This window comes from Humulus lupulus, chromosome 5 (assembly GCF_963169125.1).
Source record: "Humulus lupulus chromosome 5, drHumLupu1.1, whole genome shotgun sequence".
Lineage (NCBI taxonomy): Eukaryota > Viridiplantae > Streptophyta > Magnoliopsida > Rosales > Cannabaceae > Humulus > Humulus lupulus.
The window spans coordinates 133,167,088-133,295,073 of record NC_084797.1 but is presented as its reverse complement, the minus strand read 5'-3'; the positions used below and the strand labels follow the sequence as shown (position 1 = coordinate 133,295,073).

The following is a 127,986-nucleotide window of genomic DNA, read 5'->3' as shown; positions in this document are numbered from 1 at the left end:
GGGCGTCAAAGGAGATCCCAGCGCCTACTCCCACGAAGGTACTGTATTTCTATATGTTGGAGTCGCAGTTTAACGTTAAAGACAAGACGTGGGTCGACTTCTATAGGTCGAAGCCCCGTGGCAACTATATAGCTCATTACAGTTCCTGGAAGCACCCCGCGGATGTCAGGCACTACTAGTTCATGACATCCGGGTTTCTCCTGTAGAAGAATCTCACGTTGGTGCTAAACTTTCAATACGTGGGTAAGTTGTTTTCTCCTCAAATCCTTTTCATTTTCCTTTCGTTTTCTGTTCTTCATTCATGCTCTTGGAACATAGGACTGTATGCCCAAAATCTCCTCACCAAGTCAATCCTGGATCGAAAGAAGTATTATGCCTTCCTGAGCATGGAGGAGCTGGACGTGGGGGACTACGTGAAAACGTAGAATTGAATGCTAGTTGGAATGCTCGCGGTCAACCAGACGATAGCAGCCCCTATCTTCCGAGAGTTGTAGAGCGAGAGAGATCCCACCTTGAGGGAGGAGTTAGCCCTGGTGCATATCGAGGTTGTTGAGGTCACAGCCTGCGCGAATGTAGCCAAGAAGAAAAAAGAGCAGGCCCACCAAGTGGAGACGACCGCATCTGAGGAGCTGGACGCCCTCTTTAGGGAGGCTCAACCAAACACTGGGCTCCCGGAGCCAGCATCTTGGGGATTCCCCTTTGCTTTTAACTTATGCTCCTCAACTCAAGGACTTAGTTAGGGATAGGCAAATATACTGAGACTATCTGATCGTCGTCGTCCGAGAAATGGAGCTTCCCTGCCCCATTGTCCTGGATAACTCAGCCCTCATGCATTCGTCCGGGTTCCTGCAATAATGATAACTTTCTGGACCTGGACAACATGGGGGACCACATCCATTCCTTTGCCTTAGCGGAGTTGAGTCGTGCCCATGGTGTTCGTCCTGGAGGACCTTAGACTAACTTGCTTTTATTTAGTTTTCTCCCCATTCATATATCTTGCTGACTTCTTTATGTTTGTCCATTTCAGACGATTTAGACATGTCTAACCCCGTGACCAAGATGAAAGAAATGATGGAGGTCTGGGCAGCTGTAGCCAGAGCCTCAGTGAAGAAGGCCGCAAATTGCTTGCCCAAGAGTATGGTACTAGATTTGGTCCTTGGGGATTTGAGGCTTGACCCGGTGGTAGTTGAAAAGACTCTAACTACGGTTTTTCTCTCAAGGGTGCGCATTGAAGTCGTTCTGTCTCTGCCCACTAATCTCCCGGTCATCGATTTGGAGCAGGAGCCATTGGCGGATCGAGCGCCAGAGAAAAGAGTCGCGGACTCAGCTGCTTACGAGTCTGCGAGTCGGGCCAAGAAGGCTAGGACAAAATATCTCGCCCTGGCCGAGGAGCATTCTTCTGGGGAGAGCCTTATCCTCCCTCAGGAGATCTCGAAGGCTCCCGTGCTCCCTGTCAATTCGGCCCTCCCCGAGGATGGGGACATTTTCCTCCAGGAGGAGAGGACGAGGTTAGTGTTCCAGGCTTGGGAAGATGGATGGGACAAACGGGAGGAGGTCTACCGAGCCTTAACTATCCAACAAAAGGTGGAGTTCGTCGAACGCCCGGCCGCCTTTAGCACTCCGCAACGAATCGTTGATCAGCTCGTTACTGAGACTGTGTTTCGTCCCCAGTTGGGATAGGATACGGCTTCGCTAGCCGCGAATCTGTTGGCCCAAGTTGGAACGACCATTTCTAACCTGAAGTTGAAGTGATACGTCACTCTGGCCAATCATGATGCCTTTTTCATCTCTCAGGCCATCTGTCACCAAGCCACTGTTGTAAGTTACATGTTCGCATGATCTTTTACTTTACCATATTTTTTACTCGTACATTTTCTGACTTTGGTTTGTTCCAAGACGCGTTGTTGGCCCACAGGAACGCTGACTTGGTGGCGGAGATGGCAAAGAGGATGGAGACAGCCCAAATGGATCTGGAGGGGGCTGTGAACCAGCGAGAAGTCGCTAGGGAGGCCCTGGCTGAGGAGATTTATCGGGTTTAGGCTGGCCGCGAGGTCGCCCGGGTTAAGTTCCAACTCGAGGAAACTCTATCTAGGAAGGAAGCCAACCACAAAACGTTGGTGGATAGTCTTGAGGCGGAGCTTCTTCGTGTTTGGGGCTCGGAGGCATCGACCAAGGCCCTGCTGGAGGCGGCCAAGGTCCAATCTCGCAAGGATCGAGAGAAGGTTTCATCTCTTGACTCCTGAATCCAAGCCCTGAACGACTTGCTTCAGTTGGAGGTGAAGCAAAATGAAGGGGTTCTCAAAGAAAAGGAGCAGGTGGATGCTTTGCTGGAAACCACTTTTGACGAGGCCATCTATATTACCTGGCTCCAGGACAAATACATGAACCTCCTTGTTTACCCCGATCCTGCCTTCGAAGAGAGCTAAATTCAAGGCCAAGGAAATAGCCGATGCGGAGATCTTGGCTGGGGACGATCAAGATGAAACCATTCCAAAGGCCCCAAAGCACGTCGAAGCCTAGGCCTGGGCCTTCAAGTTGCACTTGTGGCTTCCCTTTTTTTTTGTATTTGTGTTTATCACTTTTATGGACGTGGGTGCGTCCGAGAAACTTTTCTTTATTTGCTTTTTATATATTGAATTTATTTCTTGCACAAAATTTTTCCTTTTTCATTCGTTTATTTTCTTCTCAAAACTTCAATAAGTGTTTTACCACTTTGCATGAACATGATTCGAATGTTTGGTCCCGGTTCCAATGGCCAGGACCACTAAAGAAAAGTTGTAGAAGGCATTTAGCCCATCTGGGGACCCGTGTTTGGGTCTCAACAACCTAGACCGTTTTAGACTTATAAATATAACTTAGCCTTTTTCACCTCGATTTTATGGTTCGGGCTCCAACAACCTGGACCGTTAGAGATTTCTTTTAGGTCTGACTTAACTAATTAACTCGCTTTAATTTTGACATCCAAGTTCCAACAGCCTGGACCGTTAGAGAGCTAATAATTATCGTCACATTTATTTGTCTAGATTCTGGTGTTCAGGTTCCAACAGCCTGGGCCATCAGAGATTTCTTGACTAGCTTATTTTGAACCTAGGGGTTAGGTTCCAATGGCCTGGGCCAATTATAAGGCTAATTTTTAAACAACTTAAACCTAAGACTCACGTTCCAATGGTTTCGGGCTATTATAGAAGAAACGCGGACAAGTAATTGGTTATTTGAGACCACATTAGGTCAACCAATTTTTAGGTATTTTGTATTCTCGGACCATGCATGTCCGAGTTAGGATTGGGCCTGGGCCGTATTTCCTACTGGGTATTATACCTCCTAACCATGTTCATCTTGGTTAGGATTAGGCCTGGGCCTTACCTCCTGATGGGTTTTTTACCATCTGGACCGTGTACGTCTAGGTTATGACTAGGCCTGGGTCTTATGTCCTATTGGGTTTTTTGTGTCCCCCGAACCACGTGTGTAACGACCCAAATTTGCTAATAAGGCTTAGGGCCTTGATTAGTGTGCCTAGAGGGCAATAAGTGAATTATTGTTATAATATGTGAATATGTGATAGAGATGCATGTTTAGTTGAATTAAATATGCATATGGGCCCGTTTGGATCATATGGGCCCGTTTGGATATTAGGGGTATGTTTGTGAATTTAGCCCGTCGAGGGCATAAATATGATAAATGTGTTATGTTTGTGATATATCTGTGTAGCACGATCTGAGACAGTCCTAGAGAGTCATTAGTCAAAAGTCACAACGGGGTTGAGAATCCGACCTGGGGTGGGTCTAGGGGTGTTACGGGTATTGGATGTTTATGGGGTAACCGGGTTATGGAAATGAATATTTGGAGATATATTTGAGGTTAGAATGTCTAGGAAGGAATATGGGGAAAATTTACTGTTTTGCCCTCGGAGGACGTTTTTGGTACCCCGAGCTTTGAGATAACCTTATAGACTTAAGTTGAATAAAACAAAATCGGGAATCATTTAGAACTCTCTAAACTGACCCACTCTCTCTTCCCTCACTCTATTTTCTCTTCTACACTTAAAGGCATAGTGATATTTTGGAGGAAAACCAGTCAAGAACTAAGGAATTGGAGCTGAGTTTGGGAGATTCTAACCAGAAATCTAAGGCTTAGAGCTTAGGGAACTGAGTTGAGGATTCAATTTTGTATAAGGTAAGCTTTCTAATATGTTGAGTTATGTTGATTGCAGCTGAATTCTATTGATATTGGATGTTAGGATTTAGACATGCATGGTTTGGATTCCAGGACTGGTTTTGATTGCTTGATGGGTGTGGGAATTGGTTCTTGATTTTGTTGGTATGTTTAGGTTGCATGAGTATGAATTCTGGGTTTAATTATGAGGTTGTGGGTGATTTTGGTTGAGATATGTGGGGTTTGGATCGAAGGAAATGCAAGGAAAGTGGTGTTTTTCTGGGTTTGGAGGCGAGGGTCGCGGCCCTAGGAGGGGCATGCTGCAACCCATGCGCACGCGAGGCCTTGGGAGGCCATGGAGCTCGAGGCGCGCCGCGGCACTTGGCCAAGCATGACGCGACCTGTGTGTGTGTCCAGGGAGGCGTCTAGCCTTTGTTTTGAGGCTAGCCACGACGCTTGTGGGGTGGGTCGCGGCCCTAGTTCAACGTGCAGGGAGTTTTGTGGGTTTGACTTGGGAACTTAAATGTGAAGGCACAGCATGGATTTTGTCTCCCAGATTGATAGAATTCAAGGTCCTGGAGATTAGAATTATGGCTCGATGCCATTTAGTGGATGAGAACTTGATGGATGAAATTGTTAATGTGTTGTGACTAGGGTTCCGGCGAGGCTCGGACTAGGGAGCTGTGCTCGAGACATTGGTGCTAGAAAGCTCGGGACATAGGTAAGTAAACTACTATTTCCATAGAGCTTGTGTTGCAGGGCTCGGCCCAATATGATTGTGTTGCGCGGCTCAGCCCTTTGATTGAATTTATGTGTGCTATGATACTTATTTAGTATATTATGTGTATGTATTAATGATGGAACGACAATGGCCGGGAACGGCGAAGGTCGAGAACGCAAGGGGCCAGGAGCAGCGTTTAGCACGTAGAGTGAAAGTTGCCAGGGTAAGACCCCGAGGGATACCTGGGATATCCTTACGATTTAGACTGCGAACTCAGGGCCTGGTAAAGCGCCGGGGACGGCATGGTCATACATGTATGACCTGGTGTTGGCTTTATTTTATATTAAGTGTTTGATATACATTTATTATCTGCTTGTGAGGGTTTTCTTGCTAGGCTTCGGCTCACAGGTGCTCTATGGTGCAATTAAAGACAAAGGGAGAGTTAATCAACCTTGAGTTCGGTAAGCAGGATGAGCGGCAAGTACATGTCCGGTCTGTCTGGCTGTCACGGCCAGGGGTATTTTGGGTGATGTCTGTACAAAACCTGAATTTTTTCGTTTAGTCGACTCTAACTAAATTTTGAGTTGTGAATATTTCTAAACAATGTTTTTGGGATCCCAAATGTTATATATCTAATAATTTTCAATAAAAAGTTTATTTTCAAGTTTGTGACTCTGATTATGATTTAATTACACTTTTGTCTTAAAACCTCAATTAGCGAGTTAATTGCACATTAAAACTCACTTAGTAATGGATCTAAGGCAGAAGGGCATTACAACGTGCGTCCTGGTTAGGACTGGACCTGAGCCTTTCATCCTATTAGGTTTCGTACCCGCCAAACCATGTGCGTCCGGGTTAGGACTGGGCTTGAGCCTTGTGTCCTATTTTATTGGGAGTTGGGTTTTTCGCCCCAGGTCTATATGTTTTGGACCAGGACTAAACTCTGCATTTTGCATCTTACTGTGTTTTGTTTTTATTCTTAGACTTATTCGTATAGATGGTCATACCCCCCCAAGCGAGTGAAGACTTTGTTTTTATTCTTAGTCTTGGGTCACTTGTTCATGAAAAGGATGAAGACGGATGCTAACTTGATTTCTTTACAATATTTCTATATGATGTTTTGTACACATAATTTTTATTAAATAAGAAATCGCTTTGGAGCGTACATTGTTAAAAAAAAAAACTAAGAACAGAACCATGCCCCCCCTCCCCCGACTACTTATAGTATCAGCGGAGGTGTTCTGCGTTACAAGCTTTTGGGACCTCTAATCCGTCTAGTCGCCGTAAGTGATACGTTCCCAGACATACTTCATTTTGGATTTCATAAGGTTCTTCCCAATTTGGTCCTAAAACCCCCACTCCCGGATCTTTGGTTGCAGGGAAGACTCTTCTCAGGATTAGATCACCAGTTTCGAACTTTCGACTTTTAACTTTAGAGTTAAAGTCCCTAGCGATCTTTCCCTGATACATCTTTAGTTGAATCTGGGATTCTTCCTGGATCTCTTCAATGAGGTCCAAAGATTCTTGGTGTAAGGCGTGTTCGGGGAAGGATCATATGTGTCTTGTCTATGAGACGGGACGGTTGTTTCCACTGGGATGACCGCTTCGTATCTGTACACCATTGAGTAGGGAGTGTGTAACGCCTTGGATAGCCAAGACCGTTACACTGTGTGTTTATAAAGTGCCAGACTTGCTAACCAAGTCAATCAAACAAAATCGTGTTACTAAGACTATAAGGAACTAGGGTTTAAAATGTTTTGATCTCAAAAGCTCCGTTTTCATTAAGAAACATTACTCGTCTACACGGGATCCCAAAAATACAAGTTTAAAGATCATTTACAAAAGTTATAAGATTCAGATACATTAACCAACCATACTAAGGCAAAACAAGCAGTTAGGTAATCCCTGTCCTGATCCACTCCTCGACCATGATGATCGAACGGCTGGCAATGTACATTCCACCTCGGAGCTCTCCGTCTCAGGCTTGGTCCAGCTTTCCTTTGCCTTTACTTGCACCACGTAGCACCCGTGAGCCAAGGCCCAGCAAGAAAACACAACAACAGAGCATAAGCAATTAACAGACAAGTCCATAGCTCACATTATATCATAAGTTCTCAAACATATAATCATTCAGCATGACCAAGTACTCAGCATACTAAGCTTATCAATTTAGTCCACATGTCACAGCACAAATGATAACTAGGGCTAGCGCTCTCAGGCTGCTCCCTGCGTTATCTCACTGACTCTGGCTTGATTAAGCCGAGCTCAGTGAATATTCTCGACTACCAGTGGCCAAGCTGTGCCCTGTGCGTAGATACTATGTACGGCACTCTTAGGCCACTTTACATGTCCCATGGCGTAATACCATCATTGACACGATACAATTCTCGGTAGCACTTAGTCCCATCACAAACATATAATCGGGTGCAGTTTTCTTACCTTCCAATTCACTAGCTTTGATCCCTCGACTCCTTGAGCACAATCCCCCTCGAGCCCTAGCGCTTAGCTAGTCACAATCATGGCCAAAGTCATTATAAATCCCCAAGTTCAAAACCTAGCCCCGGGGCTAATCCCGAGCCCCCGGGAAGTCCTAGTTCCACCAAACAAGGTGGTGGAACCAAACCCCAAACCTTAGGTCAAAAACCCTTGCAAACAACAAAAAAATCCCCTTCAGAAAGAAGGGTAGCGCTACAACGCTCTTGGGAGGGCGCTACAGTGCTACAGACAGAAGCCAAAGTCCCCTCAGCATTATGGCCTAGACCATTTTTCTCTTCTGCGATTTTTCTCAAACCAACTCGAACCAAAACTCTTCCAACTCTTTCCCAAACTCAAAAACAACCTCATGACCATACTCCACTCATCCCAAGCACCCCAAACATCTAGAACTTAAGCACATGCATCCACAACCTTAGAATTCACCATAGCCACTCCTAAGCTCTAAAACTCAGTCAAAACCAGCTGAACAACAATGTTAGAGTTTAGGCATTATAACTTTGATAGAATTTCGACCACAAGATGTCTCTAAACCTTCTTGGCTTGCCTCTCCTCGGCCTTAAGCCTGAATTCCCTAAGGTTCCATCTAATTCAACTTAAGCACCATAGCTTAAAAAACCAGAAACAAAAACCAAACCAGCAACTGAAGAGATTGCAGAACCTTACCTCAGGTGATGGCCTAATCTTGCTAAACCCTTGCCAAATCCTCAATCTTTGCTCAGTAACCTTGTGGCTTAATTGGAATAACTCTCCTCTGAGTTTTACTCCAGAAATCCTCAAGAAATTGGTGAAGAAAACATAAACTGACTTAGAGAACTCTCTCTGTTTTCCCTCCTTTCTTTTCCCTTCCTTTTCTTTCTTTTTCAGACTTCTCCAATATTCTACAAATCCCACTAACATAAAGCCTTGGTATTACTTAACTTCTGTAAGCCAAATGACTAGTATGCCCTCCCCATTAAGTCTAAACCCTTTAATCCACTTAAGGGCATTTTAGTCATTTTACCCAATTCCCGCTAATTCCTCGAGTGTCTCTAATTTTTCCCGCTTAATTCCCGATACCTAATTAGTTATCAATATTATTCCTCAATGTCAGAATAGACTCCAGTATATTCGCTAAATTCCCATTTATACCCCTAAGCTCACCCCGAGCCAGGTATAAATCCCCACCATGACTTTTTCGCTACTTTGCTCACTAAGATCGTCTCGAATCACAGATCATATATATATCCACATAATAATGTGGTCTCGACAATTATCACATATAACAAAGCAGTTATGCCCATAATGGCCAAAATTACGATTATGCCCTTCTAACCTAATCAGGGCCTACATGCATACTAATACACATAGTCATGCATCTAAAATATTCAAATAGTCATATAACATGCTTTAACTCATAATCATGCATCTCAATCATTAAAATCACACATAATTCCCATTATGCCCTCCAGGCACACTAATCAAGGCCCTTAAGCCTTATTAGCGAATTCGGGTCGTTACAGAGTGTGTCTGGTAGACGTTCTTTCTGTGGTTCGGTATGCCTATAAGACGCGGGGAAATTCTTCTGGCCACTTGCTCTTGCAGGCTTGAAGCTTTTTCTTTAATGTCCCCTTCAAAATCTTGTTCACGGCCTCTGTCTACCCGTTTGCTTGAGGCCTGGCGACTGCGGAGAAGCTTTTAATGACGCCATGTCTTTCACAGAAATCATTAAAGTGGACGCTGTCAAATTGCAACCCGTTGTCTGACACGATTTTGTGAAGGAAGACATATCGGCACACAATGTCGTTGATGATGAAGTCTAGGGCCTTTTTGGAGGTGATGGTGCTCATTGGCTCTACCTCAACCCACATGGTGTAATAGTCGACGGCCACGATAACATACTTTATGCCACCTTTCCCAATCAAGAGCGATCCTACCAAGTCGATTCCCCACACTGCAAAGGGCCAGGGATTGGTCATTAAGGTTATCTCTGTCGGAGGGGCTCGCGGGATCTTCACGTACCTTTGGCGCTGTTCGCACTTACAAACGTAATCAATACAATCCTTCATTGTTGGCTAGAAATAGCCTTGCCTTAGGATTTTCCTGGACAAATTGAGTCCGGCTATTTAATCTCTGCAAAAACCTTCACGCACTTCGTGCATGATTACACTCATTTCTATCCTAGACACGCACCGAAGGTATAGCATGGACAATCCTCTTCGATAGAGTTTGCCATCCATCATGACGTATTTGGGAGCCTTGTATTAAAGCTTCATGGCGGTCGCATCTTTGTGGTAGGCACACCTTTTGCTGGTGTCCCTTGAGTTCTTTCCCCCTTTGAACATGGGGGTGGGTTTCCGGTAATGGACCATACTTCCCGTGACCAGGTATATGTTCTCCTTGGTGTCCATTAGGTTAGTTTATTCTGTGTATTGGAGCTCGTAGCCCCTTTTGCCCTTCTTGGAGGGCTCAGATAGATTTTTTCCTTTCCCCGATCTCTTTCCCCGGGAAGGATTCACGCTTGCCTCCGTCCCCCCCATTAGGGACGATTGGGCTCCATTAGGAGCGGCACTGTATCCAACCAGCGCCATACTGTATCCGGAGAATGGGGCGGATTGTGCTAGCGCATATCCCGAGGAAGTGGGACCATAGATCGTCAAAGTTGTGAATGTCATTCCGTGAGTGCCAGTTGATCCTAGCGCCACCGGGGGTGTCGGATAGTGGTTTGCAGGGTATTGCATCCCATATCCGGGAAAAGTCTAGGTGCATCGGCTGCCATCCGAATGCTTGGATTCGGGTGTCCTCCCAATTGATAAATCTCTGTGCCCTCCTTATGAATTCTTCGAGGATGACCGTCTTGCTGCGCTGCATGTCGTCCCAGAAAGGGGACCTAGCTCAGATCCCGAACTGGAGAGCCACCAGGCGTTGTCCGTCCTTGGTTTTTGAGGCTTCCTCCGTGAAGCGCTGAATGTAGGCCCTCAGGGTCTCAGTGGGAATCTACTTGATATTGGCGAGGGCACTGATCTGCATGTCCATTCTCACGGCGGCTACAAACTGTTTGCAGAATACCGATTGCAATCAAAACCAGGATTGGATTGATCCTAGCTTGATTTTCTTCCACCACTCATCCGTGGGTCCATCCAGAGTGATTGAGAAGCATAGGCACTTGCCGTTCTCACAGACGTGGGCTATGATCATCAGCCAATTGTAGCGGGACAAGTGGTCCCTTGGGTCTTTGTTCTCGGCATAGGTAGGCAAGTTCAGCATTTTGAACCCCTTTGGTAGCACCACATCCAAGATGTGTTTGGAGCATAATTCTTTTTCCTCCTCGGAATCAGAACCTCCTTCCTCTTGTTTTCGAACCAGACAGTCCGTGACCTCCTTTAATGCGACCAACTGTTCCATGAATTTTCTGCTCATTCCGTCATCCAAGGGGACTCTTTCGTTTCTCTTATCATTGAGGTGATTTCTCAGATCTCCCCCTCGGGAGCAGATCTTTTCCTTGCATACCCGTTCTTTTCAGTCATTCAAACCATCACGCAAGTCTATCTGGGATGTGTCGTCCCCCAAACTAATGGACATTTGTTCTTCCATGTGCTGACGCCCTCGGTGATCTTTTTTCACAGAGGCACTGGGATGGAGATGTTGCTCCCGTCCGGTTTGTCCAGGGACAATCCAGAGCCTGGCACCTTGCGGGCGCATCCTTTGTGGATCATTTGGATGATCCCGTCCTGGGACGGGACGCATTCACTCTTTCCTAGGGAGCTACCCTAGGTTGGCCCCAGATTTTGGGACAGGATGAATTTTCCTCCGAGGGTTTTCTTTTTCCACAGGGCCAGCCATCTTGTCTTTCACTTTTTGTTGAGCCAAGTTTGATGGCTCGTCTTCGGGATGGGGTCCCAGAGGAGGGATTGGTCTTGTATTTTCATGCGCGCCGGTCCTAACTGGTGGGGTCGGTGGTTGTGTTCCTAGAGGTGGAATGGTTGGAGGATTGGCTATCAATTATTGGGCAACAATAAAGGCCTGAAAGGCCAGGAGGGATTCTTTCATCTAGCGGGTGGCCTCCTTCTATTCAGCTATCCTGGCCTCTTGATCCATGACTTGTTTCAGTTTGACCACCTCTAGGTCCTTCTGTTCGGGATTCATCTCTTCTTCAGGGATTATAGGATCTTCAACATCGTGATCCTGGTATCCCCTTCATTTTATTCATCTTCCTCATAATAACCTTCCTCGTAGTCTTCTCTGCCCTAAAAATTCTGGGAATCGTTAGGCTGAGACATTTGATAAGGTTTGTCCTCGGGTTGGTCTGTAGGAATGTTTGATTGGGCAATGGCTCCACATTGCCTTGCTATTGTTGATGAGCAGGATCGAACACAGTGTGTCTAGTGTTCACCATTGATGCAAATATTCAAGCTTTCTCCAGGCTCTCAATAAAAGCACCAAAATGGTTATCGAGATTTTCAGAAACTAGATATATCAAAGATAAGAGAGCAAAAAGAAAGGATTTAAATAGAATCACACAAGGGTCTTTACGTAGTTGGGGCGTTAAAGAGCTTTAGTCCACGAATCTATTGTATTAGAGCTTAGAGAGCTTTAGCAATGGAATTTTCTGTATGTTTGAGTAGAGTATATGCTTAGAAAAGAAAATTCGAATCCTATCTACAGTGCACAAGTGGTCCTATTTATAGGCAGTTGGATGTCTTGGACTTAGGCCGAACTAATCCGAGCCCAATGTGGGTATATTTATGATTTTCTCACTAACGGAGGCTTAATACAAAGGATTCCATCAAACAAAATACACTAATCAGGGCCCATTGGGTCAGCTTGAGCATTACCACACTATACAACTGACAAAAGTACGCACCTTCAATCTGATCTGCGTGGGCTTCTAAGGAGATCCTCGAGACAGGATCCGTCAGAAGAGTTGTAGTATTGTTCTGAATAATGCCATACATTCGGTATGTAACTTCTTCTGCATGTTAGTTGAGGAGACAAAACTCCGTGTTTCTCAAGGGGATGTCAGTGTCGGGGACAGTCTATCATGCCCAACCCAAACGCCTGGTCCGAATTCATTTACCAACATCCCAATCCATTTACCAAGACCCTGGTTCGTTTACCAGAACTAAGGTTCATCCACTATCGTCCCAGTTAATTCTTAGACTTGAGTCCATCACCTTTAATTTCATCCTGGATGACACATTAGGCTGGGTCTGGGAGGACAAATCGGGCCCATGTCATGGTCCTGGTTCCCTCGTGTGGAGGCGCCCAGTGGACAATGCTGGGCTTGATGGTAATTGGGCCATCTGGACTTATTCTGTCCCCATCCATTCGGCTCAGCCTGGGCCTTGGATCTCTCTAAAATAGCCCATGGAGTCTATGTGTCGTGTCAAGTGTCCTGGGGGAAAACAGGGATAACAAATCTCAATATTGTCACAAACTTTAGTTTGCTATTATTTGTTCTCTTAAAGTATACCAAAATCATGCATAAATTTTTATTTCAAAAATTTATATCACTCATACTAATCATGGCTTAAGTTGCTCAAAAATATAACTCGTTTATTATTTAATAATTTATTTTCGAAACCCACTTTTCAAAATAAATATTTAACTTTAATCTAAGCTCCTTTTTCAGTATGAAAAAATTAAGAAAATAACATTTTTCTTTAGACTAATAAAATGTGACTTATATATATTCTTTTTCTAGAAAGGGTTAAGTCCTAAAATCACATTATTCACAATTATTTAACTTGGCAAAAAAACTCACAACATGTACATTTTTCAGAAAATAATTCTTAAAGCATTTTTTTTTTGAGTTCCAAGTTTTACAAGTTTTAAGAATAAAATTCCAGCACATGTTATAATAATACAAAATGCACGACACATGTAAAAAATTACACCTTTTCTCATCTTAATTATATAACATGAACTCAAGACATGATTTTCTTTCTTTTAAACAATATTTGCAAATTATCATGCTAAAACAATAAAAATCAGTAAGCTTAAAGTCACATAATATTCCCAAAGATTCTCATAATTATTTTAACAATTTTTAGCAATTACCCTAACATGTTTCAACACCTTATACGTCTTAATATTACAACTAGCGCAAAAATAATCAACAACAGAATCAAACCATTCTAAACTCTGCCATACTCATAAGGTCGAAACCCACATAGCGTAATACTCAACAAGAGTACAGATAGACATGTCATAATAAATGACTTTTTAAAAATAACAACAAGGAGCAACAAAATCTCATTATTCATTTTAAAATACCTAGGAAAAAAAATACACATGTTCCCTTATCAAAATAATTTTCAAAATTTATTCATGTCCTGAAAATATAAAAAATAATTAAATAACAATAAAAAAAATGAAACAACCATAAAACATGTTTATTCCCCCAGGCCAAAATATATGGCATGACAACTTCCATTGATTTTTTCTCAACAACAATACTAACCTAGCATGTTTCTATTTAAACTCCAAATAACAAACAAATCATGGTATAAACAACATGCATAACATCATAGTTTAAGTAAAAGTGAATTCTACATGATCTACTACATGCTTTTTAACATTCATCTACATTTTTGAGATTTCATTAAGATAATTAGTGGATTTACTCTTTTAAAACCAAGAATACAACAAAACAACCATCATCATATAAACATGCTTTTATTTTCTTTCTAAACCATTCGAACCAAAAGCATAACACAACAAGAACACCAAGAACAAGAAAGAGATGAATACTAGAACCTCCATTACATCTTTGATAGTGTTCGTTACACTAACAATAGCTGAATCCCTTGTACCTAGGTTTCACCATATCCAAAACACAGAACCTCAAAAACTCATCACAAGAAACCTTACCAAGGATTTAGACACGCTTCCCTTCTCTCTTCTTCTTTCTCTTCTTCCCTTCTCTTCCACGATCTCTCTCTCTCTCTCTCTCTCTCTCTCTCTCTCTCTCTCTCTCTCTCTATCTTCTTTCCTCTAGAGTTCAACAACCACTAAATGAGAGCTCTCAAGGTTTTTTTTTATAAAGGCCCTAGTGGTCGAACCCTAAGCTAATGGGAAAGGAAAAGTTCCCACTCCAAATTCCCTTGATTTTTTGTCTTAAAATTTAAATTAGAATAAAAGTGACAATCAAGAGAGATATGTGAACAAAAAAAAAAGGAAACCAAGGCTTGTCTTCTATTCCCACACGCCTCCCATCTCTTCCTTCTCCCTCTCTCTATCTCGGCCAAGCAAGGAACAACTTATCTCATCAATTTCTAATTCCCACTTACTCAAAATAACAAAAGACAACTAATGAAATTAATCACCTAATTGTTAGGATTTATGTCCAAAAGCTTGTAAGGATTTTTAATTGATTTAAATAAAAGTACAATTTTATTATATTTATAATTTGAATAATTTATATGAATATCAAGAAATTTTTATATTCATCTATGATGATATGTTCTAGTATTAGTACGAGAGAATTAAAATCATGTACAATGAATAAAATAGTCAGTAACATATTAAAGTAAGGAATCTTTAATGAGTGGTTACTAGTACAGTTTACTAAGCAAATAGGATGCAAGTAGTCTAGATTCGTATTACTCATGTGGATAGACATCTTGGTAAATGTATTGTATATCATAGATAATATATATGACAAGATCGATACGAATTAACTATCTTTATAAACTTACCGTTTGCCATAATGATTTAATTCATAAGGAAGATTTGGAGAGAGAATGATAATTATTGATAATTGATTAATTGTGAATTAATTAATTATTTTGAAATCTATATTTTAAAATATATATTAATCATGTTTGTATTAATATAAAGAGAGATTAATAATTATCTTATTTATAATAAGATATTTGTTTATTTAAAATTGAAATTTTAAGATAAATTTAATTTTGAATAAACTCGTATTTCTTTTGGGATAAATATATTATTTTAAATATTAATTAAACAAACAAATGAGAAAATTAGGGAAATCCCTATATGTAGCTCATGAAACACTCATTGTACAATGAGAGTGTGTGACGCCATCCAGGGATAGAGAATATCCTTGGGATTTGAATTTTCAATTTCAAATTTATTTGTTTATTTAATTATTCTTTTTAAATCTTATTTCATTTAAATAATTAAATTAGTTGTAACTAGTCAGTTTTATTTTAAATACAATAAAGATAAATTAAATTAGTTATTTTCTTCATAAACCTGAAAGAAGTGATACTTTCTAAAAGAAGTTTAATAAGTTATTTTTGACTACCAGACTCTCTCAAGAAAGAAACGATAGAATTTCATAAACCTGAAATTCTAGAAATTTCTATAGCCTTTCTCTTCTCATTCCTCTCTAGATCTCATGTGTTGATTACATCTAGAGTGTCTAAATCAACCTTTGAATCCTACGTTCCCACCCACATCCTTGTGTGTTTGAGGTTGGCTTGGAAGGCTAAGGTGTAAGCATTCAGAAAAGATAACAATCGTTGATTTATATGAAAAGATTCATGAAGACTTGATAGACTATCAGAGTTAATCTCTATTCATTTTATGTGTTATTTAATATATCTATATATGTATTGTAACATCTCGTGTTTTGAACACTCGTTGGTAGCCAGTTGGAGACGGTGAAGAATTATGTGAAATATTATTTTGATAAATGATATTATATGAACTTGTGATGATTAGTGAATTTTTTAGCCACTGTAATGACCTGGTAAAAGATCTAGCTTTATGCAAAGAAAGATTGGTCCGGACCAAGGAATAATCCCTGATGGGAGAAAAATCTTTGATTAAATAAAATAGGAAATACTATGGCATAAAAATATTAATTTTTTCTGGCACCTGGGACTTTATAGTCGAGCCAAAAAGTTTAAGAAAAATTGATTGAGATTTGAATACTAATCAACCGGGCTTAAGAATGAGAATTTCTTTCTTGGGCCTCTACAGACATTTTAGTCAATTTGATAAAATTATCAAAACTATGTGATATGTGACGAATTTTATTTTTGGGTCACATTTAATTTAATTAATTAAGCTTTGAGATATTTAAAAACTATAGGTTAAAAGTTAAGGGAAATTTAGAGCACAAAATTTCCAAAGGAACCTTGGATTCCTTAAATGTGAGGTAAAATAAGCAAGGGCATAAAAGTAATTTCCAAGGGTAAAGAGAGAGAGAGGGGGGGGGGGGTGGAGGTGGGTAGCAAGGCTAGGTCCGAAGGCTCTCAAGAACTAGGACACAAACCCCAAAGAGAATATGAAGAGTTTTATCCATTCACAAGTTAAGGGTTTAATCATATTTTTTTCTCAAAACTATTTTTCTCTACCATTTCCCCCAAAATCGAGGCACCCTTTCTTCCCCTTCACATTTCAATTTTCTAATTCTGAAAAAGAAAAAAAAATCAGAGGATCTCTCCCTCTCATTTTGTCCCTCTGCCTTTCTCTCTCAAGGAAGGACTCCTTTGAAGCTAGTGTACCATCCTAAGCAACACCAAGCTCAAGGTAAGTGAAATCCTCTCACGTGATTCATTCTTTCTCCTTCTTCTTCAAACCTAAAACCTTAGGGAACCTTGTGCATGCATGTGATCTAAAAGTCGTGCATGGCCTTGTTCTTCTGTTCTACAGTTCAAGAGAAGCCTTACTAGTTGGATCTCCAAATTGAGCACCATTGTAATCAAATAAATCAAGGTAAGAGGTTTTTGTGAGCTTGCATGTTCTTGTCCCTCATCTAATTTCTTTCTACCCTGATATTTTCTACAAAATATGCATGTGGTACTTGGGGCTCTGTTTTGAGAGTTTAGAGCACCAATGGAAGGTTTTGAAGAGCTAAGGAATACATCTCCAAGCTAGGGATTCAAAAGGTAGAATCTATGGTTGTTTTCTTTATGTTTTGTGATTCTTCTAGATCTGGATGTATAGAGTATTTCAATAGTTTTTCAGCTTATTTTATACTTAAGGATGAGATTTTGTGTTGTATGATGATTTTCGTGCATGCATGTGGCTAGGGTTTATGCTAGAAAGCTTGTTGTTGTTGAGTGTGAGTGAAAATGCATGCTGCAAAAATTTTGTGGTCTGGACTCCAACGGGTCAGATCACTCTCCACTTCCTCTGTTTCATGAAAAATATTGGTGTAGTTGAATATTTCTTTGTGAGTACTTGATGATAGGCTTTGGAAAATCATAAAAAGATATTTTTAAACCCAAGTTATGCACGTTTTGGCATTGTGATGTAAATCTAGAAAAAATTTTGGCAACATGCACTGCCCTGATTATTTTGACTTTTCAAGGGTTTTTTCTAATAAAAAAACTATGAAGTTTGGTAGGGTTTTATTTTAAACACTTCTAAGGATCAATGTAATGTTTTAGAGGAAAATGTGTTATCTTATAAGAGATATGATTTTTCAAAGTTTTCCCTAAAATCTGGAAACACAACTTCTGGGCAGGCAAGCACTACCCAGATTTCATTAAACATTTTGATGGATTCTATTTCTTCAAAAAAAATTAATTTTTGAAGGAAGCTAATTTAGACATGTATAAAGATCTCCATAAAACTTCAGAGAGAGCTGGGCTACAGTGAAAGAGAAATACATTTTCAAACCTACCTTATAATCTGGGAAACACTTATGGGCAGCAGGCACTCCCAGATTGCTTTAAAAAATTTGAATGGGTTTTCCCATCCCAAAAATTATGAAATCTTGAGGGAAATTAGTTAAAATGTGTATAAGTTCTCTAGAAATTTTTTAGAGAAAAATGTGTCATTTCTTAAGGGAAATGATTTTTCTAAGATTTCCCTAAAAACTAAAAGGAAGCAATTTCAAAACTTAACAAAAAGTAATTTTTGGGAGGTTAGTTCTCTTAACCTAAAACAAGTTTTGACGTGAGGCTTTCGCCTAGTTCCCTTCCTTATGACAGGAAATATGTGAATGATAGTTTAAGGGTTTTGGTAAAAACTCAATTGAGAGCAAAAGCTTAAAAACTAGACTTTATATCTTTGAAACATATAATGACCTTAAAGTTTTGGAAATGAGAAGAAATAATCCTTTGTAAAGATAACTGCGGATTTAGAGATTTAACCAATCCCAAATCGGTTTGAGTTAATTTAAAAGTTGATTTTTTACCATTTTCTAAGTTAAGGGTCCAATTGCCCTTCTTTTAAAAAATAGCATAAAATGAGATCCTAGGTTATGGATAAAAATGGTAAGAATGGGAGTTTGAGTTTTGTAGAACCTTTAAGAGAACGGGACAACATTGTCAGATATTATTTGTAAAGGGTCAAAAAGTGGTATTTTGGTAAACGATAGAAAACGGTAAACTTTCGTAAGCGAACGAAAAAGTTGGTATTTTTCTATAGTTATGAGTTGAGTAGAACTCCTTTTTCCTAAAACCAAAATACGAGTTATCTGATAAGAGGGTTCTTTAGTTAAAGAATATTAAGATGCACGGCATGGAGAGGATGTTGCAGTGAGGCCAATTTTCTCTTGTTACTGTAAAGACTGAAACGCAATCCAGCCTTAACACTGTAAGGTGTATAAGAGGCTATAGCATAGAGTCTTTACGAGAACTTTATTGCATGTAGCTTTCATAGAATATTAGCTATAAGAGTATGCCATAGTTTAATCTGAGTACATTGTATTAATTATAGTAATCATGAAAAAGGAAAATGAGTAGCGGTGTTAAAGATCTTGCTGGGAACTAAGGACTCCAAGTAAGTTAGCCTTTCTCTTTCTTGGCTACAGCATGAATATACCAGTGTGTGCTTGTAATAGTAGATTACACTAGTTTTGTTTGAGTCGTTAAGACTAGGGTAGGCTTGATGCCTACCTTTGCAATTCTTATGCATTCTGCGACTTAATGGTAAGTGAGTTCGGGTTGGAGCCAGCACCCTGGTGTAACACCGTCCGGGTTGGAGCCAGGACATGGTAATATATAGTCTGGGTTGGAGCCAAGACAAGATAAAATATAGTCCGGGTTGGAGCCAGGACATGGTATAATATAGTCCAGGTTGGAGCCAGGACATGGTAAAATATAGTGCGGGTTGGAGCTAGGTCATGGTAAAATATAGACTGGGTTGGAACTAGGATATGGTCAAATAAAGTCTAGGTTGGAGCCTGGACATGGTAAGACAGTCTGGGTTGGAGCGAGGACGTTAAGAGGGAATCTGGGTGGGATCCAGGATCCTGTATGTTTGTTGAGTTGATTTAATTTTGTAATTATATATATCTCAAATTTTTTGGGATTTTCTTAGTGCAGGTTATCATGATATGTGAAATGTTGATTGTTAGGTACAATCAAAGTATTTGAATCTGATTTCGGCCATTGTTTGAGAATCATATGATAGGGTTGGAACTTATCCAATACCCTAGTGACTGGTAGTGATAAATACCTTAGGTCAACCCATTACTTGGTTTAGTATACTTGTGTGCAAGGCAATTCTTACTAAGCGTTTTTGCTTACCTAGTTGTTTCATGTTGTAGGTAAGTGAAAAAGAAAATTGGAGCAGTGAGCGCCAGAGTCTGCTTGTGGATATGTACATGTGGCCTAACCTATGGAGGTTTTTGATGGATCACCGTTCAAAAAAGAAAAACTTGGAAGTTTGTTATTTCTTTTGGGATATTTATTTTGTTATAACTCTGTGGAGGAGTAGTTGTATTTCTGTTTACAAAACTAAAAGTGTGAGCACACGACCTCTTTTTAAAAAAAATATATATATATGGATTTTTGATACATTGTTTGAAAGTTAAAGTTTAGATTTTCGCATGTTTTGGTCTTGTATGATTTGAGGGTCGTTACAAGTGGTATTAGAGCTCGAGTTGAGCCGATTCTTTAGACAAACCAACATGTACATTCTGCAAGATAGACCAGAACTCATTGTAAGTATTGTCTTTTCATATCTGTTTCCTTTGTTTTCTTTTATTTACCTCAATTCTACAATTTGTAGGTGCGATGGCAGATTTGCCAGCGATAGTTAATTTGGTCTTAGAGGACCCACTTTTTGGGTATCCTCTAGCACAGAGACTCCACTTTCATTAGGCCTTCCATAGCACATACCCGCGTGTGGTCCCTGGAGAAAATGACTCTTTGTCGGAAGTATGGGAGTGGACGTATATGATCGATATAATCCTTTGGGATATGGAGATTCCACCTGCCTACGAGGTGAGGCTGGCTACCCTATTGTAACGACCCAACTATTCTAAACCTTGGAGCATTAATAACTACTATACTAATCTTAAGAAAACGTACATACGAAAATACCATAACTTTATTTAAAACTGTAAAGTAAAGGTTTAAATACATAAAAATTTCACTTAGGATATGGGATCCAATTGTTTTGAAAATAAAACAAAACATAACTTAACTAAATTGGTTACAAAATTAAATGCGGAAAAATAATACATAGAAATCATAACTAAAAGATTTTAAAACATCATCCTCGAATCGTACGCGCAATCCACCGACTCCATCCTGCCACAATACACATCCCCAAGCTGCCAAGAACCTTCCTGCTGCCATAACTATTTTCCTGCACATATAAAACATAAAGGAATGAGCCTAATGCCCAACAAGGAAAATCTACTACAAGCATGAAACATATACATACACATAAACTATAAACTATAAACTATAAACTATAAACTATAAACTGTAAACTATAATCATATTACTATATAAATACAACATCTATTACAATGGCCATCATACTTCTTGGGACTTGCTAGCTAAGCAATCATATGCCCATAAATTTACGGGGCTAGTTATCTAAACAAGTCCTATAAATTTATGGGGCTCGTTATCTAAACAATCATATGCCCAAGGAATCTACTATTGGGACTTGTTATCTAAACAAGTTATATATTTGTTATCTAAACAAATAATGTAATTGTTATTTAAACAATTCATATACTAAAACAACTAAAAACATATCATGCTTATAACATAGAGATATATCAACAACATAAAAGCATACAAATCTACCCTATTTTCCTTACCAAAAACCGGGATGTGAGAACAAGATCGAGACTTTGGAACACTCCTAAAAACCATAATAAAGAGGTGAGTACACTAAGGAAAAGAGATAAAAAGAATGATCTACACCATCAAAAAGATACTTACCGACAAGAACCTCAAGTTCAAGAACATAGATGCCTAACCAAGAATAAAGATTATGAGTTAGGATTTAAGTAGAAAAACTATAAGAACAATACACAAAGGAACTATAATTAGGAATACCTTTAATGCTTCTATGACCGAACTACACCTCGAAACCGAAATATACTATGAACCTTACTTCCCAAGTGTTTGATAAGTATATAATGATTAAGCTTATCACCCCAACCCAAGTGTTTAACACTCTAAAGTAATCCTAGCAGCTTGTAGGCTCTGAACTCAGCTTGATGAATGAAGAAATGGCTGGGTACTAGGTCCTATTTATAGAGTTCAAGAATGAAAAGATCTTCATTTAGCTTGAATAAAATAATGGATTTTTAATTGAAAAACATTTGAATTATCATTCAGCAGAGGCTGAAGACTCAGTCAGAAAGATTATGGACTTATCAAGAGGTTAAGGATTAAAATGAGCTCGGTTTCAAAATTGTTCAAAAATCTTGAACCATAGCCAATATATCGCCCATGCTAGGCGATATATCGCCTGGGCTGATATATCCGAGGCTCGTCGAGGTGGTCGTGTGAAGCTACGTGTTTTTCGTATCCCCGTATGGCGATATATTGCCCCCTACAGCTGCGATATATCGGTATACGTTGAAATATTATACACGTAATTACACTTTTTCAGCCTAATTTGAATTGAGTAAACAGCCTTGACTAAGTCCTTTAACGATTTCAAAGATGCTGGCAGACCCTAGGATTTTCGAATATTGCTCTTAATAAACTTATTCCTCAAAAATACTTAATTTCTCATTAAATCTACACATGACAAGTGTTATTATCTTATTGGGTCTATCTAAACCTTATAGTACAATAATTATTATCTCCATAATAAGTCATATTAATCAAACCTTAGGTTGTAATTAATATTCTTAAACTATCGGTTAAACTTAGAAAATCTACAAGTGTTACTACGAGTGTCCAACTAAGTCCTGGCTTGAACTAAAATCCACGGTCAGAAAAATACTACAACTATTACTAGCTATTACTATTACTACTATTATCGAACTAGCTAAGTAAAGTTCCTAGACTCTACACCTATAACTAAGAGACAAGGTGTTTTACTGGTTCCAGCATCACTACGAGAACCCCACCACCATCTCCTGGCTAGCATTCTGAGCATCTGTCGAGCTCACACTCAGACTGCACTTCTGCTTGTCCCAGTGGTAGAAGAGATACCGAGAGGGGGAGAGGGGAGCAGTGGCTCCCGCACCGAGCGTTGCACATCAAGAGCCACCCCTGTCCGCGGAGGTAGCTGCAAAAAATGGCGAGGTGGTGGAGTAGATGGCCGAGCCAGTAGTGGACCTTGTGGAAGACAACGAGAGCAAACCAGAGGAGGATCTTGAGCAGCTAGACGAGTATACAGACCTAGAATTGGATATGCTGATGGATAGCCTAGATTAGGTTATGCTGTGAGGGTCTTGTTGATAATTTTTGTAAAGACTGGGAAAACCTACTAGGTTGTAGGACTTTTGTATAGTTGTAGTAGGCGTATGTAGAAACCTGACATGTAGCTAAGGTTCTCTTTTGTATTTATCATGCTGCTAGCGAAAACATTATGGCATGTTCTGTCATGATCATTTTGTATTTCTCTGTTATAGCCCTGAATGTTATGACTACCCGTTTTGGGTTGAATCGTTATGATTTTCTTTTCTTTTCCTTATGTGTGGAAAATTTTTATACTCAAATGTTTTAAACATTGTTGTATAGAGACTCGCGATGGTGCCTAACACCCGAGCAAGGGGAGGTCAAACTGTTAATCCACCAAATCCAGCCGAGAGAGTGGCCATCAACCAAGATGTAGCTCGTGACCGAGACAGAGGAAGGGGTTGAGGACGAAGGAAGGCCGAGGACAAAGAGCACAGCCAGAACAAAATCTGGTAACTAAGAAAGAGGATCTAAGAAGGATTGTGCATGAACAGAATGCAACAAACACTCAAATGTTCGAGACATTGATGCGGCTATTCTCGGAAGCTCCACCCAACCACGCACCCCCAGAACCCCGGGAGGACGTTCCTGAACAACGGGAATTCCCAACGCAAGAAGAACCACTGATGGGAGCAAATCTTCCAACGGATGCACCTGGACTATATTACAATGTCCTAGCTCCAACTTGGACTTTATCTTACTATGTCCTAGCTCCAACCCAGACTAAAATTTTACTATGTCTTGGCTCCAACCAAGACTATAATCTCACAATGTCCTAGCTCCAACCCAGACTAAAATTTTACCATGACCTGGCTCCAACCCGGACTATAATCTCAACATGTTCTGGCTCCAACCCGGACTATAATCTCACCATGCCGTGGCTCCAACCCGGACTATAATTTCACCATGTCCTGGCTCCAACCCGGACTATAATCTCACCATGTCCTAGCTCCAACCCGGACTAAATTTTACCATGTCCTAGCTCTAACCCTGACTATAAATATAATAAGGTTCTGGCTCCAACCCGTACTCACTTACCATTAAGTCGCAGAATGCATAAGCATTGCAAAGGTAGGCATTAAGCGTGCCCTAGTCTTAACGACCCAAACAAAATTAGTGTAATCTACTACTATAAGAACACACTAATATATTCATGTTGTAGCCAAGAAAAAGAAAGGCTAACTTACTTGGAGTCCTTAGCTCCTACTTGGATCATTAACAACGCTATTCGTTTTCCCTTTTTGCGATTAGTGTAATTAATAGAGTGTAGTCAGATTAAACTATGACTAATATTCTATGATAGCTACATTCAATAAAGTTCGCTTAGAGAATCTATACTGACATTTCAATTTACTGAGTATAAGACTAGATTCTCCTTTAAATTAATTTATAGTTTCCTGAGAAAAATTGTCCTTAGAGCAACATGCTCTCCATGTTGTGCATTTTAATATTCTATCTCTATAAGACTCTCTCAATCGTATTACGTATATTTTGGTTATTTATAAAATGAGTTTGAAACGACTCTTAATCTTAGAAAACCACCCACTTCCTACTCAAGTATGGAGTTTACCGTTTTCCATCCTTTACACAAAAATACCGCATTTCAACCTTTTACAATTTATTATCCGTTAATGATAATACTTTTTTATTTACGGTTTTATAAAACCTAACTCCCATTTTTACCATCTTTAATCCATAACCTAGGATCTCTATTACGTCATTTTCGAAAAGAAAGGGAAATTGGACCTGTGTTTATAAAATGCTCAAAATGAATTCTCAATAACCTTAAACTAATTTGGGATTTGTTAGATATCCAAAACTTTAGCTATTTTTTAAAACAACTTCATTTCCAATTCCGAACTTAACTTTTTCACTATTCATTTTAACGTGATAAAAATCCCGCTTTTAAGCTCATATTCAATGTAACGTTCGTAACCACAACCCGTTAAAATCTCGTTCACATATTATGCATCCGAATTATGGGAACTAGGCAAAAACTCACGTCAAAAATTCAATTTAGGTTAGGAGAACTAACCTCCCAAAACTCGATTTTTGTTATGGTTTAAAATTACTATGTTTCCCCATTTTTAGGTAACTTAGAAAAATTACTACTCTTAAACCATGGCATATTTTATTTTAAAATTTTCCCAGGGGCTTAATTCCTATCTTAAAAAATTTCTCACAAAGTTTTATAATTTTTGCGAAGGTAAAACCCATTAAACCATTTAAAGACATTTGGGCAGTTGCCTGAAGCCCTAGGAGTTTTTCTTAGATTTTTAGGGTTCTTTGAAAAGTTATTTCTCTTACACCGTACCCTATTTTTCCTAAAATTTTACCACGATATTTAATAATATCTATTTTAGTTTCTGTCAAAATTTTATAATTTTAAGGATAGGGGAGCCCATTAAAAAATGTAAGACAATCTGGGTAGTGTTTGCTGGCCAGAAATTTTGTTTTCAAATTATTAGGGCAAAATTTGAAAAACCATTACTCTTTAACCATTTTGAATTTTCCTCTAAAAATTTTAAGTGATCCTTATAAATACTTAAACTAACAATTTACCAAATTTTAGAGTTTTTTGCTTTGTTAAACGTGTTCAATATTCAAAACAATCTAGGCAGTGCATGCTACACAGAAATTTTCCAGATTGCATCAAGATGCCAAAAAGTTCATAACTTAGGTTTGAAAACACGTTTTTTGATTTTATAAATCCTAAACTCAAGTACACATCCAGAACTATGCAACCATACAAATTATTTCCACAAAAAGTTGTAGTAGGGTACGATCTGACTCGTTGGAAGTCAGACCACGAAAACTTGGCAACATGCATTTCTACACATTCTAGCAAAAATAAACACAACTAGCAAAACCCTAGCCACGTGCATGCATGCAAATCAAAAAATCAACCAATCTAACCGTAAAGCAAAAAAAAAACTTCAAAAACCAACAAAACAACCTATACAACAAGATCTAACATCAATAACAAAAAACAACTCAAATACAACCAAAAATCTAACTTTGATGGTTCTAGCTTGGAGATGAGGTTCCCTTAGCCTTTCAAACTTCCTCCTTGTGTTCTATATACTCAAACCGATCCTCAAGGTTCCACATGCAGATTTTTTTTTATAATAGTGTTAGGGTAGAAGATGGAGATGAGTGGAAACTTACAAAACCTCTAAAATTCTTACATTTGTTCTCACTAATCATCAACAAGCTTCAAATCTTGAGATCCTCCTAGAACCACCTCTCTTGAACCCTAGGATACAAGATCCATGCCATGCATGGCCATTTGAATCACATTCATGCATATCCACCCCTTAGGGTTTTGGATTTGAAGAAGAAGCACTACAAGAAAAAATGCTTTTAATAACACCAAAAATGTGTTATCAAAACCTACGATAACACTTTCTGATGTGTTAAGATAGACTATGTTATCGTAGGTCAGGGTACTTTACATAACACTTTATCAGTGTTATACAGATGTGTTATTGTACTGTCAACGATAACACAATTTCTGTGTTATTTTAATATATAGATAAGTGTTGAATTATGTTATTTATAGTCGATACTATAACACTTTTTTTATGTTATACTACACTTTAGTATAACACTTTTTTTGTGTTATACTACACTTTACTATAACACATTTTTTGTATTATACTATACTTTAGTATAACACATTTTTGTGTTATACTACACTTTAGTATAACACATTATTTGTGTTATATAATGAAGTTTGCATAACATAATTCTTTACATAAAAAGTGTTATTGTAATATATATTATAACTCAATTTTCGTATTATTGTTATATTTAAATATGTTTAAATTCTCATTATATATTTTATTTATATAACACTAATTTATTCTATTATATTTTAATTTTTTTTTATATAATTAAAATTAGCTTTCTAATATATACTAGCATCATCAAATGAACTTGATTTTCAAATAACAAAAAGTAAGAACATTCAACATTGAATTAACAATCCACAATTTAGTTTAAAACATTCAACACTGTCATCAACAACAAAATATTATTTAAGTATTCAAGGAGTCTAAAAGTTACTACTTTTAACACAAATAAATAAACAGAGTTACTACTTTCAAGGAGTCTTAAGTATCCTTTTATACTTCGCTTGTCACATCTGCAAAATAAACAAAGAAATATTTTATTGTTATTATCTAGCATCACAAATTACTTCAAGAAAAATGCTATGGAAATTATATCCAAGAAAGGACACCACATACAAAATAATGGATTCACAACTACACCAAAGCAAACAAAAACCATTCTACTTCGAAACTACTCAAAAATGAGCCTTTTACTTAAGAGTGTCAAAAACCATAATCTCCAAGTCTCCACATAAGATATAAAGGAAATACTAGCAGTTTTTTCTTTTTTGGTTTCATCAGATTATGACAGGTGAGCAAAAGAAACAATTAATTGAAGTCGCACAGAATAGATTAGCATTTGCTAGTTTGGTAAAGTTGAGTTCTTTTCACCATTGTCAAATCTACCAATAAAGCTAAGATCAAAAGATTTATACAATTCTAATTAACATAGCTAAAAGTCAATAGTTCTATTGTTACTGTCACATTATATTCATTAGCAAAGCAACCATAAGCTTCTGATGAATGTTAATTAAGAAGTTCAAAAGCACCATCACAAACTTCATCATATGCCATACAACCTTTAATGCATATACAACTCCAAAAAAATTAGTTACTCCTATTGCCACTGCTAATAAACTTATGTGTGAGATATGAGTATGAGAGAAGGCATAGCTCCATACCTAGGGAATCTGTAGAGTGCTAGAGGTGTTGTTGCCAGAAGTCTTAACTTTAAAGTGAATAACAAGATTACTGCAGTAGATTGTTGCTGCAGAGTTTATATGTTTTTTTTCTTTTTGATTCTTTGATCCCTGAAAGTAAATAAGAATGACCATAACAAATTAACCAACCAAATCAGAATGCATATGAGACAAAAAAGCACAGAAGAAAATCTTACTATCAATCAATATCAACTTTACCATTCTTAGTAATAGAATAGGAAACAGACCTATCATGTTTTGACCCAATAAAGCTCCATGACTTCATCGATTTTTAATAAACACATCTTCTCACCAATTTCCAAAAATAAACTACCACTAACTATTATTATTTTACTTATGACAAATACATAAACCATCAAAAGGAGCATGTGCACAAACCAGTACAGTTAACAAATTCTTTAGGGAAAATAAAATAAAATAGAGAAGATAACATCTTGAATACATCTTTTCCCTACATTGTTTCACTTTCAAAAAAGAGAAATCAAGTTAATACAAGTTGCCCTCACCAAGGAAAGCCTCTGCTCGTAATAAAGTTTGTGGCATTCTACAAGTAGCTGAATAAACTCTTTTCTTGATGATCTACTTTCAATTTCCTTCAGCACTAGCTTAAGCTGCAAAACTTCAATTATTAGATATGGTCACATAAAATCTCTCAAATTGAGAAGTCTACTCCACTTCAAATTGAAAACTTATTCAATAGCATCATCCAACCAAGAATACACCCTCAGCAAGAGATGCCTTGCTGCTACTATTGCTCCGGATTGCTGACTGAACCTGATGAAGAAACAATAACCATATAGAACCAGAACGTTTTCTTTTTTAGGTAAGAAACAGAGCACTTGATTTAAGACCAAAAGGAGACAGAAACAGAGGTCTACCAACCCAACAAAACAGCACAAAACAATGGAGCGCATTAATTCAACCCCTACATTATTTTACCTGAGAAGACGCACTTTTGAGTACAGAAAGTACATGAGAGCGAATCATACCCAATGCTCGAGACTGTCATAACAAAAAAATTACTCAATTATTGGAAATGGAAACAAATTTTAGTGGAAACACACTCAAACTTCTAGGCATATCCAATTAAATTAATAATATAACTCCTAATTATTTAATATGTTGTTCTATATCTTTTTGAGCTAACAGAGACTTTTGAGAAGAAAATGGGGAATAAGTTTAACAACTGTTTCTCATTCGTGCAAAATGGTGAAGAGGATTGTCCTATAATTTAGCATTTTTTTTTGGTCAGGTCTATGTTTGAAATATTTTATTATTAATCAAAATGTCTTTTATATTATGGGTTAGTTATGCTAACACAAACATCTTCACCAAGCCTTCACTGTCAGTTTAGGTTGTAGTTTACTCATTCACTGTCAGCCTTCACTGCAGTGCCCCAAGGTTGTTTCAAGTTTACCATGGTTGGTTTGTGCTATTACTGATTCAAGGCTTTTGCATAAAAGATTCTGAGCTCATCCCAATTGGCTGATCTGCTTTTTCCAGAAGGAGCTAAAGATTTTCAAGAAAATAAATAAAAAAAAGTGGATAATTTTATTATAGGTGTTTGTTTTTTTTTAATCCATACTGGTGGCGACAACCCAAGGATTGGGAGCTGCCTGATGCATAAACCATCTAGCTTTACTTATACGAAGAGAATTCAGAAACTACCCTACTAACATCACTTGAAGTAGGTAAGATATGGCAATTTTCTGTAGACCAGTCCTTTTTGTTTTTCTCTTTCAAACTAATTTTTCTTAATCTTCTTTCAGTTGATATGAGAAGAAACCATAAAATTTATAACACAAGTTTCTACCATACTAATCTCAATTAAAGTACTCAAAAAGAAAAAAATTGTACCTTTATTCTAGAGGAAAACTGATAGCAAACCTCAGAATCATCCTGTAGAGTGAAAGAAAATTCACAAAATAAGCAAAAGGAGTGTGGTGTAAAGAAGAAAAGACAAAAGGAGTGTGGTCAACAGCTCTTACAACTTCTGAAGTTGTTTCAAATTGCCAAACTCAAGCATCCTTCCCGTGAAGTAGTTACTACTGATCCTTCTGCAATGAGAGAACATGAGTCAAGATTCAAGTGACATAAAACTTGGTTCATTTTGGTCATGGATTTACATCTCTCTTCCAACTATTTAGATGCATGGTTTTTGGGAATGGTTACTAAACTAGCACATGCAGAAAAATGAATCAGTTAAGAGAATTCATATTAGTTTGAAGGAGTTCATTTGATTTCAGAACTGAGTAGACTAGAGATCATACTGTAAAAAATGTGCACTAATATACAAAAGAAATGAACCAGTGATGCACTCAAAAACCTTTTGCAGCATCTCAAGCCCATCAATTTGCTTCTTAAAATATGTGCTTAGAAGTCGTCTATGCAAATCCTCTCTGAAGTACTTCATCAAATCATTCTGCATAAACATGTATGTTAAATAAATTCTGCATTAAATTAGATAGAAAATAAACAAATCTGAGAAACTACTATATCCACAACCTCAAGGTCTTGAATTTTTTCTATCCGTGGATCTTCAAACATAAACCTCCTTACTACCAATCTTTCCCTATCCTCCTGCAGATAAGTAAAGTCCAAATGATTACTTGTCAATATATTCAAAAGTAAGAGACATTAAAAAATTGCTTGCTTAAGTTGTACCTTATTGGAATCTTTAACATTTAGTAAAGCCTGCGATTGAACTGCTATATCTTGAACGGACATAATTGATTCTGACCTCAAAGCCTTCGTACCAACAGTTCTCTTTAAAAAATCATTAACCGAAAAAAATTAAAAAATAAAATAAAATAATAATAATCTCCTTACAAAATTATAAGTTATAAAAGAACTAGAAGTAAGCATTTAAGGAAACATACAGAAGATGCTACTTTGCTTCCATGCTTCAAAACACCATTACAAGTGGATTTACCGACTTTCAAAAGGGTCTTGGATGCAGGGGCCGAAATTGTTTTGGCAGATTCGAAAGATTCTGGAAAAAAATAATTATTATTGGTATAAATCACCAAAACAAAATACAAGCAAGAGACCCGAGTACCCAACAGCCTTACCTTGAAAATTACCATAATGCTTCAAACGTCATGAACAAGAGCTAAAGCTGGTCCCTGAACATCCCTAACAAGCTTCTCAACCTGAAATAATACATTCAAACAATGTGTTCATGCACTAACTGACCAATGAGTCAAAATAGTACCAAAAGTTACTAGTGCACTTACAGTTTCTTATGTACAAACTCTAAAGATTTCAGCAATGCATGTCTCTCCTGCTTTACGAACATCTGATTATTTATCCTGGATGAAAATTTCATAAAGTCATAACCAGAAACAATGGAAAGGGAACTGGCATCATGATTCTTACATCTCTATGCACATTATTGTTAGCATGGAAATATTCTAGCAATGCAAACAAGTAAAAAGAATATTTCACTATTTTTGACAAGTCAGAATTACCGTCAGAGCAGAGGAAGCTGGCTTTAGTAGCTGTACAGCATCAGGAAATTCAGTTAACCCAGATAGTTGTTTTGACAACCACTCAAAAAGATCTTTGCGCCCTTCCGCACCAAGTTTTGCATCTGTCCAAGCTGCTGTAATGTAAGGAACCTGCAAGAAGTATACAATCATGCCACCTGAGACAAAAAAATCTAAACAACTTCCACAGCGTAAAGCAAAAAGAAAAACTTACCATTTTATCAAGATGAACAGCAGAGAGCCAAGAATCTAAAGTATTCAATGTGCATTCCCTCATATGCTTTTTATTGTCACCCAAACATTTCAAAACATCCACTAAAATGCCCTGAAAGAAATCAATACACTCACATTCAAAATTAAAGAGTACACTACATAAAATTAGCGATCATGAATTAGAAATCAACCTTGCTTGCTTTCTCAACAGTTGGACCCATTGCACATGCAACATTGCCAATGCATGTCAATGTTGCCATGACTAAATTTTTGTTGCTGTCACCTAGATGACCCCTTAGAGCACCAAACAACTCAGCTGAAAATAAACATTAAACAATAATTAACAAATGGGAGGATATAAAGGAGGCTGAATAGCATGTACAATAATAAATAATAACAATAGAGGGAGAGAGAATTTAAACACATGATAGAATGTATCAGTTCCATTGGGTTGGACGCACTTGTTAGCCTCTTCCAAAACTTTATTCACAGCTTCAATTGACTCCTAGCGAGCCTAGAAAGCAGAAAATACAAAACATCAAAACACTACAATGGCTGCTAAATATCTCCCCTTTGGACCTTCCAGCAGCAGGCAGGTGTCAGGCTCCATCACTAAAAACATTAATTATGATCAAAATATTACCTTCCAATCCGTACTTTCTAAGCCTTTAAGCAGGGTAGGTGTAATCTTCCCACTAATATCTTCCCGTGGCAGGCCATCTAGTCCATCAGAAGATGCAGATGTAGGTTCTGCTAATTTAATAGTTCTCTTTGGAGCTGCTGCTGCACCCTAGATAAGATATGGGAATACTTCAGTAACAAATAAACAAAAACGAACAATACATGCATCTTGAATGATTAAGTTGGAGCACCTCAAATGGATTCTTCTCATACTCCGTATCCAATGCACTAACAAGTGTAGGTTTAACATCAGAAAGAAACCCTTTAATATCTACAAAAGAAAAGGGGTGGGAGGGAGTTACAAATTAATTATAAAAAAAAAAATCAATGTTTGGGAGCAATTCAACTAAATATTTAAAAGGAAATTGAGGTGTGTGGACAATTCAAATAAAATGAGCATCAACCTGGGCCGACAAATTTATGCAAAACACCCAAAAGCTTGACAGAAAAATTTCTAGTAGCAGCTGCAATTGACTGCAGTCCAATATCTTTACAAAAATCAATTAAATCCTGTAAAACAAAATATATCAATTCCTTTAATAGCTGAATATGGTAATTATTAACTAACAGTTAGACAAAGCAAAAAAGAAAAAGGCCCAAATATAACTCCAAACCTTAAGTTTCAAATGTTAGATGCCAAAATCTTTCACTGCTGAAACCATCCACAGTAGCCCCTCGCTAAGAACCTTGGGATTCTTGTGCTCTTTCAGTATCTTGTAAAGCTACAATACAAATAATTCATTGACTTTTATTGGATTATAAAAAATAAAAAAAGCAATCAAAGAAAAGAAATACAAGTTCCAATCAATTTAGAAGCTAATATGTTTCATCCCTACTTCAGAAGTTCACAAGAGAAGTGCAAACAAACTTCTCTACAGAAATGATTTAAATGTAAGACTTACTCTTTCAAAAATAAATCCAGGACCTACAACTTCACAAAAAGTGTTCACTATTGTGTAACAAGTTTTAAATCTGTTTAATATGATTTCTTTTATGATTTTACTGTTGGCAACATGATTAAAGCTGGTTTCAATTACAGTTTCTCCTATGTTTTTACTGTTGGCAGCATGATTTAAGGTAGTTTCAACTTTCAGTTTCAATAGCAATCATTCCAGATTATCAATCATAATGGTTTATTTTTATTTAAATAGGAATTTAGCAAGAGAAATTTCTCAAGAATATGTTACTAGAAGTTCAAAATCTATTCTGTCAATGTACTCATTGTTTGTTGATAAATTACTGAAGAAATCGATGCATAAAAATAAAGAGAAAGAAAATGAGTTGTTTGATAAAATGAAAAAATAAAGAGAAAAGAAAAATAAGGGAAAAAATAGAGGGATACCCGCTAAATTTTTTCTCCTCTGCTTTCACTCTTCTCATCAATAAATCTATTTAGATCTTGCACCAAGTCATTAAATAAATAGTCAAATCCCTGCATATTCAAACCCAGCCAGCAGGTTGTCTGCAATTTCAAATGTTAAATAACAATTGTCAAATCCCTGCATATTCAAATCCCTGCATATGCTTTATAAAGACTTCAGTTCATGCTAGCAGAAAACCAACATAGAAGCAGACATTTATATTGGTTTTGGTACTAAATCTATCCCAGAACAGAGTAAAAGTTCTTGCCACCACTTTCATTTGTTATCTTGAAAGAAAAATAGTTTATAGGTTAATGAAAATATTATAATCAATGTGCCAACTCATCCACCAGAATTATTGTGGGGAATAAACTCACTTACATGCCTGCTTAAAGCGTGTATGTGTGTGTATATGTGTAATTATCTGTGTACTAGTTTCTCATACCGCGGCACACAAATTACTTTTCTTCTCTTCATTGCAAAACAAGAAATATATGGGGTCCTTTTATCTACTGAACAAACAAGACATAGGGAATAGTAAATAGAGCAGTGTTGTAAATATAGTGTTGGGTTATTCGGAGACATTATACTTATGGAGAGAGCAGCTACTAGTTATTTTCATGGGTTTTGTTGGCTATAACAGTACTAGAAGACCCTTCATGGAAGAAACAAGTGTCCTCAACCATGTATTTAAACATCATTTTTAACAAAAACAAGTGTCGTATATCTCACAATTCAATGCCAAATTAAGAAGCATACAAAGTCAAATTAAGAAAGGATTCAAGGCCAAGAATCCCATTTACTCATTTACAAGCAATTACTCATATATCTCATTGAAGCATTCTGTCAAACACCTTTAATGCATTATTTAAAGCTTAGTAATATATACTTTAAAACAGCAAGCAAGTCCAGATACGTCCTATATTCACTCTTTCTATATATATATATGAGTTTAACTTATATGTAAACATTTTTTCTTATCCGAAAACACACCAAAAAATGAATATATATATATATGAGTTTAACTTATATAAGTTGATTAACAAAGAGAAAATATGATTGATGAATAATTAAATCAATGATGAAACAACCAAAAATGAAATTACAGTAAAAACTTAGAGTGATGAACAATTAGACTAAGAGATTGTACCGCAAAGCTCCTTCGTTGTTCTTCGCGGATTGAAACAAGAAATTTTAACTGTAGTAATTTCGTCTTGAATCAGAGAAACCCTTGACTTGAATGTGGTGAAGCCCTTCTCAGATTTGTCTTTCGTGAAGGGGAGTGAGAGACCGAGAGAGATACTAGCCTACGGGAATGACCGAGAGAGATAGACCGAGAGAGCTACTAGCCTTCGTGAAGAGAAAGATTGAAGAAGAAGAAATGGGTAAGGGGAAATGGGTACACGGGAAACTAGAAAAAACTTAGTCATTTTGGTTGGCGTTATTTTATTTTACTTTGCCGCCCGAAATATTTCTCAAATACAATAAATCTTTTTAAATACTATTATAATGATGTGTTATGGTAATGGGTGTTTGGTGTAGTGAAGAGAAGAGAAATAAAGTGACAACACTAGTCTTCCTTGAGCTTCTCTTCCTTCAATGGTGAGTGAGTGCCTAAGCTTGAGGTGAGAAAATAGCTGCCATAGAGGGTAGAGAGAGAGGGCTCTCGATTTTGGGGAGAGAAATGGAGTGAGTTCCTTTTTGTTTTCTTGAGGAAAAAGAAGGAAATTAAAAAAACAATCATTGAATGTGTAAGAGGAATGATTTGAGGTTTAGCCAGTGCGTGAGGTAGCCTCTTACTCTTCCTAGGATAGGTGTCATAGATACTTGAGTAAACTAGGGCATAGCCTAGCCTCCCATCTCACCCTCTCTCCTCCTTTGGAAATGACTAAAATGCCATTGCCCCTTTTAACCCACTTCTAATGCACTCAAGGGCCTTTTGGTAATTTCACTCTCCAAATTTAACCAAAATTTTACCCTATAGCTTTTAAATATCTCCAAGCTAAAATAAAATAAATGTGACCAAAAATAAATTTTGTCACATAACACATAATTTTAGTAATTTACTCAAATTGATCGAAATTCTCTTAGAGGCTCGGGAAAGAATTTCCTTTCTTAAGCCCAATAGATTTGAATTGAATCCTCAATCAATTTTTCTTAAATTTACTAGCTTGACTATACAGTCCCAGTAGCTAAATATTTTTATGCCATAGTATTCCTCATTTTACCTAATGCGAAATTTTTCTGTTATTAGGGTTTGCCCCTTGGTCCAAGACCAATTTTCTTTGCATAGGCCTACACCTTTATCAAATTAGCACAACGACTATAAAATTCATGAAATAACATAATTTCACATAATATTATTTATCAAAATAATATTTCACATAATTCTTCACCAGCTCCAACCGGCTACTATTACAGGATGTTATAGATACCCCTAGACTGGGAATTTGAGTTCAAAATTGACTTAATTCCAGGAACCACACCTATTTCAAAGGCACCATACTGGATGGCACCGACGGGGCTCAAAGAACTGCAAGTGCAATTCCATGAGAGTGTGCATAGACTATAGCAAACTCAACAAAGTGACGATCAAGAACCGATACCCATTGTACAGACATAATTGTAGCCGATCCAGCCAAAATTGAAGTCGTGAAACAATGGAAGGCCCCAAACACTAGGGTTGGAAGTTCATGTAAATGTGTTAGATTTGTGTCGACACGATTATGACACCACACAATTAAGGTAAGCACGAACACGACACGATTATTAAACGTGTCAAAAATACGAACACGACACGATTATTAAACAAGTCAACACGCCATGACACAATAACACGATTAATCATAACTATATGAAAAAAATCATAAAACCTATGAAAATTATTCATGTTATTATGTCTGACACGATTATTAAACTGGCCAAGACGATTATGACACGACACAATTAAGGTAAACACGAACGGGACACGATTATTAAACGTGTCACCCAAACCCATTTATTTTCGTGTCGTGTCATCATGTCGTGACCCAAATTGCCACCCCTACCAAACACTACAAGAAAAATCATTTTTAGGGGCAACGCATGTCGCCTCCAATAACGGTAAACGTTTCCCCTCATCTGTCGCCCCTAATAAAATGCGACTAATGGGGTACATTAGGGACGACTTATGTGTTGCCACTAATACTGCAATATCAGGGGAGACGGTGTCACCCCTAAAATTTGAGATGTCACCTCTGATATTGCAATATCAGAGGTGATAGTGTCGCCCCTCATACAATTTTATTTATAAAAATATATGAAAATTATTTTAATAATTAAAAAAATCATTAATTAAAATTTAAATTATTAGTTAAAATTTAAATCATTAAAAAAAAATATATTAAAAATAAAAATATTATATTAAATATTCAAATTAGTTCATTAAGATAACAAATATCCATATTGTTAATATAATTAAACAATAACTAACAATAATATCTTAGTCTCCAAAATTAGTTGCCTCGTCCTCCATATTGTCTTCCTGTTGCGGTTGTGGTGGCTGCGACGACATCGGCCATGGATATTGGGGAGGTAATGTGGACGTTCCTGGTCCATACATGTAAGGATACAACGGCTGCAATGACAGTGGAATTAGTCATGGATAAGGTGATGGTGTTGCTCCATACATGTACGGAGGTGCCATAGATTGAGACAGCGCTGCCCCGTACATGGAAATCTCTACTAACAAAACAATAAAATGAGTAATAGATCAAATTATAGGTACACAACAAATCCAAACTATTTATGCGGACACATACAGTCCTGGATAATTTGGAGAAGTATAAGCGTCTCCGAAGATGTCTAAGGCCTTTTGTGATTAAAAATTATCACTAGGTGATAATATATAAAACTTATATCCTATCTTTGGTGATCAAATTTTATCACCAAAGAAAAATAATAAAAATGAAATATTTATCAACACTAGCTGTTTTATGATGTCTTATAAAATCATATGATACCATAAAAAAATATGATGTTTTATAAGCTCTTATTTTATAATGTAGAAAATTATTATTAGTTCCAATTTTAATTATTATTTAATTACTTTAACCAATAGTATTTAGTTCTATTACTTACTTTTTATTTATCAAACTTACTTTTTATTCTTACAAATTAATATTATTACTTACTTTTTATTTATCAAACTTACTTTTTATTTATCAAACTTACTTTTTATTCTTAAAAATTAATATTAAATTTACAAATAATATTATTTTTAAAAAGTTGAATATATGAATGATTTATTTTTAAATTATTAAATTTGTTAATACTAAATTAAATTATTTATCTAAAATTTAAAATTATTCAATTTATTTTTAAATTATTTACCTAATTTTTAATAAATTTTTATATTATTAAATTTGTTAATATTGAATTAAATTATTTATCTAATTTTTTTAATTTATTTTACAATTATTAAATTAAAATTTTATTGTTAAATTATATTATTTATCTAATTTTTTTAATTTATTCTTTAATTTATTTTGTTAATTCAAATTATTCAAAGTTTTATTTAATTAGTCCACTAACTCTACTAAAATTTCGGCAGCATAACAATTATATTCTAAGCAATCCCAAAAATTTAAAAGCCTACAAATAACATTCAGAAAATTTCCAGAATATTGACAATATATTACACATTTTTCTACACATATTCACAATATATTTTTCTACAAATATTTTAATAACACTAAACACATTATTTTCTATACACATTCACAATAAACTTTTCTAAACACATATTAGTAAACATTCACAATATACTTTTTCTAAAAAAATAATAATAACACTAATATTACCTAAACACATATTAACACTAATAATTCTAAAATTTCAAACATTTCAACTATCAATATATTTTTTATCAACTAAATTAACAAAAAAAAAACAACAAAATAAAAAAAACCTTGTTGCCATGCCTATTCTCTTTCTCCCTTCTCCTTCAATTTTCTCTTTCTCCTTCAAATTCTACACACCAACACAAATATATATATAAATAGTAGTTATTAAGAAAATATAAATAAATAAAAAATACCCCTTATCGTCGCATATTGATCGATAGGTGGGGTTGGGGATCGGTCCTCTCGGCGTGGTGGTGGGGGCCAGCGGGGTGGTGGTCGGAATTCAGGGGTTTTGAAGGGTGAGGGAGAGAGAGAAAGAGTGAGGGAGTTTTGGGGAGAGGGAGAGAGAGATGGTTGTGGAGGTGGTGGTGATAATGATGAGAGGGACTTGAGAGAGAGGGATTTGAGAGTGAGGGAGAGAGGGATTTCAAGAGAGAAGAAGAATAAGAAGAAATGGATGTTTTGGCATAGTGGAGAAGAAGAAAATGTGAAAAAGGTCTTGGTATATAAACTTTTAGGGGTGACATTAATAGTCTAACAAAATTTGGTGGGGAAATTTCGCACGTTTTTTTCACTCAAAATTTCAGAAAAGATTTAATATTATATTTTGGCGACCCAAATAGTTTTTCCAAATAAAAATATGGTCTCACTTAATATCAGGGATGACTTATTGTTGTTGCCCCTAATACTGGCATAATTAGGGGTGACAGTATAATAATGTCGCCCCTAAAAATCATTTTTCTTGTAGTGGAAGAACGCACAAGAAGTTCGCATTTTCTTGGGCCTAGCAGGGTATTATAGGCACTTTGTGGAAGGTTTTTCCAAAATAGCAACGCCTATGACTGTACTAATCCAAAAGAAATTCAAATTTGAGTGGATAGACATGTGTGAACAGAATTTTCAAGAGTTAAAAACTAGATTAACAAATGCTCCAGTGCTCACTATCCCAAAAGGCACAAAGGGTTATGCCATTTACAATGATGCATCAGGTCACAGACTCGGAGTCGTATCAATGCAACACGGGAAGGTGATCGCATATGCCTTCTGTTGACGCGGTTCTTCGCCAACAGGTAATTAAGAGAAGGAGAGAAAAGGATTAGTGCTAAATGTGAACCGAAATAGATATATGATCTTAGAGGACAAAAGGGGTGACTCAAGACACGGTTTTTAAGTGGTTCGAAGGTTAAAATCCTTTTACTCCACTAGTCAATATTATGGATCTATACTGAGTATTTGGTTACAAAGTATTTCTTACAAGAGATTATTTTTCCAACCCCTATCAACTCCCAGGGTCTCCATATTTATAGGAGACGGCACCTGGAAGTTGCTAGGGAGGTCATCCTGTGACCTTCTTACTTGTCGTATCAATTCTGTGACATTCATGATTAATTCCTAAACCTGACACATAAGTGTGGTCAAATCAATAGGTAAGGAAATAATGGGCCGCACGGCCCAACCCAATCGTGGGTGTCTGAATCACGCACGTTTCTGCTGCGTGTCCGAGAAGTCAGAGGGGATATCAGACACGTGATGCCTAATATATGCACGTTTACCTTGCATGTGTTTACTTCTCAAGGGGTCATAGCTCCATATCCAGCCCGTACCGCGCGCTCCATATCCGGTCTTAGGGGAGTTCATGAGATAACTACGATTAGTCAGCAGCTCGACTTGCTAATCAGCCTGCGTGAAAACCAGGGCGTACATCTGCCCCCCAAGCTCCTGCTCGTGGTATATCACGTCGTATATGAGACCACAGTAGGGGCTTTTGGACTTCCCCATGAACTCTTCGCATTCCACCTTTTATGCAGGCGTCTGATACGTGGAACATCGTGGGTGGTGACAGTACGTCTTACGAGAACCGCATTTAATGGCCTAGCCCATGCCCAGCCGTCGTTTCGTATTTCGAGTGGAGGGCCTCGGATCCCCCATCAGGGCCATCCAACGGCCCGCTATACGTGATCCTTTACGCATATAAAAAGGGGTGGCCACCCTACACATGGGCCACCCTTTCATTCGAAATTTTTCAAGCTTCAAGCTCCTCTTCTTTTTCTCTCTATATCTCCAGAAGAACGAAACCCTCGACCCTGCTACTGCCACTTTCAGCGTTCAAGAAGCTTAGGTGCACGGATTTCTCCGAAACTTTGGAAGCTATTACACCGATGAAGCTCTTACCAACGTAACACCTTCGTCTACCTTCCAGCCACACACTGTAAGTTTCCTGACCCTGTGTGTTTTGAAAATATGTTACTGTAGCTTAGGTAAAAAGATTTACTGTAGCCGCATGCAAGGGTTTGCTGGGTTTTGTGGATATGGAGGGTGATAGCCTTTTTAGGTTAGGGTATATTTGTTGTAGGATATTGCTTTAGAGTATGGGTTTCAGGATGCTTTTTCTGGGGAAAATTTCTGGGTAGGAGTTCTGGGAATTTTGGGTGCAAAACCGGATAGCTTAGGGAATACGCCTCACAAGCGGTTTTGCAATTTTCTGCCTACTGAACCTTTCCCCCCAAGGAAAATTCTATCCTGACCCTCCTGACACACGAATCCCGAGTAATCAGGGATCGGTTGGGAGCACAGACGCGTGTTCATCGAACCGCGTGGTCCCACTCTCCACGGGCTGGGCTTACCTCAGCTCGTGTAAATAATAATTGCTTTTTCCTCATGCTTGGGTTGCCTTTTCTGAGATGTTTTCTTTTTTTCGTTAGGCGACCAGATGGCTCCAAAGAGAAATCTCCCACAGAAGAACGTCAGCAGCTCGGCCTCCCAGCAGGACAAAGGGAAGGCGGCGATGCCTAGCTCCCCGATCCCCCGCTTCGGGCCGGCAGTGGAGAAGGAGGTCGAGGTGGCCCCTGATGCCTTCTTTGAGGTGGAAAGGATCGTCTTGAAGATAACCGACCAGGTGAAGATTAACAAAATCTTCCTTTCCCACAACATCGCCCTGGGGAAAGCGTCCGTAGTGGCCCGACCTGCTTCAGAAGGTGAGCGGAGCTGTTCGCTGCTCGACGAGTCATTTGCGGCCTGGAGTGGTGAACATTTAAGGCAGGGGCCTTCCTTCCACTGGATCAGTACTTTGCTGATTTCCTTAACTATGTGGGGTTGGCCCCATTTCAGCTCCCCCCCCAATTCCTACCGTCTGCTGGCAGGGTTGAGGTATTTGTTCCAGAAGCACGAGTGGGAGGTCCCCACTCCTGCAGACATTTTATATTTCTTCTGCCTCAAAGCCAGCCTGGACCAGCGGGGGCGAGGTGACAGGTTCTACTACTTAACCCGGTTTCCCAATACGGCGGCGGTTATCGAGTTGCCCAGCCATCCCAATGACTTTAAGGACCAGTTCTTCATGTCAACTGGTTTCCGGAACTGCGAGCACCACTATTTCAATCGTCCTCGTAAGTTTCTCCCATCCTTAGCTCGCCTTTAAGTGTTATTTTAGCTCCTCCCGTACCCCATTTTGACTCAGACTAATCTTGCAGCCATCTTCGCGAGGACAGAGAGATCTGTGACCCTCGGGGCCCAATACGAAACACTGGCGGGCTTTCCCCCAAGTGAGAAGGATTATTGCGTGCTCGTGACGGACGAGACGATGGTGTTCTGCAAGCTGATTTTTCCAAATCAGACCCTGAACCTAAAGAGGCCCCGGGGGCCGCCCCCAGCTCGGGACACCAGACCTATCACCATGGAGGAGGTTGCGGGAGATGAAGACGAGGAGGACAAGGTGGCCGAAGTTCCGCTCGTTAGGAACAGGAAGAGGACCTTGGAGGTCGCCCAGAGGATGGGCGAGGAGAGGATCCAATCCGGAGCAGCCGCGGGTCCTTCTGGCCAAGGTAACCCTTACTTGTTTAGGACTCTAGATAGGGTCATTGAAGACCCCCAGCTGGCTAGGTTCAATCCTAGGCAGCTCGTCCATCGTCACTGAAGTGATCCGGACCTGAACACACTCCTGCTCCATTGTGTCGACCGGCTCGTGCTGGATCACGAAGAGAGCCGGCCTAGGGGCATCGTAGTAGTAGATAACACCCTAGCCTTTAGGTCGATCCTATTTGAGGAGTATGGGACCAACCTACGCACATGGCCATCACTCCAGAGGGGTATCTATGCTCTGGGGCTTAGGCAGTATGTAGAAGAATCTAGCCCTGAGTCAAAACCAGACCCAGAACTTGCGCCAGTTCGGGAATAATCATCTTAGGCTCTTCCAGCTCGGGGGGTAGGGCTCCCTTAGTATTCGCACACTTTTTATATTTAACCCTTTGTCCTTGTCTGTATGGTTGCTAACTTGTACTAACCATGTTTTTGTTTTGATAGAAGAGATGTCTCAGCCCGAGGATAGCTTGCGAGGCGCAGTCTTCGGGGGAAACCCCTCGGCCGGGCCAAGACTAAAAAGGCTCCGGGGGTCCAGGAGCGCCGCTGGGGCCTCCGCCAAGTCTCCGGCAAAGGAGAAGGAGAAAACCCCGGCTGCCCAGGACACGGGAGCAATTTTTCCGGCCGCAGGAGCAGGCCAAATGCCTCCACCACCTCCACGAGCTCCAGCCGCTACTCAGGACGTAGGAATGGAGCTCAGGACTCCGGCCGTGGTGGCCTCCGATGTGCGCATCCCAGTCAATCCTCAAGACCTGGAGAAGATCCCAGAGGCATTCCGGGGAACGGTATATGAGTCGGCGAACTACGCCGTCAACCATATCTATAAGTTCACCGAGAAGGAGCTTCAGGCCATTGAGACACTGAGCCCGGTTGGGGTGATGGAGTCTTCAATGAGCATGACCCTAACGGTAAGCTGCCCTATTTTCTCTGTAAAGCTCTTACCCTTACACTTTGCCCTGTTTTTCCTCTAAGGCAATTTTATCTTTCATTTCTCGCAGGGCGTCGTCGCTCTCCACCGGAGCATCATCAGGGCCAAGACTCAGCTCGAGGATATGAGAGCTGAGCATCAGGCTTCCCTTCAAGAGGCTAAGGCGACTGAAGATGCCTTGGCGACCGCGAAGGCCGAGTTGGAGAAAGCCCTCTCGAAGGTCCAGGAGCTCGAAGCCTCCCTTGCCACCTCGCGGACGGACCTCGAGGCTGCGAAGACTGAGATCCAGGCCGCCCAGGTCGCCCTAGAGGCCGAACGGACCACTTCGGAGCAGTCCATGCAGGATTTTTTCTATCACTGTTGGGCTTACAATCCGGAGGCTGACTTCTCCTTCATGTCACCGAGCCTTTGGGCGCGCTTGCTGGTGAAGTTCCAAGCTCGCCTTGAGAAAGAGGCACCGCCTTCGGAGACTGGGGAAGCCTCTGGCGCGGCGGAGCAGGGTGAGACAGCGACCTCCAAGGGGCCATCTGACAGAGCTTAGGGCATTCTTTCCCTGTTGCCTTTGAAAATTTTTATGTATATATTTTTTTTGTAACCTTTGCATGAGGTGTTTTCACCTCGAGACAATTTTCTTTGACGTTTTTAATTTACGCTCTTTTATGCTTTTAAGCATTTCGGTTATAATTTATTGAAAAACCTAGTTCGCGTTAACTTTAACCCATATTTCGAGCTCTTGAAGGAGAACAACGATCAATAGATTTAAATCAACTTCTAAGTTTTATGACCTGGTTAAAACCAGGAACTTAATTTGAAAACTTAGTTCGTGTTAACTTTTATCCATATCTCGAGCTTTTTAAGAAGAACAACGATCAACAGATTTAAATCAACTTCTAAGTTTTATGACCCGGTTAAAACCAAGAACTTAATTTGAAAACTTAGTTCGTGTTAACTTTTATCCATATCTCGAGCTCTTTAAGAAGAACAACGATCAATAGATTTAAATCAACTTCTAAGTTTTATGACCCGGTTAAAACCAGGAACTTAATTTGAAAACTTAGTTCGTGTTAACTTTTATCCATATCTCGAGCTCTTTAAGAAGAAGAATAACGATCAACAGATTTAAATCAACTTCTAAGTTTTATGACCCGGTTAAAACCAGGAACTTAATTTGAAAACTTAGTTCGTGTTAACTTTTATCCATATCTCGAGCTCTTTAAGAAGAACAACGATCTACAGATTTAAATCAACTTCTAAGTTTTACGACCCGGTTAAAACCAGGATAGGACTTAGTTAGCGTTAACCCTTATCAATATCTCGCGTTTTTAAGAAAACAACGGTCAATCGATAAGAATCAACATCTAAGTCGTTAAGGAGACCTGGTTATATCCAGGTACCATATGCCCCCCAAGTAACTGGGAAAGGGTCTTTCGTGGTTACTTTATATTACACTTGCAAATATGCATAAAAAGTTGATTTTCATTAATACATAAGAAGTGGCCTTCCAGGCCTTACAAGTAAATCATTGGTAATATCTCTTTAAGTGGACGGCGTTCCAAGTTCGCGGGACCGCCCCTCCATCAAGTCGAGCTAGCTTATAAGTTCCCTCCTTGATGACTTCGATGACCTGGTATGGTCCTTCCCAGTTCGGTCCCAAAACTCCGTCTTTGGGATCTTTTCCAGCGAGGAAAACTCTTCTCAAGACCAAGTCACCTACGCTAAAGGTGCGTTTTTTAACCTTGGTGTTGAAGTAGCGGGCGATTTTCTGCTGATAATGGGCGAGCTGGAGTTGCGAATCCTCCCGCCTTTCCTCAACCAGATCGAGCGAATGGCACAGGAGCTCGTGGTTTCGATCTTGGTCGTAAGATTGGACCCTATGCGAAAGAACCTTTATCTCCACGGGGAGGACTGCCTCATTCCCAAAAGTTAAAGAAAAGGGAGTATGACTCGTAGGAGTCCGATGCGAGGTCCGGTATGCCCATAGGACCTAGGGGAGCTGTTCTGGCCAGACCCCCTTTGCTTCATCTAATCTTTTCTTGAGGCTCGCCTTTAAGGTCTTGTTGACAGCTTTGACCTGGCCATTAGCCTAAGGATAGGCCACGGAGGAGAAACTTTTCACAATCCCATGTCTTTCACAGAACTCGGTGAACAGGTCGATGTCGAACTGAGTGCCGTTATCGGAGACGGTCTTCTTGGGCAGGCCGAAGCGATAGATGATGCTTTTAACCATGAAGTCAAGCACCTTTTTAGACGTGATTGTTGCCAACGGTTCTGCCTCAGCCCACTTGGTAAAGTAGTGGATGGCTACCACGACGTAACGGACCCCGCCCTTTCCAGTGGGCAGGGTGCCTACTAAGTCTATTCCCCAAACGGCAAACGGCCAAAAGGTCGAGATCATTTTCAGCTCGACTGGAGGAGCTCGGGTAACTGCAGCGAATCACTGGCACTTGTCGCACTTATTCACGTATGAGATCGAGTCTTTGGACAGAGTCGGCCAGTAATACCCTTGCCTGAGAACCTTTGAGGCCAGGCTCTGCCCCCCGGTGTGGTCTCCGCAGAATCCTTCGTGAACTTCCTGCAGGATGGCCTTTGCCTCACTTGGAAGAACGCATTGGAGGAGAGGTAGGGAATGCCCACGTCGGTACAACACCCCATCGACTAGCGTATATCTCAGGGCTTGATACAAGATTCGCCGTGCGTCGTTACGTCCTTCAGGCAGCTTGCCCTCGACGAGAAACTCAAGAATGGGGGTCATCCAGGTCGGCCTAGCGTCAATCATTTCGACCTCTGCCCGATCTCCTTCTATACTTGGTTTTTCCAAGAATTCTATTGGCACCAACCCTAAGTTCTCCGTCTCTCCCGAGGTGGCGAGCTTGGCGAGAGCATCTGCATTGGCATTCTGTTCTTGAGGTATCTGTTCGATCGATCCTCATTCAAATCCGGACAGCTCGGTTCTTACCTTTGCCAGGTAGGCAGCCATCTTGGGTCCCCGCGCCTGATATTCGCCCAGGACCTGGTTTACCACGAGCTGGGAGTCACTGAAGCACTGGACGGAGCTCGCCTTTAACTCTCTGGCTATCCTCAGGCCGACCAGCAAAGCTTCATACTCCGCCTCGTTGTTGGAGGCCTTAAACCCGAACCTTAGCGCCGAGTGGAATCTATGTCCCTCAGGGGATATCAGAATGATTCTGGCCCCGGAGCCGTTCTCGTTGGATGAACCATCTACAAAGATCTTCCACAACGATTGGGGTGAGGTGAGCTGAGATGAGGCCTCTGCTGGATTCTCCTGGAATCCTGGGCATTCTGCCACGAAATCGGCGAGGGCCTGACTTTTTATAGCAGTTCGTGGAGTATAGAAAATCTCGAACTGGCTGAGTTCGACCGCCCATTTTAACAAATTTCCCGATGCTTCAGGTTTTTGCAAAACCTGCCTTAGAGGCTGATCGGTCATGACGTGTACTGAGTGGGATTGGAAGTACGGCCTGAGCTTTCGCGAGGCCGTGATTAGGCAGAACGCCAATTTTTCCATCAGTGGGTATCGTGATTCTGCCCCGAGAAGTCTCTTGCTGATGTAATAGACTGGCTTCTGAACTTGGACCTCTTCTCGTACCAGTACGGCACTAGCTGCATCCTTAGTGACCGCCAGGTAGAGAAAGAGAGGCTCGCCTGCCTTGGGCTTGGATAGCACAGGTGGTTCAGCCAGATGCGCCTTCAGGTCGAGGAATGCGCTTTTGCACTCTACTGTCCATTCAAACTTCTTGTTTCCTCGGAGCAGGTTGTAGAAGGGCAAACACTTATCGGTTGACTTGGAAATAAACCGATTCAGTGCTGCCACTCTCCCTATTAAGCCTTGGACATCTTTCCGCGACCTGGGCGAAGGAAGCTCGAGCAGTGACCTGATCTTTTCGGGGTTTGCTTTGATTCCTCAGGTATTGACTATGAACCCCAGGAATTTTCCTGACGCGACTCCAAAAGTGCATTTATGGGGATTGAGCCTCATGCCGTATTCTTGTAGTATTTTAAAACATTCTTCCAGGTCAGAAATATGGTTGTCGGCAGTCTTTGACTTGACTAGCATGTCATCAAAGTACACTTCCATGTTTTTTCTGATCTGGTCTGCGAACATTCTGTTTACTAATCTTTGGTAGGTAGCTCCAGCGTTATTCAGACCGAAAGGCATGACCTTGTAGCAATAGACATTAGTCGGGGTCATGAAGCTGGTGTGTTCTTGGTCCGCCGGATTCATCGCGATCTGATTGTAGCTTGAGTACGCGTCCATAAAGGACATTAGCTCGTGCCCCGCCGTGGCATCCACCAGCTGATCGATCCTTGGTAATGGAAAACAATCCTTGGGGCAGGCTTTATTCAGGTCGGAGAAGTCGATGCAGGTTCGCCACTTCCCATTGGGCTTTGGAACTAGCACGAGGTTGGCGACCCAAATTGGAAATTTGGCTTCACGGATAAAGCCACATTTTTTGAGCCGGGCTACTTCTTCTTCTAGGGCTTCAGCCCGGGTTATTCCTAAATGTCTTTGCTTCTAAGACTTGGCAGGAACGCTTTTATCCAGATGGAGCGTGTGCATGATGACACTCGGGCTAATTCCCACCATGTCATCGTGGGACAAGGAAAATACATCCAAGTTAGCCCGCAGAAACGTAATCAGCTCTGCCTTCCTCTTGCTACAGAGGTTTTTCCCGAGCTTGACCATCCGTGATGGATTTTGTGGATCAAGGTTCACTTCCTCGAGCTCCTCAATAGCCTGGAGCTCGAATCTGTCTTCGCCTACTCGGGGGTCAATGTCCTCACTCAAGGCGACATTTTCCCCTTTGGCGCTTTGAGGTTTTTCAATCTCAGGAGCCGCCAAGGGTTCCTGGGATTCCTCTTCACTCAGAATGGCCATAGCCAGCTGCCCGGGTTTAGATTTTCCCTTCATGGAAATGCTGTAGCATTCCCTGGCAGCGAGCTGATCGCCCTGGATTGTGCAGATTCCCGTCGAAGTGGGGAACTTCATGGAGAGGTGTCGGATGGAAGTGATGGCCTCGATAGCTATGAGCGTAGGCCGGCCCAAAATGGCGTTGTAAGCAGCGTAGCAGTCTACGACCACGAACTCGACTAGCTTGGAGAGTGTCCGAGACTCTTCCCCTAGGGTGATCACCAGCTCGATCGTCCCTATCGCCGCTGATCCTTCTCCCGAAAAACCATACAGAATCATGGAGGTTGCCTTTAGCTCGGCGACGGTCAAACCCATCTTCTCTAAGGTGGACCGGAATAGGAGGTTCACCAAACTCCCGTTGTCTATTAGCACCCTTCTCACTCTCCGGTTGGCGAGCTGGACTGCTACAACCAAGGGATCATTGTGAGGGAACTGGACATGGCCTGCATCTTCCTCCGTAAAAATGATTGGTTGTCTTTCCAATCGCTGCTGCTTTGACTGGCGCTGCTCCGGGACGAACTCCACTCCGGGACGAACTCCACTCCGTTGTGAGTCTTTAGTTCATTCACGTATCTCTTCTGGGCACCTCTGCTCGTGCGAGCCATGTGCGGTCCTCCAGAGATGGTGGATATCTCTCCTCCGACCACTGGAGGAGGAACATCCTGATCAATCCGAGGCCCGGGCTGACTGACTGGGACTTCTAGAGCAGGTCGACTCGCCAGAACCCTGTTCCATGAGTATTGTGCCAAGGGACCGGCTCGAATGAGAGTCTCGATCTCATCTTTTAGGTGCCTGCAATCGTCGGTATTGTGGCCCACATCGTTATGAAAATGGAAAAATTTGGAAGTGTTTCTCTTTCCTTTGTGGTGCTTCAATGGCTCAGGCCTCTTCTAGGGGACTCGAGTAGAGTTGGCTAGAAAGATACTCTCCCTGGACTGAGTGAGCTCGGTATACGTCGTGAAAATGGGCTTAAACTTATCTACGGACTTATTCTTCTTTTGGCCGTGCTGACTATTTTCGCCATTGCCCTTTCTTTTGCTTCCACCGGGCTGGTTGTTCTGTGTGACATCTGGGGTCGCTGCCACGACCTCCGTCCCTACTCCAGCGGGCTGATCGGGAACCTGGCTGGTTCCCGCGGCTGAGGCCTCGGCCTCTTCCAAGTTTATCCACTCTTGGGCCCTGTTAAGGAACTCGTTGACCGAGTTGACTCCCTTCCTCTGTATATCCTTCCATAGGTCTCCTCCAACAAGGATTCCAGTTCTCATGGCCATGAGCTTGGAGCTATCATCCGCGTCTCTAGCCTGAGCAGCGACGTTTGCGAATCTGCTCAGGTAGGCCTTCAGAGTCTCACCGGTCTTCTGTCTCGCGTTGGCTAGGGAGTCGGCCTGAACACGGGCGGCCTGAGAGGCTCGGAATGCCCTTTTGAAGTCGGCTGAGAAGGCCTTCCAGGAGCTGATTGACTGTTTTTTACTTTGCTTGAACCACTGTCTGGCAGGTTCGGTCAGTGTGGAGGGGAAGATCAAGCATCTCAGCTCTGGGCCAATATTATGGGCCATCATTAGGGTGTTGAACATCCCTAAATGGTCTGAGGGGTCTCCGTCCCCGTTGAATTTTGACAGGTGAGGCATACGGAAACCAGACGGGTATGCCGTCGCTGCTACGTTTGGGGCGAAGAGTTCCATCTCATCTCCTGAATCATATTCATCTTTTCCTTTTTCTGATAGAAGTTTCCTCATAAGCTCCTCCATCTGGGTCAGGCCTTCGAGGGTTTGGTCCTGATGTCCTTGGTTATTCCGGGGCTGTTCAATAGCTCCAGATCCATTGTACACATTTGGTGGGTTATTGCCCCTCCTATCTTGAGATAGGTTATTTGGGACATTCCCTCCGTTGCGTATTTTGGACAGGACCCCCCCTGAGCGAGTCTGGCCCCCACTTCCAGCTCGGTCTTCTCTGTGAGAGTTGAGGCGATCTCGCAGGTCACCTCCCTGGGTGCTCTGGAGACTTTGCGCCGAGCTTAACCGCTGACGCAGGTCTCCCCCAGAGAGATCATTCCGGCGACTGCCGGTCCAGTGGCTCCTGCTGGATAGGCTAGGAGTCCGCCTTTGGCGGTGACGACCTGAGCTTTCCCCTGGCACCCGGCTACGCCGGGAAGGTCCAGTTGATGGCAGGTTCCTCCTACTCCCATAGGCTGGGATGTCCTGGACGGGCCGAGGTGGAGATGGATATCTGATCGGAGATGGAGGATGCCTGACGGGGGAGGCAATCCTAGTTCCGTCTGGACGGATCAAGTTTGGTAGGGGCCTTTCAACCCTGCCAACCTGCTGGTCCCACGCTGGGCGATCTGGACGAGGCACCGGACGGTCGTCGGGGACGGGCTGACGTCGCGAGCCCTCCCCAGATCTTCTTTGGGAATTTCCTCGGTTTCCTCTGGGCGTCCTCGAGGATGCCTGAGAGCTAGGAATTGACGTCCTAACCGAACGGTTGTATTGTTGTTGTCTGGTCCTAGGCATTTCCCCGAAGTTTGCATCTCGATGGTGTGATGAAAGGGTGGAGTTGGCTGCTGGAATTCTATCCGACCGGCTGTGCCTGGACCGATTACCCCGGCGAGACTTAGGAGCCTCACCTTGCCTCTCTCCCACGTTAATGTCGGTTGTGAGAGGGGGTAGTCGGGCTAGGATATCCTTGATTTGCTGGCTGGCCGTTGCTAACTGTCTCCTCAGTTGAGCGTTCTCCATCTCCACCGCAGTATAATAACACGGGTTCGAATTAGGCGGTCGAGGCGCCAAACTACCAGTATCGTCTTGGCCCGCCGGCTGTTTTCCTAGCCGCTGCTGGATTTCAGGAACTTGTTCATCAGGGATGGTGGTATGATGAGCCTCCTGCCCATCATGTTGTTCTGTCTTGTTACCATGCCAGGACCGAGTAGTCACCATAGTTGGATGTTTGCAGCAGCACTAATTGAAATGGCTCTCAATGAAAGCACCAAACTGTTGACGCGGTTCTTCGCCAACAGGTAATTAAGAGAAGGAGAGAAAAGGATTAGTGCTAAATGTGAACCGAAATAGATATATGATCTTAGAGGACAAAAGGGGTGACTCAAGACACGGTTTTTAAGTGGTTCGAAGGTTAAAATCCTTCTACTCCACTAGTCAATATTATTGATCTATACTGAGTATTTGGTTACAAAGTATTTCTTACAAGAGATTATTTTTCCAACCCCTATCAACTCCTAGGGTCTCCATATTTATAGGAGACGGCACCTGGAAGTTGCTAGGGAGGTCATCCTGTGACCTTCTTACTTGTCGTATCAATTCTGTGACATTCATGATTAATTCCTAAACCTGACACATAAGTGTGGTCAAATCAATAGGTAAGGAAATAATGGGCCGCACGGCCCAACCCAATCGTGGGTGTCTGAATCACGCACGTTCCTGCTGCGTGTCCGAGAAGTCAGGGGGATATCAGACACGTGATGCCTGATATATGCACGTTTACCTTGCGTGTGTTTACTTCTCAAGGAGTCGTAGCTCCATATCCAGCCCGTACCGCGAGCTGCATACTGGACTCGACCTTCGGCCCTCAGGGGGCATGCTTGGACAATGGTGGCGAGCCCTTTGGGCTTCCTCGAGCTAACGACAGAAGCTCCGGTCTTAGGGTAGTTCATGAGATAACTACGATTAGTCAGCAGCTCGGCTTGCTAATCAGCTCGCGTGAAAACCAAGGCGTTCACCTTCTGACAACTGAAAAATTACGAGAAAAACTATGCAACCCACAACTTGGAGTTAGCAATGGTAGTGTTTGCATTAAAAATCTAAAGACACTATCTGTATGGGATCCACTGTGACATATACACGGACCATTAGAGTTTGAAATATCTCTTCACTGAGAAAGAGTTAAACATGAGACAACGAAGATGGGTGAAATTGTTTAACGATTACGACTTTGATATACTGTACCACCCAGGCAGGGCTAACAAAGTAGCTAATGCATTGAGTCGGCAACCAATAGCGTATGTAATGATGGTGAAGGAAAAACAACAAGTGCTACGAACTGATATCTCCAAATTGGATTTGGAAATAGTAGTGGGTAGATTAGAAAATTTATCCGTGCAACCCATGATCATGGAAGCAATCCATGAGGGGCAGCTCGCAGATACGTGGATCCAATGACTGGTGCATGAGACTACGAAAGACATGAGACCAGGGTTTCGCATCTCGAAGGATGGAGTGTTGGGTTTCAAGGTTAGATTATGCATCCCTGATGATGAGGAGATCAAGAAACAAATCTTTTATGAGGCTCACAATACTCCTTTTGTTATGCACCCAGGAACCACTAAGATGTATCAGGATCTCAAAAGATACTTTTGGTGGGTAGGAATGAAGAGAGATGTAGCGAAGTACGTGGCACACTATTTGACGTGTCAACAAACCAAGGCGCTAGAGATCCCTGAGTGGAAATGGGAAATGGTCACCATGGACTTTTTTGCTGGGTTACTACACACTCTGAAGGGGCATAATGCAATATGGGTTATCGTTGATAGACAGACAAAATCTGCTCATTTCTTACCCATTAGGACAACAAACTATGCGGATAAGTTGGTAGACTTATACATTGTTTAGATAGTGCGATTACATGGGGTTCCCATCTCTATAGTGTGTGATCATGACAAATGATTTACATCAGTGTTCTGGAAGAGAATGAAAATGGGATTGGGAACTAAACTCAAGTTTAGTACTGCTTTCCACCCATAGACAGATGACCAGAGCAATCAAACAATTCAGACCTTGGAAGATATGTTGAGAGCTTGCGTACTAGATTTTCAAGGTTCGTGGAGTGTAAAACTTCCATTAATTGAGTTCGCCTACAACAATAGCTATTGTGACTCGATAAAAATGGCTCCGTATGAGGCATTATACGGAAGAAAGTTCCAATCTCCAATCCACTGGCATGAGACTGGTAAGAGGAAATTCATGGGATCAGAAGAGGTAGACTAAAATACGGAGGACATTAGGTCGATTCGTCAGAGGCTACAGACCTTTATAGATTGCCAAAGCAAGTATGCTGATCGTTGACAGAGACCTTTAGAATTTGAAGTTGGGGACAAGGTACTGTTAAAGATAGTTTCGCTAAGAGGAGCTATGAGGTTCGGGAAAAAGGGCAAGTTGAGCCCTAGGTACATAGGATCGTTCGAGGTTCTAGAATGCATAGGGAAGGCGACATATCGACTACCCTTCCGCCCACGTTCTCTAGAGTTCACGATGTATTCCATGTGTCAACCTTAAGGAAGTACATGAATGACCCCACTCATGTGCTAAGTTACAATGAACTTAGCATAGATCCTCAACTGAGTTATGAGGAAAAATTGGTCGTAATTCAGGATCGGAAAGACAAGGTGTTAAAAAATAAAATAATACCTTTGGTAAAGGTGCAGTGGTGTAACCATGGCATTGAAGAGGTGACCTGGGAAACGAAAGCAAGATGCAGGAGCGGTATCCCCATTTGTTTTGAGTTTCGGGGATTAAACTTTTATAAATTGTAGGTAGTGTAACATCCCATGTTTTGAACACCAGTTAGTAGTCGGTTGGAGCCGGTAAAGAATTATGTGAAATATTATTTTCATAAATGATATTATATCAACTTGTGAAGATTAGTGAATTTTATAGCCACGGTAATGAGTTGGCAAAGGATCTAGTTTTATGCAAAGAAAGATTGGTCTCAGACCAAGGAATAAACCCTATGGGAAGAAAAATCTCAGAATAAATAAAATAAGAGATGCTATGGCATAAAAATATTAATCTTTTCTGGCAACTGGGACTTTATAGTCGAGCCAATAAGTTTAAGAAAAATTGATTAAGGTTCAAATTCCAATCAACCGGGCTTAAGAATGAGAATGTGCTCGGGCCTCTAAGGGCATTGATAAAATTACAAAAATTATGTAATATTTGACAAAAAAAATTTTTGGGTCACATTTAATTTAATTAATTATACTTGGAGATATTTAAAACTATAGGATAAGTGTTAAGGGAAATTTAGAGCACAAAATTCCAAAAGGGCCCTTGGATTCCTTAAATGTGAGGTAAAATAAGCAAAGGCCAAAATGTTGTAACATCCCAAATTACCTAATAAGGCTTAGGGCCTTGATTAGGAGGCCAAGAAGGCAATTTATGGAAATTACATGCATGTATTTGATTTAATTATGATTTACGTGTTTATGTAATATATATGCGTATCGTATATGATTACGTGAGTTATATGATAATATGACTATATATGCATGTTTAGGTGTATTAAATAGGTATGTGGGCCCGTTTCTTATTAGAAGGGTATTTTTTGTAATTTGGCATGTTATGAGTATATTTGGAATACATGCTACATATGTGTGAGACCACATTATTATGTGGATATATTTGGGTTACTCGGCACGAGACGTTCCTAGGGAGCAAATTAGCGGGAAAGTCACAACGGGACCTAATACCTGACTCATGGTGAGTCAAGGAATATTTTGGGTACCTAGTACATTATCGGGTTATTGGGTAACGGGAATGAATATTAGAGGATATATTCGGTATTAGTGAGATTAGGAGGGAATTTTGGGAGTTTTGACCATTTTACCCTCGAGGACGTTAATGGGTACCCCGAGCCTCGGGATTTGCTTAAGGTTACTTAGAGTCTAAGTAAGCCTCGCAAAACACCAAAACAGTGTAAAACACGTTCTCCTTTTCTCTCTATCAGTTACTCTCTCTCTCAAATTCTATAGGAATTCCTACAGTTTAAGGAGAATCGAGGCTAGCTTAGGCTCGGGATTACTTGGGGAAAGACTTACCATTGATTGGGGCAAGGGAGGTAATTATTTCTAGCCCTAAATCTCTGTGTTTCTCTGGTTTTATCTATGTTTTTGGAGTTTAGAAACTCAGCTCTGATTTTGGGAATTAGATGGGGTTTTGGCCAAGCTTTTGCATGGGTTTTGATGGTTTTGGGCTCTTGAATTGATTGGGGACTACACTTTCGAGTTTTAGCTGTGTTTGGATAGGTTTTTGGTGGGTTTTTGCTTGAAGAAAATGGGGAAATTTCAGAGTTTTCATTGTGAGCCGCATCCCTATTCTTGTGGTGCTGTGGCTCTCATGAGTAGGAAGGAGAAGGAGGTGTCGAACCTCCATTTGAGTCATGGCACCAGTAAGGGAGGGTCGTGGTGCATGTCGAATTAGAGGAGATCTTGGGCTCTCTGACTTGGGGCGGGCCGCAGCTCCTTTGTTTTGAGCCATGGTGCTTGAGGGATTTTTGAGCCCCAGGAGGTTTTTGAGTGTGGGAACTCAAACCTAAGGGCTCTGGATCGATCCTACTACCTTATTTAGTAAATTTGATGTCTCGGTGGCTATTACTCGATCCGATAGCCTTTATTCGCTAATTTTTATGAGATTCTCTATTTGTTGTGACTACGTTATCACTAGGGGCTCAAAACCAGGATTGTGCTTGAGGCTCGTTCTTAATACACGTTGTACCCAGACTTGAGGTAAGAAAACTGCACCCAATACATGATATATGTGATTAGGGCATGGCCCAGTTGTTGAATATAAATATGAATAGGGCTCAGCCCCTAATAATGAATGTGATTTGAGTTATGCTTAAATGCTCTGTGTCTGGATAATTGTTTAATGAATGCTTGCCTTGTTTGCATAGGTAGGGCTCAGCCTCATTAAGGAACATGGTTATTACTGTGTTTGTGTTTGATTGGTTAAGATATCGTGATTTTTATGTATGCATACTTGTATTGCTTGGAGTATGTTTATCTGTATTTGTTTGTCTAGTTATCTGAGTGTTGACAGTGAGAACTCATCAACAAAGTTAAGTTGGAAAAAATTGCAAAGTCAAGATTGTCAATAAGAAAGCCTTAGAAATTTAAGAAATAACTCAAGAACAATGGCAGAAGAACAATGGAGAAATCAATATTTCATTCCCTCTCAAGCACTTGCTACAGTCAATTTTCCAACCCCCTCCCAGGTGGGAGAGGGGTTCTTTTTATGGTAGGCTCTGATGGCTTTGGATACATGGTGGTCCAGGAGACCAAGTGGTACATAAGTACTCTGTCAGGAGAGTGGTTTCAGAGAGGTTGAGGTCTTGCATCTAGTACAGGGGCAGGCGTCAGGAGGATGTCTCCACTACTTGTCCATACCCATGTCAGAGGAGTGGTGACAGACATCGTAGCGCAGGTGGTAGTGGTGTCGACTCTGACTCCTGGCCGTAGACGTACGGGCCACAACTCTTATCCCGGCACTCCCACTACCCCACTGGTATGGGTGTCCCTAGTCGACATTCAGGGTCTTAGCGGCCGTACCCAGTACTAGATCGTACAAGTATGTTCCATTTGACTCGTACCAGAGCCTTTAAGCATTGGGGTCTCAACGTATAGGGAATGGGACACTTGGTGCATGTAATGGTCGTGGCATGAGGTGGGGCTCTCGGGTCCTTGGCACGAGATGCCTGAAGCACCTCGAGGTCACCCACGAACATAGGTGATAGGCACGTGGCCTCGCCAGATGTCTAAGTGTGCGAGGCGAGATGCCTCCGTCGTGAGCCCCTTGGTGGTGCGGCTCCCATGCCACTCATGAGCCTCCTTCGCGAGGCCTCCCTCGCGTGGCCTCATTCGCGTGGCCACCTGATGGCGTGGCTCCCAAGGGCACGTGCCTCACACGGCATGGAACGCTCGGGGCGTGAGGCCGAATGCACGCTCAGACGCGAGGCCACAGGCGCTAAAGCGCGAGGCCGATGATGCTCGGGCAAGGCCACGCGCGCTCGGACGCGAGGCCACGGGTGCTGGGGCGCGAGGCTGAATGCACGCTCGGATGCGAGGCCGCGAGCGCTGGGGCGCGAGGCCGAGGATGCTTCGGGCGAGGCCGCGCGCGCTCGGAAGCGAGGCCACGGGCGCTGGGGTGCGAGGCTGGGCACGTGAGGCCATCTCGCGGGGCATGGTCCTAAGCATGCGAGGCCTCCCAAGGAGACATGCCCCTGGCCGCACGAGGCTCCCTTATGCGTCACGCACCTAGGCACGGGAGGTCATCTCGCGGGGCACAGTCCTAGGCATGCGAGGCCATTGCGAGTGGGTGGTGGCCCGAGCGTCTCGTGGCTCAAGCATGCATTTAGGCCTTTAAGGGACCTTAACACACGTCTTGGTTCTTTTATGGGCGTGGGATATTGAGCGTCCACACTTGCGCCCCAGTCTAGGAGAGGACCTTTAGGTGCTTTTGTAGACTATTCTCCTTGATTCTTATAAATAGGCCTTCATGCAAGGCCTATTATTTTCACCTTACTTCCTTGGCTTAGTGGTTTGGAGAATCCTTCCTCTTTCAAGAGGTAAGGGGTTCAATCCCCCACTCCCACATTTTTGCCATAGCTTCCCTCATTTTAATTTTTCATCTCATTTTTTTTTCTTACATATGAGCTAATTCTTTGGTATGTCTAATTGGAGGCTAATACACTATTTTTGTTTATTTCTGCAGAAACGTGCTTTCGAAAATTCGGTGCTTTTTGGCCCTCGACAACGCTCCATCTTATCTGCTTGAGGTATATTTTCTTTTTCCCTCACATTCATTGGGTCCCACTTAGCGTCACTCGGGATGGGGGACCATGGTTTAAGCTCGCAGTGAGTTTGCCCAGTTGCATGCCCCTCTTTTTTATACTCTGTAGTGGGTCATTTAGGGCATTTGCATCTAGAGGTATTAAGCCTATTCCTTTGTGTTTTGTAGCCATCCCCTCGTTTATACGTGAACCCCTCTTTGCTTTTGGGACGAGGTCTCATGGCCAGTGATGACCCGTCCGACATACCTCCGGCGGTTGAATTTATTGACCTGTCCTCAGACTCAGAGTCCCATGAGAAAAACCCCTAGCAGGACTATGACTCCTTAAGGCAGGCCCGTATCCGCCATCTTGAGAACATGGCTGAACTTAGGCATAAAATTTGGGTGGTGGAGAGCGAAATTGACTCGGTGCTGAGAGGAGATGGAGCACCTTTCCCCCTAGACCTTAGTGACTTTTATGTATGCATACTTGTATTGCTTGGAGTATGCTTATCTTTATTTGTTTGTCTAGTTATCTGAATGTTGACGGTTGGAACTCGTCAACAAAGTTAAGTTGGAAAAAATTGCAAAGTCAAGATTGTCAATAAGACAGCCTTAGAAATTTAAGTAATAACTCAAGAACAATGGCAGAAGAACAATGGAGAAATAAATATTTCATTCCCTCTCAAGCACTTGCTACAGTCAATTTTCCAATCCCCTCCCAGGTGGGAGACGGGTTCTTTTTATGGTAGGCTCTGATGGCCTTGGATACATGGTGGTCCAAGAGACCAAGTGGTACATAAGTACTTTGTCAGGAGAGTGGTTTCAGAGAGGTTGAGGTCTTGCATCTAGTACAGGGGCAGGTGTCAGGAGGATGTCTCCACTACTTGTCTGTACCCATGTCAGAGGAGTGGTGACAGACATAGTGGCGCACGTGGTAGTGGTGTCGACTCTGACTCTTGGCCATAGACGTACGGGCCACAACTCTTATCCTAGCACTCCCACTACCCCACTGGTATGGGTGTCCGTACTCGACATACAGGGTCTTAGCGGCCGTACCCAGTACTAGATCGTACAAGTATGTTCCATTCGACTCATACCGGAGCCTTTAAGCATTGGGGTCTCAACGTATAGGGAATGGGACACTTGGTGCATGTAATGGTCGTGGCATGAGGTAGGGCTCTCGGGTCCTTGGCACAAGATGGCTGAAGCACCCCGAGGCCACCCACGGACATAGGTGATAGGCACGTGGCCTCGCCAAATGTCTAAGTGTGCAAGGCGAGATGCCTCCCTCGCGAGCTCCTTGGTGGTGTGGCTCCCATGCCGCTCACGAGCCTCCTTCGCGAGGCCTCCCTCGCGTGGCCTCATTCGCGTGGCCACCTGATGGCGTGGCTCCCAAGGGCACGTGCCTCACACGGCATGGAACGCTCGGGGTGCGAGGCCGATGCACGCTCGGACGCGAGGCCACGGGCGCTAAAGCGCGAGGCCGATGATGCTCGGGCGAGGCCGCGCGCGCTCGTACGCGAGGCCACAGGTGCTGGGTCGCGAGTCTGAATGCACACTCGGACGCAAGGCCACGGGCGCTGGGGCGCGAGGCCGAGGATGCTTCGGGCGAGGCCGCACGCGCTCGGACGTGACGCCATAGGCGCTGGGGTGCGAGGCTGGGCACACGAGGCCATCTCGCGAGGCATGGTCCTAAGCATGCGAGGCCTGCCAACGAGACATGCCCCTGGGCACACGAGGCTCCCTTATGGATCACACACCTAGGCACGGGAGGTCATCTCGCGGGGCACAGTCCTAGGCATGCGAGGACGTTGCGAGAGGGTTGTGGCCCGAGCGTCTCGTGGCTCAAGCATGCATTTAGGCCTTTATGGGACCTTAACACACGCCTTGGTTCTTTTATGGGCGTGGGATATTGAGCGTCCACACTGAATGTTTAATTAAAGCCTTGACTTATTAGTCCAGGATGGCAATAGCGCACTGCACGCTGGTCGAGAGCCTTAAGCTTAATCAGGGACGTCCTATTACGTTGGCCGACCGAATGGTCGTTGGAAAACAAAGCTCTATGGCTAGTTACTCAGAGCTAAGGGCAAGGGCCCCAAGTGACTCTATGGTCACATAACTAAGGCATAGGGCCCCAGGTTGACTTTATGGTCACCTGTTCAAGGCAGCGAGTTCCAGAATGATCCAATGATCATTTAATTGAAATTGTGTGCATGCATGAATAGGTTATTATTGCTAGGCATGCTAGATATGTATATGGCAACTGTATTTACTATTTATTCACATGTTTAAGTTTTCTTCCTGAGCCTTGGCTCACGGGTGCTATGTGGTGCAGGTAAGGGAAAAGGAAAGGTAGACCGGCCATGAGTTAGATAGCTTTGGTGGCGGCTTGTACATATGCGGCTACTCGTCTACCACGACCGAGGATATCTCAGAGGAACTAGGGTTGTATCCCTTATTTTTCTGCATAGGCTAGCTGGTTGTAACTTTTGATTTATATGTACCCTTTTAAATGCCTGTTTGTAACATTTTGGGATCCCATGTATGTATTAAATTTTAAATGAAAAGTCAACGGTTCTTTTGACCAAAATTTTAACCCTAACTCTTGACATTAACCTTAGTTACATGTTTATAACCAAATGACTTGATTAGCAAGTCCGACACTATTTAAAGTACATAGTATAAGGGTCCTGGATTAGGAGGACGTTACAACTTGGTGTCAGAGCTGCCAAGGTTTAAGGGTTTCTAAAGATTGGCCATGCATGTACACTCGTCACTAAAGACAAGCTCGACTCAGGGTTTGGTAACTACTTATGTGATTAAGTGCTTGAATGTTTAAATAACTGTATATTCCTTATCTGCATGCCTAATTAGGGAGCATGAGATATTCTGATAAGGCCTGGCCCTTAAATGTTGCATGAATGATAAAGAACATGCTTATTAGCATCGTTATTGCCTGTGAATGTAAAGGAACCACTTATTAGCATTGTTATATGGACATGTAGGCCAGGACACGCTCATTAGCGTTGTTATTTGCATACAGGCCACAAAATGCTTATTAGCACTATTAATACTGCCAGGGATTAAAGAACATGCTTATTAGCATTGTTATACATCTATAAATGCTTGAACATGCTTATTTGCATCGTTAATTGCTTATGAATGCCAGAAATGCTTATTAGCATTGTTATTTGATGATGAATATCAGGAAGTGCTTGTTAGCACCTGTTAGGGTTTTATGCCCTAATTAAAACCCAATTTCTTTGTAATATCATTTATTATCAATAAAAGAATAGAAATCATTTTTTGACTTGGTCAATCACTTTGCTCACATATTTTATTTTTATTATTATTTGTTTAATATAAACTTCTATTAAATCCTGAGCATATAGCTAATCGTATTTATAGTGACGTAATCACAGTGGAATATAAATATGATTATATGTTTAAATATAAGTTAGTCCTAAGATTAGCCAGTGCACAGGATTTACACTGACTTACCATTCTATGATATGATCTACTTACACATCGTAGTGTTATGTTCTTTCCAGAACATTAGCAAAGTAGATAAGATCGAATGTATTTGTTACATCGGACTGGACCGATATTGACAGTAGATAGGATAAGTAAACATACCGTTATTATTTATTCTAGTCATATCATATAGTTGACCATAGGTCAATTCAATCTCAATTCTGAGTGGTTAGTATTATAACTGATTGTATTATTTGAGTTCTTTGACTTGTTAGTTACCAACTTACCCTACGGACTAGCCCATACTTACATCTTGGGAACTCGGTAGTATAATTGAGTGGGAGTGTTAATCATAGATATGAACATCTATAGCTTCTAATGAAGAAGTGAAATGATAGTTTCCTTTTAGTTTGGTTCAAGGTGCTAAATAATAATGATCTCATTTCGGTAATTAATATTTTTTTACTGAAATATTATTTACAAGGAACTTAGTGTTTTAAGGATAAAATGCAATGAGGGGTAAAATGATATTTTAGTCCCATCTCATTGTAGACTGTCTAAAGAGGATTTTGTGAAAATTATGGTTTTAACAATGGATAATTAATAACGTATCTATATTTGTTATAGAGCATTTTATGAATTCAAGAGTGCAATTCCGAGTCTTTAGTGGAGTCACAAGGAATTAATAAGTTAGTAAATTTATTTGTTAGATTTATGATAACTTACTGGAGTTTGATTTCATAGGCCCATGGTCCCTACTGTACCTTGGATAAAATCATCTAGATAGTCTCAATTAATTTATTTAATTATCAATTAGAATTATCAAAGTTGACGAGGTCAATTTTGGATAGTTTCACAGAGTTATGTAATTTTGAGAAGAAAATAGAAATTATGGCAGATTTATTAATTAAGATAAATTGGTATTTCAATTAATAAATAAGTTTAAATCAAGGTTCAAATTATATATAATTAATTTGATAAAGGATTTAATTAATTAAATCAATAAAAAATAATACAAGCCTTGATTTTAAGTCCAATGGGCTTATAATCAAATGAGAAATTTCACGGGCCTAAAGCCCATGATAGTTTCAACCTAGGGCTGATTATTGACTATTATTTTATTGATTTTTTAATTAAATAAATGACCTAAATGATTCTATAAAAGGAATGTTAAGTGAGAGTTAAAATTAGATGACAGACACTGGTTTTTTGATAGGTTTTAGATTCTCTCTAAACATAAGTCATTTTCTAAGCCTTATTATTCTTTTCTATTCTTCTCTCTGTATCTGTCTCGTGTGTTGAGAATTGTCCAACCTAGTCTAGGTGATTCTAAGAATACTTTGGAAGGCTATGAAGAAAAGTGAAGATTGGTTCAGTTTCTTGGTAATACTCTGCGACATAAAGGATACAAGGGTTAGAGAAACTGAAGGAAGAACTTTATTAGTCCGCTGCGTATAATGTAAGTATTCTTATCATTATTTCTCTTTGAATTCAATTTTAGATACATGTTCTAGGTTATCTCATATTAATTTGTTTAATATTAGCTCTACATGAAAATATAAAGATCATGTATAAGTTTTCCCAACAGCACCATGATTGAATATATTGTGTATTGGCATGCATATTAGCATTGCATTTTTTTTTTTGTTCGGTCTTGGACCATCAGGTGTTAAGAGGTATAGTTATTGCTTACCTAGCAGCTTATTTGATCACTACAGAGTGAGATAGTTATCAGTATGCTTCCTCGAAGGTTAGAGAGCTTGGTTGGCCAAGAGATATAGGGCAGGGCCAGGCCCCACTGCCAGTTCCAAAAAACTGCCAACAAGTGCTTTCTGATTATGCAAACCAGGTTGTAGAGGCAGGAAGATGAGATTCGCCTCTTGAGACAGCAACAGGTTCCAGCAGGGAACCTACAACCCACAGTACCGAAAGTGTTACAGCTAGTGGTACTAGCAGCAGTACAGCCCCAAGTATTGGGAGATAGATGGGAACCCATGTATGAGAGGTTTAGAAAACAACACCCTCCAGTCTTTGAGGGCAGCTCAAACCCACTGAAGGCACATTAGTGGATGACTATGATAACCACCATCCTTGATTTCATGAGGGTAGGTGGTAATGAGAGAGTGGCCTGTGCCACTTACATGTTTTGGGAGGATGCCAGAATATGGTGGGAGGTGGTATCACAGACCAAGACAGTGAATACTATGGAATGGGAGGAATTCAGAACTCTGTTCAATGAAAAGTACTACAATTTTGCAATTAAAGTTGCGAAGGCTAAAGAGTTCAGTAAGTTACTTAAGGGCAACATGACAGTGACTTATTATGCCCTGAAGTTCGATAGATTGGCAAAGTTTGTCCTGGATTTGATGCCCACTGATTGGACCAGATGAGAGAGGTTTCTCCAGGGGCTACAGCCTATGATAGCCCAAGATGTTCGTATTACGATTGTGCTAGGAGTGACTATCTATGCATAGGCTGTGGAGAAGATGCTTCCAGCTAACAGCACAGAGAATAAGATCTGACCTAAGAATGCGACCAGAAGGGATTCTAGGAGGTCGAGACCTCCATTTGCAGGCTTTGGTAGGGGCGGAGGCCCTAGTGCCCAAAAGAGAAAGACTCCAGATACATGATGAGGTCATTTTTGTATTAATATCTGATAATTTTTTCCATGCTTGGATGGTGTTATGATAGTATTTTTTTTAGTAATTTTAACTTAGTTTCGTGAGTCTACAACATATTTTCTACATTGCATTTTATGATGATAAATCTGACATTTTGATAGAAATTGTAGTTTATGAATCATAGGTTGAAAAAGACTCGCTGAGATGAGGTTAAAATGAAGTTTTACGAGCATTCCATGCTTTCAGGATTAAAGTACTGAATTGGTGGCAGCGTACAAGCTCTCTAAGTTCGAGAATTTAAGAAATTGAAGATAGATCGCGACCCATAAAACTCAGGTTACGACACTTTAATTAGAACTGACGTTACAGATTTCATGTTCTAGTCGGGTCACTACCCAGATTTTTCAGGTCGTGGCCTGCGCGGCCAGTTTTGCCTATATTCTGTTTTAGGCCATGACAGGCAGAAATTCAGGCCGCGACCTGTGACGCTGTTTTCAGATTTTGAATTAGATTTTAAAAGTAATTTAAAGGGGACTATAAAAGATTATTAGGATTAATTGGAGATTAAGTTTTTATTACGGTTTTTGAGAGAAAAAAACCCAGAAAGGGCTGGAGAGAAGAATACAACACTACAACACTATTGTTCATCAATCTAGTTTCTTTTCTTCCCTTAATCTTTTTAATTTTAATTTTAATTATGATTGCTATTATGGAGTAGGTTCTTTTTAGGTTAAGGGTTAAATCAAAAACCCATGACATGAATTCTTGATTGTTGATTATTGATAATGAGTATTATTCTTTAATTTCTCTCAATATTAAATTGTTTCTATTTTTCCAATTGAATGTTATGAATTTTGTGATTTCTTGTTAGGTGGCCAACTAATAAAGGTTTTAAAGTGTTAAATTTTCATCTTAGAATTACTACTCACCTACTAGTATAGGATTCTAAGTGTATGTGATAAATTGCAATTGATAGTAATGTCAAAAGAATTTTTTATTGTGATGAAAAATAGAACATAGGTTAAATGAATTATATGATTCATTAATTTATTGCCTAGATTAACTTGTCTCCATAGGACTTAATGATTTACCTAAGTTAAATAGATTGTATGCTTCATAGATTTATTACTTAGCTAAAAGAGTTAATTATTGAGCGCTTGGCCTTGATTACTTGTAATAGGGAGATTGGGATACTTGTCTGCTTCAGATTTATCTGTGGGGTTAATAGTTTAATTGAGAAATCATAATGATATTTATTATTAGTGATTAGGAATGATTGTTGAGGGTGGAGATTAACCTTTAACTGTTTCTTTATATCGTAATATCAATCATTATTTGCTTTCTAGTTTATGTTATTTAATTTTGAGTTCGAAATCGAAATCCCCCTTTTAAGTTGTTAATTATTGAATAATAAAGTGAACGATAGTCCTTGTGGGATCGACTTGTGCTTGCTATTATACTAAAGTAATTGGAAGTATTGAAAGAAAAATAATTGTTAAATTTGTTGTGGTATACGACACGCATCAATACAATTTCAGCTCCAGGGCCAGATAGGAGGCAATGGGGCATACAGATAGGCTGCCAGGGTGGCGGTAAGACCTGGAAAGCATTCCCAGAGTGTACTCGGTGCAGGAGGCGCCATATTGGGGAATGTCTGGCGAAGGCCTGCTTCGCCCATGGGAGTGTGGTAACCTTTGAGCCTGAGGGTGAGGACCCTTTTGTATTCGTTGCCACTGTGCATGGACCCCATATACCTATGATATCAGTACTTAGAGCTAGAGACCTATTGTAGGGGGGATGCATAGGGTTCTTAGCTAGTGTGATGGATACCACTTAGGTTGTGCCAGTGGGACCAGGAGAGACCAGATTAGTCTGTAAGTTTCTGGATGTGTTTCCCGAGGATCTGCAAGGTTTACCTGCACACAGGGAGATAGAGTTTGTGATTGAATTGGTACCAAGGAAAAAGCTAGTGTCTAGGGCAACTTATAGGATGGCTCCAGCAGAGTTGAAGGAAATAAAGGTTCAACTATAGGATTTATTAGACTTGGGTTTTATCAGGCCCAATTTCTTGCCATGGGACACACCAGTTCTCTTTGTGAAGAAGAAAGATGGTTCACTAAGGATGTATATCGATTATAAAGAACTGAACAAGTTGACTGTCAAGAATAGGTATCCTCTGCCAAGGATCGATGATCTGTTTGATCAGTTATAGGGTAGGACGATATTCTCCAAGATAGATCTTCGATCTATTTATCACTAGCTGAGGATCAGGGAGGAGGATATATCGAAGACAAATTTTCTCACAAGGTACGGGCATTATGTGTTTTTGGTGATGTCATTTGGACTGACTAATGCCCCAACAACATTTATGGATTTAATTAACTGGGTGTCCAAAGATTTTATTGATGATATATTAATATACTCTCAGTCAGAGACAAAGCATCAACAACTTTTTAGATTGGTACTACAGAGGCTGAGGGAGCACAGGTTGTTTGCGAAATTCAAGAAATGTGAGTTTTGATTGCCACAGGTGACTTTCTTGGGTCATATAGTCAGTAAGGATGGAATTATGGTGGATCCAGCAAAGATGGAGGTGGTCAGGGATTGGCCAAGGCTGAAAAATTCTTCAGAGATTAAAAGTTTCTTGGAATTGGCAGTTTATTAAAGACGCTTTGTGGAGGGGTTATCCAAAATTGTGTCACCACTGACAGAGTTGACACACAATAATCAGAGGCTCCTATGGCCAGACAGGTGTGAGGAAAGTTTCCAAAGATTGAAGAAGAATTTGATCACCGCTCCAGTTTTGAGTCTTCCTACATATCAGGACAAGTTTGTGGTTTATTGTGATGCCTCAAGGCAGGGCCTAGGTTGTGTCCTTATGCAGACAAGGAAGGTGATTTCTTATGTATCACGTCATCTGAAGGAGTATGAGCAGAGGTACCCCACACATGATCAGGAACTTGCAGCAGTGGTTTTTGCACTGAAGGTGTAGCGGCACTACTTGTATGGTGAGAAGTGTGAGATATACATAGATCACAAGAGTTTAAATAATTCTTTACCTAGGAGGATTTGAACATGAGGCAGAGATATTGGTTAGAGCTGGTGGAGGATTATGATTGTGAGATCATCTATCACCTAGGGGAAGCCAATGTGGTAGCAGATGCCTTAAGCTAGAAGGGTCCGGGACAGCTGTATAAATCTAGGCAGATATCCAAGGAGTTGGTTGAGGACATGACTAGAGCAGGTATTGAGCTAGTGGTGGGCCAGTTAGCCAGCATCACCCTGCAGTCTACTCTTTTGGAAAGGATTAAGGGGAAGCAGTTGAGTGCCCCACCGTTGGGAAAGATCAGAGGGGATGTCCTAGCTGGAGTAGCTAAGGACTATACAGTGTCAGACATGGGAGCCTATTAAGATACAAAGATTGGATCTGCATTCTGATGGACACTTGGATTAGACAGGAGATTCTGGATGAATCTCATACTACCCCTTCTTCTCTACATCCAGGCACCACAAAGATGTACCAGGATCTGAAAGCCTTATTTTGGTGGCCTGGGATGAAGAGAGATATGACTGAGTACGTGGCAAAGTGCTTGACCTGTCACCTGGTCAAGGCAAAGCATCAGAGACCAGCAGGGCTGTTACAGCCTCTAGATATCCCATAGTTGAAGTGGGGGGATATCAGGATGGATTTCGTGGTAGGATTGCCCAGAATAGTGGGCCAGCACAATTCAGTTTGGGTCATCATGGATTGGTATAGGAAATCAACTCACTTTTTACTAGTGAGGATGAATTACATGGTTGACCAGTATGCATATCTCTATGTGAGAGAGATAGTATGCCTTTATGGGACTCCGAGGTCTATCGTGTGTGATAGGGACCTTATCTTTACTTCCAAGTTTTGGGGAAGTTTACAGAAGGCGATGGGTACACAGCTAAAGTTTAGTACAACTTATCATCCTCAAATCGATGGTTAGTCTGAGAGGACTATCCATATACTGGAGGACATGCTGAGAGCATGTGCATTGGAATTTGAAGGTTCCTACAATAAATATTTGCCTCTGATAGAGTTTTCTTAAAATAACAACTACCAATCGACTATTGGAGTGGCAACTTATGAGATACTGTATGGTAGGAAATGCAGGTCGCCCATTCACTGGGATGAGATGGGTGAGATGAAATATTTGGGTCCTGAGGCAGTTCAGAGGACCACTGAGGCCATTGAAATGATTAGAGCTTGGATGCTCGCGTCTCATAGTAGAGATAAGAGTTATTTCGACCCAAAGCAGTGGAACGTGGAGTTCCAAGTGAGAGACTATGTCTTACTTAGGGTTTCACCACTGAGATGGGTGAAAAGGTTTGGGAAGAAGGGAAAGTTGAGCCCTAGGTTTGTTGGACCATTTGAGATCCTGAAGAGGATCGGTCAGATGGCCTTACCCCCTACACTGTCTAGTGTGCACCACGTATTTCATATTTCCATGCTGAGGAAGTATGCATCAGATGGGACTTATGTGTTGAGTTACGAGGATCTGGGAATCGAGACAGATTTGTCCTACGAGGAGCAACTAGTTCAAATTTTAGATAGGAAGGACAAGGTCTTGAGGAACAAGACCATACCTTTAGTTAATGTATTATGGAGAAACAGCAAGGTCGAGGAAGCGACCTAGGTGATGGAGGCAGATATGCAGAATCAATATCCCGAGTTGTTCATGTAAAACTCCGAGGACAAAATTTCTATAAGGAGGGAATAGTTGTAACGTCCCAAATTACCTAATAAGGCTTAGGGCCTTGATTAAGGGGCCAGAATGGCAATTTATGAAAATTATTTACATATATGTGATTTAATTATGATTTATGTGTGTATGTGATATATAAGTGTATCGTATATGATTACGTTAATTATATGATAATATGACTAGATATGCATGTTTAGGTGTATTAAATATGCATGTGGGCCCGTTTCTTATTAGAAAGGCAATTTTCTTAATTTGGCCCGTTATGGGTATATTTGGAATATATGTGATATATGTGTGAGACCACATTATTATGTGGGTATATTTGGGTTACTCGGCATGAGACGATCATAGGGAGCAAGTTAGTAGGAGGAAAGTCACAACGGGACCTAATACCTGACTCAGGGTGAGTCTAGGGATATTTTGGGTACCTAGTACATTACCGGGTTATCAGATAACCAAAATGAATATTCGAGGATATATTTGGTATAAGTGAGATTAGGAGGGAATTCTGGGAATTTTGACCATTTAACCCTCGGGGACGTTTTTGGTACCCCGATCCTTGGGATTTGCTTAAGGTTACTTAGAGTATAAGCAAACCTCACAAAACACCAAATCAGACTAAAACACATTGTCCTTTTCTCTCTCTCGTTTACACTCTCTCTCTTTCTCTCAAACTCTTTGGGAATTCTTGCAGTTTAAGGAGAATCGAGGCTAGCTTAAGCTCGGGATTTCTTGGGGAAAGACTTACCATTGATTGCGGCAACAGAGGTAATGATATCTAGCCCTAACTCTCAGTGTTTCTCTGGTTTTTAGCTATGTTTTTGGAGTTTAGAAACTCAGCTCTGATTTTGGGAATTAGATGGGGTTTTAGCCAAGCTTTTTCTTGGGTTTTGATGGTTTTGGGAAACGTAATTGATTGGGGACTTTACTTTCGAGTTTTAGCTGTGTTTGGATAGGTTTGTGGTTGGTTTTTGCTTGAAGAAAACAGGTAAATTTATGAGTTTTCATGGCGAGCCACAACCCTGTTCTTGGGGCTCCGTGGCTCTCATGAGCAGGAAGGAGAAAGAGGCGCCAAACCTCCATTTGAGCCGCAATGCCAGTAGAGGCACGCGGTGGCACCTATAGAATCAAAGGAGAGCTTGGGCTCTCTTACTTGGGGTAGGTCGTGACTCCTTTGTTTTGAACCACGACACTTGATGGATTTTTGAGCCGGGAAGGTTTTGAGTGTAGGAACTCAAACCTAAGGGCTTGGGATCGATCCTACTACTCGATTTAGTAAATTTACGTCTTGGAGGCTAGGACTCGGTCCGGAAGCCTTTATTCGCTTGTTTTGACAAGATTCTCTATTGGTTGTGACTAGGTTATTGCTAAGGGATTAGAGCCAGGATCGTGCTTGAGGTGACTAGGTTATTTATTGGTTGTCTAGTTATCTGAATCTGCGATTAAAGCCTTGACTTATTAGTTAAGGGCGGCAATAGTACACTGCATGTTGATCGAGAGGCTTACGCCCAATCAGGGACATACTATTACGTTGGTCAACCCTATGGTCGTTGGAAAACAAAGCGCTTGGCTACCTCTATGGCTAGTTACTCAGAGCTAAGGGCAAGGGCCCCAGGTGACTCTATGGTCACATTACTGGGGCATAGGGCCCTGAGTTGACTCTATGGTCATCTGTTCAAGGCAGCGAACTCCAGAATGACCCAATGATCATTTAATTGCAATTGTGTGCATGCATGAGTAGGTTATTACTACTGGGCATGCTAGATATATATATGGAATCTGTATTTACTATTCATGCACATGTTTGTTTTCTTTATATTTTGTGGTGATTCTTGTAGATCTTGTTGTATAGGGTATTTCAATATTTTTTGAGCTTATTTTATGCTTAAGGTTGAGATTTTGTGTGGTATGATGATTTTCATGCATGCATGTGCTATGCTAGAAAGCTTGTTGTTGTTGATTGTGAGTGAAAATGCATGCTGCCAAAATTTCGTAGTCTGGCTTCGAACGAGTAAGTTCGCATTCCACTGCCTCTATTTGTGAAAAATATTAAAGTAGTTGCATAGTTCTTTGTGATTACTTGATGACAGGATTTGGAAAATCATAAAAATATATTTTTAAACCCAAGTTATGCACGTTTTGGCATTGTGATGTAAATCTGGAAAATTTCTGGGCAGCATGCACTGCCCAGATTGTTTTGACTTTTGAATGGGTTTTACTAATAAAAAAACTATAAAATTCAGTAGGGTGTTAGTTTAAACATTTATAAGGGTCAATGTAAAGTTTTAGTGGAAAATGTATTATGTTATAAGAGATATGATTTTTCAAAATTTTCAATAAAATCTGGAAACAAAACTTCTGGGCAGCATGCACTGCTCATATTTCTTTAACATTTTGATGGGTTCTATTTCTCCAAAAAATATGAAATTTTGCAGGAATATAATCTAGACATGTATAAAATACTCTATAAAATTTGAGAAAGAACTGGACTATGGTGTATGAGAAATAAATTTTTTAACTACCATAAAATCTCGGAAAAACTTATGGGCAGCAGACACTACTCAAATTGCTTTAAAAATTTGAATTGGTTTTGCCATCCAAAAAATAATGAAATATTGAGGGAATTAGTTAAGATGTGTATAATTACCCCTGTAAAAGTTTAGAGATAAATGTATCACGGTTTATGGGAAATGATTTTTCTAAGTTTTCCCTAAAACTGAAAGGTAGAAATTTCAAACCTTAACCAAAAGTGATTTTGGGAGGTTAGTTCTCTTAACCTAAAACAAGTTTTGACGAGAGGCTTTCACCAAGTTCTCATCCTTCTATCATGTAATACGTGAATGATAGTTTAAGAGTTTTGGTTAAAAATCTCAATTGAGGTCAAAAGCTTAAAAATGGGACTTTATCACTTTGAAACATATAATGACCTTACAGTTTTGAAAATGAGAAGAAATAATCATTTGCAAAGATAACAAAGGATTTGGAGATATAACCAATCCTAGGTCAACTTGAGTTAATTTAAAAGTTGATTTTTAACATTTTATAAGTTAAGGGTCTAATTGCCCTTCTTTTAAAAAATAACATAAAATGAGATCACAGATTATGGATAAAAATGGTAAAAATGGGAGTTTGAGTTTTGTAGAAACTTGTAGAGAATGGGACAACATTGTCAAATATTATTTGTAAAGGGTCAAAAAGTGGTAGTTTAGTAAATGATAGAAAATGGTAAACTTTCGTAAGAGGACGACAAGTTGGTATTTTTCTAAAGTTATTAGTTGAGTAGAACTCCTTTTTCCTAAAACCAAAATACGAGTTATCCGATAAGAGGGTTCATTAGGTAAAGAATATTAAGATGCATGGAACGGAGAGTTCGATTAGACTTAATGCCTACCTTTGCAATGCTTATGCATTTTGCAGCTAAGTGAGTTCGGGTTGGAGCCAACACCTTTGTGTAACACCGTCCGGGTCGAAGCCTGGACATGGTAATATAGTCTAGGTTGGAGCGAGGACATGGTAAAATATAGTCCGGGTTGGAGCCAGGACATGGTAAAATATAGTCTGGCTTGGAGCCAGAACAAGGTATAATATAGTCTGGGTTAGAGCCATGAATGGTAAAATATATTCCGGGTTGGAGCCAAGACATGATAAAATATAGTCCGGGTTGGAGCTACGACAAGGTAAAATAAAGTACGGGTTGGAGTCAGGATGTTAAGAGGGAATCAAGGTTGGAGCTAGAATCATGTATGTTTTGTTGAGTTGATTTAATTTTGTAATTATATATATCTCGAATGTTTCGAGATTTTCTTGGTGCAGGTTATCATGATATGTGTAACGTTGGTTGTTAGGTACAATCAAAGTATTTGATTTCCGATTTTGGCTATTGTTTGAGAATTGTATGATAGGGTTTGAACTTATCCAGTATCCTAGTGACTAGTAGTGATAACTACCTTAGGTCAACTCGCTACTGGGTTTAGTATACTTGTGTGCAAGGCTATTCTTACTAAGTGTTTTCGCTTACCTACTTGTTTCATGTTGTAGATAAGTCCAAAAGCAAAGTTGAGCTGTGAGCACCGTGTTGGGCATATTGCCCTTAAAGCAATGAAAGTAGTTCTTTATTTATGAAATTTATAAAAAAAATATTTTTATATATAATTAATGTTTATTATTATTGAATAATATTTAGATAAATATCTGAAAATTCCTACTTCATTAATGTAGATAGAATCTTGAAATGGTACGAGAGGATAAATATTATAGATAATGAATTAAATAGTCCGCAGTTTATATTAATGTTATGGAATTTTTAATTAAACACTATTAGTACGGTCCAGTAGTATTATGAATACATGTGATCTAGGCCCGGATCACTGGTGTAGTAGGACATCTTAGTGGAGGTGTCACTACACCAAATACCCATTTCCATAACACTTCAATATAATACTAATAGAAAAGTATTATTGTAGAGTATTATATTGGGAAACTTTTTATGTAAAAAGGGCGATAATATATTCACATCTCGCCAGTTAGAATTTTTTTTTCATTTCTGAGATAGACACCCATCTCCTTTCTCTTCCCCATTTTTGAGACCCGAGACCCCATTTCTGAGCTTTCCTTCAACATTTCTGCCCATTTCCTTCAACATATCGACACAAAGAAGAGACCCATTTCTTCGGCTTGGTCGTACGGTCTCCGAACTCCTCACTCTCTCTCTCTTGTCTTTCTCTATCTCTCTGTCAACCTTCAATTTTCAGTCATTGGGCTTCTCAAATTTGTTCTTCTCTTCGGTCTTGGCAAGCCAAGTAAGTAATTAGTTGTAGATGTTAGATTTATTAGCTTGAATCTCATAGAATCTTTAAAATCTGTGGTTTTCAAAATTAATTTTCGATTTTGCATATTGATTTTTCATTTATTCTCCCTAAATTAATGTTAAAGGATTAAGGATCTGCTCCTACAAAACTCCTCCCGCTGTGTCCAACGTCTCCGTTCGATCAACTTACAGGAATTCTGCAATCTGCTTCGTCGGAGGCGAATGAGTGATCGAGAAGTTGTCTATGAGGATGACTGATTGCGAGCTATACAGAAACTGAAGGTAATATGGGTTAGTTGCCTTATAAGAAATTGTGTGGTTGCAGATTGTACTGCACATCTCCTCGCAAAGAGGATGAGGTCCCAACTTCAAATCCTATCCCAAATGTCAAAAAAAAAAAAACAGAGAAATTGTGTGGTTCAAATTTTTAAACCTTCTACAGCTGTAGAACGTTTTTTATTCACGAAACACTTTATATTATACTTGTCAACTAGAAGAATCAGCTGTCCCTACCTGTAGTTGATCTAAACATATTAAGTTCTTTCATTCTGTTGTTATTGTCTTAGTAGTGTTTTTTGGCATTTTGATTATTTGGGATGTCAAATTAAATGTTTCTATAATTATTAATTGTTGATTAGTCCATGACAAAAGTAACTATTTGACATGGCTGAAGAATTATAAATACTACTTTATACTTTTTCTTGAATTCGTACATCAGTTTTACACGTAAACCTTATTTGCAAATTCTGTTTTTGACATCAGTTATAGTCTGAAGCCCTTAGATTTGTTTACTGTGTTGCTTGTGTTTTTATTTTAGGATTTTCTTATACTAACATCTATTGCATTCGGTTTCAGGTTCTGGGGAGTGGTTTTGAGGTGATTTCTGTTGGAAGAAAAAAGCTTGTTCATTCTGTTCCAACAGAGTTGAACAAAGACCATAATGAAATTTTGGAGCTTGCCCAGGTTACTATTGTTTTATCTTCCATCTTGTCATAAATAAATACTTTCTTCAATGTAGAAATGTTTATGTTTTATACGTGGAATAATACTTCTTTTTAAGCATAATCAGTCTTTTTCCTCTTTCAAGAAATGGAAACGAAGAAGTACCATTCACAATGTATTTTTCCTCTTTCAACCAAAATGATTAAAACAACCACTTCCACTTTCATTTCTTTTCCAGGCTCAGGGTTTTGTCACCATTGATGAAGTTGAAAGGCGGCTTTCTTGAACCACTGGTTGTGCAACCGATGCACTTGATACTTTGCTAGATGTAAGTTTTTATGCTATTTTTGCTTTATTTTCCTACCCTATTCTTGTTATGTGATTAAAATCTGACTTGGAACCCTTTAAAAATGAATTCTACATGAAGGTCTTGGAATGATTGATGATGGCCATAGAGATGGTAGACGCCGATATTTGTTCCCCTGCGTTTCTCCTATTGCATCATCACTTGGAGTCGATTCTTAACAGGTATGGTATGGTATGGAGGAGGAGCATGTATTTTAATATGATAAGTTTGGTTATCAAAATGGCTCTATTTTATGCTCTTGGAAAATGATAGTTAATTCCATTGTCATATGTTGAATAAACTTGAATATATATAGTTTTGAAATGCTGATGGTTCCGTGGCCTAGCTTAATCCTTTAGAGGTATATCAGTTAAAATGTCAAGCATCAAATTTAAATGCATTTATGAAATTGTTTATTGTTTATTGTGTGTTGTGTTTAGGTTAATCTCTCTCTCTCTTTTTGTGTGCGTTGTGTCTCAATTGGCACCGGATAATAGTAAATAATTAAACACCACTTTTCAGTTTGCACCAAATCATTTCCCCCCTTTTACTATTTATTGCAAGTTAATAAAAGAAAAATAAATCATAAACCAATTTAATGAGCATTGCCATTTGGTGCACAACACCAGTTGATATAGCATAGTGTTATTGGCACAAATTAATATTTGCCCTTGTATATTTTAATTTTATAATAAAATAGTATGATGCCATATTAATTTGCGTCAACAACAATATCCCACACTTTTTTATTTATTTTTTGAATTGAAGATAATATATTAAAAGGCTAGAAAGCTAAAGGATAAAGATAATATTATTAAAAAAGGATGAAATAGAGTCTAGCACTCATCACAAAAAAAATAGGAAACAGTATTTAATTAAAAAATACATAGCCAATATATTAAGTAACATATCTGCAGATATTAAGTTATCTGTGCATATGATTGGAGCAGAAAAAATAGGGTACATTTGTTGTTTAGTTTGTGTAGATAACCAACCTTATTGCAATTATAGTGTCTCAAATTACTTAGGATTGCAATATGCATGAATATAACAGCAGTCTGAAATCACATTCCCCGTAAGACCAACCATCTAGGGGACTCAGGAACAAAATGTAGACCAACTAGTAAGACAATGCATGGAACAAGTCCTTCAGATAAAAAAATAAAAAAACTCAGAAGTCAGTCCCTTAAATTCTTGTATGTTTCATTGAAAAATTCAGTTCAATCACATAACATACACATATATAGTGATATAGGAAAAAAAATTAAAATATGTAATTGTAATCACTATTTACATCAAAATGGCTCTGATTGAGTTAGCTGACAGAAAATCCAAGGTGGAATATGTATCTATAATTTGTTTTCTCTACAATAATCATATGGTAATCTCAAGCCTGCTTTTCTTTTTATCTTTAGGCCATTCATTCCATATCAACTAAGCTTTGATTTTACCCTGAACAATGGTGCTCTTATGAATTTCTAACAAAACAAAAGACTAAGAATCACAGTCTTTTTAAACTGTACTAGGAAGAGGGCATACAAAAGATGTAAGCCAATCTTTTTTGTTTTTTTTTGTTTTTGGGTAGTGATCTTCTTTTTATTGTTTTTTCTCATGTATAGTACAATCTTTCCAAAGCTTCTTTTTGCTTCTTTCACTTTAACTTTGTTTACCTTCCATGAAGATTGGGCGAAAAAAGGTCTAGTTGAAGCAGCAAAGAGAAGCTGGTAAAAGGTCAATCCCTTATTTTTTGTTGTGTTATTTGAATTTATGTCTTTCTATTTTCAGTAAAACCTGTAAGTGGTTGACAATTAGTTTGATTCGGGTTAGGATTAACAGTAACTTAACTCAATCTGGTTATTATGCTTGACCACTTTCACATCAACAGAATAATGCCAAAAACTTCCCCCTTTCATACAAAAAAATAGAGAATAGAACTAATACAACAAAAAAACATAAATATATACATATAGATATATATACAGCTTGATTCATAGAGAGAGAATGCAAAGAGAGTGAGCCAACTAGCCTAACAACATTTCTATATATAACATAAAAACTGAATAAACTACACACACATACAAAAAATGCTTGTAAATATACAGTAGCATATGTAGACAAGTTTTAGATTTAGTTCTTTTCATTGCCTCATTTTGTTGGAACTTTTTAAGTCTTGATCAACACTATCATAACATCTATAAGTGTAAATAGACTTCTTAACAAAACATTCTATAGCCATTAAGCTTTTGGTTTGAGCAAGTGTTGATGGGCTGTACTTGAAGCATATATAATAGCTATTTTTGTCCAGCCATTATGTTGCTATTGCCACGTCACACAATTATCTTGCCATATTTTACATTTCAGGTTCTCAATGAAGCTTATTAGCATTCATGTATTTTCTCAATATATGTACGCTCTTCAGTGTTTCTGGCTTGTAAGTGAATTTACTTGCACCTGATTCTTAAATTTTATTTTATTCTGTTTTAGCTACATGATTTTGATACGTGCATTGCAAAAAATGAAGTTATTAGTCTGTTTTTCTATTTGAGTTCAAATTATATTTTCTATTTTTGTCTTACAGTTATTAGTTAACTCCTAATATATTCTTTCCACTGCCTATGCCTATTTTCATTCAATGTTACTGGTTTCGAATTCAGGTATGTTAGCAACGACTTTTGTAACCATCCTCTGTCTCATATGATGGGTTCTGTCTTTGGCTGCGTATCCAATCAGAAGTGGAGCACTTTATAGATGTCTCATCCATGTCATCTGATATGATTGCCAGGATGATTTGATACGCTGAACAGACTAAGAACATCTTAAGTAATTTAGTTGCTGCTATTGACAATTTGTGGTATCTAAAAGATCGAATACATACTGTAGTCTTGAAAAAACTTTCAGAAAATGGTAAGAGCTATGTGAGTTTTACATTTTTATTTTTGTACGATACTTCAAGCACTGATCTGTAGACTTATCTCAGTTTTTGGTGGATCCTACTCCATTTTCTTGGATCTTGCAGGCAAAGGACACCAAGTGAATTAGATAGAGAGGTTAAGAACTTAAGGGTGGCATTTACTAACCTGTTTTTGAAGCATAACACTTTCAAAGAAACTGCAAAGCCATCGAGATATTGATGATGTACCTTCTAGTAAATGTTGAACCATCAAGAAACTGCTAAACCTTCTAGTAAATGTTGAACCAAGTAAAAAGTAAATAGTATGCCTCTTTTTTCATTTTTATTTTTGGCTATGTAAGGTTTTGTTATGATTGTTAAATTGATTTATGAAGGTAGGCTATCAATCTCATTGTTACTTTGTCTTGAACAGGAAAAACATACCGTCTACGGGTGCATAATGTCGGTATCTCAACTAATTTTGATAGGAATTCGCCACAGTAGTTAGTTGTGTGAGCGAAAACCAATAATTTGATTCAAAGTTTCGATTTTGAATTTTCCTTGCAAACGTTTCATCTGGGTATCAGTATAATTTCGATTTTAGTCACCATAATTGCGTAATATGGTTTTTTTTTCTGGGTTATTGATCTCTTATGTAATTGAAGTTAATTTTATTGCCTCTGGACTTATATTTATGTGAATTTCCATTTATTAATGCAGCATTTTGATTCATATCTTGTTAATGAATTTTCATAATTTAATCCGATAAAAATCAATTTTTTAGCTGGAGTTTATACTGCTTTTATTCATATTGTTTCTGATAGTTTTTAGTAAATTCTCTTGCATGGTTAAATTGTGTTTACTGACTGCATAGTTAATGCATTACTTCATAAGACCACTCAAGATAGTTTTATACGTAGTTAAGGAGTCTAATTAGTTAGCATCAGGATTAGGACTCCTAGTGAGACTAATTAGGGTCTTGGGCTTTCATTAAAATTTTCAACCTTTATTTTTAATACTTGTGCTCTATAACTATAAATTTTCTATATATAGGGAGCTTTGGAAAACGAACTATCCGCAGCAGAGAGCCAGCAAAAACCTTAGACACAGTATTAAGATGGTAAGCTAAAGCTTTACTACATATTTTGAGTTCTTTCTTCTTTGAATTAAATCTGGTATTTTGATATGTATAAATATGTATATATATTTATATATGTATATTCTACCAAAAACCCCTTTTTTTGTGGTCAATCTTTTCTAACTGGTTTGTTGAATTAATTCGAGTTCTGTAGCTATTAGAAACAATGGTAAAGAACTGTGGGGATTACAGTAACATCTGATTATTGAGACAATATTATTATTTTATAGAAGTAAATATTCAATTAGGTTTAAATTGCATAATTATTATGTTTGTTAAAGGTGCCTTTATTTAAAGTGCATTACCGATAAAATGGATATTTGGAAGACTTTTTGATGTTCCATTTGGCCATTCCTCACTGAGTTTGGTCGTTCAAGGAAATTGGTAATTTATTAAAGCATAGGCTCAAGTTTCATTTATGAGTGTGTTTTGTTTATGTGTAATGAAGTACCAGCAGCAGTCTATTCTCACCCTCTTTTATATTCCTTCTTATTGCTTGGCATGTGAAATCTTATTACCATAAGATGAAAATTAATATTAAGACATTAATTTTTTATTGCTCTTGTCAGGTAATGAGAGGAGTGTAAATTGTAGAAGATAGTGAGAGAAAGAGCATTGTTCGCATTGCTCTAAGTTGTCCGAATTGTTAAGGATATTATTTTTGCCAAACAAAGTTGGATAGGCATTTATTTCCCCGTCTTTTTGTTTAGTAACTGTTTTCTAAACTTTTATTGGTGGAATTGTGTTCTCTTCTTGTTCTCTATGCATCTAAATTATTTTCTCTGATTAAGAATTTGTATGGATTGTAACTTTTGAAACACGTGGATTGTAACATTCAAGCAGATATGCAAGTGAGGGAGAAAATTTTTGTCTTGCTTGACTCTTGGCAAGAAGCTTTTGGTGGGCCTGGAGGAAAGCATTCTCAATATTATTGGGCATATGATGAATTAAGGGTATGCATTTAGCTCCATCTTTTAGATGCTATGTGCTCTTCCTCCCTGTGGCACTAAATCTAGAAGAGTTCTTTTTTCCTTTTCAATTGTTCTCACCTTTTTAGGTTTGATATAGAAATTTGGTATTATGAGGTTTGATTTGCATATGATGGAATGTTTCTTTTTATGTCGTAGGACATAAAAAGTTCAACTTAAATTTCATTAGTGCTACTTCAACAAGTTTAGTTATCAATATCCTTACTTGAAAAATTATAGCTATATTAGGGTTTTAAGTTAATAGAATTTTGAAGTCTAAATGAAGGGGTTGACATTAAATTGCATGGACCGTAAATCTGAAGCATATGAGCTTGTTCGGCAAGGATTAAAGGTGAGGGTGTTGTCTAAAATTTTAATGTTCTATTTTGTTTTCAAAATCAGTAGGGTCTTTAGTTCTCTAAGGCTTTTTTGTCTCTTTGCAGAATGATCTTAAAAGTCATGTATGCTAGCATGTTTATGGTCTTCTTTATTGGTCTGATAGAGAATACAGGGAGGCAATCAAATGCTATAGAAATGCATTGAGGATTAATCCAGACAATATTGAAATTTTGCGGGATCTGTCACTGTTATAGGTATGCTTTTGATGTTAATTTTCTTCTTTTAGAGACTTATGCTTTGTTGGTAACTTAAAAACAATATTGAAGTTTAGCACTTATATTTTCTGTTTCAAAGTTAACTGAAATACATGACACTTGTTAAATATAGCTGCTAATATCATGCTTGTTTATTACATCATTTTTTGTGAGTAGTGCCTTTTTCTAGATTTAAATCCTTAATTTGTTTTGGTTAATGATGGCTCTTTATCTATTGTGAGATTTGGCAGGGTTTGTTGAGACAAAACAACAGCTCTTGTCTCTAAAATCAAATCATCGTATGAATTGGATCGGCTTTGCTGTTGCTCATCATTTAAACTCAAAGTACGAATTTGACCTTATTTATTGATCCTTTATTTATATATATTTATATATTTATCTTTCTAGTGGCCATCATTTACAGTGACAAACCTAAATTGTTTTTCTTGTTGGTCCCACTTACTAATGTTACTCAAATACTTAATGTTTGATATAAACAACCAAGAAGTTTCCAAACTTATGTTCTCTCATTCATAATTCAAATTGATTTGTGCTTTAAACACAACTGGAAATTTCTAGACTATAGACTGTAGATCTATGACTTCATATTTTCAAACAGTGGTTTTGACATTGGTTACGCCATTGCTGTTAATTTTTTGCTAATACGCTGCCATGGTTCATGCAGCTGTTCTCAGTAAAAAATTACACTTGTAATTCATGTTCTGAATTTATTGTCAAAAAGTCTGTTACATAGTGTGATGTAAGCTGAACCTTTTAAAATCTAGATCAAATAAATCATGTGGAAGTTAATACAGTCCATCCGTTGGTTTTAGAAAATGTTATTCCTCTCTTTTGTACATGTGTTTAAGTATTATATATGTATACAAACAATTCTTTTTTTTTCTCTCTATACAGCATATGTAAATATGTAAGAATAGTTCCTCTGCAAGGTGTCAGGTTTAGAGAAGCAGCTGAAAATTATATTAAGCCCCTCCTTACTAAGGAATTTATGGTTCCTTTTTTATCACTCTGACTCGATCTTTTATATTTTATGGCAACGTATATTCTTGATGCTTTCAGGGAGTTCCATCATTGTTCACTGATCTTTCTCCATTGTATGATCATCCTGGAAAGGTATGCTCCTCATTCTTCTTGATTGTTTTACACATTAATTTTTTGATTTTTTTAGGACTTAAGAAATTATTAGTTCTGTAGGTTTAAGTTATGCTTTGTCACACTGTTTCCCAGGCAGACATTCTTGAGGAACTTATTATTGAGCTGGAGCATGCTGTTAGGACTTCTGGTCAATTCCCTGGAAGGTAAGCTGTGGTATCACTTATTTCCATTAATGCAAATCATGTTGAAACATTCATACACTTCAGTGATGCCTATTTATAAGAGTTGTCTTCTGGGTGTGGTTTAGTTGATTAGCCAATGGGTAGTGGAGCTTGTGGTTTGCTTCTTCATGGTGTGAGGTTGTTTACAGTTTATAGATTTCTGTATTGTTTTTCCTTGTTTTGGTTTTGTCGAATGAATTAGACTTATCTTTTTCCTGCTCTCTTTATATACTATATATATGAACAGTCAATCATGTTTCTGTTATACTGAAGCAGATGATCTAAGCAACATGATTTTAGATTTGTGGTCACTGAACGTGTCATAATATTATAAAACTATCTCCTTGCCTTTAGATTTTAGTTGTGAATGGTGAATGCTCTGATTTGTTCTAATTTTTTATCTTGCAAGTGCTTTTTTAGTCTGGCACATGGTTTTGTTGCCAGAGGCATTCTTTTGGTAATTCTTATTGATGATGTCACTTTTAAAAAAAAAAAATATTTACTTTAAATGCAGGTCAGAGAAAGAACCTCCTTCAACTCTTATGTGGACCTTATTCCTATTAGCACAGGTTAGCCACCTTTATTTTTCTTCTTTTTGCTACCCCCTTAAATATTTTTTGTTGGGATATTTTTTTTTGCTTAGAATTTCTGTTTGGATCCAGCATTACGACAGAAGGGGACAATATGAAATCGCTCTTTCTAAAATTGATGAGGCCATTGAGCACACCCCAACTACGATTCATTTATAATCGGGCAAGGTTGGTTAGAATTCTTAATGAAAGTTTTTTTAATGTAAATGTTTTCTGGAATAAGTTTTACGGATTTTTTTCTTAATATAATCTTATGATTTTTTTCCCTTCTTAATCTTGTAACAGAGATATTTTGCTATTGAAATTAATGTTATACTACGAGATATAGTTTGTGCACGTGTCTGTATCTATAGATACACTTGATGATATATTTTGAAATGATCTTTCATGGTTTATTCTTTTCTTAAAGAGATTTGATATTGTTGGACAGTGGCCACAATATCTGAGATCTTTAGTAAGTTTTTGTTTATAGTCTAGAGGTTTTCACATGCATTTACCTTGGAATTTTTACGGTTTACTTGTGTGAACTGGTTTAGCTTAATTGTGAAGGGCAGATATCTTCTGGGAGCAGTTTAACTAGGGTTGTATCTTTAGTTGTGTTGTCCATGGGAAATAGCAGGTTCTGTGTGCCTTTACTTATTTCTCAGATTCCTTAATTGTGTTTTGTATTTTCCTTAATTGTTTGTCGGACATCTCTAGGAAAAGTGTTGCCCTGTCTGATATTTATGTGTTTATTCAGGTAGAAGATCCACTTTTAGAAGCTACAAAGTACTTTAAGTTGCTTCAAAAGAACTCCCCTGATTCGTTAGAAACACACTTGCTTTCTTTTGAAGTGAATGTGAGAAAACAGAAGGTTTTGCTTGCCTTTCAGGTAAGCTTTTGTTTAAGGGTGTGGTTGAGAAGCTTTTATTTTGACCCTCTTTTTGTCTTGAGCTGCATAAGGCCAACTGATGACTAAATTGTCTTTGGAGTGCAGGCTGTAAAGCAACTACTAAGGTTGAACGCTGAACAGCTAGATACACATCGATGTTTAGTATGTATCTCTGTTATCTATGGCCATCGTGTTTGTATATGTTCTTATCAGTTTGTGGTGATCTGTCTGTTCCACTCGAACTTATTGTTCACTGCTCGAATAAGAGGAATAGCATGGGCTTCATAAAGGACCTCTAATAGCCATATTCACATTCTACTTGTTAATTTGGATGCCATACTTGATGCCCTGTTGGTTACCTATCACAGAGAGAATTTTGCCAAAGCTATTTACACATCAATGCTATGTTTGTATTGAACTTTACAGAAAGGAATTAACCTTGCTAGGTCTTTAGATAAGAAATAAACGGGGATAGAAGTTAGTACAAACTGTATGAATTGTTTCTTCATATTGGTTCTTCTTATGGAATATAGGGTGATAAATTAGTTAGTATGAATTGTCCTTTCCCTTTCTTTTTCTCCTGAGTTGCATAGGTCTGGTTTCCTGGTTTCCTTTACTCTCAAATGTGATAAGTTTCAATTCTTGTATTTAATGACCTTATTTGTTTTATTTTTCCTTTGAAATTAGTTTCTCTCTATGTTCTTTGTTCTTTTTGTTTTTCTTGATTTATATTATTTATTTATGGGAGTGATTTTAGTAACAATAAGAAACTAGCTTTTGGTGTTGAAGAGAATGACTTTATGATCATCCCTTGGTCATTTGTTTCTATGTTTTCTGCTTTTGCGGTAGCAATTGAATCTTGTTGTTCTATGCTTTTTATGTGTTGATAATTGAGTAACACTTTTAGTTTTTGAACAGGTCAGTACGTCAGAGCTGTCTTTCTACATTTATGTTTCGTACTTCCTAGAAATTTCATGATGGTTCTGAGTTTTTCTCTGTTTGTGGCTTCTTAAGATTGGATCTTTAAATTAATGCTCTTTAAATTAATACATGCAGGTTCTGAGTTTTTCTCTGTATTTCTTGTTTAATTTTAGAGGGAAGAAGCAATATGTTTTGTTGCTTCAGTCGTTGTTTTGCATGGTAGTACATCTTGCTATACCCTGCTGTTTCGTCATGTTTTGGAGTTATTACAAATTTAATTTAAACTTTATATGCTTATAGGTGGAAACTAGCTTAAGTCTTATGTTCATAATAATAAAAGGACTTTTTTTTTTACAATGTGCAGGTATATTGAGATGATTTCTTTGGAGCAATTCTTGACAACATTTGTAGTTGAGGCCTTTAGAATGGAAGAATGTATTTCACTAATTTTTGTATACATTTCTTGTTTTGTATTTAGTGATAAAGGAATCTGAATTGGGCATAAATTATGTTGTAATATGATTTCTTAAGCCTAGACTAGTAGACTAAATATTGTAATTACATTTTGAGTAATTAATAAAAATCTATTTATGTTACCTTATTTGGCTTTAACTTTCATATTTGTTTTCCTAGTTTTGTGTAAGTAAAAAAAGATTATGTTTCTCTAAGCTAATATAACACATGTGTTATACTAAAGTGTAGTATAACACAAAAATTGTGTTATACTAAAGTGTAGTGTAACACAAATTTATAATTATTGAAATATGTTATATAATAGACTATAAATAACATAATTAAACACTTATCTATTTATTAAAATAACACAGAAATTGTGTTGTCGTTGACAGTATAATAACACATTTGTATAGATAAAGTGTTATGTAGAGTACCCTGACCTACGATAACATAGTCGGTCTTAACACATCAAAAAGTGTTATGGTATGTTTTGATAACACATTTTCGGTGTTATTAAAAGCATTTTTTCTTGTAGTGTGCTTTATACAATAAGTTTGTATAGGAATGGACTAGATATATATTTAACTCTTTATTAAAATACCATTTACCATAAAGAGTTATAATCATATCACTCGATGATCATACACAAATCGATATAAATCCTGAAGTTATCAAGTACTCCATTTTATGTTATTTGGGCCATTTGATTCACTCGTTAGGGTTTGTCAGAATGATCTGGCTAAAAACTTTTGTTTTGGGGGCTCATTAACGTAGATAGCTGGGGACATGATTTAGAGATTTGGAATCCAAACCTTCTTCTATGAAGATTGAATAATGGTTCCCTTAAGTGTTAATTCCGGAACTAAACAGTTTGAGACCTCTAATTTGTAAAAGGTTTATAAATTAACTATTAGCTAATGAATTAATGGTACTTCAGGATAAATAGGTAATTAGAGGGGTATAATAGTAATTTCACCTAGCTCTAATTATGAACCAATTATTGGAGAATTGAATTGCATGAAGTGATTAAATCAATGGACAATTAATAAAGTACTTAGTAAATATAAGTCTATAATTACAAGAGTTCAATCTCATATTTTTATTGGAATAATAGATAAGATTATTATATTAAAGAGCTATAATTAATAATCTAAATTTATTAGAGCTTGGGATTATAGATCCATAAGTCCCCGGATCAGCTCTATAAACATTGTACAAGGTAAGAGTATCAATTGAACAAGTATGAGTATATTTGTTAAGAAAATTAGTTTCTCGGCATATACGTAATTATGAGAAAATTATGGAAAATATATTTATTATTTAATTAATTGTAATTTTCCCAATTATTAATTAATTAAATAAAATAATTAGTTTTGAATTAATTATGTCATCTAATTTTGAATTAATTTGATAAATTAATTTAATATTTAAATTTAGATAACTGATTTGAAATAAATCAGATATCTTATATGGGTTGTTAGATTGGTTTTGAATCAATGTAAATTCAATTAAATATATCTTTAATATAATAATAGATAAGATCTATTTTAATTGAATTAATTAAAATTATTTTTATTAATAAAACCCTAGATGATTAATATAAATATATATTATTATATTTCTCTCAAAAAAAGATATTGATAGTAATATTTAGATTGACTGAAAGAGAGTTTTCTCAGAGAGAAAAATAAAGAAAGAAAAGAAATTATTTCAACCCTTCTCTTTACCCAAACTTCATTGATCTCATGTATTGAGAATATCAATGAAGTTCTAAATTGAACACTTGATAGGCTTCAAGAGGTAAATCTTCTTCTAATAGATTAATATATATAAATCATAAGTTCGCATATATAAAATGGTTTTATACATAGAATTTTTGTAATCTACTCGGGGCCATAAATCGCATTCCGCTGCGCACTCAGAAAATTTGTTTCCAATAATTTGTACCAGAGCAATTTATGTATTTATATATATTAATTGTTGTTGTATCAGATTCTTTATTTGTGTTTGATATATATTAATATATATGTTTATGAATGGATTGAAATTTGGTGGTTAATTATATGATCTCTAAGGATCTTTTTAATGATATTTTTTTTTTCACTCCTGCGTGAGTAAGTTTTAATTGCTCCTAGAAGAGCCAATTTAATTTTTGCAATTTTTTTTAATCGCTCATTTGTGAGATGTATCCTTTGTAATCTTACATAATTATATAAAATATAATTATTATTTTTTTGAAGAAGGTTACGTAAGTTATTAATATATATATACGATATATATTTTTTTACTTAAATACTATTCAGTTTTTACGTAACTGTTAACGTAAACATAGCATTTTTATTTATTTGTTAAGTATATATTTGATGTATATTAAATAGATAAAATATATGTACATTAGTTATGTGTAGTACGTAACATTCAAAATTTGATATTAATTTATATTTTTTAGAATAAATTGTATTTTTATCACTGAATTATGACCATTATATGATTGTGACCCCCGAATAATTTATGAGGTTAAAAATTCAACTATGCACGTTACCGAAGTATGAGACTTTTGTTAGATTTCATCTTAGGTGGCTAACAGATTGATGATGTGTCATTTTGTCTGTTAATGTGGTACTGCCATGTGTACAATAATTAATAATTTTGCCCCTCGAACTTTAACTTTTACCAAATAATACCCCTTTTATTAAAAAAAATTATTTTCTTTTCTAAAAATAATAATTAAATCCTTAAAAAATTAAAATTTTAATTAATAACAAATAACTATTTTTTAGTTTTAGTTTTAGTTTTTCTTTTACAATATAAAATAAATCTATTTTAGAATGAATTTAAAATAAATACTAAAACAAAAAAAAATTAATTAAAGAGGATGATGAATGATGAATGACTTAAATAAAAAAAAAATTTAATTTAATTGGAGGAGGACGAAGGGGAACAAACTTTGTTTTATGATTTATTTTATATTGTAAAATAAAAGAAAAAGTAAAAAAAGTTATTTGTTATTAATTAGATTTTTAATTTTTGAGTATTTAAAAATTTATTTAGTTAGTTTGAACCTTTTAGTATTGATTATTTTCTTAATCTTTTAAAATATATATATTTTTTAATTTTGAAGGATATAATTATTATTTTTAAGAAAAAAAAAAGGAGGTTTTCTTAAAAAAAAAAAGTAGTTTTAATAAAAATGGCACAATTTGATAGTGGTCAAAGTTTGGGGGCAAAATTGCTAATTATTCTACATATGGCAATGCCACATCAACAATCAAAATGTCACATGATCAATCTGTTAGCTATCTAGGACAAAAATTAACAGAAGTCTCATATTTCAGTAACGTGCATAGTTCGAGGGGAATTTTTAATATCGTGAATCATTCATGGAGTACAATCATATAGTGGTCATAGTTCGGAGGCAAAAATACTATTCATTCTATTTTTTTATATATATATAAGATGTATATATAGATAAGGTAAGACTTCAGTGCAGTCATTATTTTATTATTTTGTCTGCACCGGTATTAACAATTGTCGGTCGAACACCTGTATTAGCTTTGTCTGTATATTGTTGCTCTCAGATGGTGGATCACTTATCAAACCTACAACCTCCCACACTTGAACTTTGTATGTCTTTTATGAATTAATTAGTAATTAAAGTGGAATTTTTTTTTCACCCTATGGAATTAGAATGACGATCATTTCTTCATCTTCTTTTCGTTCTCCGATGACCTTGTGTTTACAGTTAGTTTTTTTTCTTTCTTTTTTAGTAGTTTCTTTCAATTCCAATATGTTGTTTATCTAATGATTTTTGAAAGAAAGTGTTTTAAAATTGATTTGAGTTTTTTATTAAACAAATTCTGTCTATTTTGGGTAGAATTTTCTACGTTCTTTACTGTAGGGTTTTCTGTTATTCAATGTCCTTCGTTCCTTGTTCATCATCGTCTTATCCTTACTATGGTTGTGGTTAGTTAATTCGTGACCTTGTTATTAATATTTGTTTCGTTTCTGTATCTGTAATTTTTGTTTTTTTAGAGTTATAATTATATTTGTATTAATTAGTTATTATAGCAGCCTTGTAACTAATCAGTTGTAGCATATTTAGTCCTAAATTAATCCTTGTTAGCCTATTATAAATGGCTGGGTTTTTCTTCTTGTAAAATAATTCTTGAGAAATATAAGAACAAAGGGCCTTTTTCCTAATATGGTATCAGAAGACACTACCGTCTTTTCTGATTGATTGCTCATCGTTCTCACCTCCGGCGTTGATGGCTAGCACTAGACGACATCCTCGTCCCACCGGCCAAGATCTCTCTAATGGTGCCACTGAAAATCTAGGTCACGCAAGCTCTATCACTAATCGTTTTGACCCCATCGCACCATGAGAACCAGAACAACCACAACATTTGATTGACAAATCTCTGGTTTCTCCATCTCCGATTGGACCAAAACCTTCAATCACACAACCTCCAATCACTCAGTCTTTGATTGGACAACAACCTCTAATTGTTCAAACTCCAATCGCACCACCTTTTCTTGGACCTCAACCTTTAGCTGTTCCACCACCCATGCTCAGCACACCTCTGTCTCGTTCCAGTCATGAAGAAGATCCATATTTTCTGGGGACTGGTGATCATCCCGGTCTAATCCTTGCCTCACCACCTCTCACGGACAAAAATTTCCTCCCATGGCACCGTGATTTTAAAATTTCTATTGGGGGAAGGAACAAGACTGCTTTTCTTAATGGCTCCCTCTCACAACCTAATCCATCTGATTCTCACTTCAATGCTTGGCTTCGTTGCAACCAGATGGTCATGTCTTGGATTATACATTCTGTTTCTCTAGAAATTAAGAGTAGCATTATGTTCTTGGATACAGCAGCAGCCATGTGGATGGAGCTCAATAACAGATTCGATCAAGGCGATGGAACTAGAATCTTTGAACTTAATGAAAGTCTCATTAGTGTTCATCAAGGTGACGATTCTGTAAGTGCTTATTTCACTAAACTCAAATCTATGTGGGATTAAATAAATAAATTAAGGCCTAGAACTCCTTGTGCTTGTGCTGCCTTTGTTGATAACTTTCATTTTTTGAATCAAGATCAAGTCTTCAGTTTTTAACAGGCCTTAATGAATCCTTTCATGCTGTAAGAGCTCAGATCTTGTTGATCGAACCTGTTCCCCCTTTATCCAAAGTTTTTTCCATGATTATTCAAGAAGAACGCTAAAGAAAACTTGGCTCTTCTATCAACCACAACCTGGTGGCTGCTGTTTCGGCTACTAATACTCGCCCCAAGAAAATGCGTCCTACTTGTTCTAATTGCCACAAACCAAGACATCTCAAAGAAAAGTGTTATTTCCTACACGGATTCCCTCCGGGATATGGTGACAAGAGACGCACTGATGACAAAACTAAAGCCAATATCAACTCGACTACTATCACTCACCAAACTGGTAGTACCACTATGACCCTTCCCATAATCGATGATACTGCCAACAATACCACAATACAGAGTATCATCTCTTTTTCTAAGCCAACAACTTCAGAAGAGTGATTCTTCCACTCCACAAACTCAACCAATGGTTTCCAACATTACTGGTAAATCTTTTTTTTCCCTCTTCACATTGGATAATTGATAGTGGGGCTACCCACCATATTTGTTATGATATTTCTTGTTTTTCCTCTTTTAATGTTACTAATATTGCAAACACTGTCACTTTACCCATTGGTTTGCATATTATGATTCACAAAATAGGGACAATACATTTAAATGACAAATTAACTCTTCATGATGTTCTCTATGTACCAGAATTTAGGTTCAATCTCTTCGTTGTTAATGCACATCTGAAAACCAATCCTCATTCTTTCTTGTTTACTGCCTCTCACTGCATTATTCAGGATCATACTCGGATTTCCAAGATTGGGATGGCTAATCGAGTTGGGAATCTTTATATAATTGCTCAGGACAGGCCTTATATTTCATCTTGTTCTCATGTTTTTTCCAATAACTCTGTATGTACTAATGGAAACCTATGGCATAATTGCCTAGGCCATCCTTCCATGTTAATCGCTAATAACATCAATAAAAGTTTGAATTTTTCCACTGATACATCTCATGATATGCATTGTTCCAATTTGTCATTTTGCTAAACAAAAGAGACTGCCATTTATTTGCAATAACAATATATATGGTACTCCCTTTGATTTAATCCACATTAATATTTGGGGCATATTTCAAATCACTACTACTGAAGGGTATAGATATTTTCTCACCATAGTTGATGACCATACTAGATTTGCATGGCTTTATATGTTAAAATTGAAACCTTCAAACAATAATTCCAGCAATTTTTTCACTGATTTCTACTTAGTTTTCAACCACAATTAAAGCTATTCGTTTCGATAATGCTAAGGAATTCAATTTGACATCTTTTTATGCTACTAAGGGAATTCAACATTACCATTCATGTGTTGATAGACCCCAAGAAAACTCAGTAGTAGAAAGAAAGCACCAACATATTTTGAATGTAGCTCGTGCTCTTGCTTTTCAATCAAATCTTCCACTATCATATTGTAATTATACTATTATTACAACTGCATATCTCATTAATAGGACACCTTCTCTTTTTTTAAATTCAAAACACCCTTTGAATTACTCCATAACAAAGCTCCTAACTATACCCATCTTCGAAGTTTTGGTTGTCTTGCCTATATGTCTACTCTTGATAGCAAAAGACACAAATTGACTCCTCGATCTCGAGCTTGCATCTTCATTGGGTATCCTACAGGTATGAAAGCTTATACTCTTCTTGATATTGAAACAAAACAAGTTCACCATTCAAGAGACGTTATTTTTTATGAGAATATTTTTTCTCTTTATAATTCTCACACTATTATCAAAAAAAAATTCACAACTCCTTTTTGCCAAAATTAGAATCTGCTTCATTCATGCCCCCTCCCATGCATTCCACTCCACCTGAAATGGCCAACAACAACTCTTCTCAGCAGGATGATTGTAACGCCCTACTTTCTTAGAGCCGTTACTAAGTGAGTTTACAATGTGCATATAACTTGCTAATCGAGGTTTTAAGACAAAAGTGTAATTAAACCATAAACAGAGTCACAAACTTAAAAAATAATTCCATTTACCGAAAAACATAAAGCGTTTAACATTTGGGATTCCAAAATATTGTTTAGAAATATTTACAACTCAAGAATATAACTAAAGTCGGCTAAACGACAAAATTCAGGTTTAGTACAGTCATCTCCCAAAATACTCCTGACCGTGGCAGCCAGGCAGGCCAAACATGTACGTACCGCTCATCACGCTCTCCATGCTCAAGGTTGGTCGACTTTCCCCTTGCTCTTACCTGTACCATAGAGCACTCGTGAGCCGAAGCCCAGCAAGAAAACCCTCACAAGCAGATAACATATACATATTACAAACTTAACATATAAATAAGCCATCACCAGGCTAACCACATACAGCCATACCGTCCCAGGTGTTTTACCTAGCCCTGGGTTCGCAGTCCACACCGTGAGGATATCTCAGGTATCCTTTAGGGTCTCACCCTGGAAATTCGCACTCCGCATGCTAAATGTTGCTCCCGGCCCCCTGCCATTCTCGGCTGTCATTGTTCCCAGCCCTTGTCGTTTATTCACATATATGCACACATAGCATAATTAAACATATACCTAAACATGAATAAACTCAATCAAAGGGCTACGCCCTACAATAGAATCATATAGGGCCATGCCCTGCAACACAAGCTTTACGGGTACAGCAATTTTCTTACCTGTGTCCTGAGCTTCCAAGCACCGATGTCCAGAGCACAGTCCCCTAGTCCGAGCCTTGCTGAAACCCTAGTCACCAACGCACCAACAATATTCATCCATCAACTTCTAATCCGTTAAATAGCTTTGGGTCATAATTCTAGTCTCTGGAGCATTGAATTCTATCAATCCGGGTGATAAATTCCATCTCGAGCCTTAACTATTGGATTCCCGAGCCTAAAACCTCTTTAAAGCCCGAAAATGCGCTAAGCGCCACGACCCTAAGAACCCATGCCGCGGCCCCCAGCTCAACCAGAGGCCCTGCCTCATTTTGCCCACACGCCCCACGACCCTGCCTGTAGGGCGCCGCGGCGCACCTCCACTTTCAGGCACCCAAGTGTTCTAAGGGGTTGCGTCTCAGTAAGAACAATGCCGCGACCCGACCCCTTGAAACCAGAAAAACTCACCATTTTCACCACGAAAACCAATCCAATTAACCCCAAAATCAACCAAACAACCCAAGCTAACCATCACAGAAGTTATACCATGGACTCAGCAACAAAACCTAACAAAATTTCCAGCTTAATACCTCATCAAACTCAAATATGATTCTTCACCCAACACACATGTAACACTCTAAAATTTCAACAGAAAACCAATATAATTCACTAGGTTTAAAGCTTAACTTGAGCTGAGTTAAGTCCCTGGATTTGTTCCCTAAGCTCCAATCCTCTAGCTCCCAAAATCCCAGCTCAAACTTCTTAGTCTTTGATTAGTTTTCACCGAAAATTCTCCAAGCTTCCAAGGGAGAAACTTCAAGAGAGAGAGAGAGAGGAAGAAAGAGGGTTGGTTCCTAATTTTCTAAAAGATTCTTTGATTTTGTTTTATTTAACTTAAGTTTCTAAGGTAGAATCATTCCCCTGTGCCTCCTTGATCCTCTCAAGGAGCGTAGACTGAAGAGTGATGTTGGCTGATCGACCAATGTAATGCCCCGAATTTCCGAATAAGGTTTAGGACCTTGATTAGGAGGCCGGGAGGGCCATAATTGATTTATTAAGATATTTAATGATTATATGCATGTTTATGTGAATTATATTATTATATGATGGTGAATGCGTGCATATGGGCTTATATTTTAAATGCAAGGGAATTTTGGTAATTTGGCCACTGTGGGCGTAATTGTATATTTTGGGTGCATGGTTGAGATTAATTATAATTTTACCACATTGTATGTGGATTGGTTCGAGCTTTTCGACATGAGACGATCATGAGATGTAAGTGTTCGGGCTAGTCATAACGGGCTTAAGTTCGGGGCTCGGGGTGAGTCTCGGGGTGATATTAATGATTAGAGCATTACCAGGAATTAAAGGGTAATGGGATGTGATTTATTGGTATTTGAGAATACGGAGATTAGTGGGAATTGGGAAGCGTTAATAATGATTAACGGGATAGGCGGAAAGTACCAATTTTACCCTTAAAAATGGTTTAGGGGCTTTTGTTGGCTTAAGGGTATTTTGGTCATTTTGGGTTTTGGATATATATAACATAGGAAAGCTGTGGAAACAGGACAGAAACAGAGTCTATCTTCATCCTTCTCCCTTCCTTCCCGTACCTTCTCTCTCCCTCATCTTCCTTGTGTGATTTTGTGAGCTTGTTGAGGATTTGAGCTTGGGAGCTAAGCCTTGATACTTTGGGAGAGTGTTCCACTGTTGAAGAACACCATAACCTGAACTTAAGGTGAGCTTTTTGCTACTGGTTTTTTTATATATGCTCTGTTTTGGTTGTTGGTTTCAGCCTTAGAACTTTGATGTGGAAAGTGTGAATCAAAGGAGGTTCTTGTGTTGTTTTGATTGGGGTTGATGAGGGTATGCTAAGGGTGTTAGTTGGGGGTTTAATTATATGTTTGGAGGAGGTTTAGAGATGGTTTAAGGGACTGGTTCTAAGGGAAAGTGCAGGGGACAATTCTGGTGTGCGAGTTGTCATTTTGGCTGAACTGGGGTTGCGCCGCGGCATGGCCAGGGTGAGCCGCGGCCCTTGGTGTAAGCTGGGTTTGGGCGCCTCTGTCTGAGGGGCGGGCCGCGGCATGGCCAAGGAGGCCCGCGGCCCTTAAGGACATTTTTGCCAGAATGGGGTTTTTAGCTTGGGGATTCAAGCCTTAGGCCTCAGGGTTGAACCTACTACCCGGTTGAGTAGTATTTGAGGTCCCGGAGGTTAGGTTTTGGTTTGGGGACATTTTATTATTCATTTTATTAATGGTATCCCATATGTTTGGTTATGACTAGGTGACCGCTAAAGGACTAAAAGCTGATCGTTCTCAAAGGTCGTTTCTTTTATTAATTCTCGCTCGAACCCAAGGTAAGAAAACTGCACCCTGTGTATATGTGACATGCATGGCTATTATGGATGCATGTTGGTTGATTATTGAGCATGACATGCATGGCTATTATGGTGCATGTTGATTGGCTATTGAGTATGACATGCATGGCTATGATTGATGCATGTTGGATGGTTAAATGTAAACATTGTTAGCATAATGAATGCTTGGCGATCTTGCCCATTTGCATATGACTATTGTTGAGGCATGCTGGATAATTAAGTGTGATGCATGTAATGCACGAGAAACATGTGGTTAGTGCATGCCATGAATGATGAATATGAGATTGGTCAGAGCTTGAGTCTCTGAGTTTGTGCGTGATCATGACTATGCTAGGAACTGTTTAGTAAGCATGCTGAATGCCCTGTTCCTGAGTAACTGGCATATGATACATGTTGATAGCATTGCTTACTTGTGTATGGACATGGATTGAATACAGAATCGACAAAAGTGTTAGTATCAGCTGTGAAGCTGTGACTTACTTGTCAGGTTCGGCAGTGATACTGGACACAGGTCAGGAAGCGCTGACTTACTTGTCAGAACGGTCTTAGCGTGAATCACGCAAGCCAACAGAGATTAGATCTAATCGACTGCTAGCATTGAATGACTCAAGGAGCATTAATGCCTGACCGACCCTGAGGGTCGATGAACAAACAGAGCCTGGAGGCTAGTGGCTTACCTAGCAGCCACTCTCCCGCTACAAAATAGAGCCTGGAGGCTGGTGGCTTACCTAGTAGCCACTCTCCCGCTAGAAAAGATAGCTTGGAGGCTAGTGGCTTACCCAACAGCCACTCTCCCGCTAAGATCATGTGTTATTCATTTGTTTGAAAGCTTTATGCTCAGTGTGATTATAATGATAGTCATTTGATAATGTTTATGAAGAGTATTATGTTTTCTTGCTGGGCTTCGACTCACGGGTGCTTTGTGGTGCAGGTAAAGGCAAGAGGAAGCTTGACCATCCTTGAGTTGGAGAGCTTAGGTGATGACGTGTACATATGCAGCTGCTCGTCCGTCACGGTCGAGGTTTAAAGTGGAACTAGGGTTGAACCCTATTTTGCCGCTTAGAACGGCATGTTGTAAATACTTTCTGTAATAAACTCTGAAATTTATATTTTCAGGATCCCAATGTATATATTAAACGTTCTAGTGAAACGTTACACCTTAACCAAAATGTTTAATCCCTAAACCGCTAATCATACTTAGATCACGATTTTGGCCAAATGACTTGATTAGCGAGTTTAGCACTGTTTACAAGGCACACCGTAACTGTCCCAGGAGTTGGGGCGTTACAACTTGGTATCAGAGCGAGCCAAGGTTTATGGTTCCTGAAGACAAGCTGGGCATGTACAGTCATCACTGAAGATAGCTTCACTCAAGGAATGGTAACTATTTCTGTAGCTATGTGCATAGCTGTTTGAATAAAATGTGAATGCTTTACCTGTACTTTGTATTAGGGAGCATGAGATTCTGATAGAGCCTGGCTCTTGACTATATGATTATATGCTCCATGGAAATTTTTATGAACATGATTATTTGATTGCCTGCTCCATGAATATATAATTGTGTTATTTGCATGCTGGGGTTTAAGGCATGGTTGAGTATTGGAAGAGCAGGGAATATGAGTAAAGTATGGGTGCCATGGGCATGTTTGCAGCACTGCATATGGTTTATGATTGTGGTGTGGTAAGATTTATCCAGTGGGAAAAGCCCTAGATATGGTTATTGTGACTAATGGGTCAAGTTATTGACTGCAGATTGAATCAGCAGGGTTATATTCAAGTCAGATTATGAGGCCTGGTGCTAGTTATACAGGGGCTGGGAGTTACAGCCAGGGTATTAGTTCTTCGTCTGCATCTCTGAATGTTCAGCAGACGCTTACAGATTTTCAATTAAGATTGCAGAGGCAAGAAGAAGAGATCAGGTACTTGAAGCAACAGCGGAGTCTGTTGGGGAGTACCTCTTCCTTTGCTATGCCAGGGGTGGCATCAATTTCAGCTCAGCCTAGGGTTGAGAACAGATGGGAATTACTCTGTGGAAGATTCCTGAAGTTTTATCCTCCAATCTTTGAGGGAGGCCTAGATCCATTCAGAGCTGAGCAATGGATGGGCATGATCAGCTCCATTCTTGATAGTATGGGACTAGTAGGTCATGATAGAGTGATATGTGCTACATGTGTACTGCGGGATGATGCCCGGACATGGTGGGAGGTAGTATCCCAGACACGAGATACAGCTGTGATGGACTGGAAAGAGTTTAGGCAGCTGTTTAATGAGAAGTATTATTGTGATGTAGCTAAGACTGCCAAGATGAATGAGTTTCTGAATCTTGTTCAGGGTGGTGCGTCAGTGACTGAATATGCTACTAAATTTGATGAGTTGACCAAGTTTGCCTTAGACATGGTACCCACAGATGTGGCTCAGAAGGAAAGGTTTGTTCAAGGATTGAATCCTAGAATAGCTCAGGGCATCAGAGTTGCCCCAGTGCATGAAGTCTCTACCTATGCTCAGGTGGTAGAGAAGGCTCTTGCTGTTGAGAGCATCAAGGATGAGGAAAAGAGTGCCATGAGGCATGGAGCTCAGATAGTGGTACCTCCACTTAGTGGAGCAAGCAAGAAGAAAAGCTGGAAGACTAATATAGTATGCAACCGGTGCAAGAGGCGTCATTTGGGAGAATGCCGAGCAAAAGCATGTTTCCTATGTGACATGGTTGGACATCTCAAGAAGGATTGCTCAAGGCTAAGGGAGCTTGAGCAGATGAGGATAGACAGCTTGACTCCAGCTCAAGTGTTTATTCCAGAGCAGATAGAGTCTGGGCCTGAGACTAGCTCCTCAGGAGTGGCAGGTCAGTTTTCTAGTTCTGAGGTGTGAATTATGTTGTTTGGCCTTGGCGCCATGTTATTCTTTTGTTGGCATGTAAATAGATAAGGGTATATAGATGGTGTATATTGATCGCATGGTTATGTTGTGATGGGAAAAGTAGTACGGTATTGGCAACCTAAGGGATAAGCTGAGTTATGGCAAGGACTCGTCAGGAGTTCGGATAAAGCTAGTTATGACAGGCTTTAGTTTGATCCAGGGTTTGGATTGGTTGGGTAATTAAAGAACAGTTTTGAATGGCAAGGAAAGTGTAGTAATTCTTGAGCTTGTGAGCGGAAAGTCTTGTGACAATTGGCACTGTGCATGGATTTGATATGTTTATGATACCGGATGGGAGGGCTGGAGTTTGTGCAGGGAGGTGCATGAAACTCTTAGCCAGTGTGGTGGATACCACTTAGATTGTGTTAGTGAGATCAGGATAGACTGGCCTAGTCTGTGAGTTCTGAATGTATTTCTAAGTGGTCTGTCAGGCCTTCTTTTTTATTAAAAGAAGATTGGAATGGTGATTGATTTAGTGCCAGAGATGGAATCAGATATAAACATTGTTTCGAGTGGCTCAGTGGAGTTAAAAGAATTAAAGAGTTGATTGCTGAGTAAGATAGAACCCTTTAAGGTGTATCTTGGATCTGGTTAAGACCAGTTAGAGATCAGAGTGACAAAATTATGTGAAAGATTGTGCTTGTATCAGATTAGAGCATTGTGAGTGCTGAGTATACCTTGAGAATTGGGTTGATATTAAGTGTTTGTAAATTAGATGAGTAGAGTATTCAAGGATTTGTTGGAATGGGATTTGTGATCGTTTTGGACGATGAAATAGTGGTGTTTTCTCTGCGGAGAATAGCTAACAGTGAAAAGTGCCTTGGGGACAGGAGTGTCCATGAATAGTAAGGATATTTTAGGTGCCTTGGGAAGGAAAGTGCTGGGTCTTCATAGACCAGGACCAGTTAGTGGGTTGTTATGACATCCTAGTGATAGAGAAAAGTGATTGCCTATGCAACATGTTGAATAAAGAATCTGGCCAGGACTGGGTAGAGTTTCTGGAGGGCCAAGTGGCCAGTTCATTGTTGAGGTTATTATCTCAAGAAAGATAGAAAGAAAATATGGTTGAGTGAGCCACATACGGGCAAGATTGAATGGAAAGCTTTAGCTGGATTGGTTAAGGGTTGCATAATGACATACGCGAATTTATGATGGTGTAAAGATCGGACTTGGGATCCGATGGACATTGAGATTAACTGAGAGATTCTGGATGAATCTCATGCTATTCTGTAATTCATGTCATTCGGGCATTGTGAAAGGGTAATATAATATGGAAATTTTATAGTGATGGCCTGAGATGAAGGGACATAGATTAATGCATGTGTAAAGCTCTTACCTGTTCATAAATTGAGACAGCATATCAGGAAACAGCGAGGCCATTACAGCCTTTGGGTGTCTCATAGTGGGAAAAGTGAACATCGCGATGGGTTTCGCGGTGGGATTCTCAGGTTGATGGATTGAAATGTTTTGGCATTACGTCATTGTGGACTGGTAGTCCAAGTGAGTTTATTATATCAGTAAGGACAGGTGAATAGTACAGCTGATCTATATTTGAGTCTCCTTGTGAGAAGGATAGAGAGCCTTCGTGAACTCAAGGTCTGTCTTATCAGATGAAAACTCCAATGTTACTTCGAGGTTATGGAAGGGTGAGGGAAGGCGATGAATATTTAGATAGAATTTTGTATAGATCATTGTTCTCGGGCTAAACATAATCAGAGGGAGAACTGTCCGATGTTGAAAGGGTACCTTATGAGATAAGGTAGGTAGAACATGTTCATCACCTATACATTGGAATGTGATGGGTGAGATGTTACATCTGGATCATGAGATGGTTCAGGGGACCATAGAGGTTATTAGAGGTTGGAGCAGGGATGCTCATTTCTCAGATTAAATGGAAAGTGATACAAAATTGAAAAGCAGGAACATGGAGTTTCAGATAGGAGGTTGTATCTTCCTAAAGATTCACCGTGGTAAGGGGAGATGAGTAAAGGCAAGTTGAGCCTAGATTGGTATGACAGTTTGAGTCCTGGATAAGGCTGGTCAGATTATCTTTTGTTGGACCATAGTTTTGGTTCTGATGGTTGTACATTGTTTTGTGCATTTCCATGCAGTGGACATGGGTTGAAAGAACTCATGAGTTGAGTTGTGAGGTTCTGAGGAACCAGGTATACCTTGATTTAAGGTATGTTGCAGAAACAGTGAGGTCAAGAGAATGACCTGAGAAACTGGAATCGGTTGTGCGGAATTCTTATTCCGGGATGTTCAGATAAATTTCGAGGACGAAATTTCTGTAAGGAGGGGATAGTTGTAATGCCCCGAATTTCCTAATAAGGTTTAGGACCTTGATTAGGAGGCCGGGAGGGCCATAATTGATTTATTAAGATATTTAATGATTATATGCATGTTTATGTGAATTATATTATTATATGATGGTGAATGCGTGCATATGGCCTTATATTTTAAATGCAAGGGAATTTTGGTAATTTGGCCACTGTGGGCGTAATTGTATATTTTGGGTGCATGGTTGAGATTAATTATAATTTTACCACATTGTATGTGGATTGGTTCGAGCTTTTCAACATGAGACGATCATGAGATGTAAGTGTTCGGTCTAGTCATAACGGGCTTAAGTTCGGGGCTCGGGGTGAGTCTCGGGGTGATATTAATGATTAGAGCATTACCGGGAATTAAAGGGTAATGGGATGTGATTTATTGGTATTTGAGAATACGGAGATTAGTGGGAATTGGGAAGCGTTAATTATGATTAACGGGATAGGCGGAAAGTAACAATTTTACCCTTAAAAATGGTTTAGGGGCTTTTGTTGGCTTAAGGGTATTTTGGTCATTTTGGGTTTTGGGTTTTGGGTTTTGGGTCATTTTGGGCTTTCCTGTTTCCATAGGAAAGCTGTGGAAATAGGACAGAAACAGAGTCTGTCTTCATCCTTCTCCCTTCCTTCCCGTACCTTCTCTCTCCCTCATCTTCCTTGTGTGATTTTGTGAGCTTGTTGAGGATTTGAGCTTGGGAGCTAAGCCTTGATACTTTGGGAGAGTGTTCCACTATTGAAGAACACCATAACCTGAACTTAAGGTGAGCTTTTAGCTACTGGTTTTTTTATATATGCTCTGTTTTGGTTGTTGGTTTCAGCCTTAGAACTTTGATGTGGAAAGTGTGAATCAAAGGAGGTTCTTGTGTTGTTTTGATTGGGGTTGATGAGGGTAAGCTAAGGGTGTTAGTTGGGGGTTTAATTATATGTTTGGAGGAGGTTTAGAGATGGTTTAAGGGACTGGTTCTAAGGGAAAGTGCAGGGGACAATTCTGGTGTGCGAGTTGTCATTTTGGCTGAACTGGGGTTGCGCCGCGGCATGGCCAGGGTGAGCCGCGGCCCTTGGTGTAAGCTGGGTTTGGGCGCCTCTGTCTGAGGGGCGGGCCGCGGCATGGCCAAGGAGGGCCGCGACCCTTAAGGACATTTTTGCCAGAATGGGGTTTTTAGCTTGGGGATTCAAGCCTTAGGCCTCGGGGTTGAACCTACTACCCGGTTGAGTAGTATTTGAGGTCCCGGAGGTTAGGTTTTGGTTTGGGGACATTTTATTATTCATTTTATTAATGGTATCCCATATGTTTGGTTATGACTAGGTGACCGCTAAAGGACTAAAAGCTGATCGTTCTCAAAGGTCGTTTCTTTTATTAATTCTCGCTCGAACCCAAGGTAAGAAAACTGCACCCTGTGTATATGTGACATGCATGGCTATTATGGATGCATGTTGGTTGATTATTGAGCATGACATGCATGGCTATTATGGTGCATGTTGATTGGCTATTGAGTATGACATGCATGGCTATGATTGATGCATGTTGGATGGTTAAATGTAAACATTGTTAGCATAATGAATGCTTGGCGATCTTGCCCATTTGCATATGACTATTGTTGAGGCATGCTGGATAATTAAGTGTGATGCATGTAATGCACGAGAAACATGTGGTTAGGGCATGCCATGAATGATGAATATGAGATTGGTCAGAGCTTGAGTCTCTGAGTTTGTGCGTGATCATGACTATGCTAGGAACTGTTTAGTAAGCATGCTGAATGCCCTGTTCCTGAGTAACTGGCATATGATACATGTTGATAGCATTGCTTACTTGTGTATGGACATGGATTGAATACAGAATTGACAAAAGTGTTAGTATCAGCTGTGAAGCTGTGACTTACTTGTCAGGTTCGGCAGTGATACTGGACACAGGTCAGGAAGCGCTGACTTACTTGTCAGAACGGTCTTAGCGTGAATCACGCAAGCCAACAGAGATTAGATCTAATCGACTGCTAGCATTGAATGACTCAAGGAGCATTAATGTCTGACCGACCCTGAGGGTCGATGAACAAACAGAGCCTGGAGGCTAGTGGCTTACCTAGCAGCCACTCTCCCGCTACAAAATAGAGGCTGGTGGCTTACCTAGCAGCCACTCTCCCGCTAGAAAAGAGAGCTTGGAGGCTAGTGGCTTACCCAACAGCCACTCTCCCGCTAAGATCATGTGTTATTCATTTGTTTGAAAGCTTTATGCTCAGTGTGATTATAATGATAGTCATTTGATAATGTTTATGAAGAGTATTATGTTTTCTTGCTGGGCTTTGGCTCACGGGTGCTTTGTGGTGCAGGTAAAGGCAAGAGGAAGCTTGACCATCCTTGAGTTTGAGAGCTTAGGTGATGACGTGTACATATGCAGCTGCTCGTCCGTCACGGCCGAGGTTTAAAGTGGAACTAGGGTTGAACCCCGTTTTGCCGCTTAGAACGGCCTGTTGTAAATACTTTCTGTAATAAACTCTGAAATTTATATTTTCGGGATCCCAATGTATATATTAAATGTTCTAGTGAAACGTTACACCTTAACCAAAATGTTTAATCCCTAAACCGCTAATCAAACTTAGATCACGATTTTGGCCAAATGACTTGATTAGCGAGTTTAGCACTGTTTACAAGGCACACCGTAACGGTCCCAGGAGTTGGGGCGTTAGAACCAACCACCAACTCTATACTCGCTCTAGTCATCTCCTTCGCTAGCTTATCAGATATCTGTCTCGAACTGAACAAATGTCCCTGGCCTTTCTGACTCAATGCACCAGGAACCACATTTGCCTTCCCAGGATGGTAAAGGATATCACAATCATAATCCTTAACTAACTCTAGCCACCATCTCTGGTGCATATTCAGATACTTCTGGGTAAAGAAGTACTTCAAACTCTTATGGTCGGTGTATATCTCGCACTTCTCACCATACAGATAATGTCTCCAAATCTTAAGTGTGAATACCACCGCTGCCAACTCCAGATCATGCGTGGGGTATCTTTGCTCATACTCCTTTAACTATCTCGATGCATAGGCTATCACCTTCCTAGCTTGCATTAGCACACACCCTAAACCTTCTTTGGAAGCATCACAATAAACCACGAACTTCTCATTGTCTATTGGCAAACTCAACACTAGCATGGTGATCAGTCACCGTTTCAAATCTTTGAAACTGTTCTCACATCTGTTTATCCAACACATACTTTGTCTTCTTCTTTGTCAATTATGTCAATGGTGTAGCTATCCTGGGGAACCCCTCAACAAATCGCCTATAATACCCTGCCAACCCCAGAAAACTCCTCACTTCAGGAACACTGCTCGGTCTAGGCCAGTCTCTCACTGCCTCAATCTTACTTGGGTCAACCAGAACCCCCTCCTTACTAACGATATGGCCCAAAAATGTAACTTCCAGTAACCAGAACTCGCACTTACTGAACTTAGCATATAACCTATGCTCCCTTAACCACTGCAATACCAAACGTAGATGCTGCTCATGCTCTGTCTCTGACTGAGAATACACCAGAATGTCGTCGATGAACACAATCACAAACTTATCCAGATAATCCTTGAAAACCCTATTCATCATATCCATAAAAGCTGCTGGGGCATTGGTTAATCCAAAGAACATTACCAGGAATTCATAGTGTCCATACCTCGTTCGTAAAGTGGTCTTTGGTATGTCGTATTCTTTAATCCTTAACTGGTGGTAACCAGATTGGAGATCAATCTTGGAAAACACTGTCCTTCCCTATAGCTGATCAAACAAATCATCGATCCTAGGCAGTTGATACTTGTTCTTAATAGTGAACTTGTTCAACTCTCTGTAGTCAATACACATCCTAAGAGATCCATCATTCTTCTTGACAAACAATACTGGAGCACCCCATGGCGAGAAACTCGGTCTAATAAACCCCAAATCCAGTAACTCCTGCAACTGAATCTTCAACTCCTTCAACTTTGCCGGAGCCATTCTGTAAGGTGTCCTAGATACTGGCTCCGCCCCTGATACCAACTCTATAACAAAATCAATATCCCGCTACAGCGGCAGCCCTGACAGATCTGCTAGAAATAAATCTGGAAACTCACACACCAACCTGGTCTCCCCCGGTCCAACCGACACAACCCTAGAGGTATCCACAACGTTCGCTAGAAATCCTATGCACTCTTCCTGCATCAGGTATCTAGCCTTCAGTGTTGAAATCATAGGTACTCACAGTCCTCTAACTGTCCCCACAAATACAAAGGGTTCCTCCTCTTCTAGTTCAAATGTCACCATCCTGCGCTTGCAGTCAACCGTCGCCCCATACTTCGATAACCAATCCATCCCTAGGATCATATCGAAGTCATCCATCGCAAACTCAATCAGATCAACAGACAAGTCCCTACCATCTACCTCTACTGGCAAAGCTCTAATCCATCTCCTAGAGACAATCAGTTCCCCAGTTGGCAACAAAGTTTGAAAACCCCTAGCATACAAAACACTAGGTCTACACAGCTGATCGATCACTCTAGAAGATACAAACGAATGAGTAGATCCCAAATCAATAAATGCAGTATAAGAAAACCCAGCACTAGAAATTGGACCTGTCACAAACCGAGGGGCTAGCCTCCGCCTCAGTCTGAGTCAAGGTAAACACTCTGGCAGGAGCGAGACTGTCACCCTGCTTTGGATCCTCTTTCCTAGCTTGTGGGCAGTCCTTCTTCAGAAGATTGGCACTCCCACAGACAAAGCAGGCCCTAATCCTGCACTCACCCTGATGTCATCATCTACACCGGGGACACACTGGAAAACTCCTCTAGTTGTCACTTTCGCCCTAACGGCCACTAGAAGCACCCCGTGCCCTCCTATCCAAACTGAGAGGAACAAACGAATCTGGGGCCTTCCTCTTCTGCTCACTAGAGCCACTACCCCGACTCGATCCAATAAAAGGAGGCACCATCCTCCTGGCATCGCGCCTAACAACGTTCTCTCTCCAAATCTGATTATCGACCCCTTCAGCTGTAAGGGCCTTGTCCACAACCTGAGCATAGGTAATAGTCTCTGGATCAAAAGTGATCTTTACATCGTGGGTGATCATAACATTCAATCCCTGTACAAATTTGTCTTTTCTTGCCACATCAGTCAGCATCAAATCAGCGCGAATTTTGCTAACTGGTCAAATTTCAAAGCATACTTAGTAACTGTCAACCGGTTCTGAGTCAAGTTGATAAACTCTTCAACCTTTGCAGCTCAGACTGCAACACTATAATATTTCTCATTGAAGATGTTCTTGAATTCTTCCCAGGTAATAACTGCCACATTCCTCCTTTGAAGTACCACATCCCATCAGATGCAGGCATCCTCTCTGAACATGTAGCTGGCACAAGCTACCCTCTCATTCCCTTCAACCCTCATAAAATCTAGGATAGAGGAAACCATATTTGTAACGCCCTACTTCCTTAGAGTCGTTACTAAGTGAGTTTTTAAGACAAGACAGTGTGCAATGAACTCGCTAACCGAGGTTTTGACACAAAAGTGTGACTAATTAAAAGTTAAGGCTGTAATCTTTGAAAATGCGTCGTTTCATTAAAACTTCTATTATTAAACATTTGGGATCCCAAAATAAGGTTTGAAAACTAATTACATCTTGAAATAAGGTTACAGTTGAGAAATCATAAAATCATAGATTATTACAGCCATTTTCGAATAAACCCCCAACCAAAGCAGTCGGGCAGGCCAAACATGTACGCGTCGCCTCACGCTCTCCGTACTCATGGTTGGTTGACTCAGCCTTTGCCCTTACCTGCAACACGGAGCACCCGTGAGCCGAAGCCCAGCAAGAAAACTCAAGCATTTCATAACATATGCAAAATATACAGTTAATCATATCAAATAATCCACAGATAAACAAGTCAACCATTAGACTAAGCAAACACGGCCCTGCCGCCCCAGAACCCTTACCGCAGCCTGGGGTCTCGGTCCTCACCGCAAGGATCTCACACATATCCTCTGGGTCCCGGGCCCTACCCTGACCATAAGCATCCCATGTGCTTAGTGTTACTTCCAGCTCCGCTGCCGTACCCGGCCTACGCCGCACTCGGCCCTTGCCGTTCATTTCATTATAATCATATATAGCATAAATCAAGCAACATTCAAACAAATGCCAATTTATTTAAATCTGCACCCTAACATGTAATGCAATATAGGGCCATGCCCGACAATCATCTCATCATGCAACATGCAATATAGGGCCATGCCCGGCAATCACACTATGGGCCCACGCCCTATCCTACGGGTGTTATAGTTTTCTTACCTGTATTCCGAGCCTCCTGATGCACTCACGCCGCGAGCACGGTCCTCTAGCACGAGCCTCTCCAATAACCTAGTCACAACACACAAGAAACATCCCTCAACACTAATCAAATCAAAGACCGCTTCCCGGGACCAATCCCGCACTCCCGGGACCAATCCCGCACTCCCGGGACCTCTAAAACCTTAAAACAACACCCTGGAGACATCCCCCGAACCCCCGGAGAAAAGGCCTAAAATTGCCAAAAATTTCAACCTGAAATTGGCCTTGTGCCACAGCACAACTTTCTTGTGCCGCGGCACCCATCAGTCAGGGGCTCCCTCGCCGCGGCACGAAAAACCTGTGTCGCGGCACGCCTTCGCAGACCCAGAATTCTGGGTTTTCTCTTGCGTTTTCTCCGAGCTAAAACCTTCCCAAATCATACCAAACCAATACGCGAAAGGCATGGAATCATCAAAAGCTTTTCTCCAGTCGCGCATCCACAAGAAAATGGGCAAGTCGAAGTAGTGAACAAAACACTTAAAGATACCCTGAAGAAAAGACTCGAAGACGCTAAAGGAGCATGGCCAAAACAGCTGCCTGAAGTACTCTGGTCGTATAGAACGTCTCATTGAACAGCGACAGGTCATACCTCGTTTTCCTTAGCATACGGGTATGAAGCTATGTTGCCCGTCGATTTAGATCCGCCCTCACATCGACGAATCACATATGACTAGGACCAGAATAGCCAACTAATGATGGAGTCCCTAGACTCACTTGAAGAGAAATGGGAAAAAGCCCAACTCCGAGTAGCTGCGTACCAGCAAAAAGTCGCCCGGTATTTTTACTCAAAGGTGAAAGAAAGAAAGTTCAACGTCACAGATCTAGTACTTCAACGAGTTTTCTTAAACACCCGCGACCCAACTGCTGGAGTACTTGGACCAAACTGGAATGGACCTTACCAGATTGAAGAAGTCCTTCATCCAGGCACATACAAACTTGCACGCATAAATGGAGATCTCGTTCCTCGCTACTGGAATGGAGATCACCTGCGCAAGTATTATCAATAAATAGTCCTTTTTAAAGGACTGGCTTGTATTAATTTTTACTTTTTACAAGTTCTGAAAAAGGGTTAGCCATATTATATGGCTAATCGCTTATAAGTGTAAGATCTTTTTAAAGATCACTCGTAAAGACATGTTTAGTCCATTTTTAATACGAGAATTATAAGGGACTATGCGCAGCTAGTCATTCTTGCCAACCTTTGTAAATTTTATTTACAAGTATTTGTTCACTACGTGTGTTGTTTTGTTGTATTCTATATTTTACAAGTTATTCCGAGCAGCAATGTTCGAACAGGTCGTGGTCAAGGCAAGTGACCAAGGACCTAAAGCTCCTCAGTCACTTGGGGGGCATATAAGGTACATCGATAGCAAAGCATACCAAGAGGTATGTAAACACATGAACAAAATGAGTGAAAGCATGCTACGGTACTTAGAGTATTTTTCAAAATTTATATTTTGTTAAATCAAGCCAAAGTACTATGCTAAGTTCGGTCATGCGAACAGATGTTATAATAAGCAGAAATATTATAATATCAAAAAAGCATTCTCTTACATTGCAAGCAGTACTGCTTGGATGTAATTGTTTAAAGTAAAAGGAAAGTTTGCTGACCATGCAGCAAAATTAAAAATAAAAATTCAGTCTTTACATCACGACCCGTGGATCGTGTAATTAAAGAAAAAGAACAAAAAAAAAAAAGATTTTAAGGAGCCTGAGGTGCAGGAGGATCTGTTGGAGCAGTTTGGTCAGCTGCATCTCCTCCAGCTTCTCCTCCCTCCAAAATGGCGGGTGGCTAGATACTTAGGGAAGTAGGGACCCTAGCTCTTTCTTCTTCAGCAGCCAACCGAGCAGCACAGCGCGCTAGCTCGGCCTTCCTGGCCTCTGCTGGAAGGTAACTGAAATTGGCACCTTGGTTGTGTTTCCAAAAGTCATAGAAACACCGAAGTGTCGCGTTCTTGTACCTCTCCAGATCCTTGGCATTGGAGAGCTTAAGCTGTTCCACTTGGCTCTCAAGAACAGCTATGGTTTTGTCCTTGGCAAGGTGCTCCTCCTTAAGTCTCTTGACTTCACGATATTGGATTTGACTGGACTCTTGGTAATCGTCCCTCTACTTCTTCAAAGCTGTCTGAGAAGCTTCATTCTCCGCCAGCTTTGCCACCAAAGCATCCTTCTTCTGGGTGACCACCTCCAACTCCCCAGCATGCTTGGCTTCTGCAGCCTGAAGCTCCTCGATGGCTTTCGCCTGAAACTCCTTGACGGCCTTTCCCTGAGCCTGCTCAATGCTAGCACTAGCGCGAGTACGAGCAGTAGTTATAGTTAGCATTGCCTGCAGGCAAGGAATAAAAGTTAGGCTATATTACAAGAAGGGAAGAAAAAGGCCAAGAGAATACTTACATTGGCCACTTCGTTAAGAGCCATGTTAAGGATCTGATCGACCCCCATGCTCTCAGCTTCAGCCATTGCCTCCCTGCAACGATCATACTTTAGGACATGAGCAAGGCGATCTTTAGCTGATCGCAGAGTGCAGTTCTAGAGTTTGGTCCCACGAAGTTCTGCTTGCGGGGCCTGTTCCCTTCGGGCCATAGGTGGGGGGTTGGTAGCAGGGGCAGTCTCCTTTTCAGCAGGAGCAGGAGGTGGGGCAAAAGGTTTGCCAGTAGGTCCGTCCTTGGAAGGATTAGCTGTTCGACCCTTCTTGGCCGGGGGTGCTTGGCTTGATTCACCATCATGCCTCCTAGCTGATTTTCGTCAAACCAGGGGGACCTCCTCTTCCTCTTGGGTCTTGTACAAATCGAAAACTTTGGGGAAAGCCATCTTTGTAGATAAAGAAAAACATGCAGGCAGCAAGACAAATGCAGATAAAAAATCATGGCAAAATCATAAAAGAGGTCACAAAGTTTAATACCCGAGCTACTACTGGTCGCTATACTACTGACTCTATTAATCATACACTCACTATCTGGAACGAAGAAGTCTGGCCCTAGATTTGGAGTATACGTAATTGCCGTCCCCGTCAAACTAGTGACAGGGAATTGGCAAGCTATTTAAAAGCAGAATAACAGTACCATTTTCGTCTGAAGACTCTTCCAAGTCTATGATGGGCTCTGTTGCCTTTTTTTTCCCCTTCCCTTGGGGCGCAGGAGGCCTCTTTGCTGAAGGGTTGCCAGTGCGTTCCCTGATCGTAACCCCCGTTGGCCTCCTTTGGGGAGGAGACGCTGGGGGTTGCTGCTCAGGATCTCCCTCGGCCGTGGCATCTGCCACCACGGGTCTTCTTGTTTCATGGCGAGGAGCCAGGAGGCCAGATAACCTTATATTTTTATCAGTGACCAGGGACTTAACGCTTTTTTCAGCGTCTTCCATCTTGGCCAGTGCGTTGGACCTCAACACCATGTCTGGTGTTGGGTTCGGATGTAACCATGGTCCTGAAAGGCACAATATACTTTAGAGAAGTGCAGAAGAGTTTGCTAAGGAAAAGTATTGATCAGTGAAAGTAGCATTTACCTCCTCGAGTGAAGGCCAGGTTGTTCGTAGTCATGTTTGGCGTGAGGAAATACTCTCTATTGTATTTCCCCACGTTGGAAATGTGGGTAGTGTCACTCAGGAACGTTGGGTTTGTTTCCTGGTGACAAAGATGAAAAAAGCCCATCCCGTATTGTTGAGGGTTGGACTTAAGGTCAAAAAGGAAGTTGACCTCGTGAGGGGTGGGTTCTGGCCATTTTTTGAGTTTATAAAGGATATAGAGTGCAGCCAGCATTCTATATCTGTTTGGGGTAATTTGAAAGGGGCCAACACCAAAGTAGTTGGCCACCCCCTGGTAGAATGGATGTAGAGGGAGGATAGCCCCCACCTCTATGTGATATTTGGACCAAGCCCTATAGACGCCCCCAGGCAGGTTAGCTCTTTGGTCAGCAGCAGGGATTCTGAGATTAACCCTTGTAAGAGGGTACTTCCTAAGGTAATTGGCAAGCATCCGGGGAGTCACCTGGTTGGTAGGAGAAAGATACCACTCGACATCAGGAAGGTTTTGATGCCGAGGACGAGCCCTAACTTGAATACGAGGGCCCGGGGCAGCATTTTCTCGACCACTGGTCGAAGGGACCCTAGCCTGCGAATCAGGCTGGGCAGGTGAATTTGGATTGTTTTCAGGGTTTGGTTTTTTCTCTCCTGGAGATTTAGAACGGGCCATTTGAGGTGGTGATGGTTGAGGTCTAGAAGAAGTTCTTGAAAACGAAATCTCATTAACGCGCTGGGCCGACTGTTCTTCGCCTTCAAGAAGTTGTGCAAGGAGATCGTCGTCAATTGGCCGCTCACCTCCCCACAAATCTGGCATTAAAATCTCTGAACAGAAGAATGGGGAGGTGAGGATGAAGAATTTTGAAAGTTTTTTAGAATAACGCTGGTCGAGTATAAAAGTTAAGCTTTTATACTACAGCATTCTAACAAAAAACTAACATTTTCACACGAACAGTTTGAAAAAAAGATCAAAAAAGTGAAAGCAAAAAGTTTTTCGAAAAAGATTTTTCAACTCCTTTTAGGGCGGGAAAAACTTGGTTTTTCAACTGGCATAAAAATCGAATGTTTACTTCGGTTTTACGTCCTAAAGTCGTGATCTCAACTATCAAACTAACTCGTAACTCCTTAATGGTGGAGAAATATCATCCTATACAGTATCACCCATTAAACCCCCTACTGTCATGCATCTCAACCCAGAAACAAATAAACTCAACAGTCAATCCACAGAAGCATGCATGGCAAAAATATAGAGCATAAAAGTTCTGAGACTTACCAGAAAAAAAATCGTGGAGATTTGAGAAAGTTTTCGAGCGTCAGATAACTCACGGACTGAATCTTGAAACGCTGGAAGACGGTCTCCAGAAGAAAATGGAAGCTCTGATTTTAGGGTTTCTTGAGAGAGTAATAGCTTGCGTAAAAAGGAAAAGAAGACTTTGGAGAGACTATCACTACAAGAAAAAATGCTTTTAATAACACCGAAAATGTGTTATCAAAACATACAATAACACTTTCTGATGTGTTAAGACCGACTATGTTATCGTAAGTCAGGGTACTTTACATAACACTTTATCAGTGTTATTCAAATGTGTTATTGTACTGTCAACGATAACACAATTTCTGTGTTATTTTAATATATAGATAAGTGTTGAATTATGTTATTTATAGTCGATTATATAACACTTTTGTTGTGTTATACTATACTTTAGTATAACACTTTTTTTGTGTTATACTACACTTTAGTATAACATTTTTTTTGTGTTATACTACACTTTAGTATAACACTTTTTTTGTGTTATACTACACTTTAGTATAACACTTTTTTTGTGTTATACTATATTTTAGTATAACACATTATTTGTGTTATACTACACTTTAGTATAACACATGTGTTATATTAGATTAGAGAAACATAATCTTTTTTTACTTACACAAAACTAGGAAAACAAATATGAAAGTTGAAGCCAAATAAAGTAACATAAATAGATTTTTATTAATTACTCAAATGTAATTACAATATTTAGTCTACTAGTCTAGGCTTAAGAAATCATATTACAACATAATTTTTGCCCAATTCAGATTCCTTTATCACTAAATATAAAACAAGAAATGTATACAAAAATTAGTGAAATACATTCTTCCATTCTAAAGGCCTCAACTACAAATGTTGTCAAGAATTGCTCCAAAGAAATCATCAATATACCTGCACATTGTAAAAAAAAAGTCCTTTTATTATTAAGAACATAAGACTTAAGCTAGTTTCCACCTGTAAGCATATAAAGTTTAAATTAAATTTGTAATAACTCCAAAACTTGACAAAACAGCAAGGTATAGCAAGATTTACTACCATACAAAACAATGACTGAAGCAACAAAACATGCAACTTAAAACAAGGCTTGTGAAATGTATCAAGATAACAAATATATCAATAAGAGCAACTCAGACAAACATCAACATTTAGAAATGGTCAGAGAGAGAGAGAATGAAAGAAAGGACCTATAACAACTGTTATGCTTGCAGTGATCACTACTAAGATACCAAAATAAATTAAAAAAAATCTGAAGCTTGAGAAGATGAGATTTTCAGATAACCAATACTAGAGTAGATAGAATCTCACATCCATTACTGGAGGAAGAAACCTAAATAATTAAATAATTAACAAGAAACTAAGATATACCATAAACAACATGACACATACATTATTTGAAGAAAAAATTGCTCATGAAACATTACCCATGGCTGGCTATAACAACAGGCATATTCATATAACAATAGAAGAAAAAGAAATCCCAGACCAGATGCAATATTCATATATTTCATAAAATTATGCATAAAACAATATGAATCTACTTTCTCTAGTATAAGTATAGCTGTAATATCACAAAGATATCTTCCAAGTATAGCTGTAACAAATGACTCTGTGCATGAATTAATGCTTTCTTTAGTTTCTTCTTCTTTAGACTATAAGTATATAACTTTAAAATGTTTCTATATCTTGGTTCCCATAGATATCATGTCCAGCTAGCAGAGAGAAATGTTTGCTCTTCTAATGAGTTAGCCATTTACTTAAAGATTATCTAAGTTAATTCTGTTTGATCATCCAGAAATAGTCTTGTACATTTTTGTGACAGTAGAGTATAAATGTTTTTTTGTTTTATTCAACCTTTTTCAGTATGTTTAATGAGAAAGGACAATAGTCTTTTTCAGTTTGTTTAATGAGAAAGGACAATAGTTATTATTACAGCTTCCGGATAGTTAAAAGCCTCACCTTCTCTAGTACTAGTCAAGCACAAAATAATGACAGAGTAAAGAAATTTTTGAACTTTTCTATCCTAAAGTTTACAGTTTATGAACTAGTTACCCATTGGAATAAAATTAATGCAAGTAAAATATATCAGAGAGAGCATGATCTAAGGATTTGTAATGGATGTGAACAACCATTGAGGAAACACAAATTCATTATAGAAGTAACAAGAGCAACCCATTAAATGTAACAAATGTATTATTAGAGAGCCCTCAGATCTCATAGCTATATCAGATCATTAACAATATTAACCACAGAATTCCTTGACTTTTATTGGATTATAAAAAATGAAAAAAGCAATCAAAGAAAAGAAATACAAGTTCCAATCAATTTAGAACCTAATATGTTTCATCCCTGCTTCCGAAGTTCACAAGAGAAGTGCAAACAAACTTCTCTACAGAAATGATTTAAACGTAAGACTTACTCTTTCAAAAATAAATCCAGGACCTACAGCTTCACAAAAAGTAGTAAGGCACTTCATGGCATGAGCATGAGTCTTAATGTCAGCGACACGCTCTCTAATACCTGTCAATTCAGGAATAATGACAAGCAAAAATAAGGAACTATCTAATCAACCACCAAACAACTAAGAAGCCAAATACCCGTGCAAAAGAGATCACACAGTTTTAAGCAAACAAATCCCAGCTCCAAACTTATGATCAACCAAAATCAAGGAACACTTACCCAGAAGGCAATGCACTACACACTTCTTAGGAAGTTTGGTTGACGAAGAGGCTATGAAAGTAACAACTTCAATAACCTGCTGCTGAACCTGCACTATTCAAACTCCATGCCTTAAATAACTATCTTCACAGCCAAAAATATCCACAAAGGTAAAAAAGACAGATATCTGCAGCAATGAAACCTTTAAATACCTGGACATTTTTCTCACTCCAGCCAGGGACAACACACAGTAAACGAATCAATAACTCAACCCAGTGGTCTAGGTCTGATAAACCTTCCACTTGTTGTTTAAATGAAGATATTGCTGCAAAAAAAAAAGTCATTTTAAGTACATAGAAACTAAAGCATCCAAAAAGATATATCAATTCCACTCCCATAAGGCTTTTATCTAAGAAATATATTACACTGTTCTACCAATTATTTAATGTAAAATATCTGGAAAAGCTCAGTACCATCAATAGTAATATTTTTGTATAGTTACTGCTTTCATGGTGTCTCGGTGGACATGAGGTGCTATGAAAAGGAGGCCAACTAAGTTTTGTGTCCTAAATGATGTGTTTTAGGAAAAAAGGCCAGAGTTAGTAGATCACTTGTTTCTGCATTATAATTTTTCTATATTGCTGTGGTTTAAGTTATAAAGAGAGTTTAAAATAGCAGTGACCTAAGCCACAACATTGCTCCGATCTCTTGGGATATGTTGTTCCGGGTGACAAGAGGTTAAAGATGTATATTGTTGTAACAATGGCTATCTACTGAGCTATATGACTGGAACACGGTAGAAGAATCTTTGCAGATGTTGAGGAAGGTTTATAGATATTTTGCATTGCCATTCAGTTATATGATGCATAAGAGTTCAATGATATTTCGTTTTAAGACTTGGTATGGTAGAGGAATTTTATTTTACATTTGTAATATTATTGTATGCACACTAATATCACACTCCCCTTGTATTATTTCGTCAAAAATTCAAGTATAGTTTCTTTTCAAAAAATAAATAATATATAGTGAAATGGATAGACATTAAAGGTAGAAGCCATGCCTAGTGTGATTGCATAACAAAATAGGAAACAATCACAATTAAATAAATAAAAATCACCTAATTTTTTATTAAACAAATCAGTATTCATTATAACAAACCTTCAAGTCGTTCCTTCCACACATCACTCTTCAATTGGGAAATAGTATCTGCTTGTACAAGAGAACCCAATTTTCTTTCAATCTCTTCAAGACCCATTTCAGATGGCTGCAAATATTCCGAAAAACAGTGAGACAAAAAGATGTAGAATTTGAAGTAAAAATTAGACAACTCACATATCAATAAGTGTGTACCACTCTACCTTAACATCTTCGGGTGTTTCAGCAGATTTAGAGGATTTTGTCTGTGCAGGTGCATCACTCTTCTTACTCACACTCCCTTTAGCAGAAGCCCCTTTTTTGTTGGTAGGCTGATAGAAAATATCGTCAAGCTGAAAAGGCTGTATCCCTCACATCTGGAGTCCCATCATTGAGGCACTGTGAAAAAGTAAGAAACGATAATATAGATAAGAGAGTCCATGAAACACCATGAACAGGATAATCCATGGTCAAAAATAGGTTGCACCATTATTTTTTTATTTCCCTTTGTCTTCTAGATTACAAATTAGAAAGTAAGAGCACCAAACCATGAATTAGTGCTCTAAACTCATCAAAACAAGTATTGAAGCTGTCTTCTAAAATAAATGGGAATAAGCAATGTTTAGCACATTTTACTCAACTGATTGTTCAAAAATATGAAATATATTACAACTACAAACATAAATGCACTTACCTCCATAAGGATAGGCACATAGTCCTTGTTACTTGTTTCAATACAGAATGTTACCCAGTTAAGAGTTGATGACCGTACAAGAGGAACTTTATTTTTTACAGCTGTCTTAATATCTGCAATAGACAACATCCATTACAGTTTGGGCAAAATCAAAATTACCACCTATCAAAGCGATTACAAACACTCAAATGCAAAGAATTTATGTCATCTAATCTCTAATAAAAAAAAAACTTAAACCAAAAACATAGTAAGGAATCCTATGACAATACTATATTCTGAATTAAAGAACTACAGCGTAGGATAAAGATATACTTGCCTTCCACAATGTCAGCTAGACTTAAGCACCCAGATGTATGCATTGCCTGAAGACTTTGATTTAGTGCCTCAGTAGAGGCAGGTTTTTTCTCTTTCAATTTTTCCTTTATAAAAAAAAAATAAGAGAGAGAGAGAGAGAGAGATAAATCAAAGGAGTTAGATAAATGCAATAAACCAATATCCCTTCTTCAATCTTTATTAAATTATTTCTAAGAAAAATCTGAGATAAACCATATCAAAATATATATTAAAAGTAAAATTGAATAAAAAAATCACTTTATATACAAATCAAAGCTACGATCAACATCATTTGAACTTCTAAAAAAGAATCTACTCGTATGACTAAGTGCACTTTTATTAATAAGAAAAATGAATGTACAAGTCAAAATTAAAAAAAAAATACCACCATGCTCAGTTGTAAGTAACTGGCAAAAAGTAAATGAACACTTGAACAACTTGGTTACATTCAAACAGCCTGTTTGCATTTTAAGTTGATATAATATTATTTTTTTAGCTAGCAAAAAATGAACATACCAGCAAAACTGGCAATAGGAAGCGTGAACTTGCAGAGAAATTAGTTCTTAAACCCCGAGCAAGATTGCCAATAGCTTGAATTGCCTCGACTGCTACAGCGATATTAACATCTGTTATGAGCTGTACAGAAAAAGAATTAAATGATTTTTATTCATCAACTCAAAAAGCAAGTATAAACTTATAACAGAAGTAAGCATATAAAGCATGAAGTTAAAACTTAATGGAGCAGATTGAACACTTAACTATGCAATATTAAAAAGATCCTTGGAAATAGATAGAGGTATAAACGATGCAAACGAAATACCCAAACATAAAAAGACAATGTACCTTTTTTAGTGTCCGACAGATTTCTGAGAAATCACCGGGTGCTATTCTTTTTGTTGAAGCAAGCTTGGTTAGCTCTGCAACAGCCTCTTTCCGTTCTGACCACTTGGTTGCTTTCTGTGACATAAGGCACAAGATGTTAATATCATTACTGTATGAATGAAAAAGAAAAGACAGAAAATATAAGAAACAACATACCAAGAAAGGCTCTACAGCCTCCAATTCAATCCAAAGCATAAAGATGGCCTGGGCCTTCTCCACTGTCTTAGGCCTACCGGTGAGACATTTCACCACAATCGCGTCACATACTTCTTTGCCATACCTATACACAAATTATAAAACTTGTCTCGAGATGAATAAGTAAAGGATAGTTACTTCTAAGAAATAACTGTTAATCAGATAAAACCGAAATTGATCAAAATGTCCTAGCATTCATAACTGATCTAAAGGCCCTTTCACAATGACAGACCAATAATGATGTTATAAGGTCAAAATTACCTTCATCAGTGAACTCAATGAAGGCAAAACAAAGTACTGAGTTTGGTCAAAATTAACAAATATGCCCTGTGCAGTTTCTGGCCACATGAACCTACAGCAGAGGAGATTTAATTACATATCATTACTGACCAAACATGAGTCTTAATAAAAAAGAATCGCTAAGAATAATTAGTACCAAAATGTAACGTGCTCACCCAGGGCTCAAGCCAGATGGGCCTATTGATGTTTGGAAAAAAGATTGAATGGATATGGATCAGAAAGTGGATTCTTAGTGTCTGGAGCTGTAATGCCATACTCCTTAAGTTTGGCACCCAGCTCTTCAGCTGAAAGATCATCCAAAACAGCAAGTATGCGCTTCAGTTCTGCAGCCTCCTTGGCAGTTATGGAAAGCTCTTTTTGAAGCTTTTCACTGCAGAAGTCCTTGAGCAAGTGATCGGCACGATAGCAAGTCCCAGTTTTCTCATCTTTAACCATAAGGTCAGTAAATTTATCAACATGGGGAAGAAAAAATCAATTTACTCTAGCATATAAAAATAGATTTTGCCATTGTAAGAACATTTTAGAAAAGTAAATTACAAATAAAAGAATTTTAACAAGAAATCATAACTAAATCTATTTTAATAGTATTGTAAAGTATTAGAAATAAATTGTAGACTAAAACTGTCCAATCTAAGATACAAATTCCAGAGAACACATCAAAAGAAGAAAGATATAATACAATTTTACAAAGAGAAACAAAATACAATATTTACAACAAAGGTTTGAATAAAAAAAAGTACTGAAAAGAATGAAATCCATTCCCAGAAAAGTATCAATGAGAGTAGACGTTAAACAACAATGTGGTACTCAATCCAACAAGTTCCTCGAGAAAACAACAATGTTGAAGCCACCTTGTAGCAAAACTTGCTAAAAATTCAATCACATCATTCAGAAGGTTAAACCATTACCACTACAACCACTGCCATTGACATTCACCAAAACCACCATCAATGCACTTCCAAAACCAAAAAAAAATGGCAATATCTTCATATTATTACATAAGGTAATAAAATATATATTTTGTAGTTGTAAAAAGAGACCATTTTAATATATAAATGCCCTCAGAGATTAATGCTAGAAATTTCATGAACATTGAAAATTCATTAAGAACCAATCACATCTTCAAGGTTTAAACACCACCACTTCAACCATCACCTTTGGCATTCACCACCACCACCAGCAAACACAGATCATCATCACCACAGCCAACATGAGAAAATAGTAATAAATAAATAAATAAAATAAAATAATGGATCATGGTGAGTACCAAAGATGGTGAGAGCAGAAAAGATGGAGGCTCAAAATGAAATCAATGCACATATCAATACAAAAATAAAAGTTTTCATCATCAGGCACAAAGTAATCTAGAAACAAACTAAAGAACCGTGGGGAAAAAAACATATATAATTAATAAAAGTTTTTTTTTTTACAAAAGACCCAATAAAAGAAAGTTATTAAAGGAAAGAGATCGCAGATACGACAACGTTACTCAGTAAAAAAAACAATGAAAATATATATATATATATATATGATGAGGCAAATTTTAAATTTTAATCATCTAAACAACATTTCAGATCAAAAGTGCCAAAATATCAAACGGCAAAGTTAACAGTAGACCGAAAATATGCAAGTACCTTAGTGTTTGGCCCTGAGTCAACCCTTCCTTTAAAAAACTCCAACTGCCTAGCTGTCTGTTCATTAGAATAAAAAACCAATAGATGTTTAAAAAGAGACAGTAGAAGCCTGCCAGATACTTGAGAGAAACTCTAAATATATAAAAGAGGGTCAGGATATACCAGATAGTAACCACTCAAAGCTCTAAGGTAACCTTTATGTCCTGGACGACTTGTAAAGTACCCGGTCCAATAAGCATTTGGATGATCTGCATACCTTTAAAAAAGGGAATACATTTTAAGAAGCAATTCTTGAAAACTAAAACTGAAATGCAGACATCAAACTTTACTCACCGGAAAAAGTCATCAGTTTTAAGAGGCCATTTCTCATCAGTTGCGTGTTTCGCATTAGTGTAAAGAGATGGTGTTGAATACAGTGCATTCACACGCCCATCCTAAGAATCGACAAATTAATGCAATTTAGTAACTTTAGACTTCAACAAGAACTCCAGGATGGAATGACAATGAACAGGTAATAAATATTACTTCGTTATTCAGATTGAGCAACATATTTCTATTTAACTAATTCAATATGAAAAGATCTATAGGACTACCTGATTTACATAGTGAATAAACTTGTCCATCTGCCTGAACCATGAAATTGCGTATTGATAATGGAAATCTGTCCCCATCATCCACATAATGTGATTGGTTCTTGTCACGTTAGCCTACAAGAAGAGAAAACGTTTACTTTAATCATTCCAAAAAGAATTCCACTAAAATTCCTACAAAATTTGAGGTTACCAAAAACAAAAAGACTAAACACAAAGGTTTATTAGATTTATCATGATCTACACAATGAACATAAATGCAATTATTAGGATATGGAATTTAATTTGTAGACTCCTATTATTTTAAATATTGATCATTTGTATACAGTAATCTAGCAAACATGGAATTCGACTAAATGGTTCCTCTCTAATTCTTTCCTGAGCTAAAGCGGCAGCAACAAAGTCATTCACTCGCTCTTGAACATTATAGTCAAACATAAGAGTATCATCCTACAACCAAAAAATATGTTTCAGAATGCATTCAGATGCAAACTTTCAGACATTATCTACATTATTGATCAATCAAACTTACTTGAATAGGTGGTGAAACATCATTTATTTCAAACGTGAAACCATCAGAAGGATCATAATGCCGGGGCAATATGCCAGTGAAAATCTGAGGATAAAATTAATAAAGGAAGTTACTTGGAATCCAAGCACAGGACTAGTAGAAGCGAAAAATATAAGAATTAATATATCAAATCAATTAGTGGTAATAAAATAAAAAGGCTCCTAACCTGTGAAGAAGAACCAAGGGACCTAGATCCCTGCCATACAACATCAAGAGTTTTCTCTTTGAGACGCTTAGCTCTGTCTTGGTAATCAATTCGAGAAAAATAGAGGGAGTCAAATCCCAACAGCAGTTTGTCCAATGGCAATCTCCAAGAACGATGAGGCCACTGGGTCGAAGGTATGCAGAGGTGGGCTCGCACCTGGGGTCACTTGGTTCGGGGGTTGGGTTCACAAGTGCTTGAGATTTGGAGCTTGGCTCGGAGAAAAACGGGTGTGAGGATGGTGGTTAGGTGGTCGGAGCTGAGGATGATGGTGGTTACAAGAGTGCGGCTAGGGCGAAGGGAAGAGAGAGACGAGAAAGAGAAGGGGAAAAAAGGTATGAGAATTGGGTCTCTCTCGGGTCTCACAAATTTTGAGGTCAGAAATGAAAAGATATCTAAGTGGCACCCTTTTTTTATTACCGCCCTTTTTTTCAAATAGTGGCCTAGTACTCTAGCATAACAGATTTTTATTAGTATTATATTCATGTGTTATGGAAATGGGTATTTGGTGTAGTGTATATATATTTTTGTCTGTGACATAAAAGGAGAGTAATCATCAATTTCCTCTTTTTCGAAGCATGGGGAAGGATGATAGCCGTCGAAAGGTTACTTGGGAACCGAAAAGCCGTGATTAGACAAGGGTAGGTTACTTTTCCCAAGGTTGCACGAATTATTCTGACAGGTCTGATGGGGTAATCGAAGGGTCGTTTCCTTAAAAGTTTTTTTATTGCTCATAATAAATAAACTTGGGGGGCAAATGTTATCCAAAAAATAGACACGGATGACGTGGCAAGTGATATCTAGACACGTGGCTGACACCTGGCATAATCCTATTAGAGTATCGACCAGTGAGATATTGCATGCATAACTGTTGAGTTTTTCCTACGACCAGCCTAGTCGTACACTCCGCATATTTCAAGATAATTTTATAAAGATCTTAGTCAACCCCGAGATTGTCTCCAATAATTCTTGATGATCGGATTAATTAGGAAAGAATATCTGTAACAAATTAATATACACCTCCTTGAGCCTATAAATAGAGAAAGATAGTTTAAGGAGGGGGACTTTTGGCTTTCTAATTACTGGAGATTAGAGATTTACGAGTGAGCTAGAGCTATCACATTCGATATATTGTTTTGTTCTTCAGAGGTTGGTGAAACTCATTGAACCCTAGTTCTTTGATCACTCCTTTGAAATATTATATCAATAATAGGTCAAGTGGACGTAGGTTATTACCAAATTCTGTGGCCAAACCACTATAAATTCTTGTGTGCTTTACTGTTTTTGTCATTATTCTCATTTCAACATATCTGTCTACATCATGCATTTTTGGCTCCGTGTCAGTTGACCAAAATCAGGGTCAACACATTGACACTTTTGCTCTTGTCGCAAAATTCAATACTTTAAAACTCCTTCTAGCTCTTGCTACCACTTTTAATTGGTCTTTACACCAAATGGATATTAATAATGCTTTTTTACATGGTGATTTAGAAGAAGAAATTTATATGAAAATTCCCCAAGGATATATACCTAAGGTGGACCTTCCTTCTAATCCGGTATGTAAATTAAAAAAAAGTCTATATGGCCTAAAACAAGCATCTCGACAGTGGTATGCTAAACTCAACTCCACTTTAATTGAAGATGGCTTCAAACAATCCCATTCAGATCACTCTCTTTTCATTAAAAATATGTCAGGTGTCTTTATAGCAATTTTGGTCTATGTTGATGACATAGTCATCGCCACTAATAATGACCAAGCTATTCATGACTTTAAACTTCACCTTGACTCAAAATACAAATTAAAAGATCTTGGACCTCTTCGTTTTTTCCTTTGCCTTGAAATAGGCAGATCTAACTCTGGTATTTCTGTTTCTCAAAGACCCTTTCTCTTACAGCCCTTAAGTGATATATGATATCTAGGAACTAAAGCTTCCTCCACACCTATGGAGCCTAATCTCAAGTTGAGCAAAGATGAAGGAGATGTTCTTCCTGATCCTACATCTTATAGAAGCATAATAGGCAAGTTGATTTATCTCACCATTACACGGCCTGATATATCCTTTGCTGTTAATAGGTTCAGTCAATTCTTATCCTTTCCTAGATTACCCCACTTAAGGCTGCCCAAAGGATTCTCCAACATTTGAAAGGAAGCCCTAGTCAAGGCCTTTTCTTTCCATCAAATAGTCAGCCTCAACTAACCCCTTATGCTGAATCTAATTTTACTGCTCATGATCTCCATCTTAAAGTTTTTTTAGATGCTGACTGGGTTCTTGTTTAGACACTAGAAGGTCTGTCACAGGCTATTGCATATTTCTTGGTAAATCTCTTATTTCCTGGAAATCAAAAAAACAAGTTACAGTGTCTAGATCCTCAGCTGAAGCAGAATATAGAGCCATGCCTAACGCAACATGTGAGCTTACTTGGTTACTTGCTATTCTCCAAGACTTTTGCATTCATCACAAACAACCAGCTCTTCTCTTCTGCGATAATAATGCCACCATTCACATCTCCGAAAATCCGGTTTTCCATGAACGTACAAAGCATGTTGAAATTGACTGTCATATTGTCAGAGAGAAAGTTCACAATGGCTCCATCAAGCTCATTCATGTTCCATCCAAAGGTAACCTTGCTGATCTACTCACGGAAGCTCTGTTTCCAGCTAAGTTCAAAGAATTATTATCCAAGATGAGTGTCAAAAATCTCTACACTTCATCTTGAGGGGGAGTTTTAGAATTATAATTATATTTGTATTAATTAGTTATTATAATAGCCTTGTAACTAATCTGTTGTAACAGATTTAGTCCTAAACTGATACTTGTTAGCCTATTATAAATGGCTGGATTTTTCCTCTTGTAAAATAATTCTTGAGAAATTTAAGAACAGAGAGCCTTTTTCCTAATATGTTTTGGGGGTAATTCTTGTAATATTTGTCAATTTGAAAATGCAGAGATCATTTTTGTAGTTGGAGGGGTTTGTTGGGATTTCAATTGTCCTAATGGGAAGCCCTGGCTTTCTATCTTCTTCTTAAATATGAAGGGTAGCTTTTAGGTGATGATCTTGTACTGGGTGGTTTTGGAGAGATGAGGACCCTATTAGAAAAGGTGCTCAATTAATTTTCAGCAAATATCCACTTTCCTTTATTTCTTTGTTATTCTTCTTGTCTGTTAACAAGTGGAGGGAAATCTTGTTGCAGAGGTGATAAGATTCTTAATAAAAGTAATTTGGTGAAATCAGTCATGAAGGTTATTAAATAGAAAAGCATTTTGGGAAAAGATGTCTTTTGCTCTCTTAGCAGCACATATATTTAAGAAGCATGTGAGGTAGTTACTCTGTTCTTATATGTATGAAATATTTATTTATTATTGAATTTGTTGGACCTTAGAATAAAACAAAGAAAATTAAGGACTGCTCTGTGTTGGAGTTTAAGATATTTGACGTAGAATTTTATAATGAATTAGTGGCAATAATTTTTTTCATTATTTAATTGTAATTTTTGACAATTATGATCATCATAGTTTTGATGGTGTATTGTTTTTCCCAAATAAAGATAGTTTACATGTATTACATATTTTGGTGAACTAGTATACAAATTTCTTAACAGCTGATACATGTTATTTTTTTACTTTGTTTTAGGGTTGTATACTGTTGATGATGTAAGGAAACATGTTTCTTTTATAAGATTAATGCTTCTTCTTTGAGAGGAAAATTATTTCATGAAGTTTTTGGGGGAGCCATTTGTCTTTATTTGAAATAGGTAATTAATAATACCAACATATAAACTACATGTAAGTAAATAGGTTAGTAAAGTCCTAATTTGAACACATTATGTACCCTTTAATTTTGTTAAAATTATAAATAGGAAGACTGAAGTAGATTGGTATGTTTGACCCTTGGTAACAATGGGAAATATGTAAGACAAACCATTGTTAATAGTGAAAGTTGAATTTATTTTATTTTGAAAAGAGAATGGTGTTGTTGAAGCTATCATTCCCACCTCGATATTTTGTATAATGTCTGATATACATGTAGTCCACACTCCACCATCCACAAGTTGTATGCTGGTAGTGCTATTTGTACTAACCTTGCTGCTACTGAGTATTTGCTACCTCTTATCATGAACAATGTGCGTATCATTGAACCCAAGAAGCAAGAATCTTGCTGAGGGTGCCTGGGTACTTCTTGGCTTGGCAACTAGATTTTTGAATGATGGCTTGACAATTTAAACGCTTCTTTGATGCTAATTGCTGGGTTTTGTGGAAAACAAAATAAATTGTCTGGAAATCTGTGTGGGACTTTTGAACCCCACTACTTCTGAAGGAGTTGGAGTATAGAGTGCTGATTAATCTTTTCTTTGGGGATGATGATTTTGTTTTTAACGTATTTAATTGTACTTTTCCTAATTAATTGAATGCAAGAATCCCAGAAAAATGAGTATGGAAAGAGTGGCTTGTTGTGTGTGATGGCAGTTAAAGTGCTTTCACTAATTCCTCAATCCTATATCTTCCCCATTAGAACGTTATTATTTTATTTTCCTTTTAATGAAAAAAATGAAATCTATAAATTTTAACGTCTCCTAGTATTTGTCTCAAAAAAAAAAGTCTCCAAGTATTTTTTTTTGTTATTTGTTTTTGTCCAATTTTTTTATGTGTCCTTCTATAATCTGAAAAAGAACAAATTCCAGGTCCCCTCCTCACAAAGAATGAGCAGAAAAAAAAATTACTCATATAAAACTAAACATAAATAAAAAGGGGCACACATTTAAGAGAATAACAAAACAATTAGCTCTAAAAGACCAAAATAAGCAAACCAAACAACTAAACAACTAAGTACAAAAACACTTACATCCATTCCCAAACCAAAGAAAATTAACCACAATCTTCAACACCGAGCAACTACACAAGTCTTCGTGCAAAATTATTATTATTAATAATAATAATAACAACATCAACAACAATAAGTCTACTAGCTAGCGTTCACTCTCAATGACTCCACCAAAACCATTCTAGGTCAACAATTTCTTAATCTCCACACAAGATCCATCTATTTAACTGGCACCACCCAATATGCACCGATGGACAAACCATGAAAAAATTTATTTCAAAACAAAAACAGAAAATATTTAAAACACACTTAAAATCATTTGTTACAAATATTAACAAAGAAACTAAATTACACCAAAAAGATTAAACTAAATAAGAGCAAAAAAATAAAAATAAATAGCGAACCCTAAAGCATCACAAGTACAACCAGAAGATCGATGAAGAAGAGAACCATGTTCATATCATAAATACCACCTGATGAAAAAAAAAAAAAAAAAGCAATTCCTCTTAATAGTTCATTAAAGACAAAAAGTTAATGTGTGGGAGGGTGTAGGTTTAATCCGTGAGTCACCATCTAAGAGCAAGAATATACAAACAAAATTAATACACCAGTTTAGCTCATAATTGTCAATACCGGTTTGCACGGAAGCCTTACCCTATAAATATATGTGGATGAATCACGTAACAATACCGAGATAGTCTCGGTCTTATTCTTCACCTTCGGCAACAATGGTGGTCTCAACCACCTACAGCAATGATCAATGTTGGCACCACCATCTCCACAATCACCGTTCGACGGTAGCCACCATCTCCAGGCTCCGTTCGCCACAGGCCACCACAGAAACTCACCACGAATTGCACTTTCGGCGACTCCGCCGCCACTTCCAATGGACTCCATAGATTGTTGTCTGTCTTCCACCATCATTATATATTGGCAGAGGGACGTTTGACGTCTGCTTCGTTCTTGGCAACCACTCCAAAGCGGGACGGATCGTTCAACGTCCATCCGAGAGTATCTCGGTCTTCATCCCTGCAGCCGAAGAATATCACCACATGACCAAGTGATGCTTGGTGTCTATGCCGAGCATGATGTTGCTTCAAGCAACATATACATTTGTTTGGGCTTGGACCTAAAGTAGTATTTTTGAAATATCACTTGGTCCAAGTGTTATTTTTATAGAAAAATAAATCTAATGGTATTTCTAAACTTAGTTTATAAATTAACTGTATTTATGAAATACTAATTAAGTCCAAATATTATTAGTGAATAATTATTTGGCACAATGTTATTTTATGAAAAATTAAGGCTTAATGGTGGTTCTAAAATAAAGTTTAAAAATTGTGGTATTTTTGAAATACTTATTAAATTAGATTTTAATCATTTTTAAATAATGAGTTTGACTCGATGGATCTTGGAGGATTTATGGAAGCTCAAGCATCATGGAGATGAAGTTGAAGACCCTTTTTTTTTTGTAATATATTAGATTTTTTTATGGGTTGTAATTATCCTTAGAGACCCGGTCAAATTCCAAATGTGTTTTTCTTCTATGTTTATTGATATGATTGATAACATATTCATGCATATACATGTCATACATGATTCCCATACAATTTACATTTGAAGCATGCATCTTATTTGATTAGAAACGTGTTTTAAATAGGATTGACATAATTTATTATTTGTTCATATTTAATGTGATTAAAAGGACACACATAATTAATTAAGTTTAACAGTTAAACTTGGTAAGTCACACCTAATGGACATTTGCTTTATGTTAGACCCATAAACCAAAATTAATAAATCTAATTTATTAATAATGTAAAAGGCATTAATTATAATATAGGTTCACCTAATAGTTTTAGGATCAATTTAAAATTGATTTAAAAAGTTTAAAGAACATAGGCCCAATGTGATTGGTAATTAAAGTCATTTACAAATATAAAATTAATTGGAATAGTTTTAATTAATTTTATTCAAATTAAAAAAACATAGGATGTTTTGAGAAAACACATATTTAAAAATAGTGAGTGGGAGAGAGAATTATAACAATAGTCCTATGGTCTCCATTATTGGTTGAACACCGAGAGGCATAGGAAGGCCCTCGTGTCGTCTCCGTTTGCGGTCTCCCTAAGGAAATGCTTCCTAATATGTTTATTTTATCTCAAGATCGACTTCTCCGACAAGAATAAGACCAGTGATGTATTTCAAGTTTGACTGACCCTAAAGCAAACTCTTGAGTTAAGTCATTGATCCAAAACAATAAGTTACACTCACAAAGATGAAATTAGGCTTTCGAGCGGACTAGTTCTTCTTTGCCAAATTAACGGTTGTTTGTAAGTCGAAAGAGAAAATAGTTGATTTTAAGTTTCCACTTACGAATTTAAGATTGTTTCAAAATTTATTTGAAATTAGTTTGGCCTACCCTAAGACTGTTCCATTAATTGTCAAATTAATTTATCGTGGTTTAGTAACAATTGTTTTTTATGTGTTATTTTGAAACTGTTCCATTCATGCATCATGTTTACAATACCAAAATACGATATTTATATTACATTATATTTAAGATTTTTAGTTTATTATTTCAATAGTCAATATCTTCAATTAATAACCTCTTTATTATTGTTGCTTTACTCAACAAACACAAATTAAAATGGTGATAATTTCATGTTAATATTGTATTAAAGCGAAAAACATAAGTTTGTCTTGAAAGAGGAATGTCCTCAAGTGCCAGATGCCATAACAACTAAAGAACAAAAGAGAAGTACCTTAATTTGATACGATCTGATGAAAAGACCCGTGATTACTTACTGCTAGGCATGCATAATATTTCTTATGAAGAAACATGAGAAATGAGAATTGCATATTTTGATATGTGATTCTATACATTCTATATTAGAGATATATGACAAAGTAATTTTGATTACATAAAAGCCAAGAATTTTGTTCTCTCTCCAAACTTGCAAATAAAACAAAAAGTAAATTTGATTTGTCATCTTGGACAGTTGACCCGAGAGCTACTAATCATGCTTATTATTCTTTATGGAAACTTATTTTTTTTAAAGAAGTTTGATGAAGGC

The 127,986-nt window shown here is 38.7% G+C and overlaps 4 long non-coding RNA genes and 1 pseudogene across 4 annotated transcripts; 2 read left to right on the top strand and 3 right to left on the bottom strand.

Annotated features, from left to right (window-relative positions):
• Positions 1–28,283: 28,283 nt before the first annotated feature.
• LOC133777674 (uncharacterized) lies at positions 28,284–29,882 on the bottom strand. The gene is made up of 3 exons (XR_009868768.1): positions 29,761–29,882; positions 29,630–29,671; positions 28,284–28,546 (listed from the first exon to the last, which is right to left on the bottom strand). It is a non-coding gene; the product is annotated as an uncharacterized LOC133777674 (long non-coding RNA).
• Positions 29,883–29,920: 38 nt separating this feature from the next.
• LOC133779489 (protein MOR1-like) lies at positions 29,921–116,874 on the bottom strand (annotated as a pseudogene).
• Positions 75,952–84,494, top strand: LOC133780615 (uncharacterized). Its single transcript, XR_009869448.1, has 2 exons — positions 75,952–76,316; positions 84,258–84,494. It is a non-coding gene; the product is annotated as an uncharacterized LOC133780615 (long non-coding RNA).
• Positions 81,200–82,201, top strand: LOC133780613 (uncharacterized). The gene is made up of 4 exons (XR_009869447.1): positions 81,200–81,308; positions 81,423–81,493; positions 82,026–82,080; positions 82,174–82,201. It is a non-coding gene; the product is annotated as an uncharacterized LOC133780613 (long non-coding RNA).
• A 7,999-nt stretch (positions 116,875–124,873) lies between the features above and the next one.
• On the bottom strand, positions 124,874–126,359 carry LOC133780612 (uncharacterized). Its single transcript, XR_009869446.1, has 2 exons — positions 125,564–126,359; positions 124,874–125,382 (listed from the first exon to the last, which is right to left on the bottom strand). It is a non-coding gene; the product is annotated as an uncharacterized LOC133780612 (long non-coding RNA).
• Between the last annotated feature and the right edge of the window lie 1,627 nt (positions 126,360–127,986).